Below are 144,179 nucleotides of genomic sequence, written 5' to 3'. Positions count from 1 at the left end.
ACCTGCCTTACGTAGAAATTTGATAAGTGGTGGGCTTCTGAATAAGGCATGCATTAAGTTAGTTTTTGAGGCAGATAAACTTGTACTTTGCCGAAATGGTGATTATGTGGGGAAAGGATTTTTAAGCAATTGTTTATTTGTCATAGAAACTCAATTTAATGAAAATAAAGCTACCACTTCTATTTATATTGTTGAATCCATTGATATGTGGCATGCTAGATTAGGACATGTGAATATTCATGCTTTAAAGAAATTAATGAATATGAATGTTCTGCCTAAACTAGACACAACTAGCTTTAACAAATGTGAGATTTGTGTAGAAGCTAATCATACTAGACCTCACTTTAAGACTGTTTCTAATAGAAAGACTGATCTGTTAGAACTCATTCATACTGATCTAGCAGATTTTAGAAACACTGAAAGTAAATGAGGAAAACACTACTACATAACTTTTGTAGATGATTATTCAAGATATACAAAAGTTTATCTCCTAAGAACTAAATATGAAGCTAAAAACTTCTTTCTTATTTATAAGGCAGAAGTAGAAAATTAATTAGATAAGAGAATCAAACGGGTTAGATCTGATAGAGGTGGTGAATATGGATCTAATTTCTTAAAAGATATTTGTGAAAAGAATGGCATAATTCATGAAACTTCAGCCCCCTATTTTCCTCAATAGAATGGTATAGCCGAAAGGAAAAATAGAACTTTAAAAGAGATGATGAATTCTTTACTAATAAGTTCATGGTTATCTGATAACATGTGGAGGGGAAGCCATTCTATCGATAACTCATATCTTGAACCGAGTTCCTCATAAGAAATTAGATTCTACCCCATATGAATTGTGGAAAGGATAAGATCCTAATTTACAATACCTGAAAGTGTGGGGGTGTCTGGCCAAAGTGGGTTTGCTAGACTTTAAGAAGTCCACCATCGGACCTAAAACTATTGATGCAGTGTTTATAGGGTATGCTACGAATAGTGATGCATACAAATTCATGCTTTTACAAGATTATTCTATTTGTGAGTCAAGGGATGTTGTTTTCTTTGAAAATACTTTTCCTTTAAAGGAACCGAGAATGAATATTGAAACACAAATAGAATATATTCCATCCACTTCTTCTAGTAATCCTGCTAGGTCTTCTGAACAAATTGATTTCGAGCCTAGAAGAAGTAAAAGGCAAAGAGTTGAAACATCTTTTGGACCAGACTTTATTACTTCCTTTATTTCTGAGATAAATGATTTAGACTCCATTTTAGATCCTATAGCTCAAATTTTTCTGTTAGATGAGGATCCTAAAACTTTTGAAGAAGCTATAAGATCTATCGATGCTAGTTTTTGGAAAAGCGCTGTTAATGATGAACTAGAATCGATAATGTCTAATCATACTTGGGAATTAGTTAACTTGCCTAAGGGATTCAAACCAATCTCCAACAAATGGGTCTTCTGGAAGAAACTAAGGCCAGATGGTTCGATTCAGCGGTACAAGGTAAGGTTAGTCGTCAAAGGGTTCAATCAAAGGTTTGGTTTAGACTACTTTGATACATATTCTCCCGTTACAAAAATCTCAATGATTCGTGCATTATTCGCACTAGCCTCTATTCATAAGTTGCAGGTACATCAAATGGATGTTAAGTCTGCTTTCTTGAATGGAGATCTAGATGAGGATATTTACATGGAGCAACCACTAGGTTTTGAAGCACCTGGTATGGAAGGCAAAGTCTGTAGACTCAAAAAGTCACTCTATGGACTTAAGCAGGCTCCTAAATAGTTGTATGAGAAATTTCATAAAACTATTCTTAGTTTTGGTTTTGTTGTGAATGGTTCGGATGCTTGTGTGTATTCGAAGATGTTTGACACTGAATGTGTTATCATAAGTCTTTATGTTGATGACATGTTGATTTTCAGTTCTAACATTGAGTCCATTAACAAAGTTAAAATTTTCTTGTCCACTAAGTTTGAGATGACAAATTTGGGAGAAGTAGATGTAATCTTAGGAGTCAAAGTTACCAAAACTGAGAAGGGATTTTCTTTATGTCAAGCACATTATATAGAGAAAGTGCTAAAGAAATTTGACAGTTTTGATATCGTCCCTATTCAAACTCCTTATGACCCTAGCATACATCTAGTTAAGAATAAAGGAAGTAGTGTTTCCCAAACTGAATATGCTAAGTTAATCGGAAGCTTAATGTTCTTAATGAACTATACTCAGCCTGATATTGCTTATGCTGTGAGTAGACTGAGTAGATATACTCATAATCCGAGTGGTGAGCACTGGATTGCTCTTAAACGCTTACTGAAGTATCTTAAGGGTACTTTGGATTGGAAACTTGAGTTTGTTGGCTTTCCTGCGGTACTGGAAGGATATTGTGATGCCAACTGGGTTTCTGATAATGATAAGGTAAGCTCTACGAGCGGGTATGTTTTTACTTTGGGTGGAACAACAATCTCGTGGAAATCATCAAAGTAGACTTGTGTTGCTCGTTCTACTATAGAGTCAGAGTTTATAGCTTTTGACCTAGCTGGGCAAGAAGCCGAGTGGCTCAAAAGTTTGTTAGCAGATATTTCGTTGTGGGGAAGACCGACTCCTCCAGTTTCATTATTGTGTGATTCACAAGCTGCGATATGTGTGGCTAAGAATCAAGCTTACAATAGTAAGAAAAGACACATTCGTATAAGACATGAGTCAGTGAGACACTTAATAAAGAATGGAGTGCTCTCTTTAGAGTATGTGAAGTCGGAAAGGAACCTAGCAGATCCACTTACCAAAGGGTTAAGTCGGAAGCTGGTCCTAGATTCGTCGAGGGGGATGGGTCTAAAGCCCATTGGTTGAGGAATTCATGGTGGATACCCAACTTAGTTATCTAAGTTCCATGTGGTCAAACGAAACCATGGAAAGACTCATAGTGCACATTCCTACTGCCTATCCTTATGACAAATAATGTGCATGCCCAGGATGAGCTTAAGTGCTCTTAATAAATTCATAGCCCAGGCTTTGGGTGGTCTTAGTGAGAAAGACTTGATGAATTTACCGATTTTGGCTGAATATCTATTCTTAATAAGTTTATAACCCAGAGTGAGTGGGTAGGAAATGATGAACTTACCTACAGAAAGGTTGAGTTTGTTAAACTCTTAATAAATTCAAATCCAAGTATTTGGATGGTTCTAGTGAAGGACTTACTGAATTTACCGATAAATGAGGTTGAATATTTATTCTTAATGACTTCTTAGCCCAGAGTTTGGGTGGTTCATTAATAATGAACTTGAAGAAAGTCACCATACCCTTTGTGAGGTTGAGCTATTATTAAAGCTCTTAATTATTTCATATCCCTTTTTAAAGGGTTGTTTATGTTGAGATAAACTTGATGAAATAACCTATGTAAGTGAGAAGGGTTAGCTGCCTTCTATGAAAAATGTTAAGCCATTTTTCTAGCACACTTACTAGAATCCTAAGGTAAGATGGCTAAATATATACTTTGTATATATATATCTTACACATCGAGGACTCAGGTGGATGAAGGAGTTAGTTGTGTGTTATGAGTTTACCCTGATCTTAGAAATTTCCAGACTAGTTTCACTAATCTAAGAGAAGGATTGCTCATCATCACTATGTACTAGTTCCAGATACGTTCACTAGTGCTTAAGTAACTAATCTCGCTATTGCTCTTCTGGAAAGTTTGTTTTCGAGTTTCAGAAGATTTCTTTCGCATTAGTGGTGGAATGTTGGTAATGCTCAATCCCACATACTATTGGAAACACTATTGGGAATAGTATTTAAGGCTTGGCTTTTCCACTTCCTTGTTGAGTGATAGAGAACAAGGGGGACTCTCGCGCACCGCCACCGCCGTCCGTCCGTCTCGTCTCGGCTCGGCACGGCTCGACTCGGCTCGGGTCGTGGTCGTGGTCGTGGTTGTGGTCGTGGTCGTGGTAATACATGTCTTCGACACGTCCGCGCGGATACTATCTTTTTAGAGAAAATTCTTGAGGAATTTCTCTTTGAAAGAAACAAATGGAAAAATGTGAAAGATTTCAACTGATATTTATAGGTTGTTGAGGACTGTTTAATTTCAAATGATAACAGCTGGTTTATGAGAAATTAAACAGCTTTTCCTAAATTAAATAAAAAACGTTAAGATGTATCTGGACTGATTTCCAGCTTTGTACAGAGGAGACAAGCTGTTAATATCAGGAGTTACAGGAGTTATTTGATTTAATTCCATGGGTTACATGATATAATTTCGGGAGTTATAACAGCTGAACAATGATGCAATGAACCTGGACTATTTTTGAGTCAGGTTCATCTAGACGTTTCAGCTGTTACAAAAGAAGAGATTTAATCCTGAAATTTTATGGACGATTTTAACTCTATTTCTAGCCTAGAAATAGAGGGCTATATTCAGCTTCTCAACTCACTCTCAAACATTCAAAATTCTTACAAAAAGTGTTTTCTACAATTCTCTCTGTGAGTTCTCTCTGAGTGCTTTCCAATCAGAAGAGCAATACCACCAGCAGTCCACTCCGGTTTCGGGTGTACGGAATTCAGAGCGACCATGTTAACCTCGGGAGACGGTCCGCCTACTGCAGCGATTACACACATCGGGGTGAATTCGTTTTTAAGGCAGTGGTTTTTACCACGACACGGTTTACGAATTTGTTCCTTTTAATTACTGTTTATATTTCCAGTCAATGCTAACGGTGTAGTTTTGCAGTTCATATATCCAACAACAACATCCTCAATAGCTTCCCCTCAAAACTCTACAACCCCAATTACCAATGAAAAATGTTGTCAACAATCCCAAAAACTCTAGCTTTGCCAAATCCAGAGGCACATCAGCAACTTTTAAGCAGACTACAATTATCACTAAGACAATTTACCAAAGTCCCACTATGCCTCCGATTCCAAGCTTTCCCTCAAAACTCTACAACCCCAACTACCAAACCTTCTATTGTATTCATATCATCACCACCAACACGTACTAGTCCTATAAAACCTCGTTTAATGAGGGTTGACAAGTACAATTTTACAAGCATAAAAAATTGAACCAATTAAAATACACAAAGCAAACACCTTAGCATGAAAATCCAGTTACTACAACCCAACTTTTGTAAAGAAAAGACAACCTCTCCAATATACAACAAGACAAATAATACAAAATCAGATGCACCTCAAACATGCCAAGCAAGATAGACAAGATCCAGCTGACCCCCTCCCCCAACACCACCCAACTTCAATATGCTTAAATCGACGCAAATAATTCTCATTCATATTAATTGTGAGAGTACTAACCAGCAACACAACTCCTCAAATTAAGCACCACTCCACTGAGATCCAAATTATTACAATCCTAATTAAAGAGATTTAAACAATCGACCCAAGTCCTCAAATGAATTGAGTCAGCCCTACTATGGAGACATCCTTTTTTTTTTAAATTACTATGGAGACATCCAATCATGATTAATTTAATGGTTATATTCTGTGACAATTTAATACAATACCAAATAAAGCAAAATACAAATAGTGTTATAAACCAAAATACAAATAAAGGTCTTCTGAATAGGCATGCCCTTTAAAGTAATTGAGTATTGTACTTTGAAACGAAGATGTTAGAAGTCTTGTTACGATAATGCTCCTCGAACAAAAAGTTCATGGTCCTGATTTGATTAAAGAAGTAGAAGAAAAAGTTCAGGTGATCCAGCATTAAAGTGGCAACAAACAAACAAAAGTCCTACGCGGATTTGAAAATAAAAGACATTGAATTCCAAGAAGGAGATAAAGTATTTTTAAAAGTCTCTTATTAGAAGAAGATACTTCATTTTCATCGAAAAGTAAAGCTCATTCCTAGTTTCATTGGACCCTATGAGATATTAAAAAGAGTGGGACCAATAGCATATCAGTTAACATTGCCACCAGAAATGGAAAAGATCCATAATGTCTTTTACGTGTCTATGCTCAAGAGATATCGATCAGATCCTTCGTACATCATAGCACTGGAAGAAATAGAAGTTAAACCTGACCTGACCTACGAGGAAGAACTAGTGTAGATTTTAGCATATGAAGTCAAACAGCTAAGGAACAGGACGATTTCATTAGTTAAAGTTCTTTGGAGAAATCACAAGGTAGAAGAGGCGATATGGGAACGTGAAGAGGACATGAGAAGACAATTTCCTCATCTCTTTGTACAGTGAAAATTCAAGGACAAATTTTCTTAAGGGGAGAATTGTAATACCTCAAACATCGGGTCAGTGACTAAAATGTAATGAGTTAAATTTTGGTGGTTTAATTTAAATAAATTAAAAAGTTCAAGGACTAATTCTAGAAATTTTTAAAAGGACTTATTATCAAAGATGGAATATTGGAAGAGCATTATGGTCTTTTAAAGGAAATGAATTTAATATTCCTTTTTAAATGATATTTTAAGCACATAAAGATTAGAAAAGGGGAAGTATATGGAAGCTTGGCTCACATTTCTTCTTCTTCTCTTCCCGTGACTCCATTGATAAGGTGAGATATATTTCAACTTGGTTATTCTTTTCATTTATGATTTTGAAGCTTTAAGTGGTATATAAGATTAAGGAAGCTTAAAGGTGAAGAAAAACTAAGTGATTAAGGAATTCTTAATGAATTAGTGATATGGGTTTTTAAGTGAAGGGTTGAAGTTTGGTTAGTAATTGGATTCTAAAGGTATAATTGACTTGTCAAAGGTCTAACTAAGAGATTTGAAGTGTTAGAAATGATTGAGAACATGTTTGAATGAATGTTATGATTTTTAGTTTTAAGATTTCCATAGAGAAATTTGGATGTTAAAAGGGGATTATTGGATATAAGTTGATTAGGATAAGTGTTAATGATTTTGAGGAGTTGAATGGAGCTAAGAGTAAGAGATTTATTTGAATTTTGGGTAAAATTTGAAGTGAAATAAATGAAATATGGGAAAGGGTATCGATATTGGAAGAACAATACCGATACTATAATGTTAAATTGAAGTAAATAGGTTGAATATTATTAACAATATCGATACTGATTGAATTAGTATCGATAATGAAGTGGGGATATCGATACCAAGAATAAGTATCGATACTGTTATTGAGGGTGAAACTCCAGAATGACAAAATGGTATCGATACTGAAGTGGGTATCGGTACCATAGAAGAGAAGTATCAATATTGTAGGAAGGGTATTGATACTATTCAGTCTGAATTTTTAAATTGGGAGTTTGTTTCATTTTTGTAACTGCTAATTGGATATACGTTAATGGAAAGTTGATATTGATCTTGGATATATCTTTGTGTAGATTTGGTTTGAAATTGTATTGAAGGAATCGATATAGTATGAGATTGATCGAAAAGAAAAAGGAGTTCTTTTAAAACTTACGTGAGGCAAAGGTGAGTGCAACTCATTTGTTTTATATTAGATTTGAGGGCGGCTTGTGATAAGTCAACCTCGAAGTTTATGATCGAAAACCTTTTTATTTATTTTATACAACCTTTTTTTATAATGTTTTATTCAAGTTATATTTCTCAAGCTATGTTTTGATTGTTAGATGTACATGAATGTGAACACATGATATGTGAATATATTTTTTACGAAAATGTTCTACGCGAAAGTACCCTACGAGAATGTACTCTATGTGAATAAGACACACTTTGAATAATGAAATGTGAAATAATTATGTGGTTAAATCCCAAGGTATATGTATGAGAATTAGAGGTATAGTTGACATGCCAAGAGTCAAGGGTTCTACGCGGTCCTTCGGGACAAATCTATGTGGTCCTTCGGGACAATTCTATGTGGTCCTTCGGGACAATTCTATGTGGTCCTTCAGGACAAATTCTATGCAGTCCTTCGGGAAAAATTATATGTGGCACTTCGATGCAAATTATATAAGCAGTGGTGATTGTATTAGTGCACAACCTCAATGTACTCAAATATCTTGAGTTCTTAGTAGTATGCATTGGGCTAATAAAATCAAATGATATACACTAAATAATGAATAACAACATATGTTATGTTTATGAAATGTATCTTGAGTTTAGTATGAATATGTTTATATGAATTGAATATTTAAGTGTTTTAAAAGTTTTATTACTCTCATTATTGACTCACATAGTCAACGACTAAGCGTGTGATTGTTTCACACGTAGGTTCAAAGAAATTAGAAGATTAAGGCTAGGAAGGGGCAACATACAAGGGAGGAAGATCAGATCAGAACAATTTAAACAATAGGTTTTTCTTGTTATTATGTAAATTATTGGCATGCAATACAATTTTTAAATTGAAATTCTCTGATCCATTTTGTAATCATATTATTTTATATTTATGTAAATTATTAAGTATTTACTTTCAATGTAAGTTTGAATTTTTAATATTAAATTGGATTTAAGGGTTTCACCACTTAATATAAATAAAAGTTTAAAATTTTCAAAAAGTCAAAGTTTTAAACAAAGGTTGATCGATTTTGGAGTGTGACGGTAAGAATGTCTTGTAGTGGATAGCTAATCCTGCTTCCTGCCCAACCCACTTTGCTCCCATTGTTAAGGATATTGTATCAATGGTTATGGATCGAGCTGTTGTATGCGCCTCATTCAGCGTTGTGCAAACACGATGGCAGATGAATTAGCAAAGAAAGGAATTAGGTGATGCGATATCGCTTTTCGACTGAGGCGATGTTAATGCTCTGTTTTGGTTGTTTCTTATTGTTTTTTCATGTTTAAAACATATTTTCATCTATGGATGTATTGAATTATGGATACAATGTAATATATGAGGTACTTTTTCCTCCTTCCGCTACTTGTTGATATACCTCTTTGGTAGGTCGATAAGTATGAAAGGGTTTTTTTAATGAGACCTCCCATTTTTATCAAAAATAAATCTCTCTATTATGTCACATTATCTACTGTGAATTGTCATATCAGTACCGTAGAGTATAATGTCAGCATTATAAATAATCATATCATTATCAATATCGTTATAGTCAAAAATAATTTTTGTTAATCAAATGACCATATCGATGTTTCCCGCAATTTAAAAATCACATTGGATGCAAAATAAATCCATTAGCCATATTAATTCCTACAAAGATTTGAGGAACTTATATACCATTAAGCCTATTTAAAAAAGATAAAGTTGTCTACGCGAAATAATTAAGTGAACCTTTTTTCCCTCTTTGAAATAGAAGTTGACTAAAGGATGCATAAATTATTCTAGAATATCAGTAAAATACAAGGTAAAAAGAGAACAAGGTACCCCCCAATACAAATACAACATAAAATCTTTGATTTAGCATCAAAAACAGACGCTAAACACAAGGCAACTCCCAATTATCAGTTCCCCCACCATCCCCACAACATAGAACTTCTATTGGGAACCAATTTTCCACCACCCCAATGTGCTGTCTTCCATGAAAACAGGTCGACACTTAAACAATGCTCAAAAGCTACCACAGCCTGTATGTTACTTGCAAACCTTCACTCACTGGATGCAAGCACCGTATACATACATACTGCTACAAGAACACTCTTATGATTGTGATTTCTCCCGCATTTTGGCTCTTGCGAAAAATACTCCTGCCAAAAGACCTGCAAAATGCAATGGAAATGGTATCTTATAAAAGGAAATTGGAAAATGAGGTCAAGTGAGTAAAGGGTTTGACTATATCATTAGGCAGAAACGTAGTTCCATTCCTGAGAGCTTACCAAAGAAGATGCTGGCAGAGTTTTCCAAACTAGTGGGGACCTTGAAAAGAACGATCCCAGCTATAGAGAGGGGGATTTTATTCAACGATCCCACGAGGCTGCAGATAAAGAAAATACATTTTAACCACTAGTTACACAAGTACAAAGTCATTTAAGCGATATGGCATTCTAATTCCATAAATTGGTGCGGTTTAAGGATTACTCTCCTAAATCCATAACTTACAGAATTCAAGATGTGTTCAGCATGCAGTAACGGGTCGAAGTGCACACTACAGCAAACATGGATAGCATTTCGCAATGACGAGCCAATAAAAGAACATTGCCTCTACTCTAGCATAACCTAACTTCTAAAGAAAATGCATTGTAACAATGTCAATCTCAAAAGCTAGAAACGTACGTTTGATATTTCAGTCTAATCATACAAAGCTAAAAGTAACTATGGGCATATTGGCCTTTGGGCCCTTTTTCATCTTACCTATACGTGGTAGCTCCTGTTTGATGAAGAAACCACATTGAAGTGAAACTGATCGCTAGACCCAAAAATCCACTTAAAGTCGTCACCAACCAGAAGTCAGGCCTTCTTAAAAGTGGTCTGTCAAAGTAAATCAAAGATAGTGAGATGCGAAAGAGTTCTAAAATAAGAAGTACCAGAATCCATAGTTAAGTGACAGTAAAAACTACTCGTTGGACATCTATATTTGTCAACAACAAAATTTACAACAAAACAAATAAATAAAAGATGCTATGAATTTGTAACGTGAATAATGATAGGGGAATAAAAACACTCACGTTGTGTATAGATAATCGACCTCATTGAAAACAAAAATAAGAAGAATCCCCAAAGGCAATGAAAGTGTATTATTTAGCAAGACCATTGAAAATTCGTTCAAGTTTCCAGATTTGGTGACCTGCTTTGCGGTATCCATGACCCTACGCAAAGTCAGCTGCACCAGTAATAATAAAAAAAAATAACAAACAATCATTTATGACTTTAGATTTAAAAGAGAATGAATGAACTAGAGATGAATCCAACAAACTGAACTTGCAACTATATCCTGGTCAGCTGGTCCACTTTTGAGAGATCAAGGCTAAGAATAGAAATTCAAGGCACAACTTATTATAACATTTGGAATCCAAAAGCAATTGAAATTTCAGTAAAACCCTAGTGAATCAATATAATTTGAGATATTAGATCCCAATAAATATGGCACATGGATGTCTTAAACATCTCAAGAGTCGACTATCACATTAGCATTACTCTAGGTGCACCTTCAGGCAGAAGCTTCACCAAGAAATATTCATTTACTAGACACAAGCAACTGATCTCACTTACACTGTAATGGTTTTTAACACTTTCCATATTGAAGACCTCTCATGCACATGATATTTTGCACTATATAATCAAAGGCAATAATACGAGTAATGGTATGCTAACATGATATCTGCTTTATTACCTAGTGCTGTCTCTTTTTAATCTCATAGATAGCAAAGAAATTCAAGATCCATATAGAAAATTCTAAAGAATTAACTTGAGGCAAAAAGGCTGATCCTGTATTAACTTACCGCATGTCTGCATGTAGATATTTAATCCTATAGCTGCAATTTGACACTTATATAACCTTTCTTCCTACAACAAGTAAGCTTTCATTTTGCAAACACCAAACGAAGCTTGAAACATCAGCAACTGATTTATGAATAGCTATTGGCTAACAGAGTTTATTATATTAAGCATAAAACATCATTTTTTATATTTCACACAATCTCGTTATATACTCACAGAATATGATGCAGTTAAGAAGCAGTTTATAATCTGCCATGCATATCCAATGGCATGAAATGACAGGTCTGTTATCCCTCCAGAAACTGCTGAAACAATCTGCACAATACAGATGCAAGATCTTGTTACGCTCATTAATCATTATAACAGAGCATGTAATAAGATATTTCCTTTAGATAAGACAGTCTTCAAATTAACCCGATTTCTTATGGAAACAACTTGATAAGTTCTCTACAAATAATAACAAACCAAGTACAATACTCCTTCATGTTAAGCCAATTACTTTCCAGAGTGATTATGTTCAAACTACCTCACTGGTAGAGACTATCGTAATAAAGAACCAGGTTCTTTGTAGATACTCTATCAATTACATAAAGAACCAGGTATTTCCTAGAAAAGAACAAAAGAAAATGGCACAATAACAGTTATTTGAAAATATTCCTTTATTTTTAAAAATGTGTTTAACAAAGCAGTCCACACTCTGCTATCATGATGCTTGTTGAATAAATACATTTCACCTACTGCAGTAATTACATTAGTAGCATTCTTCAAGACCGTGACCATTGCTACATTGATATATTTCAAACTGCAGAAAGCAACAAAAATCACAGTTAAGCGACAATATAGATGAATTTACTATTTAGAGCTTTCTCCGATCATTCATGACAACTTATCCTTTTTGGAAATAACCTTTTTAAAAAAAAAATGCAACAACGAGTGGCTATGCACAAACAACTGTTCCAACTACCGCCACCTAAGATAATCTCTGGAAAAATAATAAGTAAAATGCTATGGGCTATATTCAGGGGTTTTTTAAGAAATTATAAAAACAAACATTAAAATCGACTACTGAGTTTATGGAGTGCGTCTGTGCATGTTTAGTAAAACTAGAAATAACAGTCAAGGTGTGATCAAATTTAAACATCAATTGCATAGCACTTAAAGAGCCTATGGGTGACAATTCAAAAAGCCATAATGACTGATGGGGTTACAACCCATATAATTAAGGTTGGTAGCCTAGTTGGAGAAGTGTGACAAGGGTTTTGCATGAGTGCACTATCCTTTGTGTTTGAAGGGAAGTCCTATTGGACAGCAGACCTACTTCGCTATATGGTATAAAATGTATTGGCTAACAAGAAGCAACATGTACAAAAGATGAATAGTTTGAAACGCACATGTTAAGGTGGATGTGTGACAAGAGAAAAAAAAAATGGCAGATTCAGAAATAAGCATATTTGTCTTGAAATTGGGAAAGCACCTATAGGGGATAAGATTAGAGACTATTGAGCACAGATGTATTTAGATACCAAATTCAACTCTTACTAAGTGATATAATGCAAAATCAACCATAATGATAAAATGCAACTTGAGGCTAACCAAAATGAGACTAATTTCTTCAAATAGCAGCAGGTTACTGATTCACAAGCATGGGATTACAGGAAACAATTCTCAAATATTCTTTCAGCTGATGGATATATAAAAGTAACATCAAACACGAATTCACCTAGATGACCATACTAGAAATGCATTTCATACCTGAACATGCTTGTAAGAAGCATGCCAACAAATATGACATTCACGGGTAACCAGACTTTAATCAACCTCCATGTTAGAGGCTCTCTTGATATTAAGCCCATAGAACTCAGTATAGAGACGATAAAAACGGAAATAAAGTTCTGCAGGCAGACAGATCCAAGAGCTTGTAAAGAGTTCAGAGACATTTTTTAACCAGTTTATTGAATCACATGTAAAAAGCTGCTGCTATGAAATAAAGAAAAAAAAAATCCTAGCATAACGATTGAACAGTTTCAGTAAACTACCTGATATAGCATCAAGGATATCCCAGCACTGAAATCATAGCCGAAGAGCACAAACTTGTTTACCAGTATCATGCTGCAAGAGGATAAGCAATACGCAAGGCCAGCTAATAAGGCCTGATTTTGTATTTGAATGGCCTTGTTACTGTGTACTGTTTTATTCCTTTCCTTTTCCAACTTACCATCCTCCAAATCCATATCAAGAAACTTTACTCCAGATAATAACCTATATTAGCAGAAAATTTTATCAATAACCACCATTCTCAAGAGGATATTACTTTACATATTATAGGACCATTACACTTGTATTTATACCTATGATGTTGATGAATAAAATATGAGAAAGTATTCTATTTCAAAATTTTACACCAACAAAAAATCGAAGCTAAAAACATGTTGAACCCGTTGAAGCTCACATACCAATTAAACAGAGAGGGGAAAGAGGCTAGAACCCTTAGGTGGCGTTTGGTTCGCTAGAACGTTTCTGAGGGAATTGGAATCTGTGAAGGAATTAGAATCTGTCAGGAATTAAAATCCAATTTCATATTTTGTTTGGTTCGGAGACATGTCAGATGAATTTGATTTCAATAATGTAAAATGACATAATTGCCCTTCCTGTTTTTTTGCTTTATTTTAGTTTGTTTTACAACTTACATTTAGTAATATATTATAAAAAATTTAAAAATATTAAATTCTCATTTTATTGATTGATTATTCATTTCAATAAATTATAAAAATCATGCTAATAAACATCATAAGTTAAAAACATCGCAATCAAAATATGTTAATAAGTTACCAAAAGATAAAGCAATATTTCGATACATTCCAATCGGAGTATGTTAATTAGTTACAAAAAAATATACCAAAAACTATTTTTATTCAATATATAAATTAGAAACCCGACCCGACACGACACGAAATAATAAAAAAAAAATTTTATTCAATAAAAACATTTACTTAATTGAAAAAAATTATATATAGAGGGGTATTATTGTAATTATTCCTAAATATATAAGGTAAAATTATATATTTTTTCGGGTCGGATCCGTTTTTTTCACCCTAAACCCGAACCCGACCTGAATATCACACTTAAAAAACCTGACCCGACCCGAACCGAATATATGAATTAGAAATCCGACCAAACCCGACCAGAAATAATAAAAAAATTATTTTTATTCAATAAAAAAAGTGATTTAATTGAAAAAAATTATATATAGAGGGGTATTATTGTAATTATTCCTAAATATATAAGGTAAAATTATATATATTTTCGGGTCGGGTATTTTTCACCCTAAACCCGAACTCGACCCGACCCGAATATCACACTTAAAAAAACTCGACCCGACCCGACCCGAATGTATGAATTAGAAACCCGACCCGACCCGAAATAGTAAAAAATATTTTTATTCAATATATGAATAAGTTATCAAAAGATTGATGAGGGTAGTATGGTCAAATTTCAATTCCCTCCAACAAGGGAATTGAATTTCATCCATTCTTTGATGTAATTTACTTTCCCTCATTTGATGGAAAGTTGAAGCCATGAGGGATTCCAATTCCCTTGAAAAACTTGAACCAAACATGGGAAAGTGATGGAATTGGATTCCAATTCCCACCAATTCCAAGGGATTTATGCCAACCAAACACCACCTTAGGGAATGATAAAACCCATATCACTTTTAGAATACAATAAAAATACTCCACTTTACTTTCAAGTCACATAACAATCAAGTTTCCTCCCTTCAAAGCTTAACACCATTAATAAGCAAAACCCGGTTGGCAACGAGAATGAAGGTTATCTTTCAATGGACATTCTTTCCACTCTTTATCCTCTTTTCTCCATACCCAAACACTACCCACACACAATGAATGGGAAAATCTCAAGTAACAAGCTGTAAAGTTCACTAAAGATATCTCTGCAGATTTCAAGCATTAAGAGCATTTTCAGAGAAGCAGTATACATGGTGGAATCAACTAAATGGCTGAGAAGGAGAAAGAATTTCTAAAAAAAGAACATACGTTATCCACATTCAAAAACATAAATGTGGAGAACTGTAAACTAGAAATTTGCAATATGAGAAGCTTTCTTAGAAATACAAAAGCAAAATAAATCATGCAAGTGCACCAAAAATCACTTAAATAAATAATACCTGTTAACATCTCTTCTTACTGGACTAGAGTCTTGATGGCCCTGATCTAGCACCCCATCTGGCTCATGAAACTTAAGGGAAACCAAATTGGCATTTTCGGTGTGATTCCTTTCAAAATGAGCATCAGGAGAATCTAGAGATTCTGACAAAGATCTTCCAAACAAAAGAAATATCCAAGACTCAGTCTTGAGCTCCAAACAGAATACAATGTATAACGTAATAAAGTATAGGCAGTAATGATAGCAGAAAACAATGGTTAAATAATCATAAGTCTATTTTTCATGTTATACAACCTCCAGCACAAAGAATCTATTGCTGCTAGAAATAATGCTAACATCTTGAATGCATAATGAATCAGGAAAACAAAATAAAGGACCTATAAAACTGGAGAAGAAGCCGGGAGGGAAGAGGTGCTTCAGTTTCCTATTGTAAAAGATTTTGATGGAAATAAAGTAGCATATAATTAACAGTATTTGTAGAAGTAACAAGCCCTACTAAACCTTCAATTCCAGCTTCCTTGGGGTTGAAAATCATATTCTAAATTAATTTCGACTAGGATAACTCCAAAATTATTAATAATACCTGCACCACTTTCTTTTCAACATTATGAGATTCAGCCCCAGAAGTAGATGGGAGAAATTTGCAAATTACGTAGCATGGATACATACTGATACACCCAATAATGGTGATCCATTTACTAAGCACGCAATGGAACTAGAGGTTCCTTAACTTATGTGTTTACCAACAAGAAATCTCTTGCTTTTTCAATGCATAAACATAGTAAAGTAGCCATTACTTTCTATCCCTTATGTCTATAATCAAACAAGACCTAAATAAAATGCCCAAACCCAATTACTACGTCCTCTTTTAATTATGAAATATTTGACGTGATACAAGAATAAAATTGTAGAACCAAGTTAACTTATACCTACAAACGGAGCTAAGCAACAAGATGTTCAGAATGAAATAACTACCGCACCAAGTTTCTCAATACTTGGTCTTCCCTGTTTCAGTTCTGAGCTGATATGACTCAAAAGGAAAAGCCTTTTTCCTTATAGTAAACTAGATCAGCTGGTATAATTTGTTATCAAGCACCAAGGGTAACTTACCAAGTGAAGAATTATATACCGACACTAGCATTAAATGTAACATACACTTTTAAGTACGGATTAGCACCTTGTTTTAATTAAAAATACATATAAATTTATTATCCGCATCTAAACTTTATAATTCAACAACAGCTGGATAAAACCCAAAGCTAGATGATCTAGCTATCGATGTTCATAAGCAAAGAACCAAACTCTTTTTTTCAGATTATAGAGGGAAAATAGGGAAAATCCCAGAAAGAGAAAAGAGAAAATACCTTGAACCCATCAAGCTCAGCAGTTGATAGCTTGGGAATTTGAATTCATAAAAAGCATTCAAATTGTATATTGTAAAGAAATAATACACCAAAGAAAAGCCGAAGAGGAGTAGATTTGAGAAACAGAGAGAGAAATAAGGTGAGACCTTTTCTAGATATGAACGAGAAAAGCAAAGAACAAAAAAGGAGAATATAAAAAGGGAAGTTCAGAGAGTTGAAAGAGTTTGTTTAATAACGTATACTAAAACAAACAAGTGGCCTGCCTTACACAATCACACAAAATCCCCAGAATTCCTTTTTATTTGACTTAAAAAGATTGGAATTTTGAAATTTCTTTGTTTTCGAATAGGATGGTTGGAACGTTAGAACGTGTGTTTTTGTGACACTGGTTGGAATTTGCCCTTTTCGCTACTTCAAAGATTCAATGCGTTTTTGGGTTAATTGGTTGAAAAACTATTTAACCTTTACATTAAATTTTTATTCAAACTGAACATAAGAGTGAATTTTGAGTCAATATAACTACAAATGGTAAGGATCAAATTAAGTTGACTTAAAACACACACAAAACTTGAATTAGCTTGAGATAAATTAAATTCAAAGTGATTTCATCAAAATAACATGACATTCAAATACTTGGCATTGAAATACAATGTATAAAAATTATATGCCAAATATATTACTCAATTACATATAATTAAAGGTTTTCAATTATGTTCAATTCTTAATAGAACAATAAAAATGAGAATTATTTTTTAAATTTTTAATTATGAACACGGGCTTTCACAATAAAATATGTAACTGATGATGTATCAATTATTAACAAAATTAATGGGTTTTTTTATTTGCTTTATGGGTTGTGGATAGTGACCTAAATAAAGAATAATAAAGCGGGCTAGTTGCCTAAAGTTAGAAATATTTGTTTGTTTTATTGAAAACTTTTGTTGGAAAACATTTTTTAGAAAATGGAAAATATTTTTCATTGTTTGGATGTTACATTGTAAAATGTTTTTCATTGTTTGATTAATTTTTCTAAAAGCAATTTTCAGAATCTATTTTCAATAAATAATTATACATATTTTATGAATTATTTTTTTTTACTTTTTAAAATTTATTAAAAACTAATTTTTATTGTTTTCAATAAATTTACGGGAAAATGTTTTCCTAATTTTTATGTGTTTGGTTGAAGGAAAATTCCTTGATAAAAGGAAAATGTTTTCCAATCAAAATAAAATCACTCATTTTTTTCCCCGTAAAACAACTTACCTTGTGAAAAGGGGTAGTCATTTTCCAGCTCCTTCAAAGCTCAAAACACCCAAATCACCCCTAAGAAAATTCGAAAATGAGAGTGCCCCATAGGTTCAGTCCGGTAAGGTTTGTGTCCAAAACCTTTGCTAATGGAGTTTATAAATAGGCAGCTAAAGCTGAGGATTTCGCATTGCCTTTCTCCATCAACCAAATTGGAGATTCTGATAGAAACAAAAAGAGAATGGGATTTTTTTTAAGAGAGAGTAAAAGAGAATGACTTTCCTAGACAGATTGAGGATGACGAGCGACAATAGAAAATCTGTGGATCAATTATGTAAGATAAACTGACAAAGGGAGAACTTAGTTTATCAAGTAGGGGACAAGTGAAGAGAGGATAAGTGAGAGGAGGGTTTAAATTTTTTCTTTTAGTTTTAAGACATAATTGTTCTAGCTAGTGGGATGATGCATTATATATTTTAAGTAAGTTTAAGAGTTTGAATCATGAAATTTGTAAATAAAGTAAACTAGATTGGGAGGGTTACCCTTGTAATAGACTTTTGCATTACTTGTTTTAGATTAATTAATCAATATATCATATATCGGTGGTGATTGAGAACAAATCATTATATATAGTACGAGCATGGCAGAGATTATACAATTTATTTTGGATATAAATATTAAAATTGTTTAGTAAAGACATTATTTTCTCTCCGAGCATATCAAGCTTTAATGTATAAGATACTAATTTTTTTAGGATTGGACGAAGCATTTAAGTAGGCACCCCTTTTATATAATCTAAATGATCAATTCATCAATAAACAATTTTCGTTATGCAAAAGTCTCTAGAATATCTTTTACATATTATTCAAGAATTTAATATTGTTCTTATTTCGGAGTGTGAAAACAACAATCTTTCATGATTTAAGGTCCTCGACTAGGCTATTAAGGTGAATCATCTTTAGAGATTAAGACGTTGCATACACCTAGGCATACGTTCCTAAAATTTTTACAAAGCTAAACAATGAAATGAGATTGCATTAGTCACAAGTGAGTAACTATACCAAACATCAATATAAACCAAGGATTCAAATAGCGGGACAAAAACACAATCGCGTCCACTATTTCGCGTAGCGCCGCTGTCCAAAACTTAAATCCAGGAAAATAATGGTGGGTAGTGGATTCAAGCCAAAATCGATCCGTCGCGTCTGCAATCTAACGTGTAACGGTTAATAGCTATCGACACCATTTTTCGCTCAAGCGGGAAAAAACTTAGTGCGACTTGGGGGTTTTTTTCTTTGAAAAGGTTTTGAAATGTTAGGAGTCGTCATCGACCTTTTGAGTTAGGTAGGTCGAATACCTAAAAATTTTCTTTTAAAAGAGGTTTTAAGAAAACATCATTTTAAAAGATAAACCAGTCTACGTGTAACCAGAGATTCATTCTTTTTTGTAATAATAAAAAAAGGGGTTCGGGGATTGATTACGTGTGGGGAAGGATAAGCACACCCACAACGCCCAAAATTGGTACCCCCATCGTTTATAAATTGTCTCTAATAGTGGAAATCTAAGAATTCGAATACAAATTTAAGTTAAGATCCTATTATTCCAAATTCAACCATACAATTTTTATTTAACGGGAAATTCTAAGGAGAAATAGAAAATATTTTAATATTTCCAATCGAAGAGAAAATAATCCCTAAAATATTTTAAGACTAATATTTCTATTTCCGACTGAAATAAAAAAATAATTTCTCCAAAGAGTTCAAGATTAAAATAATTTAATTCAACCAAATAAAAAAACCAATTAATCCAAATTACTTATGATTAGAAAAGATAAGGGATGTTCAATTATTTAAAAAATATTGAGACATAATCCCTAATAAAATTAGGTGAATTATCTCGACAAGTTTAAATAAAAAAACATTTACTTTTCCTTTTATTCTTGATTTAATTTAAACATACTCTATTTTTTAGGTTATTATAGTAGAATATTTATTTATTTTAAAATATAAAAATAGGACATCTAGTTACTTTAAGACGGTTCTTTCTTAATATTTTAAAATAAATAAATATTATCTTTAATCCAATTATGAAATCAGTTGAGTTATGCTTATGAGGCTTTCATATATATTCGAAATGTCTAGATCTAAATGCACAAACAAATTTACATGGAAAGAGAAAAAAAACCAATTACGAACAAATAAATATAAATTAAAGGAAAGATGAAAATTAAATGATATTCAATGCCGGAAATAAAATTTTACTAAATTGCATACTTTAAAGTATAAATAGTATGAATCATAAATAATAATAAATACAATGTGTGCTAACCAGGGCCAAAATCAAAAGATATAAAATACTAAGCTCAAAATAAGAAACTTGAAAATATACGAGTAAATGTTGAAAATTACTATTAAATACAAAGATATTTAAATAAATACATACATACGGTACATACATATAAAATACATGAGAATATGAAACATACACATATATTAAAATACAAGAACCAAAATGCAACAAATAAGAAAAGCAGTACCAAATCATGAATAAATAGTGACTAAAATAAAATAACAAATAATCAAGTGTCAAAATTAGAAATAAATAAAACATGAAATGTGACATATCAGTGACTAAATTGAAATTAATAAAACTAAAGTACTAAAAACAAAATAAAATAAAAATGTAAGGATATAGGCACTAAAATGTAAATCATACCTAAAAGTACAGGGACTAAATGGAAATTAAACCAAGAATACATAACATGCATCTAAAATGGGTAAACTATAAAAACAGTCCCTACAAGTTACCATTCTACAAAACACACCGAATGTTGGGGGACTTAAGGTGCAATTTCCCCTTTTATTTTCTATAAATAACAATCTTTTTGTTCATTTTTTTATTTTAATTTGGTTTTAGAGAGAGAGGGTCTCACTTCTCTCTAAAAAATCGATGAGTCGGTAGCTTACCACCCGTCGGTCGTCGTGCCGCCCGCCGCTGTCCGTCGTAGCGCCGTCGTCGCCACCGGTGGCCTCCAAATTTCACCGTGAGGTCCGTCTTGGTCTCCCCGTCGCTGATTTGGTTTCGGTTTCGTGAGAATCGACCACAAACTCCATGAATTTAGCCAAAATCGGTCGACCTTCCTCACCTCGATCTGCCGCCGTTAGATCGGGCAGAGTTTTTGATATGTCATTCTCCATCATCTCCTCAGCATCTTCACCGTTCATATTTGCGAGATAACCCTCCTAATGCTGGTGATGGGCTCAGCCGTTTGTGTGGAACCACTCTCTCCTTTATCATTTATTTTTTTTTATTTCCGATTTTGTTATACTTTGTTTAGTAATAAAGAAAAAAGAAAAAGATTTTTGTTAAACTGTTTTCTTTTATTGCTGATAATTTTTGTTTTACATTATGGTTGATTTTGGGTTATATACCCTTACATAAGAAATAAAAAACCAGAAAAATCTTTTGTTGATTTCTATTTATGTGCTTGGTGGCAGGGAGTGGTGTGGCATGGTAGACGGTATAACTGCCTGGAGTAGGGGCAGGGTGATGCTAGCAGCTTCACGTGAGCATGGCACACATTTGGTGGCTAACTGAGTCGAGCTTTGTATTGGTGTTGGGTTATTGGGTCACTGATTAGGCTTGTAGTGGGCTACTGGGTTGACTTGTTGTAATGGGCTTCGAGATTAGGCCTGTAAAATGTAATATGTAATAATAATAATATTAATAATAATAATATTTTTGTAGATTCTGAAAAAAATGAGTGTCTACAATAGCACCGATAACAAGACGCTATTACCATTATCTACCGTTACTGTGAAACAAAAATAAAAAACTGAATAAAAGGAATACATTCCTCTTAAAAGTTAAAAAAAAAAGAAAAAATTAATTTAAAAAATGGTAAAAACTCAATCAAATCTGTCAAAATCGTACAACATTGCAAAAGAAATATCAATCTAAAGTTGAAAGTTGAAACTCACATTTCCAGCAACAAAATTTGAAAAATGCAAATCTCTCTTAAACTCTAAAACACAAAACAAATCATATCAAGCAAGACTCACCAAAGATCAAATCGGGAAGACAAAGGTGTTTTGAGGGAAATCTTGTTGTTGCATGCGTCCGTAGAGCTTCTCCGCCGGTGTTGAGCAGTAGCGACGGTCTACGGGCTTCTATTTGAGAAGGTAAAAAAATACTTACTCCTTAGATCTAATTTTGTAGATATAAAACTTGAAAGTTTTTTATTTTTAATTTTTTAAAAAGATGAAAGGTTGGGGAGAGGGGGAGTTAAGACTTGAGAGAGCTTTGTCATGGGGGAATGAGGAGTTGAGGCTTGAGAAAGCTTTTGCTGGGAGTGGGTTTGGGTAGGGGAAGTTGAGAAACCTTCTTTCTTCCGTTTGCTCTTTTAGAGAAAAAAATTAAGTTTAATTTTAAATCATGAAATCATAATGTTGAAAACATTTTGATATTTTGATATACCAAACAATTTTGTAAATTAATTTTTATAAATTTTAAGATTATATTAGATTTAATTATTCGAATATATACAAGTATTACTTAAAGTTTTAAAACGTCAATTTTTACTCCTTACTTAATGAAAAATTGAGATCTATACTGGAAATATTTTTGAAAGAATTTTTACTAAAGGTTTCGAACTTTAATCGAGTCAAAATCTCAATTTTAATATGACAGTGCCGATATTGCCTTAACAGTATCGATACCATGCCAACAGAACCTCAAAATGGTACTGATACCATGCACGATATTGATACCAAGAAATATAGTAGTACCGATACTACTCATTTGGTTTTGACTCTAATATTTTTCAGAATCTCAAAATGGTATCGGTACCATTATCTAGTATCAATATTATTCTATATAGTAGTATCGATACTCCTTGACACAGTATCGATACAGTTGTTTCCAACGGTCAAATTATTTGTATTTATTGCAGGTAGTATCAATACTATAGATATAGTATCGATACCAATAGCTTCTGAGCAGCATTTAATGCGGGAAAACTGTAACACCCATAACCCGTATATAATTTTTCTATAATTTTTCTCACTTAAACCATTCATGGCCGAAATTTAAAGAACAAGTTCTAGAAAGATTAAACATGTTCTAATCATCTTTCATGCTTGAATATGAATCTACAACATGTAAATCATCAAGATTTATCATCAATTTCATGAATCATATCATGAACGTAAACCCTTAGATTTGGGATCTTTTAATTCCAGCAAGATTAGAAAACAATATTGGTACCAAATGATAGCGTTTTTCGCTTAGATCACTTTCCTATCTCACGACATAACTCCAATTCCAAAGGAATTAGCTCAAAAATGGAAAATAAATAATTTTCTTACCTTGGAAGCCTTCTCACGTGAAGATGCTGGAGAAGAACACTTTGGCATGATATTTGTTTTTGATATCATGCTTATCATCCTTTAAAACATTATTTAAAGCATTAACTTGTGAAAACACCAATATACCCTTAATATAACTTCATAATTACCATAAAACCAAGATACATATCCTTATCATCTTCAAAATTAATTAAATATCAGCCTTGTCATCTTTTAATAGTCAAAGATGAACAAATTAGTTTTTCACTTTACCATTTTGCCCTTAAAATTTCCAAAAATTACAATTCAATCACTTAAATAAAACAATCCAAATTAAACATGAAATTAAACCTTTAAATATTATTTTCCAACATTTTAAAAATGTGAAAATAATATTTTTATTTCTTATTTTTGTGACCCGTTTGTAATTTTTCCAAAATTACATTTTGGTCCCTAAACTTTCCAAAGTTTATACTTTGATCACCAAACTTTACCAAATTTATAATTTGGTCAATAAATAAATCCATTTATGAAATAAAATTTATTTTGTGAAAAATCACCACTTAATTCCTTAAACTTTTCCCAATTTTCTACTTTGACCATCAAACTTTCAAATTTTACATTTTGGTCATTATCCAATTTTTTGGGGTATTACAATTCTCCCCTCCTTAAATAAAATTCGTCCTCGAATTTTAAAATCTCTATGAAAACACTAACTCCTTTTTTTAAGGATTGAACTTTTAATTGTAATTTCGTAACCCTAATTTAGGTTTGTACGAACTAGTAAAACATACTTTTGCCTTATCAAAAAACCTCTTCTACTTTTGCCAACTTCTTAAATTCTGATTTTTCCTCTTTATTTTGGGAATTTTGTAAAGATCATGCAAATCATTAGATTTTGAATCTGTTCAATCCAATTCTTTAACCTGATATGAAAATATGCAGATATTATTTCTTCATATCATTCTCTCTTTCTTAAGTAATGTCCTCGAAATTATGATTTTGCTAAATCACTTTAACTAGAGAAATCATCTTATTACGCAGTTCTTTGATTTCTCAAGCTAAGATCCGAACTGGTTCTTCTTTATAAATCAAATTTGGTCGGATCTTAATTTCCTCTGATGAAATGACATGTGAAAGATCTGATCGATACTTTCTAAGAATTGACACATGAACAATATTGTGTACTTTGTCCAACTCTGGATCTCAATTACCTCCAGTGTTAATGTTAACTGATAAACCATCAACATAACTCTTTTTAATATCTCATAAAGTCCAATGAATCTTAGACTTAAATTTTCCTTTGCACTAAAAACACAATTTTTTTTCTAAGGCAATAATTTAAGAAAAACTTTATAACCTTCATGAAATTCAATCTCTTTTTGCTTCAAGTCTGCATAAAACTTTTGCCGATCAAATGTCATCTTGAGATTATCTTTACTTTATCCTCAACCACTTTCAATAAATCTGGTCAACCAGATTTCGATCTTTTAACTCGAATCAATTTAATGAGATTCAACATTTTCTCCCATATAAAACTTCATACTGAGCCATATTGATGCTCAATTGGTAACTGTTATTGTAGATATATTATACTAAAATCAAATACTTTTCTTTTACTATGATTCCTTGGAATCAATCATACATGCACTCAACATATCTTCTAATATCTGAATAGTACTTTCTGACTTACCATTCATCTGTGAATAAAAGTCGTACTAAAATTCAAATACCCAAAACTTTATGTAATTATTTCCAAAATCTTTAAAATGAACTTTGAATCCATGTCCGATATAATGGATACTGCATTCCATGTATTCGAACTATTTCTCAAGTTATACAACTCTGTATATTTATCCAATGCATGGTCTATTCAAATGAAATGTGCAGATTTAATTAATCGGTCACTATCACCCAATAGAATCATGTAACAAAATCCTTAGTGACACTTTACTATTTCCACACTGAAATAGAAATCAGTTGCGACAATTACGAAAGCATTTTATGCTCAGCTTTACGTATTGACATGTCAAACAATGTAGCAACAAACTCAATAATGTTTTTTTTTTCTGGCCACCAAAATGACTTTTTACATTCTAATACATTTTGTTCCCACTTGTATACATAGTCAATGGACTATAATTTGCTTCAGAAAGAATATCTTTCATTAACTCATCATCATGAGGAATACAAATTCTTCCTCCATGAAATAGACACCCATCAGAGTTGACTTCAAAGTCTTTAGTCTCGCATTTTTCACAAGTGAAATATATATTTTTTTCATCTCTCATTTTTTTTCATTTTTTTTCATTTTCATTTTCATTTTTTTTTCTATTTTCTTTTCTTTTCTTTTTCTGTTTCTTCATTTCTGTTTTTTTATATAATATATATAGCTCTTATGCCATATGTCGAGACAACATGACTAAGAAAATCAACTTATTATAGCCAAAACTCACATTGTGATAGTTTAGCATATAACTTTTTATCCTTAAATATTTCAAGTACAATACGAAGATAAACATCATGCTCTATCTTTGTATTCGAGTATACTCGAATGTTATCAATACAACCACCTCAAATTAATCCAAGTAAAATTGAAATACTTGATTCATCAAGTCTATGAATGCTACCTGAGCATTTTTCAAACCAAACGGCTTTACTACGAACTCGTAGTGTCTATACTGTTTCTTGAAAACTATCTTTGGAATACAGATTATAGATGTTATCCGTATTTAAAAAAAAACCATTTCCACTTTTACAAGTGATTTAAAATTTATTTTCTTAGAATGATATTTGATATTATAAAAATATCATATCATATAAATTATGTTTCATTATAATGAATTTAATTCAAAAGATTTTTTTTATGAATAGTGAACAGTGACGATGAACAGTGGGGGAATCGGTTCCCTGTAGGGGGAATTAGTACCCCATTTACATACTGGAAAGTTTTGCTTAAAACGTAGTTATTGTTCATGCTACAATAACTTTTGAAAATACATATAAATTCAATAAAATTCCATTTTGTTTAAAAATTTGTTTAACAAAACAAATTAAACATTTATAAAATTACATGCCACTATTTAAATCAAATTCCATCATAGGATGTCTTACTGATATTGAAATATACTTCTCGATGCTTGACGTCATTCCGAACTCTTTATTCAATTACTGTCTTTTTACCTACGCGTGAAAATCATCACACGCTAAGTATATACTTAGTGAGGCAATTTAAAACAATAAACAGTGCAATACAATTCATGCATGATTTTCAATGTCAAATTCAAAATTCCATAAAATCATTTTATTTGCATATCCAATATTTTACCATGATCAATATAATAGAAAATCTTTTATCATTTATCTCATAAGCTCGTAAGCTTATTTTACCAAAATACTTACCATTTAAATTTCATAAGCTCGTAAGCTTATTTTAGCAACATACTTACCATTTAAATTCCATAAGCTCGTAAGCTTATTTTATCAATATACTTGTCATTATTCATAAGCTCGTAAACTTATTTGCATACTTACCATTTATTAACCAATAAATCATAACTCATAGACAATAGCCCAATATAAAACCCATAGGACCCTAGGTATTCGAGTAAAATACATGCACCGTAGTGCTAAACCTACACTAAGCTTAAGCCATAGTGCTAATTTGGATATGACACATAAGGTCGTGCCCACCACCTACACTAAGCTTACGCTATAGTGCTAATCCAGACATGATACATTAGGTCGTATCCACCTTACCGCACTTAGTGCCCTTTCACACTATAATACTATTATAAACCTACAGCTGCTATACTCTATGGAATGCCAACTATACCCTATCCCTCAATGACTTACTTGGGCATATAGTCTATTTTATTCAATCCATCCAAGGCAAAGTATACTATCAAATTTAACATTGGGCAGTTCATACCCGAAAACATTCATGGTAAAATATCACATTTTTTTCATTTTCTTTTTCTTTTTTTTTCTATTTTCCTTTTTTTCTTTTTCTTCTTTCTTTTTCTGTTTATTCATTTCTATTTTTTTATAATATATATATATATATATATATATATATATATATATATTGAGCTCTTATGCCATATGTCGAGACAACATGACTAAGAAAATCAACTTCTGATAGCCAAAACTCACACTGTGATAGTTTAGTATATAACTTTTTATCCTTAAATATTTCAAGTACAATAAGAAGATAAGCATCATGCTCTATCTTTGTATTCGAGTATACTAGAATGTCATCAATACAACCACCTCAAATTAATCCAAGTAAAATTGAAATACTTGATTCATCAAGTCTATGAATGCTACCTGAGCAGTTTTCAAACCAAATGGCTTTACTACGAACTCGTAGTGTCTATACCGTTTCTTGAAAACTATCTTTGGAGCATCTTTCTCTTTAAAATTTAACTGGTGATATCCTATTCGAATATTAATTTTAGATAACATTGATGTTCCTTTTAAGTTGATCAAAGAAGTCATCAATCCTCAAAATAGGATATTTGTTCTTGATAGTTACGCTATTTAACTATCAATAATTTATGCATAATCGCATAAATCCAGTTTTTTTAAACAACACCAGTTCACCCCAATGTGAACTACTCGGTCTAATGCATCCTCAATCTATCAATTCTTGCAATTGGTTCTTTATTCTCTTAACTCAATCACAACCATTCGATACGAACCCATAGATACATAATCAATGCCTTGATAACCATTAATATTGTATTCCACCTCTCAAATTGGAGGTAACCCAAATAATAAATCTAGAAAGATATATGGAAATTTCTGAGTTATGGAAATATCATATGATCTTACTTCAGATACTTAAGTATCTATCACCTTAGCTACAAAAGCTATGCATCCTTTTTATATCATCTTAATCGCAACCATTGATGTTATCACTTTAGTAATAATTTCACTTTTTCATCAATCATTAAAATTTTTAATTTCTCTGTATATTTCTAAATTAATCGCTTCTTGCGACCATTAATCCAACCTTAATGCAGAGATAACCAACTCATGATCAAAATGATCTAAAACTCGTTAATGATAATCCCATCGAATTCATCAGGAAATAGTCTCCTGAATCTTTATCGAACATTTACTATTTGCCCGACTAACACTTGTATCATGACCGTGACATATGAGTCTTCTGTTATAATATCACTCGATACAAGTAGAATTGAATATTTTTACTTTGGAATTCCTTATTTCATTCTTAAGGAAATATTTATAACTTTCCAGATCCATAGAAATTATTCTTGAGCAATTGCAACATTTTCCATCTCAAATGAAAATTTCAATGTTCACATCTCTCAATAAGAAAACTTAATAAATTTGTAGTAATAATTTCATAGCAATTAATGCTAAAATCACCTAGTAAACAAATTTACTCTTTCTCTTATCATTACAAACTTGACACTTTTCAAGTTCTTGAGAATCCATCTCAATCTAAACAATAATTCATTTCAGCATGGAAGGTTAGACAATCCATTTTCACACATTTACCTTTACAAGGTAACTCTATCAAGTTTTATAGACTTGATATCCATTCTCAATCCAATTCAAAACCATTTGATTCACCAATAACTCAATTTTTTTAAGCTTTTAGCCGAAATCATATTTACCGCTTACCCAATTTCTCTTACTCAAATCAAAAATGATTTAAACAATTTAATGCTTAGCTTAAATATTTCTCACTTATTTAAGCTTACTTGGAGAAAACTCGGAATCATCACTAGATTAAAAAATCTCACACGAATCCTCATCTGATTCAAATTTTCTTGTAAGTCGTTTAAACATTTTAATCAATTCTTCCAATTCATAAACTTTGTTAAACACTGGGGCATTTCTTCCACAAAATGGAGAAAAATCCCTTATAACATCCACCCTTCTAAGGTGTTTTACATAAGTCATGTCGGGTCCCTTTTTCTAGATTTCAATATCGACTTTCTTTTCAACATTATCAAATTTCTTACCTTTGTATTTAATTACAACATCTGAACATAGTCAGAATCATCATACATTAGTAAAGAATAACTTTACTCCCAATAAGCATCATCACATTATATATACAAATATCAGTAACTTTTGACATCCTAGTGTCATGTATACACTTTTTAACTCAAAACAACCTCGGTTTAGTCCTAGAATCGGCTAAACATGTAGCTCTGATGCCAATAAATGTAACACCCATAACCCGTATATAATTTTTCTATATTTTTTCTCACTTAAACCATTCATGGCCGAAATTTAAAGAACAAGTTCTAGAAAGATTAAACATGTTCTAATCATATTTCATGCTTGAATATGAATCTATAACATGTAAATCATCAAGATTTATCATCAATTTCATGAATCATATCATGAACATAAACCCTTAGATTTGGGATCTTTTAATTCCAGCAAGATTAGAAAACAATATTGGTACCAAATGATAGCGTTTTTCGCTTAGATCATTTTCCTATCTCACGACATAACTCCAATTCCAAAGGAATTAGCTCAAAAATGGAAAATAAATATTTTTCTTACCTTGGAAGCCTTCTCATGTGAAGATGCTGGAGAAGAACACTTTGGCATGATATTTGTTTTGGATATATACTTTGGCATGATATTTGTTTTTTATACCAATATACACTTAATATAACTTTATAATTACCATAAAACCAAGATACATATCCTTATCATCTTCAAAATTAATTAAATATCAACCATGCCATCTTTTAATAGTCAAAGATGAACAAATTAGTTTTCCACTTTACCATTTTGCCCTTAAAATTTCCAAAAATTACAATTCAATCACTTAAATAAAACAATCCAAATTAAACATGAAATTAAACCTTTAAATATTATTTTCCAACATTTTAAAAATGTGAAAATAATATTTTTATTTCTTATTTTCGTGACCCGTTTGTAATTTTTCCAAAATTACATTTTGGTCCATTATCTTTCCAAATTTTATACTTTGATCACCAAACTTTACCAAATTTATAATCTGGTCAATAAATAAATCCATTTATGAAATGAAATTCATTTTGTGAAAAATCATCGCTTAATTCCTTAAACTTTCCCAATTTTCTACTTTGACCATCAAACTTTCAAATTTTGCATTTTGGTCATTATCTAAATTTTTAGGGTATTACAAAAACTACCCCCAACGGTTCTATTCACTCCCACAACAACTCAAATAGTTGGAATTGATTGAGGGAGTATATGAACAAGATCCCAAGACATTTGTGATAACAAGAAACAAGAGAGAAAGCTAAAAACTTCAAGTATGAGCTAAATCAAGTCAACATTCTTCAATATTCTTTTTGCTTTCAAAGAACTCTTCTTGTACTCATTTGTATTTATTTCTCAAGTGTTCTTATTTGTTCTTGAATTGTGCAAACACATTCCTTGTCAGGCTTTTATAAGTTTGCAAATTTGTAATTTTTCTCTTTGAGAGAGTTCCTCAAGAATTTGAGGTATAATTATTGAGGGAGTTGTAAGGTTACACCTTATCCTCAAATGTAGATACAAATTAGTGAATTTGTGAAAATCCTTAGTGTGGATAGCTAAGGTAGTGGAAATAGACTTTGGTTGATAAAGTCGAACCACTCTAAATTCTTCAGATCATTTGTTTTAAATGTTTCCTCTTAAGATTCCACAAAATTTTAATTACCAGTTCACCCCTTCTTGGCGAATTCATCCTTCGATTGAATCAACAATTGGTATCAGAGCTAGACTCATTAGAAGATTTAACCACCTCTTGAGAAGATCCTAAAGGAGTTCAATCGTCATTCAAATCATCCATGACATCTTCATCAAATTTCGAAATTGTTTCTGATTCTCAACCCATCAACAAGCCTCCATATTTCACTTAAGCCAACTATGTCTATTAGAAGAATAAGAAGAAGCTCTTTATTCAAGCTAGTGATTTAGGAGCATGGAGCATCATGATGAAAGGTCATTCTACTCCAACTAGAGATATGGATATGTGGAGTGAAAAAGAGAAAAGATTGTTCTAGCTTAACGTAAAGGTAATGCACATTTTATTTTGTGCACTTGGGCCCGATGAATATGAGAGAGTATCATCTTGTTACAATGCCAATGAGATATGGGACAACTTTAAGTTACTCATAAAGGTACTAATGAGGTAAGAGAAACTAAAATTAGTCTTCTTAATCATAACTACGAAAACTACAAGATGAGACTGAATAAAGACATAAAATCCATGACCGATCGATTTTCGGTTATTATCAATGGTCTCAAAGGCTTTGGAGAAGATATTCCAAATGAGAAGCTAGTCAAGTCATGGCAATCCGAGAAGACCGCCATATTTGAAGCAAAGAATCTAAAAACTCTCACATTGGATGAGCTCATTGGATATTTGCTTACTCATAAAATGATGGTAAAAGAAAAAGAAGATCAAGAAAAGAAAGATGAAGAAAATAAGGAAATGGAAAATAGGAAAAATATTAGGGTTGCTCTAAAATCCACTAAAGATGAGAGTGACTCAAATGATAAAGAAAAGAAGGAAATGGAAAAGAAGAAAAATATTAGGGTTTCTCTAAAATCCACTAAAGATGAGAGTGACTCAAATAATGAAGATGAAGTTATGGCGATGTTTACTAAAAGATTCAAATGATTCATGAAGTCAAACAAAGGAAGAAGATTTCAAAGAAAAGAAAGCTTCAAGAATGAATCAAAGGAGAATGACCCCATAATTTACTATGAATGTAAAAAGTTGGGGCATGTTAAATTTGACTGCCCATAATTAAAGAAGAAGGGATCGTCCAAGAAGAAGCACAAAGCACATGTAGCTACAAGTCATCCAATGAAGAGGAAGAACAAGTATCTAACTTGTGTCTCATGGCCATTGAGGGAGAATATAAGGTAACCTCTTACTCATCTACATTAAATGAATTTTCTTTTGATGAGTTGTAAGAGGCTTATGATGAGTTGGCCTCGGAATTTGAGATCATGCTTTCAAAACATAATAAAAATATTTCAAAATTGAAAAATGAAAATGATCTCTTATCCAAGACCAACAATGAACTTGAAAGTAAGGTCAAGGATATGCAAGTAAAACTAAAGGAGTTTGAAAATAAAAAATGATTACTTGCACAACCTATTTTCAAAGGTTCATGATGATCATAAAAAGAAACTTGATGATCTCAAAGCTTCTTTTAACAAAGTTGGAACAAATTGGTTTGAAAAAGGACAAAATTCAAAATCCAACTATGTTAGAAATAGCTTTAAATCATACAATCATAAAGGTCCCTAAAGAACCTCAAATGGGAAAGTTATTAGAAGTATATGAGTCCCTAAATGACTCATTACTACTAAAGACAAGGATATCCTAGAAAATGGATACCTAATGGGACTAGATTATTGGGGACTAATGTCTATGGACCCAAAATAATTTGGGTACCAAAAATCAAAACTTAATCTATGTTTTTAGGTGGAGGAGCATTGTTACATGGCACAAAACAAAAGCTCAAACTCATGGTACCTTGATATTGGATGCTCAAGACACATGACCGGTGATAAGAGCTAGTTCTTGGATCTTAATGCTAAAAGTGGAGGAGTAGTAACCGTTGCTGACAACTCAAAATGTCACATTGAAGGAATATGTTATATTGGTAAAAACTCTTCCATTCGTGTTGAAAACGTTTTATATGTAAATGGGTTAAAGCATAATCTTCTTAGTATTAGTCAATTATGTGATAAGGGATACAATGTTTTATTTGAGTCTAATGTTTGCAAAATTGTTGACATTACATCTAATACGATTATGCTTGTTGGTCATAGAATAGGAAACATTTACATGGTGTATCTAGATAATATTGACATGTCTAATATATGCTTAGTTGCTAAAGATGATCATGATTGTTGGTTGTGGCATAGGAAACTTGGACATGCTAACATAAGTGTTTTACAAAAACTTGTTCAAAACAATCTTGTTAGAGGCTTGCCAAAGTTAAAATTTAATCTTGATAAAATTTGTGATGCATGTGCTAATGGTAAACAAAAAAGAACTTCATTTAAACCTATTAATGATGTATCATCTAGCAGTGTATTACAATTGATCTATATAGATCTTTTTGGGCCTATTAGAACTACAAGCTTGGGTGGAAAACAATATGCATTTGTATTGGTTGATGACTACTTTAGGTTTACTTGGGTTCTTTTCTTAAGTACAAAAGATGAAGCTTTAGAAAATTTCATCACTTTCTCTAAAATAATCCAAAATGAAAAAGGTTACTCTATTTCAAGTGTTAGGAGTGACCATGAAACCGAATTTGAAAATCTTGGGTTTGGTATTTTTTTAAATCAAATGGAATTAGCCATAATTTTTCAGCTCCGAGAACCCCTCAACAAAATGAAGTTGTTGATAGGAAAAATATAACTTTAGAAGAAATGGCTAGGACCATGCTTTGTGAAAACAATTTGCCAAAATATTTTTGGGCGAAAGCCACAAATACCGCTTGTTATATAATTAATAGAGTAATGATTAGGCCTATTTTAATGAAAACTCCATATGAACTTTTCAAAAATAAAAAGCCTAACATTAGTTATTTTCATCCTTTTGGATGCAAGTGTTTTATTTTAAATAATGTAAAAGATAATCTTGACAAATTTGATGCAAAAAGTGATGAAGGGATTTTTCTTGGTTATTCTTTAAATTCTAAAGCTTATTGAGTGTTTAATAAAAGAACTTAAGTGGTAGAAGAGCCAATACATGTTGTTTTCGATGATAATCCCCTTCCGATGAAATATTCTTGTGTTGATGATAATGTAGGTATATTAAATCCAAATGACGTGGGAGAAACATCATCTAAAGAAAAAGTGAAGAATGAGGAAACTCAAGATGTTTTCAAGAATTTAACTCTAGAGGAAAGGGAATTCACATACACAAGGGAGTACAACTATGTCAAAGATGGTAAGATTTTGGGTAATCCATCCAAAGGTGTAACCACTAGATCTTCTCTTAAAAACATTTGTAATTATGTTGCATTTATTTCACGTATAGAGCCTAAGAATATCAAAGAAGCATTAAATGATGAACATTGGATTATGGCTATGCAATATAAGTTAAATCAATTTGAGAGAAGTCATGTATGGACATTAGTTGAAAGGCCTAGTTATAAGTCTACTATAGGTACTAAATGGGTATATGAATAAATTAGATTAAAGTGGTAATATAGTGAGAAACAAGGCTAGACTTGTTGCTCAAGGGTATACTCAAGAAGAAGGCATAGATTTTGATGAAACTTATGCTCCCGTAGCTAGGATGGAGGCTATTAGAATGTTGTTAGCATTTGCATGTTATCATGGATTTACATTATTTCAAATGAATATTAAAAGTGCATTTTAAATGGTTTTATAAAAAAAGAAGTGTATGTGGAACAACCTCCCGGTTTTGAGGATTCAAAATTTTCAAATCATGTTTTCAAATTGACAAAAGCTTTGTATGGTTTAAAACAAGCTCCTAGAGCTTGGTATGAAAGATTATAAAATTTTCTTATTGAAAAAGGTTTTTCAAAAGGGAAGGTTGACACTACATTGTTTATAAAAGGCAAAGGTAAAGTTTGTTAGTAGTTCAAATTTATGTTGATGATATAATTTTTGGTTCTACTAATGATGTTCTTTGCCAAGAATTTGCTAAGCTAATGCAAGGTGAATTTGAGATGAGCATGATGGGGTAGCTTTCATTTTTCTTGGGGCTCCAAATCAAGCAAAGAAAGGATGGAATCTTCATCAATCATGCAAAATACATCAAAGATATGCTCAAGAAGTTTGGATTGGAAAATGTGAAACCCCAAGCAATTCATATGAGCTCATCTACAAAGCTTGACAAAGATGAAGAAGGTAAGTGTGTTGATGTTAAACTTTATAGGTCTATGATTAGATCTTTTCTTTATGTAACATCCCAAACTACGGGTTAGTGACCAAATCGTAAATTTTTAGAATTTGGTGATTAAAGTAAAATAGTTCAATAGTTCAATGATTTATTTGGGGATATTTCCTGAAAGTTTATAGTAATTATCCAAAGAATTAAAGGGCAAAATAGTCATTTGTCATGAAATATATTTTTTATCCCTTTAATAAGAGATAAAAACGTGTGAAGATGAAAACATTTCATCTTCTTCCTCCTTTCTTCTTCTCCAATTGTAGAAGCCTAAGCAAAGGTGAGTTTCTATTTTTGTAGATCATTTGTTGAATTAAAGGTTGGGTTTTGATCACTAGATGATAATTAAGCTTAAGGAAAGCTTAATTTGTTCTAAAACAATAAGATGAAAGGTATATGAGAGATTAAAGATTTTGAGTTCTTTTATGAAATCTTGGAATAGAATTGATAAGTTGAATTTTAAGTTGAATTTGACTTGTCATCTATGAGAATAAAAAGTTAGAAGTGTTAGAATTAAGTTTGGATAACATGAAAAATTTGGTATGATTATTGATTTCTATATGGAGAATAGAATTTTGAGGTTTAAGATGAAATAAATGGATATAAATTAGTTTAAGTATGTATATTTGAGTTAAGAATAGAAAAGTGAATGAAACATGAAGAATTTAAGTTGTTATAGTGAATTTTCGGGCATGAACAGTGATTTTCTAGGTTTAAACGAAATTTCCAAATTGTGCAGGGGGTACAGATTCCCCCCTGGGGGGGTATTGATTCCCCCTTAAATGAAAAAAAATGGAATTTGGTTCATAAAATCGGTTTAAGTTATTAACATCAAGTTTAAAGTTTAGGCTTCTGATAGTTGTTTTGAAATGTTATATTTATGTAGATATTGAGCCTAAACAAGTTCCGGAATAATCAAAGGATTAGGATTGAATCAAAGCAAGGCTAAGGTGAGTGCAATTTAATTGTACTTATGCTATCGAAACACATTGGCTTGTGATGAGCCAGTGACGGAGTTACTATAGTAAGAAGTGACTCCTAAAATGTTATATGATTAATATGATTCTTATGAGTGCATTTTAGTTTATAGGATTATAAGGAATTAGACTTTTGATAAGTCTATTTCCAATAGTTATAGTGTATGGAGTATTGATTATAAGGATGTGAATGACATGAAATGTATGTATACTTGATTATATGAACTGATATGTGCTTATATGTGCTATGTGATTTATGTGAAATGCCATATGTGAAAATAAAATATGAACTGTAGGAAGGATTATATGATGTATATATAAACATATGTGAACAAAATAGGACATGCATGTTTACATGATCACATGAGAAATAATATAAGTTATATGATACGATTTATATGATTACATGCACATGTAATATATGTTATATGATATGGATCTATGTGACTACGTGAGAAAGAATATATGTCTATGAGAAGACATAAGAACAAGGTATAAGCTATGTGACATGTGAACATGAATCATATGAAAATGTTCTACGTGTAAGTGAACTATGTGTCGATATGAATAAGTGTTAAATATGAAAAATAATGCCCATGTTATGTGTCATGAGATCTAGAGGTATAGTTGGCATGCCAAGAGCTTAGGGTCTACGCGGTCCTTCGGGACAATTCTACGTGGTCCTTCGGGACATATATGTATTCTTTGGAACATGTATGAGGTCTTTTGAGACACCTACTTCATCCTTGGTATATGTATATGATTTTTAAGGAATTTATATGTGGTCCTTAGGGACAAATCTTATATGGCACTACGGTGCATTTCTACGTGGCACTTCGGTGCAATTCTATGCAGTCCTTCGGTACAAATTCTACGTGGTACTTCGGTGCAATTTATACGAGCTGTGGTGACAGCATTTGTGCACAACCTCAGTGTACTCACATACCTTCAGTTCTCACCAGTGTACCATGGGCTAATAAAGAGATAATAACAAATGCAATATATATATGATGTAGATGCTTTTGGTGATATAAAATATGTTACATGAATTATATAATGTTATGTGTGTTTTGTTATGAAATGATATATGGGTTCCATAATATATATGGAAATGTTCAACATATGCTTATATGATATAAAGAAATTAGTGATGATAAAATAAGAAATGATAAGCATGTTAATGATGTTATGTTACACGATATGTGCATATATGTATATATTATATAAAAGAATATATGCTTTGGTATGATAAGGTAACATCAAATGTTCATACATTGTAGAAGTTACAGTTAACATATCATTATGTTTTATATGCCTCACTAAGTCAACGACTTAGCGTGTGATTGTTTCACGCGTAGGTTCCGAGAAGAGGAAGATTGGTAAAAAGTTATGCAAGACAGGTCAGTTTCTCCTTTCCAAAGATCAGATCAGAAAAATAAATGTATATTATGTATTTTGTAATAATGATAGTGGTTGGCATGTAAATAAAGGTTTAAATCCGATATGTTTTAATCGGTTTTTTAAAATCATATGATTAAGTTTTATAATGTTTTAAAGGTATATATATATATGTAAATGGTAAATGTATAGAGATGAACGTTTTAAATTTTATGAATTTATACGTATTTTACGAAAGTTACTGTAGCAGTACCGTAGCAGGGTATCGGTTCCCTGTAGCAGGGGAATCGGTTCCCTTCTTTGAATCTGGATAATTTTAACATTCGGTAGTGTAGCAGGTATTGTTCAAACGGTACTATTTATACATATTTTACTGTTCATAAATACGTTTTTTATTGGAAATTTTATACGAAACACAATTTAATAGAATATTGTGGTATTTTCCTAAAATGAGTTCAAATGTTTTTAATATTTTGTAAGAAAAAGGTTTTGAAAAGTCAACGTGACATCTCAGACTTGTATTCGGGTCGGATATGGGTTGGGGTGTTACACTTTATCTTACCGTAAGTAGACCGAACATTATGTTTAGTGTTTGCTTATGTGCTAGATTTCAATCATGTCCTAAGGAGTCTCACTTACAAGCCATTAAAAGAATCTTTAGATGCCTTAAGGACACTCATAGCATTGGACTTTAGTATCCTAGAGACTCTAGCTTTAGCTTGCATTCCTTCTCGGATGCGGATTATGGAGGTTGCAAATTAGATAGGAAAAGCACCTCTGGTACATGTCAATTCCTAGGAAATATGTTAATTTCTTGGTTTTCAATGAAACAAAATAGTGTTGTACTATCTACCACCGAAGTGGAATATATTTCTGTCGGTAGTTGTTGTGCACAAGTTTTATGGATGAAACAACAAGTTTTAAACTATAGAATTGATTTGGATACCATTTCTATCAAGTGTGACAATATTAATACTATTTGTCTCACTAAAAATCCTATCCAACACTCTAGAACTAAGCACATTGAAATTAGACATTATTTCATTAGAGATCATGTCTTAAAAGAAGATATAGTTCTAGAATATGTAGATACTATGCACCAAGCAGCAGATATTTTTACAAAATCTTTAGACAAAGAAAGCTTTTTGGCACTTAGGAGAGAATTAGGTCTAACCAACGTACCTTGATTTTGTGTTTAAAATAACTTTTGCACTTTTATGAATAAAGAAAAATGCATGCAAAAATGACTTCTTTAATATCTTCTATGCTATTAGTTAGGGGGAATATGATTTTTCATGAAAATTAACAATGTGTTCAATTTATGCTTAAGTGTATGATTATTGTCTTAAACATAATTGACTTTCTTAATTAGAGTTGCCTATACGACTATTCTTGTTAAAATTGCATCATATGTGTTTTTCTTGTAATTTTTGAACCATTCTGTGCACTTAGTATCGATATTGTTCTTGCTTAGTATCGATATTATTTATCCAGTACTGGTACTACTATAGCAGCCTCGATAGGGTATTGATACCAGTCAAATTTACCTTGATGTATCGATACTACTCAAGGAGTACCGATACTACTTGACGATTTTAGGCTATAATTCCCTAAATATCACATTTTTCCCTAAAACCTCAAACATAAAATTCTCAACCATTCTTCATTCTCTCATACCTTAATTATCAGATTGCTTCAATCTAACAACTTCAAGTTGGATTTTTGTTACTTTTCAACTTCTAAACCTGTTAAAATCATCAAAATCGTGCATTCAACATCAAAATTCCTTCTCAATCCATCTTTCACGGTAATTTTTTTAAACATTGTTTTATTCCTTTTCGAATCCAGGACTAGTTTTCAATAGTTTTAGTTTAAATTAGTGAATGGGCTTAACTTATTTTGTAGTTTTAAACTAGATTATACAATTTTCTCTTCAAAATCTTAATAATTTCGAAAATTTTAAATTAAATAATAAAAAAATATTTTGTTTGATTATATATGTATATAATATTGTTTTTCATTATTGATTTTCAAAAAACTACACTATTGTTTTTCAAATTTTTTTAACTTTGTACCCATTATAATTTAGTTATAGGTTACCTTGAATTGAGGACTCATAATGAGTTTTGGGATTAATTGTTTGCATACATATGTTGTTTATTTGTAGGTAAAATATCCCGAATATAGTTAACATGTCTCATAAATTCCCTAGATCATCCTCTAGTCGTGCCAATCAACCTCCAAACCCACCTCCAAATCCTCCTCCCAATCCTCAAGAAATGGCTATCCAAAACTCATGTTTTAACGAACCTAATAGTCGAAACCTTTATTCTCGGTACCTAAATCATTTCGAGTCTTATCCTATTAGGGGATAGCATCTTCCCTCTCTTAAGACAATTCAACAAATGAATTTCATATATTTACCCATTCTCCAAGCTTGGAAATTCGAAAACACCTTCAAAGTGAAACTCGTTGTCTACCACCAACTTGTCCGCATTTTCTATTCCAATGCGATTTGTGTCCAAAACGAATCTCGCACTCAAATTGAAAGTATTTGTTCCTATCTCTTGGGCAAATACATTACTATTGATTCAGATTCTATAGCTCGTGCTTTTGATATAGAAAATATAGGAATAGATAACGAGCGAGATTTCGTGACTTTCTCATATCAAGTCAGAAAGAGTGCTAGTGTATTAGACTATCACGAGCGATTTCTACACTTAATGATCTCTTGGTGGTTTTGACCATCCAAAGGAAAATACCCCACTTTCCGTAGTATAGATATTTAGTGGATACATTGTATCCAAAATAACAAGAGAATAAATCTTGCTCAAATCATTTTTGGAGAGCTAGTAGAAACCGTCAATAATGTTCCCTCTAAAAGAGTAGAGTCCTTGGTGTATGGTTGTCTACTTAGTAATATTTTCATCAAAGTTGGCCTTAGAGTCAACCTAGATGTTGTCATCCCTATAAATACCCAAATTGACTTTACCTCTCTTTGAAAACCCGAATGGACTGGGGACAATACAACTTGGACACGATCAACCAAGAAGACTCCCGGTGCAAGTTCTTCACAAGTAGCTCCGGCTCCGGTTCCTCAACTCGATGACGTTTTACAGGATGTCGATGATCCTGTAAATCGTGTTCTCGATGACGAGCCTACTAGCGAAAGTAGTGCAATTCCTCCATACTTTCAATTGTTGATGGTGACATTTGATTTAAGGTTCGCATCCATGGAGTCCCATTTTACTGCTATGGAAATTCAGGTGTTAGAGCTTCAACGGGATACTCGAGCTATATTCGACACAATGAATAATAGATTCAATGCAGTGGATGATAGGCTCGACACGCTTACTAGAGATGTGACATCCTTTAGAGCACATCGATCCGATCACGATCCACCATCAGATAATTGAGCTTACTATTATTTGATAGTTATTCTTAGGTTGATTTCTTTTTGTGAATCTTGAATGTTATTTGATATTTTGATACTTTGAATTTGGTTGAATATTTATGTTTTTGAATGATTGATTTCATTTATAAGACTTTGTATTTCTTATTCATAATTTTGCATCATAGTATGTTTATGACCATGCCCAAATACATATTGAATATTGTTAATGTTGACTAACCTCCTTTGGCTATCTTGATCTTCACATCTATACCTATATCTTGTTTATACTATATTAGTATTTTTTATTTAACAAAAAGGGGAAGAAATAAAGTAAGGGGGAGTAATTTTTCAAAGAAAATTTTCAAAGAAAATCTTAAAATTTCTAAAATGTTTTGTTATATCAAAAAGGGGGAGATTGTTGAAAACATTTTGATATTTTGATATACCAAACAATTTTGAAAATTAATTTTTATAAATTTTAAGATTATATTCGATTTAATTATTCGAATATATACAATTATTACTTAAAGTTTTAAAACGTCAAATTTTACTCCTTACTTAAAGAAAAATTGAGATATATACTGAAAATATTTTTGAAAGAATTTTTACTAAAGGTTTTGAAATTTAATATAGTTAAAAACTCAATTTTAATATGGAAGTACCGATACTGCCTTAGCAGTATCGATATCGTGCCAACAGAACCTCAAAATGGTACCGATACCATGCACGGTATCGATACCAAGCAAAATAGTAGTACTGATACTATGGTTGCATTATCAATACTACTCCTTTGGTTTTGACTATAATATTTTCCAGAATCTCAAAATGTACTGATACCATTGTTTGGTATAGATACTACTCTATATAGTAGTATCGATACTCCCTGAGACAGTATCGATACCGTTTTTTTCCAATGGTCAAATTTTATGTATTTATTGTAGGTAGTATCGATACTATAGATATAGTACCGATACCAATAGCTTCTGAGCAGCATTTAATGCGGGAAAACTGCCCCCCATGGCTCTATTCACTCCCACAACAACTCAAACGGTTGGAATTGATTGAGGGGATATATGAACAAGATCCCAAGTCATTTGTGATAACAAGAAACAAGAGAAAAAGCTAAAAAAACTTCAAGTGTGAGCTAAATCAAGTCAAAATTCTTCAATATTCTTTTTGCTTTCAAAGAATACTTCTTGTACTCATTTGTATTCATTTCTCAAGTGTCCTTATTTGTTCTTGAATTGTGTAAACACATTCATTGTGAGGTTTTTATAAGTTTACAAATTTGTAATTTTTCTCTTTGAGAGAGTGTCTCAAGAATTTGAGGTATAATTCTTGAGGGAGTTGTAAGGTTACACCTTAACCTCAAAGGTAGATACAAATTAGTGAATTTGTGAAAATCCTTAGTGTGGATAGCTAAGGTAGTGGAAATAGGCTTTGGTTGATAAAGTCAAACCACTCTAAATCCTTTTAGAAATTATAATTTAATCCTTAGTTTAAAATGTAATTTTTTATTTAATTTAGTCCTAATTTCAGTAATATAAATTTCTGACATTTAAATTTTAAATTTTTATTTTAATTGTATTTAATTTATTTATTTTGTGTTCTTTAAATTTATTTAAATTTTATTCAACATTTCAACCTTCATCGGATTTTTAAAGTCTTCTATTTAGCTAAACTATATTATATATATATATGTCATTTTCGCTTAGAAAACATTCTAAAAATCATTAAAAACGATTACTTATAATTATAAATTTTTTTATTATGTTTTAGGATAAGTTGTTCAAAATTTAAAAAAAATCACGACCGTAATACCTACAGTGACCGCGATGGCATATGTTATGTCCGCAATCACGATAAATGCGATATGACTGAAAGCTTAACTACGAACACTATTTAAATCCCTTATATAAACTACTAGTGGCTTATGCAGACTCAAAACACATAATGGAAGTTCGTTTAATTCTAGAATTGATTAAATTTAGGCTTTAATACCAATAAACATAACATCCTTTGATCTAGTCTACTAAAAAAATCAAATTGGAGATGTCACATCAAATGATCAGAGTTTAACTAAACTATAATTTATCTTTTTCAGATATGGCAACTCAGGAGAGAGAGCATACTAGGGGTACTTGTTACACGCTAATTGTTTTTATTCTACTAGAGAATCTACAATATCAAGGGTTGCGGTTTTTCTTTGAAAATTATGGAGTAGTTGTCGATTCCTTCATCCTAATCAGGGAAAGTGAAGGGGGAAGCAAGTTTGGCTTTGTCCATTTTGCTCGAATGTAGGATACGAGAAGAACTATTGTCTGTCTTGACGGCTCTAGAATTCACCTCAATAAAGTTCGTGGTTACATGGCGAGGTTTCAAGCACTAAATACTTTCTGAAAGAACATATCTAGTGTTGTTCAGCCATATGAAGTCAAGAGTAGGGAGGTTGATAAACTTCATCCGGTGGCCCTTGTTGAAGGCTCCATTGATGAAGAAAAGCTGCTAGTTCTTATAGACAATCTTGTCGGTTGGTGTAAGAGCTTCATAAAGACAAAAGACCTTGCAAAAGGGTTGCATATGGATGGCATTCAAGGTCCGAAAATCATGAGGTTAAGTGGATTAGTAATTTTAACCTTTTTTTTAAGATGAATCGGTAGGGATATGCTCGTTGTAAAAATGGTTTGACAAGGTGGAGGTTGGTCAGAAGAGATTGAATGCTGAAGCCGTCGTACACGGTTGTCTTGTAAAGGTATCCCAACATTTGCATGGAGTCAAAAGACATTCCAAAGTATAGCAGGAAAAAGAGGTGATCTCATCTCTGTCGATGAGAGGACCTTGATCCGAGGTTCGTTTGGCAGGGCATTGATTCAAATTATTACAAATTGTAAAACCCGTTCGAAAGAGAACTTTGATCTGAAGGTGGGGGAGGTTGTTTAAAGTCAATGTGCCTGAGTTCGAACCACATTTCAGCTCAATATCCATGCGGGAGGAGTCATCGTTGTCGGAGGGTACAGTGGCACAGCTTCATCGTCGATTGTCCATGAACCAAAAGCTATGGAGTCTCCTTCTAAAGGTTCGAAATCCTCGAGCTGCGGGTATGAGGTGCCTTCTTGAAACTGCTTCGCCTGAAATTGGAAATGTTGAGTCCTCGTGTTTAAGTGTTAATGTTAGTACAACAGGGGCCATCATTTTGGATGATATTCTATGCACAAGTAATTCTATTGCAAATTGCAATCGTTTGGGAGATGGCGTGAGTGTTTTAGTCGGCTAAGATAAAGTTCTAGATGCTCGGGAATTTAATGATTAATTGGAATTGGATGGGGTGGCAACTGCTCGGCTTGATGATGGGTTGGCTTCAAGTCACTGCATTGCAACAAGCAAGCTCTAGAGGACATTAATAATATGAGCTTAAGGTAGGTGGAGACTGAGTCTGGTTTGGCAGTTTTGGGTATTATAAAAAGAATATAATCGTGAACAAGTATTAAAAAAAATATCGATCTATGAGGGAAATTCAAAATAAATTTTTAACTACAACAGGTCAAAAGAAAAGAGAGAGTTTTGAGGAAGTAAAGATTAAAGGATCATGATGAGTCTTGTGACATGACCAATATTTCTTTGTCTAATTTGGATAGCAGAAATCGCAAAAAAATAATCCTTAGGGAAGCTGATCGAGCTTGGTCGTTTGCAAAAAAAAAAAAAAAAATGGGATTTCAATTTGAAGGTGATGAACGAGATGTTATTGCGGAACTAGTGAGGTCAGATGATTTCTAGAATTTGTTTATTTGTGGAGATCTAAATTCGGTTGTGATGTATTCGAGTGTTTTATTTTACGTGTAGATGACCAGATGAAAGTCCTCAATATTGTATGGCTTTGGAGCTTAAGGTGTGGTCGGATTGGCCTTTGAAGTAAGAATATGGAGCAACTTTCATAGCATGATAGTAGGGCTGATTTGGAAAGCTTGTGTTTATTTTGAATGAAAATCCAAAAGCTTCAACTCGTTCATGTTCCGGAGACCAACAATGCAATGGCTGATTGGTTGGTAAAAGATGGGACGTCGAGACAAGAGATCTTTAAAACTTGGTGGTAGTTGACCTAAAATTTTAATTTTGTTTGCTGATGTTTTTGAGGTAATAGATGTACATTGCGTTGGGGGTCTGTATGTGTGTATGTTGTGTCGGTGTGACTACCTTCATTGGTGGTAGCTTGTCATGGGGATCATATTTTAACAGTTTTGGAGATAGATTGTTCGCACTTTGGGTCCCGATTGAATGTATTCTTTTCTTTCATTTAGGATTAGGAAAGATTTTGATGAGACAAACAATCAATGTAAAATTTACTTGTTATCCTAATAAAATAAAAAAATAAAACATACAGAACATTATAAATTACCTTATTAGGGAGTAAATTAGCATATATCAAGTATAAGGGTCTTAACACAACACAACAACAAAAGACACCAAATTGAAAATTTCCCCAAAATTGGGTTAAAGGTTCTGAAATCTTGAGATGTTTGGAAACTCTGAGTAGACTGTTTTAAAAGTTTTTGAAACTTTTGAGTATAGATTTCGAATCTCAAAGTAATATGCCTCGAGGATTCCGAAACTTGCAATGGATGTTTCAATTATATATAAATTTTGTGGAATTTGACATGTTTGTGCATACATATTATGTTTATGTTATTTTTCATATGCATTCATGATTATTTAATTTATGTTTATATTATGTCTTGTTCATAGCATATTATGAATAAATTTTATAATATTTTAAATATTCCGTATTCTCGTTATTGTTAACTTTATATATGTCTTACATATTATATTAATTGTTGTTTTATATAAAATTAAGGCTTAAATGTCTTATTTACCATTTGTATCAAGTTGTCCTCTAAAATATTTTTAAGACATTTTACCTCTTTAATTATAAATCGTTACCCGTTTACCCCAAATCGTTAACGGACCAATCAGAACACGAAACGTTGACTTTTAACTTTAATTTTTTATCTAAATAAATAAAAAAATCAATTAAAAAATAAAAACTGTAATATACCAAAACTCCCCTCTTTCCCTCCCCTCCCCTCCCCTCCCCCATCTCCACCGTCATCACCATTCTCCCATTCCCACAACCCAACACCCCACTAATTTAACCAACTTGCATTAAGCAATGTGTAATACCTTAATTTTGTCCTAAAACTAATGAGTAAACAAAATGAAAGGACCAAAATTGTAATATTATCATTTGTACTTTGGGGGGTTTAAAAGCCAATCAAAAGCAGGGAACTAGCCCTCCCCCTTTTCTGTAAACCCCCCGTCTTTTAGGAGCAAATTTCTGTAAGTTTAAAGAAGGCAAATAAAAAAAGAGTTGTTTATGTTTTTATGCGGGTCTTCTTCCATGGTTTCGGGTACAGCTAGGGGTACGGGCTATCGGGTTCCTCGTCGGAGCCTTGCCGGCGTTAGGGTGGTCGGTCTAGGAAGCTGAACAGTCGAAGAACAGCCTCAAACCGGGGCTTTAGGTAAGGCTTAGGGGAAACGTTTGTTTTGGTTTCGATATTGGTTTTGGAACCCAACCACCGGTGGTGGTGGTTGGAGAGTGAGGTCGTCGGTTGTGGTCGTTAGGGGTGTTTGGTCGAGAACCTTCGGTCGTTGGGGGCTTTGTTCGTCGTTTTTTTTTGGGTTGTGAAGAAAACCGAAGCCTTGGGCTTGTCCAACAATGGCCGGTGGCTGTCAAAGGCTGTCGAACGGTGGCTTCGGAGTGAGATGGTCTCTAACCCGATGACCGACGTGAGAAACGCCACCATTGGGCGGTGGCCGGGCATAGTTGGCCTGGGAGGAATTCTGTTCGTGAGGTAGAACAGATGAAAAAGCTTCATCTTGTTTTTGGGTAAATTATGCTAAAGTCCCTGGACCTTTAGTTTGTTCTTACCTTTAGTCACATATTTCGTGGGTAAATCACCATAGGCCCCGGGTTTTAACGTCATTTCACGTTTTGGTCACTATCGGGGGAAATCACCTTTAGCCCCCTGTATTTTAGCCTTTGTTGCACTCTAGTCACTCATTTCTTATTCATTTTGACAGTGCATATAGATTTTACTAACTATTAATTCGATCACTATTATGTTATGTTATTTATTACAAGTTAACTACTAACTTTTATTATTGCATATTAATCACTAACTTTTATTTTATTGCACTTTAACCATTATTATTTATTTATTTATTTATTGTTTCTAATATTCGATTCGACATTGTGGTGACCTGATTCGGGGTATGATCTATATTATTATGGTTCGAACTCTGCTAACTACTAACTTTTTTATTTTTTTTATTTTTATATATTTGTTTGAATTATTTGATTCGATTTGTAGTGACCATATCCGAGGTATGATTCACTTTATTATGGTTCAGACTCTGTTAACCACTAACTTTTTTTATTTATTTTATTATATTTTATTTATATATATTTGTTTGAATTATTCGATTCAATCATATGATGACCCGATTTGAGGTATGATCCACATTATTATGGTTCGAAATCTGTTAACTACTAACCGCTAACTTTTCTAACAACCAACTTTTTCTAACAGTTAATTACTAATTGCTAACATTTTATTTATTTATTTATTTATTTTTTGTTCGAACCATGTACGACCTTGCGACGACCTGTCTCGATATTAACCCATATTATTTACTGTTTGGGATAAATAATAAAATTTGATACTAATATTTTATTTTTATTGCATTTTATTTATGTTATTTAACTTTATGTATTTTTAAATTTATGACTTTTTATTTTCTTTATTTAATTTCAGTCTTTACATTTTAATTGTTTTAATGTTCTTATCATTTATTTCTACCTTTTAATTTTTAGTACTTTAATTTTATTCATTTAATTATTGTGTTTTATTGTATGTTTATTTTACTTCTATAATTTAATTTTTGCATAGTTAAATTTTGTTTCCTTACATTTTACCATGTATGAATATTATATATTTGTTCATATTATTTATATATGTATATATTCTTTGCTATTAGGAATTGGTTTCGAACGATTGTACAAAATGTTTGTTTCATTTATTTTTAACGTTTTTTACTTTAATATTTTCAAAAACACTTATTTGTAGAATGGGCGTGGAAAGCATTGTTTGATCAAGGTAGTGCGATTTGATACGACATTTGAACAAAATGTGACTTGGAATAAATCGAAGTTATTTTTTAAAAGTGCTAATTAATTCGTTTTTATTCTAATTCAAATGATGCAATGCATGTTTTTTAATATAGTAATTTATTTTATGTAAGATGCGGATATTCAATTTATATTTTATTTGCATTTTTTTATAAATCGAGGAGAGAATATTCTTTTTGGGCAAGAAATAGAAGAGATAGCCTTCCTGTCGGAGTATGAGCAAATCTCGATATTTCTTTTTGAATTAAATGATTTTCCCTAGTAAATAATTCGAAGCAAATTAATTAAACTTTAATAAATTGATCATATTTTAACTTTATATTTGATTTATAATTTTCACCATTTTGAGACAATATATAGGCGTCTGAGTACTAATTTTGGGCATTATGCACGTTAAATCGGATTTTTGGTAAACGCGTACCAACTTTTGTCTTTTAAATTATTTTTATGAATTGTTTAAAAGATGCATTTAGGTATTCGGCCTACCTAACCTAAAGGTCGATGGAGACTCCAATTCAAAATTTTCAAATTGATTCAAAATCGTCAATTTTTCAAATAAAGTCATATTTTTTAATTTATTTTTTTAAATGGTTATGACAGCTTGGCGACTTCACTGGGGATTTTTTTTGGAGTCAGGATGTAAGTCGCTTATACATTGTCGTTTTGGTGGAAATTATGGGTTTGAGTCTATAGTTAACTTATGATCCATTTATTAAAGCTTTTATTTCTTTATTTTAATTGTCATACTAATATTTTAATCTTTGTTTTTAGCAGTGTCCAAGTTTCTATTGAGAGTTTTTTTTTTTTTTTAGAGTTAAAAGTTTGTATGTTTCTCCTCATACACATCACGAGTATTTACATGACATAAGCCCTATGTTTCATCCTAAGTGGGGGTAAACAATTTACTCTCGTAAGAATTTATTCTTCGTATGAGTTTTTGCAAGTAACCCCTGGGTTACATATGATTTATACCTTCGTAAGGATTTATTCCTCGTATGGGTATAAGGAAGTGAAGCCCCTTGAATTGAATTCGATCCATTTATGCCTGTAATGGGCTAGGATTGAGGGTTTGGCAGCCCAAGGGGGCACCGACATCAAGGAAAATTGGAGTACACTTTCCTCATAGAGCCAAAACCATGCATGTAGTGAACCGTAGAACGGTCACCCTAGGTATAGCCATACCGAACCTCTGTCCGTCAGTAGGTGCCAAAATAGGTGTACATGAAGGAGGAACGACTCTAAACCTTTACCTTTTGCTTTAAGTTCGTACAATATATTTATTCTTTTCGAATAAAAGCATGGGAACTAGATACTATACGGTTAGGATCAATTTCTTGAAAACAAATCATTCTGTGTAGAAAACATGTCTGGGTAGGATTGCTATCTAATGAAAGCATGCTCGAGTAGATACCCTGATTGGGTAGGTGGTGTTATACTTAAATAGTATCTTTTAATTCTACCGATTATCTTACCTGTAATAACTCATTTCTTTTTTTTGTGTGTCATTTTTCATCATTTTTACATTGTATTTCATCAACATGCCATAATGTGAAAGTGTTGATATGCAAGAGAATATTTAAGTGAAAATTTTAATAAGTAGAGATAAAAGTTTTCAATCAAACAGTCGCGTACGCATACATGCATCGAGGGCTAAAAGAAATTTAGAGAGTACAAAAAGGAAACTTCCTTGAAGACCATGCAACATTCGATACTGGAAAGATGATCTATTGACCCGAGAGGTTTTATATATGATTGTTCCATCGCTAATTACCAAGGAGTGATGCGTGACTTCGGTACCGCACGAGACATTAACAGAGTTAGGTTATAGAGCACTTGAGGGCCATTATTTTCAAGGATGAAGATCCGAGATGAAGCATCGACCCATTTCAGACTCAGTACCCAAGCGAAATCATGTCTGTGAAATGGACTATCTTGTAATGTGAATATTTTTATCTCTGATGAAAATTATTCTATGATATTCATCGTTGGGATCCATATTTTTTGTATCTGCATTTACATATTTACATTCTGTACTGCATTTATTTAAACATTTTCACATGCATCATTCATGAAAACATGAAATTAATTTGTGGAGGATTCGATGAAGTGGTCCTAATCACGTGACATAATGAAAGCAAAATTCAAAAAAATTGAAGGAATAACCACAAGAGAATTTACAGAGAATGCAACGAGATTTGGGGAGCTAAATTAGAGCATTCAAAAAAGGCTACCATAGACCTCCATCTTGCAAACCTAATCCAATATGTCGATTAGATTGTTAAACAATTGATCGTGCTCAATCAGGAAAAAGGCAAAAAACATGCCTTTTCATCAATGGAAACCTCTGAGTGTGTGATGGAATAGGCTAATCCATGACTACTTATTTCACCTGAGAGTCTTCCAATATATCAAGTAGGCTTCTCCGTCACGAAAGTAACTGTGTTAGATCCACATGATAACTCTACTGGTCACAACAAGTCCAATCCTGATGAGATAAAAGAAGCCAAGAATGAGATCCCTAAGAACTTAAAATTGGTGTAGAGATACATTCAAAAGAATGAGAGGACAAAGATCTCATAATGGAATAGTTGCAAGTGAACTAGTCTTAGTTCCTGACTTGGTGCTCCCGTCCAAATTCAAAATGCCATATTTTGAAAAGTACAACGGAACCAGTTGTCCTATTGTCCATCTCACAATGTTTATTCGAAGGATGATCAGATACACCAAAATGATCAGATGTTGATTCTACATTGCAGCTATCACATAGGAAGTTCCGGACATTCCATTAAGAACTGTGGGGCATTGAAGCAAGGTCCAGAATCTGATTGATTTAGGGGCATAAACATTCAAAGAATGATGGGCATTCTAATGCTAATCAAGAAGAGATCTTTGCACCTACCAGGAAACTTTCTTGCAATTTCATTAAGAGTATTGTTTTATTTGAACTTTTTTTCTATATTTAATATTTGCTTAAATATTTTTTTAAAATCTTTGAATGATTGAATTTATGCTACCTTCTAAGGTTGAATAATTGAATGAGTTTTAATCTTGTAGTTCTTCGAATATTGAATGAATTACAAATTCTTTTAGTTCTTCAAGAATTATAGATTTTTGAAATATGTCAATATTAGACATTTTTTATACCATCTAAAACAAAAAATAAAACCTCTCAATTCTTTACTCTGAATAATTCATGGTCACCATCAAAACACCAAATTTTGACATTATCTTTCTTTGAGATTTTGAAACATTGCATTTATCTTTTTCAAGTCTAAAAAAGTCATACCCTTACCTTTCATTGAGCCGATAAAGTCACATAATCATCTTTTAAGATGCAAAACGAACATTTTTCTACCAATAAAACCTGAAGGCATTTAGTACGAGATGTTCACTTGAACATGAACCTTCCTACAAGAGGAAACAATGTGGAGCATCTCGAATCAGTTTTCTGAAGATGAGCATGCACAATTAAGACATGCTAGAAGCAAGAAGAGAAAATAGGGCAATTAATTTGAAATAATTCTATCATGCATTAACTACATTGTTTTCATGTTAATAAAATTTATTCTGAAAATCTATCCCCCTAGGGATACCTCTTCTGCAAGAACTTCCGTGTATGAAATAATGAACGACTTTTTTTCATTATCCCTTCACAAAAGGAGAAAATATATATCCCTTGTGTCCCTATTTGAGCCAAAATTATGTTTTCTTCTTATTCAACCCTAACCAATGATCACCCTCCACACTAGGGGGCAAGGTGAAGGAAATCTGCACGCATGAGTGAAGACCATCAATCCAGATAAGATACCGAAATGTGAACCAAATGCAAAGTGCAAAGATCAAATCAAAGGAAAAAGAAAAAACAAAGAAAAAAAGAAAAAAAAAGAGCAAAGAAAAAGAAAAAGAAAGAGGAAAGAGAAATAAGAAAAAAAAAGAGAAAAAAGAAGAAAGAAAGAAAACAAATTAATTTTTTCAAGATGAGTGACTCGTTAAGCCTCAAGCCAGAAGGTTGATCAAGTATGACCGGTTCAAAGTTCCAGAATCAATTCACCAGAAGATCATGGAACATCAAGTAAATAAAAGACACATACCAATAGACTCAAATCGAGCAAGATAAGATTGAAGGCATCATAATGATTTGATCATTGATTCAATTACCCTTAAACACGTGTTTGAGCCTATTATCCATTTCTTTCGTAAATGTGAACCATGGCCTACATTATGTGCCTAAAAGTCCCTTCTAATCATACATGGATTTCTAAATAGAAGAGATTATCTTCATATTTCATCCCGCCCATCGGGATCATTTATTTACAAAAGGTTTTCTAAAATCTTTAATGCATTATAGAGAAAAAATGACAAATAGGGGTTCAAGATGTAAAATTTGGATAACATCTTGAAACCAAAGGAGAATTCGAGTTAAAAACTTGAAAGGGAGGCTCGAATATGAAGATTATACAACTATTGTACAGGAGGCGATCTCACAAATCCCTTGATAAGGCTTCATACAAGCCAAATGTGGTCATGAGAGCTGGAAACCGGAGCACACTTCCAGTTGATGAACATAGAAGCTACTCCATCATATCAATGAACATCAAAGAAATGAGAATGTCAAACCTTTGACCAAAGACAACAACCCGAGACACCTTATCATTTTCTTACTTAACCCTACCTCAAAGATAGCATTAATCTTGACACTTGTCAAATAGCTATAATTTTTTTGAAGGATTAAAAGTGTAATTAATTCTTCGATATCCAATGAACTCTCATTTTATGATTTGTCTCAATTGTGAAACCTAGAAAGGCGTAATATTTTTTTCAAAATTTTTGATTAAATATTTTTTAAAATTCTTTTAATTGATATTTTCAAAATTTTGAAAATAAAAGATGAAGAAAAACATTTTCAAACAAGACAATCTCTCCGGAGTAGATCTTGGTAGTTGACACGTGACTCTCAGACACAAAGTTCATGCTTAGAATCAGCATTGGAGCAAGAAAGGATAAATATTGGGGCATTTTTTAAGGCCCATATCTTCCGGGAATACAAGATCATTAAATTGCTTAGACATTCATTTTTAATGAGGCAGAAAAGAAATGAATACTGAAAATGGTGAAACAGAGACGGTGAAGCCCACTATATATGATTGTTTTGTACATTATCACAACATACAAGTTGCATTATTCTAGTGATTTACCATGCATTAATGTTGGCAAGCTAAAGTGTTCTACTTATATTCCCACCGAGCTTTGTTATTTGGTGTCCTTACAATGCTATAAAAAGCCTTTAACGCCATGCAAAGAGCTTCCCAGGTTGAAAATTTTAGGCATAAGCCATAGGAAAGGATGAATAAATCGTCGAATGTTTTACGAACCAGTAACTACGGCGCTGAACCAATGTTGCGATCATGTGGTGTTTCCATAAATTATAATTTTACCTAAGATGAAAGTTGTCTTCTATAACCCTTGAGGTCAAAAGTGAGAAATGGTGAAGTTTTCTTACCATAGAATGGACATTGAAATTTTTACATCAAGAAACTAATGGAGCCAACTAAGATTGAATGATGGGTTATTGTTAAATTTTCAACATGATATGATACAGTTAGTCTCATTCAAGATTCAATTTAGATAGACCCTCTATTTAGAGGAGTCAAGAGCCGAATCAGAGCAAAATTTATTATCATGTGGTAAGAATTTGAAGAGATGATCAAGGAAACCTAACCTGAACTTCTTGAAGTTTCGTAGTTCATTCTTTTCCTTTTGTCTGAAAAATTATGATTTTTGGGTCAATGAAAGAGTTAAGAACCCTGTAGAATTTGGCATAGTCACATATTGTATGGCTCCAACTAGGGTTAATAATTAGCACATTACAAATTTGCTTCTAAATCAATGCAAAGCTTGGAGGACTGAATTCGATGACAACAATTGAATAAACATCTTCAAATACAGTTGTTTCTAAGGTTCCAATTATCATCCTTGGCATGGATGTGTCTAATGGCTCTCCTAAGCAGTATGATATTCCATCAATTGTTGTGGTGACCAGCTCCAGGTAGTGGTCCTTGATTTCCCGCTAAAGGACAGTTGTGCATACACATTCTCTGAAGCTTGAAATGATAGATTTTATTTTCAAACCATATGGTAGGGATGATGATAGTATTGTAAGGGAAGCTCTATTGGATTTCTACACAAATTCATGCAAAGAAAACCAATTTTTATCAGGGGAAAAATTTGCTGGGGCAAGAAGAAAGTGATATGAGTCAAGAATTGCCAGGATGCACGTTGGTGCAAATAAAGAATGAAGAAAACCGAATTAGTGATAGAATGAAAACTGCTTACACATCCATTCCCATCACAGATTGAGAAAACATACATCAACATATACATACATGTTACGTGAAATTGCATCTTTGCATCATACATTCATAATCACATTACAATAAAAAAAAAGTTTTCCCTTCTCATAAGGATACTCTTATAATTGCTTTTGAGAAATTAATTTCATCTTTTTCAAGATTGTTTATCTAAAAACATCAATCCAGTCTTTCTTAAGACTGTTTTTCCTAAAATCCTCATTTCATTTTCTCTCAAAGGCCATTTTCTCCTCTCATGAGGACATTGTCTAATTTTCCCTTTCTCAATATCATTTTTTCCTCTCACGAGGACAAATTCAAAAGGTCAGTTTTATCAAAATAAAAATCAAATCAAATACATACTTCATCTTAACATCCATAAAAACATAATCATTCATAAATGCATCATTTTTTTTATCTTTCAGGAAATAAAAGTTCAATGATGACTAAACATCCTAAACATGAAGGAACAATGTCATCCACAGATTTGACATTCTGAAGTGAACGATCAGATCTTCTTATGGCATTTCCTCAACATGCAGGAGTGGACAGTCTATAAGACTTTGAGATTGTCTTTCTCAAAACAAATTTTATCTCGCTTGAGACGGTTTTCCATAAATTTTGAAATTCTTAAAAGAAAGTTGATCTCACTTGAGATTGTTTTTCTCAAAACAAATTTTATCTCACTTGAGACAGTCTTCCTTAAGGCATGAACAATTGAGATTGTTTCTCTTAAAAAATCATCTCACTTAGAGATAGTTTCCCCTAGAAATAAAAATTTTGAAATTGTTTCACTTGAAATAAAATTTACCTCATTTGAGCATGTTTCTCTCAAAACAAATTTCGTCTCGCTTGAGACAGTCGTCCTTCAAAACACAAATTCTGAAAAAAAATTTCACTTGAAACAAAATTGATAGCATTTGAGATTGTTTTTCTTAAAAATAAATTTTGTCTCGCTTGAGACAGTTTTCCCTCAAAACACAAAATTTAGAAATTGTTTCACTTGAAACAAAATTGATAACATTTTAGATTGTTTTTCTTAAAAACAAATTTCATCTCGCTTGAGACAATTTTCTTTTGAAATGTTTAACTCGAAATAAAATTTTATCTCACCTGAGATAACTTCTCTTGAAACATATTTCTTTTTACTCATTTATTTTCATTTTGTTTTTCAGAAATTCAACGTTAGCAAAGACTTTATTCTACAATTCAATGTTGGAAAAGTAGATTTCATTTCATGTTAATCATTGGCAACTATGACTAGCTCTCCTCAACACTAATGAGTAATGTCGTTTTCAAAGACGAATTACCTCCAGACAATCAGACTTCCTCATCACGTAGGAACTGTATTGTTTTCAAAGTATCCCTAATGGCAGATAGACGTCCTCATCACGTAGGAACAATGTCGACCACCGACTAGATCTCCTCAATGCATAGGAGCAGTGTCATCCTCAGATAACTAGACTTCCTCATCACATAGGAACCGTGTTGTCTCCAAAGTATCCCTAAAGATGATTAGACGTCCTTATCACGAAGGAACAATGTCTTCCATCGATCAGATCTCCGTAACGTGTAGGAGCACCGTCATCCTCAAATAACCAGACTTCCTTATCACGTAGGAACCGTGTTGTCTCCAAAGTATCCTTAATGATGGCTAGACATCCTCATCACGTAGGAACAACGTCATCCACCAACCAGATCTCCTCAACGCGTAGGAGCAACGTCATCCTTATATAACCAAACTTCCTCATCACGAAGGAGCCGTGTTGTCTACAAATTATATCCAAAAATGTTTGACCAAACTTCCTCAACGAGGAAAAACAACATCATATAAAAACGACCATACCTCTTCAACATGTATGAGCGAGCAGTGTTATCTTTAACGCCAAATTATCTCCAGATTGACTCGACATCCTCAACATGGAGGAACAATGTCATCTTTAAATCCTCTATTTTCAGACAAAGAATTGGAGCTCCATATGCGGAGCGAACATCATAGCTAGACAAAATTAGGTCATTATTTGTTTTTTCTTCGTCATTGTTTACACAACAGATGAGCAAAGAGGGGTAGTTGTAATATCCTAATTTTGCCCTAAAACTAAAGAGAAAACAAAAATATAGGGACCAAACTTGTAATATTACCATTTTAATTTGGTGGGGTTTTAAAAGCCAATCAAAAGCAGGAAATAATCCTTTTTCCCCCTTTTTTGTAAACCCCCCATTTTTTAGGAGCACAATTTTGTAAGTTTAAAAAAGGCAAATAAAAGAGTTGTTTATGTTTTTATGCGGGTCTTCTACCATGGTTTCAGGTACAACTAGGGGTAGAGGCGATCGAGTTCCTCGTCGGAGCCTTGTCGGTGTTATCAGTCTAGGAAGCTGAATAGTCGAAGAACATCCTCAAACTGGGGCTTTAGGTAAGGTTTAGGGGAAACGTTTCGTTTTGTTTCGGTATTGGTTTTGGAACCCAACCACCGTTGGTGGTGATTGGAGAGTGAGGTAGCCGGTTGTGGTCGTTAGAGGTGTTTGGTTAAGAACCTTCGGTCGTTGGGGGCTTTGTTCGACGTTTTTCTAAAATTTTTTGGGTTGTGAAGAAAATCGAAGGCTTGGCCTTGTTTAAAGGTGGCCGGTGGCTGTGGAAAGGTGGTTTTGAAGTGTGACCCAATGACCGACGTGAGAAACGCCACCATTGGGCGGTAGCCGGTCATAGCTTAGCTTGGGAAGAATTCTGTTCGTGAGGCAGAATAGATGAAAAAGCTTCATCTTATTTTTGGGTAAATTATGCTAAGGTCCGTAGACCTTTAGTTTATTTTTACTTTTAGTCACATATTTCGTAGGTAAATCACGCATAGGCACCGGGTTTTAGCGTTATTTTACGTTTTGGTCACTATCGGGGGGAAATCACCTTTAGGCTCCCTATATTTTAGCATTTATTGCACTCTGGTCACTCATTTCTTATTTCTTTCGAAAGTGCATACAAATTTACTAACTTTTAATTCGGTCACTATTATGCTATGTTATTTATTTCAAGTTAACTACTAACTTTAATTATTGGATATTAACCACTAACTTTTATTTTATTGCACTTTAACCATTTTTATTTATTTATTTATTGTTTCTAATATTCGATTCGACCTTGTGGTGACCCGATCTCGGGTATGATCCATGTTACTATGGTTTAGACTCTACTAACCACTAATTTTTTTTTATATATATTTGTTTGAATTATTCAATTCGACCTTGTGGTGACCAGATCCGAGGTATGATACACATTATTATGGTTCGGACCCTGCTAACCACTATTTATATATATATATATTTGTTTGAATTATTCGATTCGACCTTGTGGTGACCCGATCCGGGGTATGATCCACATTATTATGGTTCGGACTCTGTTAACCACTAGCCGCTAACTTTTCTAACATCTAACATTTTTAACCGTTAATTACTAAATGCTAACCTTTTATTTATTTGTTTGTTTTATTTTTTGTTCAAACCATGTACGACCTTGCGACGACCTGCCCCGAAGTATAACTCGCATTATTTATGGTTCGAGATAAATAATAAAATTTGATACTAACATTTTATTTTTATTGCATTTTATTTCTATTATTTAACTTTATCTACTTTTAAATTTATGCCTTTTTATTTTCTTTATTTAATTTCAGTCTTTACATTTTACTTGCTTTAATGTTCTTTTCGTTTATTTATGTCTTTTTATTTTTTAATACTTTAATTTTATTCGCTTAATTATAGTGTTTTATTATCTGTTTATTTTTCTTCTATAATTTAATCTCTTTATTTTTAAATTTTGTTTCCTTACATTTTATCATGTATGGATATTATATATTTATTCATATTATTTATATATGTATATATTCTTTGTTCTTAGGAATTGGTTTCGAACGATTGTACAAAATGTTTGTTTCATTTATTTTTAACGTTTTTTACTTTAATATTTTCAATAACACTTATTTGTAGAATAGGCGTGGAAAGCATTGCTTGGTCGAGGTAGTGCGATCCGATACGATATTCGAACGAAATGACTTGAAATAAATCAAAGTTATTTTTTAAAAGTGCTAATTTATTCGTTTTTATTCTAATTCAAATGATGCAATGCATGTTTTTTTATATATTAATTTATTTTATATAAAATGCGGATATTCAATTTATATTTGATTTGGTTTTTTTTTGATAAATCGAGAAGGAAATATTCTTTTTAAGCAAGAAATATAAGAGATAACCTTCCCGTCGGAGGATGAATAAATCTTGATATTTCTTTTCGAATTAAAGGATTTTCCATAATAAATAATTCGAAGAAAATTAATTAAACTTTAATAAATTGATCAAATTTTAACTTTATATTCGATTTATAATTTTCACCATTTTGCGACAATATATAGGTGACTGAGTATCAATTTTGGGCGCTGTGGGGTGCTAATCATTCCCCACGTGTAATCTATTCCCTGGCTAGTTAAAATGAATTTTTGGTAAACGCATACCAACTTTTGTTTTTAAATTATTTTTATGAATTGTTTAAAAGATGTTTTTGGGTATTCGGCTTATTTAACCTAAAGGTCGATGATGACTCCAATTATTCAAAAATTTTAAATTAATTCAAAATCGTCAATTTTTAAATAAAATCATAATTTTTTTAATTTAATTTAAAAAAATGGATACGACACCATGGATCTAAGGAAATACAAAAGAAAAAGAGATGCTAAAGAGCGAAACCAATTACCAGATTCCAGTATTTGACGAACAAACAAACGAGGAGCTGATTCAACTCGCTTCCGACAGAGTTCATGGGATTCATCATTCGAGACCATGATTGAGATACTGTTATTCCTGAAACTTGAGACCATTTGGCAGGAATGAAGGATTAGTAAAATAAATAAATAGAATGAGTGGAAACCCCCAAATATAGAATGAATGGAAGCCCCCCACCTCCACCGTGTCAAACCCTTCCTTTCTTCCAACATCCTGTTTTTCCCTTCCAAAATTAATAAATACCTTGATGTTTATTGTCTGAATTTGCATTTATATCACTATATATTAATGAAAGAGAACTCAGAAACGCATAATTTTCAAAAATAACTGAAATTAAATTGAATGGCAAATCCACCTCGAAATCAAAGACAGGTTTAGAAACATATATGTTCATCAAAGTACATTCCAGTTTCACTCAATGATTTCAAAAACTTAGAGAAGTAACATAACGACGAACACGAAACTACTCGGTTGAAGCAGATGCCTCTAGAGCAGACGCAACGAGAGAAGCCTTAGCAACCCCGCCATCATCGTTATCGTCGCCGCTTGAAACAAGGGTCCACTAAAAAATGTTTTTTTTACTTCAATAAACATGCCCTTAATTTCACGGTAACAAGCAGATATTTTATAGGGTACCGAGAGGAATATCTCTTGATGTTGCCAACAAAACGGGTTTACACGCTATAATTTATCACTTGTCGGACGCATATCATTTATATGTACATAGAAACATAATATTATGTAACCATTTACGTGTGAATTGTTATATATAGAATCCATTTACATTATATAAAATTAATAAATTTTACATTAATTTATAATCATTATATTTAAATAAATAAATGACTTAGATTTAATTAAAATTTATAATACATGAACACATATTTTTAATTTATAATTAAATAATATATTTTTAATTTATAGTAAAACAATATTTTTGTGTCGAGATGGGTATGGATTTTATATTGAAAGATAAGTTGGGTTTTGGGTCGGATATGAAGTCACCTTAAACCTGAATCGAATTGTTTTTTAGTGAAAGAAACATTCTATCAAGTCTGATTATCGGAAAATCTGACCCAACCGATCCCTGTCGCGGGATAGCGATCAAGTTAGCAAAGTCAAATCAAGCAACTATTGCCAAACTCCATGGACTTGGTATTTAACGGAAACTGCTAATGCAGTCACCCCTAAGAAAATTCGCAGAAACAAAAATGAGAGTGCCCCATACGTTCAGTTCGATAAATACTTGGGACTTTATAGATTCTCAAATATTCCTCCTTCCCGCAGGTAACGTAAGGATTGTGTTTAAAACCTCAGCTAATGGAGTTTATAAATAGGCAGCTAAGGCTCCGGACTTTGCATTGCCTTCTCCATTAACCAAATTAGAGGTTCTAATGGAAAACAAGAAGGATATGAGATGGTTTACCAAAAATATCCATGTTGTTATATTTCTAATGTTAATTTCTGTTTCATCATTTCTACCAGAGGTAAGTGAAGCAAGGCTGAGCCATCATCATCCAACACTCGCAAAAACACCAGCACCAGCACCAACACCAACACCATCGCCATCACTCCCTCTAAGCCATCACCACCACCACCATCATCATCATCCAACACCCTCTAAGCCCAGAAACACCATCGCCATCTCCATCGTCATCACTTCCTCTAAGCCGCCATCCTCATCATCATCATCATCCAACGCCCTCTCTAGGACCAGTAACACCATTGCCAGCCCCAACACCAACAATATCGCCATCGCTTCCTCTGACCAATACAGTGCCCGTATCACCAAATGGGGGCGGCGTGCATTATCTGCCTCCTACTCGCTACTAGGAAATTTGTCGATCTTATAAGCCTACAAGGTATGTGTGTTTAATGTTGTATGTCACATTGGCACATTAATATAATATGATTTATGATGTATACAATATTTGATCAACTGCAGGAATTAATGTAGCAGTTAAATATAAAGCAGCTTGGAAAGGAGGAGAAAGTTGGAATATACATGAGAGTCTAGTTTTATTATCAAATATTTGTAGTAATAGGCTGTCATATGGGGGTGGTGTGAGCCAAATCTTGTGTTTGTGGACAATATATGTAAACAAACAATCAATAAATAAAAATTAGTTTTACAATAACTTTTATAACCTATAAAATGATTGTTTAGTTTGATTAATTTCCTAAGTGTTATGCCTACATTCGTCCATGTCTTTAGTTTAAATCCCATTAATTTATTTTATTTTAAAAGTTATCTTGTGTTAACTATAATTTAATATATTGTTATATTAATCATGGAACTCGATTCAATGGTTTGTGTTTATACACTCCCCAAGGTCCTAGGATCAAATCCCCCTCTTATTCTCGCTCTCTTGAATTTTTACCCATAAGATATAGTACTTAAACCTCTATATAAAATATTATCAACCAATAACCAGCTACTGGACTTGGTTTAGTGATTAGGTGCACCTCTCCTCCAAGCTTGAGCATTTATTGTCATCCTCATTTTTTTCACCAATAAAATGGTGACATATGTCTCCATATTATTAGAGGGTTAAATTTATTAAATTATTTCTAATTAAAATTATGACTAAATTGATAGGATGTATAAATAATAACAATCAAATGTGTTATTATACTAATTATGGCTAAATTAATAGAATATAAAAATAATGAGGATCAAATATGTTATTGTATAAATTTACTTAACTAGCACATCATCAATTCCCTTAATAATGAATAGTTGGCAGTTTGATTAAAACCAAATTGGAAGTTTAGAGATCTAACTGACAAAATGTTTAGTCCAGTGGTCAAAATAGAATTGAGCCAATAGTTTAGGACTTGGGGTAGTTTACCCTATATACTATACTTGAAAATGATTTGCAGGTAAAATTAAGAGTAGTCCCTCCAAAATAAAGAGGGATTTACTATAGCACTCACTAAGTACCCTAAGCCCTTATATGAATAAAGTTCCCTGGGGACATTGCCTAGGCTAAACAAGATCAGAACTTTCTCAAAGTCAAAATCAAAATTGACCCAACTATAGCCTTCTCTCTCTGTCCCAATCGTAGAGCGGTGAATATTTGGTCACAGTAGCATAGCATCAAAATCATTTCAATAACAAACTTCTACTTGATTCAGACATAATTTTTACCTTAAAAACCATAATACAAATCATGTTCACACTCTTATATTCATAAAAAAAAATGCATTTGCTTTACCACAACATCGAAAGCTGACATTGTAAATTTATACAAAACATAATCAACATAGAGGGTACTCAAGAATTTATACGGTTAATATACGAAGATTGCTTGGCTTTGATGAATCTACTTATGCGTGCTGCATCCCCATCCATGATAATTCTTCCATCTTCCATGTCTTGGTTTTTAAAGGCGCAAAACACACCGAGGCGAAAAAAATCCTTGGAGTCTAGGCGCAAGAAGCAGGAACGCACCTTTGGTATATGAGGTGCACTGTTTATAATATATGACATATGTCAAATATAAATTATATTTTATATTAAAAATAACATGATAAATAATATTATGATTCTTTAAAGATCAAAATATTCAATATCATTGCACTATCAAGTATCAACTAACAACTAATAACACACAAACTAATATAACAACATAGTTTAAATAGAAGAAATATGGCATGAATCAAACAAAACACATTAGGTCCATTTTTTATTTAATTCTGCCTACATAACATAATACAAAACAGAATATGAATGAAAAAACAGAACACATTCGGTCTTTTTTTGTTTAACACTTTAATAGTTAAAGTATGGCATGAATCAAACAAAACATATTTGGTCCATTTTTTATTTAACACTTTAACAGTTAAAGTATGTAATTCTGTATGAATGATAATAGACAAAGTGATATGCATGTGATATTGTGGGCAAAATCAAAGTATTTTCTTAATAAAATATTATAATAATTAATAAATCAAAACCCAATTGTTCTGAGTGAAAAAAGTGATGCATGAATACACTTGGAGACAACTGGACAACAAACGAGACAAGTGGGATGAACAGTTTATTACATTTTGACATGTGTTTTTATCTCAAATCTTCTGATTATTACATTAGTTCTATTTTTGGACAAAGATTAAACAGATATATTCTTCAAAACAAAACTGCTCTTTTGCATCTATTATTGTTTCATTTGTTTGTCCAGCAGCACCCAAAATAGTTCAGTACCTGGTCGGTAAAGAAGTGGATCACGATGAAGAAGGGGATTACTTAAGGGGTGAGTCGGTAGTAAAGAAAGAGGAGGAGGAGCAGCCGAGGAGAGGAGGAGAAGGGGATTACCTGGTCGCGCGCCCGGCAGTGGTGAATGTTGTGACTGCCGGCGAAGAAGAGAACGGTGGAGGTGGTGAAGAGAGTGCGTACGATGGAGAGAAAGATAAGATAGGGATTTGGATTGGGGATATTTTTAACAGGGTAGGCTTTTTTAGGTATAAAAATATGATTATTTATAAATATATCCAAAGCTGAAAAAAAAATATACCACAAGCGCGTAGGCGCTGCGCACATCACAGTGCCGTGACCTCCCCCGATATTTCCAAAAGATTCTGAACTGCTTTTATCACCCCCATCTAATGAGGTCATACACCGAGTTTTAATTCGGAAAAAAGCTCAAATTATAGAGGTATATGTAACTGCTCGCTTATATATTGATATAGTATATCTACTATTTACTCACCTGGTCACTTTCATACAAGAAAGTTGTATGCTCATCCAGAAGCAAAACTTTACATGCTTCAGCTAAAGCACCAGCAATGGAGACTCTTTGCTTTTGACCGCCACTAAGAGTTTGAACAGGCCTCTGAAACAAGTTCAAGATGATAAACCTTGAATATAAATTACAATATTCGACATGATGTATTATTATCCAAAACTTGTTGAATACAGAATCTTACTTACCTCTAGGTGTTATATCCATTTTTTTAGGGTGGAATAATTGTTTATTATTTTAAAAAACAGTTATGATTTTTATTTGGAAAATTCGGTGATTTTGGATTAATTTGAAATAAATTGGATAGAGTCACCATCGACCTTTGGGTTAGGTAAGTCGAATACCTAAAAACGTCTTTTAAAAATAATTTTAAGAAAAATCGTTTTTTAAGACAAAAGTTGATCTGTGTTTACCAAAGATTCAATTAAAACGGGTTCGGGAGTCGGTTACGTGTACGAAAGGATTAACACCCCACATTGTCTAAAATTAATATTATGTCGTTTACACGTTATCGTAATGGTGGAAATTCCAAATGGAATATAAAATTAAAAAATTATCCATTTATTGAACATTTTTTAATTTGCTTCGAATAATGTTCAATTTGTTTCGAATTAATTATTTAAAGAAAATCCTTTAACTCTATAAAAAATCTTGAAATTTGCAATCATTCGTTGGGAAAGCTATTTCAACTATTTTTTATTGTTAAAGAAAATTTCGTCCTCATTAATTTTACAAAAATTCAAATCGAACATGAATTGGCTGTCGACCTTTGCATAAATTAAATTGCTATATAAAAATACATTGAATCATAAGAGATTAAAATAGTAAAAATAAATTAAATTTATTTCAAGTATCATTTTGTTCGACCGTCGTGTCGGATTGTACCACTTCGATCAAGTAATACTTTCCACGCCCGTTCTACAAATATGTATTCTTGAAAATATTCGAATAATATTAATATTTCACGGAATACAATATCAACAATGACAATTTGAAACATGCGAAAGCATATTTATATATGTGATACAAGTGAATGCATAATATATAAAATGTGCATACATAAAGAATTGATATAAAAGCAAATTAATATTACAAACCAAAATATAATGACCAAAAAATAAGTACTTGAAATTACAAAGACCAAAATAGAAAAAACATAAACTCAAAGGACTAAGATAACAAAAACAAAAAATTAAAGGATCAAAATAGCAATAAGAGAAAGTCTAGGGACTAAAATATAAAAACTTAAAGGATTCAAACATAAAATAAAAATAAATCAGATACACAATCAATATTTTAAACAAATACAAACACTTGAAATGGAAAAAACCCGCAAATAATATTGAGGAATAGAATAAAATAAAACAGAAACATAAAATACCGAATAATAATTAAACCAAATAAGAAGCAGGGACAAAAATAAAATATTAACAACTATCAGGGTCAAATTCGAATATCAATAAAAATATACAACACATGAAATTAGTGACTAAAATGAAATAATTACAAATATTATGATCAAGATCAAATAATAACTTGAATAGCATAACAGGTAATAAACAGACTAAAACATAAATAATGAAAAATAAATGCTTAAAATCAAATAATATGGAACTTCATTATATGACTGAAATAATACAATTACAAAGCAAAGGGGACCTAATGTATAGTTAAACCACACTTGGAAAACATGAATAAGGTCCCTAGCAAAACAACGTAGTTTAGGTTAATATATATATATGCAAAACATAGGCCAAAACAAGACAATCTTACCCATTTTTTTCATTCCAACAAAAATAGATAGGGAGAGAGAGTTAAGAACACTCTCAACCCCTCGTCAGAGAAGACAACAAACCACCGTCACTGCTGACTCTCACGGCGGCTGACGATGGCTGGAGAGAAAAAAATTACCCTAAAAGATTGCTCTTGTTACCCTAAAACCGAAACCCACTCTATTTTACCTAAGAACCACCCTAACCTCGTAGATCTAGGTTGTTACCTTTGAAAGTTTTGACGAACGGTGACCATCGAGCTTCCTAACCTTCGACCGAGGTATGAGACTCTCCTCACTATTTTTTTGGTTTGTATTTTGTTGTGATTTCGAGTTGGTTCCCTTCCCCTTTGCCTTTTTTTCGATATTTTCTTCTCTCTAAAACCCTTTCACCAAATCCTTCCCTCGTGTTCCCTCCTCTTCACTTTGCTTTCCACCGAATCCCCTTATAGTGGTTGTTGTTTCCCTTTTCCTTTTTCTTTATGGTTGGATTAGGTGAAATGAATCCCGTAATTTTCGAGATTTATATTGATTTTATTTTGACTTTGGAGAAGATGGATATATGCAGATCGGCTCGTCATGGAGGCTTGATGGCTCGACAGTAGCTCGTCGGTGGCTCGACGCCGGTCTAGAAAAGCTAAAGAGTCGATGATGGCATGACTGTTGGTTTTTAGGGTTTGTTAGGATTTTCGTAAGCTCGAATTGATAACCAGAATGGTTTGCAAAGAGGGGTCAGAACGATTTTGTGTTTAGGGAGTAAGGAGATTGAAAGATAGAGAATTGCACATCGATTTATAGTGGTTCGACTTTCTCAACCAAAGTCTACGTCCATTACCTTAGCTCATCACCAAGGATTTTCCAAAAAATTCACTAATTTGTTCTTTCTTTTTAGGACAAAGAGATAACCTTACAACTCCCTAGTTTTTCCGGGCTAAACTAGAACCTTTCCCCTTTACAAAAGGATAAGAAATGTAAACAGGAAAACCTCTATAAGGTAGGTGTTTACAAGAATTAAGCTCACAAGTACAAAATATTTACAAGAGAAAGATGAAATAAGAATGAAAAACTTTTCTCTTGTGTTTGATTGCTTGGATAGTTGTTCTCTTGCTTCTTCAAGTGTCCTTAGCTTGTATTTATAGCTTGGAATGTATTTGATGTCATATATAACAATTTGGGATGTTTTGGAGCTGTTTGCGGATGATTTTTCTACTAAAACAGGTTGTCCATAACATGGTGCATTGGTGCACTATCAAGGTGCATCGATACCCCTTCATTAAATTCAAATAAACTAGTTGTTACTAGCCGTTGCAGCCTTGGTGCATGGATGCACAGCAGGGTGCATCGATGCACTAATTGCATTCGAAATGGAGTGCATGGATGCACTACATGGTGCATCGATGCACTAGTGGCAGGTGCATGGATGCACTGTAGGGGTGCATGGATGCACTTTGACACCCTTTAGCATTTTTTCTCAAATCTGAATTTAATAGACTTTAAATTATTTTTGAAAACTTTTTAAAACTTTGAATAAATTCAATTCAAGTCCAAAAACATTTTGCCTTTAAATTTGTTATATCGAAAAATAATTCAACAATCTCCCCCTTTTTGATATAACAAAACATTTGAATTTTTTTTTTGGCAAAACTCCCCCTTAATAAAATGTTTAATGAAAAAGATATCAATTGTTAACAAAATGATATTAATTGTTACCAATTGTTTGAAAATATATGAAAATGTTAACCTCCCCTTGTTCATTAAGAAATTGATTTTTTCAAACCAAACTTCTCCCCCTTTTTGTTATATAAAAAATAATTCAATCTTTGAAGTTCAAAATAACTTTGGAGAGTAAGTAGTAAATTTGACATTTTAAAACTTATTTGAAAAATCAAAGCTCCCCCTCAATAAATGCATTCCAAACAAAATTTAGCTTTAGGAACTTGACACTTAAACAAAATTGAATTTCAACAAAGAATAACAAACATGTTAGTAGTACATGAAATTCAATATATCCAAGTCTAAAATACTTTATGCAATATTAATTATTGAAATTAAGTGCATACGCATAAAGTTTTCCAAAAATGTTATGCATTTGAAAATTTTGATATCAATTGTTAGAGAGATATCATTTTCATTTAAATCACATGCATAAACATTTAAATTTAGGTTAAAAATTTAAAATTTGTAAAATCAAAGTTTTTGAAAAATTGATATCAATTGTTAGAGAGATATCATTTGCATTAAAACCAATTTTGACCAAATTTTATTATGATGAACTAAAAAATCATTAAAAATTTAAAATGTTCATCATAACCATTTTTTTAACAAACATGAGATTGAAAACAATGCATAATCATTTAAAATCAAAACTCATACATGCATAAATCCTATGAGCAACCAAATAACTAAAATTAAAAACATTAAGCTTAGAGGTTACCCATTCCTTTTCATGTGTGGCTAGAGCATCTTGAATATCATCATTTTCATCACCATTGCCCCCACACACCTACAAGAGACATTTAAGTAGATTTTGGTATCCAAATTGCTTTGGATCCTTGAACGTTAGTTTCAATGCCCCTTGTTCCTTTCGGAACACATACTTGTCTAATTTTAAAACATTTTCCTTTCTTCAAAGGACAAGTATGTTCCATATGACTATGATAATGGCAATGTGAGCATTTTACCATATTTAAACATAATAGGTTGTTTTTAGAAATGAATTATTTTTTTATTAAGCTTTCAAGCTTAACTCCTAACTCAAAATTTTCTTTTTCTAAAATATTTATTTTGATTTTTTAAATCTCTAAATTATTCTTCAAAATTTTATTTTGATTTTCAAAATCAACTTTTGCTTTCAAAATCAAATTATCTTTAATTTTGAGTTTTGAAATGAATTTCCTATATTTGGAATTCATGGTCTCAAATCCCAAATACAACCTATTATAAGCATCTTGTAACTCATCAAAAGTAAATGAATTAAATTCATTTGAGTTAGAAGATACCTCGAATTCTTCTTGAGTGGTCATGAGACATAGGTTGACTACTTCTTCTTTATCATTGGAATCATCTTCATCACTCCAAGATACAACAAATGCCTTCTTCCCCTTTTTCTTTAGAAGATGACATTCATACTTGACATGCCCCTTTCTTTGACAATTGAAACATATCGGGGGACTCTTCTTCTTGGTTGATTCATCTTTCACTTCCTTGGAAATAATGAATCTCTTGAGTTCCTTCAAGAGCTTGGCCATCTCTTCTTCTTGTTCTTTATCGTCTTCATCCACCTCATCACTTGAATCTTGATAGCTTTCATTGGTGGATTTGAAGACAATGCATACCTCCTCCTCCTCCTCCTTCTTCTTCTTGTTTTTCTTCATCTTCCTTCACCATCATCTCATGAGTGAGAAGGGAACTAATTAGCTCGTCGAGAGTGAGAGACTTTAGGTTTCTTGCTTCGATAATGGTCGTCTTCTATGATTGCCACTCCTTTGGAAGAGAATAGATCATCTTCCTCACAAGCTTCTCATTTGAGATTACTTCTCCATATCCCTTGAGACCGTTGACAATCACGGAAAATCTATCCATCATAGCTTTGATGTTTTCATCGGGTTTCATCTAGAAGTTCTCGTAGCTATGGTTGAGAAGACTTTTCTTTGATTCCCTCACTTCGTCGGTTCCTTCATGAGTGACTTGGAGCTTATCCCAAATCTCTTTGGCACTGGAACAAGATGAGATTCTTCCATATTCATTTGGGCGTAAAGCACATAATAGAATATGTATAACCTTAGAATTAAGCTGAAAATTTTTCTGCTCTTCTCTACTCCAATAATTGTAATTGCCGGGTGGAGAGGAGTAACCGTCCATGATTGAGTTCCAAGCTCTTAGATTGTAGGATTGAATAAAGTACATCATCTTATTCTTCCAAATTGCATAATTTGCTCCATTGAAGAAGGGTGGCTTGTTGACCAGTTGTGAATCCATAATAGGATATTCTTCAAGATAATAAGCACCGAAGGAAAAAGTCATTTCTTTGTCGGTTGCATCGGAAATTGGTAGTGCTTCTTCGAGGATCATCTCAAGGTGGTTAAACCTTCTTAACGAGTTAGGCTCTGATGCCAATTGTTGGGATTTTCGTAAGCTCGAATCAATAACCGGAATGGTTTGTAAAGAGGGGTCAGAACAGTTTTATGGTTAGGGAGTAAGGAGATTAAAAGATAGAAAATTACACATCGATTTATAGTGTATCGACTTTCTCAACCAAAGTCTACGTCCACTACCTTAGCTCCTCACCAAGGATTTTCCAACAAATTCACTAATTTGTTCTTTCTTTTTAGGACAAAGAGATAACCTTACAACTCTCTAGTTTTTCCGGGCTAAACTGGAATCTTTCCCCTTTACAAAAGCATAAGAAATGTAAACAAGAAAACCTCTCTAAGGTAGGTGTTTACAAGAATTAAGCTCACAAGAACAAAATATTTACAAGAGAAAGATGAAATAAGAATGAAAAACTCTTCTCTTGTGTTTGATTGCTTGGATAATTGTTCTCTTGCTTCTTCAAGTGTCCTTAGCTTGTATTTATAGCTTGGAATGTGTTTGATGTCGTATATAACCATTGGGGATATTTTGGAGCCATTTGGGGATGATTTTTCTACTCACAAAGGCTGCCCATAACATGGTGCATCGGTGCACTATCATGGTGCATCGATACCCCTTCATTAAATTCAAATAAACTAGTCGTTACTAGTTGTTGCAGCCTTGGTGCATGGATGCACAGCAGGGTGCATCGATGCACTAATTGCATTCGAAATGGAGTGCATGGATGCACTACATGGTGCATCGATGCACTAGTGGCAGGTGTATGGATGCATTGAAGGGGTGCATGGATGCACTTTGACACCCTTTAGCATTTTTTCTCAAATTCGAATTTAATAGACTTTGAATTATTTTTGAAACCTTTTTAAAACTTTGAATAAATTCAATTCAAGTCCAAAAATATTTTGCCTTTAAATTTGTTATATCGAAACATAATTCAACAAGGTTCAAAACCCTAACTATATGGGTCAGCTTGAGTCATCTGTTGGGTCGGGTTGGATCTTGGGCCTGAACCGGGTCTCGGGTCAGCAGCTTGGGTTGTGGGTGAATGTTGGGTCTGTAAATGGGCTTTAAGGCCTGCATAATGTAATTATAATATTAGTAATAATAATAATAATAATAATAATAATAATAATAATAATAATAATAATAATAATAATAATTAATAGTATAATTTTTTCGACCCGGATAAAAACGGGTGCTTACAGCTACCCCTTTTTGCACATTCTTGTGTTAACAAGAATAGGAAAAAGACGAAAAAGGCAACCAATTTTTGTCCGATTTTTATTTAAAATTTGATGGTATTTGTTGTTGAGGGATGACATGGCTCATATGTGATGAAGAGTTCTGGTCGTCTAATGGTTGGGTGATAACTCGGTTCCTATACGATGAGTACAACTGGTTATCTGAGGGTGACACGACTCCTACGTGATGCGGAGATCAGGTCGGTTGATGACACTGCTCATACTATGATAAGTCTTGGCCATCTAGGAAAGGTGCTAACACTGCTCATGCTATGATAAGTCTTGGTTATCTAGGAAGGGTGATAACACTGCTTATATTATGATAAGTCTTGGTTATCTAGGGTTGACATGGCTCCTACGCGATAAGGAGATCTGGTCAGGTGATGACACTGCTCATATGTTCATGAGTCTTGGCCATGTAAAGGTGATAACACGGTTCCACTCTGCTGGGGACGGCTGGTTATCTGAGTTGACACACCTCCTACATAATGAGAAGATCTGGTCAGGTGATGACACTGCTCATATGTTCATGAGTCTTGGCCATCTAAGGGTGATAACACGGTTCCACTCTGCTTGGGACGGCTGGTTATCTGAGTTGACACAGCTCCTACATAATGATGAGATCTGGTCAGGTGATGACACCGATCATCTATTCATGAGTCTTGGCTATCTAAGGGTTTTGGTTTCAAAAGAAACTGACTTAGAGATGATGCTTCAAAAGAAGCGATCTCAAAATAGACAAAATTTGTTTTGAAAGAAAATTGTCTCAAGTGAGACAACATTTTGTTTCGAGAGAAACAACATCAAAGGATACTGATATTCTTCTTGTTCCTACTGTTGGAGGAAATGCCTTCAGAAGATCTGATAGTTCACATCAAGATCTTGAATCCCCGAAGATGCCCTAATATTCGATGTTGCATCTCCAAAGATGCCTCAAAATTTGATGTTGAATATTTAAATATGCCCTAATTGTTCATCATATATTGCTTCAGCACTGATTTTAAGCATGAGTTTTCTGTCTGAGAGCCACATGTCATTTATCAAGATCCACTCTAGAGAGATTGTCTTGTTTGAAAAGTTTTTTTCTTCTTCTTTTATTTTCAAGATATGAAAATATCAATTAGAAGAGTTTTGAAAATGTTTAATCAAATATTTTGAAAATATTGTTCTTTTCTAGGTTTTACAATTGTGACAAATCACAAAACTAGAGTTCATTGGATATCATAGAATTAATTGCACTGTTAATCCTTCAATAAATTATAGCTATTTGACAAGTGTCAAGATCAAAGCTGTCTTTGGGAAATGGTCTCAGGTTATTGTGTTTGGTCAAAGGTTTGACATTCTTGTTTCTTTGATGCCCACTGATTTGATGGGGTAGCTTATATGCTTCTCTACTAGAAGTGTTCTCCGACTCCCTGCTCTTATGGTCACCTTCGTTTTGTACGATATCTTATCAAAATATTTTTGCGATCACCTCAACTGTACAATTTTTATATTCGATCCACCTTTTTAGGTTTTTAATTTGAATCCTCATTTGGTTTCAAGACGTTATTCAGAATTTACATCTTGAACCCCCTTTGTTATTTTTCTCTATAACACATTAAAGATTTTAGAAAACCTTTTGCAAATAAAGATTAATCATGATGTGCGGGATGAAATCTAAAGATAGTCTCTTATGTTTAGAAATCCATGTATGATTAGAAGGGACTTTTAAGGCACGTAATGTAGGTCATGGTTCATGGTTATGAAAGAAAAGAATAAAAAGCCCAAACAAGTGTTTAAGGGTCATTAAACCAAGGATCAATTCATTATGATGCCTTCAATTTTGGTCATGCTCAACTTGAATCTGCTCGTATGTGTTTTGCTTGATGTTCTTTGGATCTTCGAGTGAAGTGATTCAGTGATTCTAGAATGATTGTGCTTAATCAATCTCATAGTTTGAAGCTTGATGCACCATTTGACTTTGTTTATTTTCTCTTTGCTTCTTTTCTTTTTAATCTTTGTTCTTTGCTTTTCTTTCTGCTTTAATTTGATCTTTGCACTTAGCATTTGGTTCCTCGTTGGATATCTCCTCTGATTTGATGTCTTCACTCATACGAGCATATTTCCTTCACTGACAACTGTCGTTTTCGATGTCAAAATAAATTCCTTCTTCTCGATAAATAAATAAAGAGATTCGCAGTATAGAGAAGTAAGGGTCGAATCCACAGGGACTTAGAAAATTCTAAATTTCTTGTTTGATTTGGTTATACCAGGCGTGATATAGTAAAAGGGGGGGGGGTTTGGTATAATGAAATTAAAATGGTAAAAATAAATAAAAGCAATTTAAGTAAAAAAAAATAAGAGAATAAAGTTTGTGAATAAATACGGTAAAAATAGCCTCAAGCTTTGCTCTGACTCAATTTTCTTTAGATCATCGAATAAGATTTTCCCTCCGGGATTCACGTCGGTTACTTTGTCTACAAGGGCTATCCCTGTGACTCTATCTTGTATACCAAATACCCAAGGCAATCTTTGTTTCCGGCTTCGGGAATTGATTTTATCAACATCAATTTTCGTAGATCAAATACCGTTTAATTTCGTGGCGACCGACTCTGATTGTTACTTCAACCGTCAATTTCGATCTCAATTCCCTCTTGGCGAAGCCATCTCGCCAAGTGTATTCCCAAGAAGTCGAATTTGCTTTCTATAAGCCGAATCTTCCTCCCGCACATTTAATCGCAACAACCTCTTGACCAAAGTCAATCTTTGATTTTGAAAACTTGTTTTGATTTTGAAAAATAAGCACGAGATTTAGAGAGATATTCCGAAGATATTAAGGGCATGTTTTAATTCTCCCATTGGAATTGAGTCATCGCGTCAGCTCTCAGTTTATGAAAAATTTAGCTAAGCATGACAAAAGTCATACTTAGCATATCAAAAACAAACTTTAAAATAAAAGAAGAATGAAAAGAACTTGAAAAATAAAAAGAGAAAGCTTTTAATAAAACTTGAGAGAAAAGAAGATTGTAATTTGAGTGATGAGTTTAGGCTTACCCCAAGTGGGTATTTATAGCCTCTCAAAGCCTAAGGATAAACAAAGAAAATAAATAAAATAATCCTAATGATAATTGTTTTTTATTTAAATTCAAACTTTAAACTGGTCTCCTAATCCAACTCGTCCATCTTCCAGAAGGCATGCGGAAGAAGTCTTCTAGAAACTGCTATGTCAGACCGTGTCATGCCCAGAGTCGTGCCCATGTCTCCAGCCGTGACCAAATAATAAAAAAATGCATAATTCGCCCGTTTTATCACTAATTCTTGAAAGTAAGGACCTGCACAAAAATAGCCATAACACAACCTTCACTTATCTCATGCTTGTCCTCAAGTATGATTAATCAAATTAGTCAAAAATTTCATTTACCGTTCTTTGTCAGGTTTCACATTCGAGGAAGCAAGGTAGAGACCACAATAACTATTCAAGTCAAGAAATCAATCAATTGAACATCACCAATTGGAACAAGTCGAGTGCAATTGTAATATCCATTTATTCATCAATCTCAAATGCTTATAACTCAATGCCTTACCGGGATTTACTCAAATCACTGAATGTGTTTGGGGTAAAGAAACACTCAATGTCAGAATTGACATGATATTACCATAGGCCTGCAAGTAAATCAAATCTCCACTACTAATAAGAACACGATGCATAAATCAAAGGGTATTTTATTGGTTGTAACGGGGCTTAGGTAAAGGTGGGGGAAAAAGCGAAATATATGGCTAAATATTCAAGGCAAGGAACTAACAAATAATAATTTCAACTCCATCAAAACAAAACATGAAGTGCAACAAGATAAAAAAGACAACATATCAAACAACAAATTTCTTTTCGAAATGCATTTTTTTCTTCTCTTTGTTGTTGTTCCATTTTTTCACGTTTTTTTTTCTTTCTTTCGGACATCTCCTTTTTTTCCTGGAGCATACATCGGATAACTGTTCACTTGCCCTGAAAATGGTAGAAAAGTGTGATAAAATAAAAGGCTCGGTTTATAAATATGGTGAAAACAAAGAAATAGGAGTAGGCTCAAAAGTGGTTAACTAGGGGAAAAAAATGCATGGGTAGGTTATTTAGTGGGGAATCAGAATAGTTAATCCTAAGGTGCCCAAATCATTTTTAAGCATCATGTTCATGTGTAATCTCAAAAGTATTTAACATGCCGGTTCTAGAATATCAATGCTAAATTCGACACACTTAATCCAATAAAATGAGAGTGAAAAATGATATGCTCGTAAGGGCTCAAATCTCACCAAATTGTTTCATGCATTGAGCTAATCACATTTCAACCAACAAAGTCATGGAATATCACAAAAATACTAACTTGATCACAGTTCATGCTATTCGCTATCAAGAACATCATAACCTAAACAATCATGTATTCTCAAACAATCATAGTATTCCAAAAAATTTTAACAAGACAAAGAAATTCAATGAAATTTCCGCAAATTCAACCAACACATACTAGAATTAAAACATGATAAGCAAAGGGAAATTCAACCTACACTCTACTCCCCTTCACTTGAAGCGTTTTGCCTCAAAACGTAAAATTAAAGTGCAAGAGAAGGAATAGAGTACTCCCCGGATTTCATGTCAGTTTTGCTAATGTGCACCGGTCTCCATAGGAGTGTACTAACGTGCGTCGTTTAATGAAACGGTACGCATGGCTAGGCCATTATTTTTTCTTCTTTGTTCGACTGTTCACTGCTCAGTAGTCTACAAAATTAGCACTGTTCGAATCATAATTTCGTAAATCTTCTTCGTTTATGTTTGAATAATAAAAAAAATTTGGTTCCTGCAAAATAAAAATAAAAATTAAATAAAACATGCTCGATCGAAATAAAAAAAATAAAACAAAAATTAAAAAATAAAAATGTAATGGAATTAAAAACAATGGGTTGCCTTCCATTAAGCGTTTTTGTTTAACGTCGTTAGCCCGACTACCTAACTCAGACTACAGGTTCCGTGACAAACCCTTCCACTTCATTCGCTTTCTCCAACTAAGAAATTTCTTATGAGAAATTCAAAAATTCTCATAAAGATTTCTTCGAATATTTTCCAAATTAAAAATCTTGTCGAAAAGAATGGCCGTCAAAACATCTTTTTTACCAAAAAATGATTTTTTTCAAACGATTCATCGATGGTTTTGACTTAATTTTTTGTGCCTGCAAAAGGGAAGGTAAATCTTTAGTTTTTAAATGAGTTAAGATCAAATCTGAATCAACAACTAAAATATTTTTCAACTCCTTTATGTCATTTTTTTATCATCCAATTCCTTGCATAAATCATCAACATGTTTAATAACACCAACAAAATTAATACTATGCACATTATCTGGATATCTCATTGCTTTATAAACATCAAATTTTATGATCTCACCGTCAAACTCCTACGATCATTTTCCACATCAATCACATAAAAATCAACAGGGAAAAGTAAGTCTTCTAGCTCTACTAGAACATTTTCTATGAGTCCTTCAGGATATATCACCGACCTGTAGGCAAGTTGTATCGAAATCTTTGTATCCTTCAAAGGATCATTAATAAACATTTTATAATATATAGAGGCATTACATTAATTGATGCACCAAGATCACTCATTGCTCATTTTATCTCAACTTTTCCAATTTTACAAGGGATTGCAAACATATCTTGGTCTTTTACTTTAGGTGGTAACTTTCGTTGGAAAACGGCTGAGACATTCGCTCCTAAGTTCACTTTCTCGACTCTGGTTAACTTCCACCTTCCGAAGTACGCCTAATATTTATTTTTCCTCAGCTTTTTTATCCCTTTTAATTAACCTCGACAGAAAAGGAGTTGGCACGTCATAGGGAGATAGCGTTGGGTCGTCTATTTGTTCTGTGTTATTCTCTTCCTAAGGCCCTGAATCATTAGTCTTCTTCTCTTTCTGGGTTACTTCGTTTGATGGAACAGGTGGTGCCACTACTGTACCACTCCGAAGAGTGATGGCATTGATGTTCTCTCTCGGGTTTACTTCAAATTTGAGACGGAAGCTTACCTTGTGATTCCAAGAGGCCTACGGTTTGAGCTAGTTGGCTCACCTGCTTGTCTATCTCTTGTAAGTGGGCTTCAGTACGATTCTGGATTTTTTCATGGGAAAGTGCTAACCTCTCGATAATCGATTCTAATGATGTCTTCTATGGCTCTTGTGGTGGTGGAGGAGGTCTCGCTTGATAATCTTGATTCGGTCTTGAGTTCTGAGCATAACTAAAGTTCGGATGATATCTCCATCCTGGGTTGTATGTATTACCGTAGGGATTATAAGCTCTTTGGGGAGGTCTCAGAAAATTTTCGACTGCATTGACTCGAGCTGCTGTGTCATCTTGAATCAGTGGACAACCATTTATCGAATGATCAGGTAATGCATATATTCCAAATAATCATTTTTGTCATGTCTTTCCTGCAACAAGAGAGTTTACGACTTCAATTAACTTATCTATTTTATTTTCTAAGGAATATGAACTTATCTCATGAACCCTTTGAGAATGTTCATTATTTGCATGGAACTGTTGTGAATTTGCGGCCATCGTCGATATTAAGCCCCTAGCCTCAGTAGAAGTCATATTCACCAAGGCTCCACCGCTGGCAGCATCGATCATCTTCATTTACAGGGGAGATAATCCTTCATAAAAGTATTGAAGGAGTGTTTGTTCAGTTAATCCATGTTGTGGGTAACTAGAACATAACTTCTTAGACCGCTCCTAGTAGTCATAAAGTGACTCTCCATTAAGCTGCTTGATTCCAAGTATTCTTCTTCGTAGTTCACTTACTTTCGCCACAGGGAAAAATCTGTCAAGAAAAATACGAGTCATTTGAGCCCATGTAGTAATAGAATTAGTAGGAAGATAAAATAACCACTCCTCAGCCGAATTGGCTAAGGAAAAAGAAAAAGCTCTAAGTTTGATTTGGTCCTCGGTTACTCCCTATGGTCTAATGCTGGAGCAGACCATGTGAAATTCCTTGAGATGTTTGTGTGGGTCCTCGTTTGGCAATCCGTGGAATGCAGGGAGGAGATGAATAAGGCCAGTTTTTAACTGGTATAAAGTTTCTCCTAGGGGAAAATCAATGCTCAAAGGCCCTTGTTCAATAGGTTTGACCATCGGAATTGTATCAACAGATTCACCTAAATTTGATTATTCTTCTGGATTTGATTGTTGTCTCATTCTTTCCCAAAGTGTCTATGCATGGAGTCTCCTAGCTTTGGCTTCGATCTCCGGGTCGTACTCCACTAATGCTCCCAGATTAGTCATGATCATAAATAAAAAAGTAAGCAAAAAATTAGTAACTTTGGCGAAGTCCCCAGCAACGGCGCCAATTTGACAACTGTCGTTTTCGATGTTAAAATAAATTCCTTCTTCTCGATTAATAAATAAAGGAAATTCGCAGTATAGAGAAGTAAGGGTCGAATCCAGATGGACTTAGAAAATTTTGAATTTCTTGTTTGATTTGGTTATACCAGGCGTGATATAGTAAAATGGGGGGTTTTGGTAGATTGAAATTAAAATGGTAAAAAAAAAATAAAAGAAATTTAAATAAAAAATAAGAGAATAAAGTTTGTGAATAAATAAGGTAAAAAAAGCCTCAAGCTTCGCTCTGACTCAATTTCCTTTAGATCATCGAATAAGATTTTCCCTCCGGGATTCACGTCGGTTACTTTGTCTACAAGGGTTATCCTTGTGAATCTATCTTGTATACCGAATACCCAAGGCAATATTTGATTCTAATTTCAGGAATTAATTATATCAACATCAATTGTCGTAGATCAATTACCGTTTAAGTTCGTGGCGACCGACTTGGATTATTGCTTCAATAACCGTAATTCCGATCTAAATTCCCTCTTGGTGAAGTCTTCTCGCCAAGTGTGTTCCCAGGAAGTTGAATTTGCTTTCTATAAGCCGAATCTTCCTCCCACACATTTAATCGCAACAACCTCTTGACTATAGTCAATCTTTGATTTTGAAAACTTGTTTTGATTTTGAAAAATAAGTGTAGAGATTGAGAGAGATATTACGAAGATATTAAAGGCCTGTTTCAATTATCTCGTTGGAATTGAGTAATCGCGTCAGCTCTCGGCTTATGAAAAAATTAGCTAAGCATGACAAAAGTCATACTTAGCATATAAAAAACAAACTTGAAAATAAAAGAAGAATGAAAAAAACTTGAAAAATAAAAAGAGAAAGCTTTTAATTAAACTAGATAGAAAAGAAGATTTTAATTTGAATGAAGAGTTTAGGCTTACTCCAAGTGGGTATTTATAGCCTCTCAAAGCCTAAGGATAAACAAGGAAAATAAATAAAATAATCCTAAAGATAATTATTTTTTTATTTAAATTCAAACTTTAAACTAGTCTCCTAATGCAACTCTGCTCGTCCATCTTCCAGAAGGCGTGCGGAGGAAGTCTTCTAGAAACCGTCGTTGACTGGACCTTTTAGAAACTGTCACGTCAGACAGTTTCGTGCCCAGAGTCGTGCCCATGTCTCCAGTCATGACCAAATAATAAAAAATGCAGAATTCACCCGTTTTATCACTAATTCTGGAAAGTAAGGACTTACACGAAAATAGACATAACACAATCAAATCAGCAACAATAATTCCATAAAATTGAGAAAAAAAACAAGCAAATATTGACAATTCTAAACACTCATCATTTACCTTGCCCCACCTATTATGGAGGGTGATCCTTGGTTAGGGTTGAATCAGAAGAAAAATACTATAGTCTCAAAAGGGGACAACAAGGGACATATATACATATATGGATAAATGAAACAAAGTCGTTCTTCATCTCATACACGAAAGTCTTCACAGGAGAGGTATTCGCAGGAGAGGTATTCACAGGGGGGATAGATTTTCAGGAATAATTCTATTCACATGAAAATAATGAATTTAATGCATGATAGAATTATTTCGAATTAATTCTCCTTTTTTTCTTCTTACTCCCAGCATGCCTCAATTGTACAAGCTCAACTTCAGAAAATTGATGCGAGATGCCCCAAGTTGTGTCTTTTGGTAGGAAGGTTCATGCTCAAGTAAACATCTTATACTCAATGCCTTTAGGTTTTATTGGTATAAATATGTCAGTTTTACATCTAAAAAGCAATGTTGTGACTTTATTGATTCAAAGAAATATATGTGTATGACTCTTTGTGTATCAAGGAAAGGTAATGTCAAAATTTGGTCTTTTGGTAATGACCATGACTTATTTAGGGTAAAGAATCAAGAGATTTTTGTTTTAGACAAGATAAGAAAGGTCTAATCTTGCCAAATGTAAAAAATCTATAATTCTTGAAGAATTAAAAGAATCCTTAATTCATTTGATATTCAAAGAATTAAAGATTTAAAAATCTCTCAATTATTCAACCTTAGAAGGTAGCATAAGTTCAGTCATTTAAAAGATTAAACAAATATAAAAGATAGAACAAAAATGATTTCAAATAAAACAATTCTCTCATTGCAATGTGGTAAATACCATGCCCCAATCCTTTTTCAATTGTCCATGCCCCCGAATCCATCAGGTTTTGGATCTTGTGCTTCAGTACCTTATAGTTCTCAGAGGAATGTTTGGAGCTTCCTATATGGTAACTGTACACGAGATTAACATTATAACCCTCGGGATATGGGGACTCTTTTCTCAGATTATTCTGGAAGGCTCATTCCTACAACCAGCTGAACAAGCTCCAACTGTACTGATTTTAGCTTCTTGCTTCCATGTGGTTTCATGTGGTTAGGACCACTTCATCGAATCCTCCCTGAATTAGCTCCACGTGTTTTAGGAAAATGCTTAAAAATGAAATGCAGATGCAAAATGAAAAGATGCAAATGCATATACAAAAATATTGATCCCAACGATGAATATCGTAGAACAATTTTCACCAGTGATAAAAGCCTTCACATTACAAGACAATCCACTTTATAGACATGCCTTTGCTTAGATGGTTGAGTCTGAAGTATACCACTATTTTGTTTTAGATCATCATCCTTGAAAATGATGACCATGGCAATCGAATCTCATAGGCTGTCTCAATAAGGTGCTATTACCAAGCGAATGACTGCCATTAAAGAAATGGCCGATGTGGATGTCCTTTATAGTGATAAGATGGAAACATTGACTCTTAAAAAATTGAGTGTTGATAGTAAACTTAATTAAGGTGTTTTAAAAGGATATCGATAAGAAGCATGTTGTCCTACTAACAACAAGAGCCTCTAGAACTGAAAATCAAGATGCCATTGATACTGCCACTGTTGGAATGCTTGCTGATCCAAAGAAGGCAAAAGCTGGTATCAGATAGGTACACTTCTTACTTTTCAATCCTGTAGACAAGAGAACTACTTTAACTTACATTAATTCAAATGGTAAATGGCACCGAGCAAACAAATGTGCTCCTGAACATATCTTAACCCATTGCAATGCAAAAGAAGATGTTAAGAAGAAGATTCATTCTATCATAAATAATTTTGCAGATTGTGGACTTTGGTCATTAGGTGTTGCAAGACAGCAAGCGCCAGAAAAAAAAATAAAAGAAGATGTTGTACTCCTTGGTAATTTGTTAGTTTGTTGCCTCTATTTGATCCTTCAAGGCATGACAGTGCAAAGACCATTCGTAGAGCTCTTAATATTGTTGTCAATGTCAAGATGATTACGGGTGATCAGCTTGCCATTTCAAAGGAAACTGACCGATGACTTGGAATGGGAACAAACATGTATCCATCTACTTCTTTGCTTGGTTAAGACAATGATGCAAACATAGCTGCCCTCCCCATAGAAGAGTTGATTGAAAAGGCAGATGGGTTTGTTGGCGTCTTTCTGGAGCACAAATATGAAATTGTGAAGAAGGTTCAAGAGAGGAAGCACATTTTTGGAATGACTAGAGATGGTGTTAACGATGCTTCTTCTTTGAAGAAGGCTGATATTGGTATCACTATGTCCAACGCTACTGATGTGGCATGGAGTGCTTTAGATATTGTTCTTACAGAACCTATACTAAGCATTATTATCAGTGTGGTGTTAACTAGCAGAGCCATTTTCTAGAGGATGAAGGACTACACTATTTATGTAGTCTCCATCACTATCTGTACTGTGTTTGATTTTATGTTTATAGCTCTCATCTAGAAGTTTCATTTTTCACCATCCATGGTTCTGATCATTGCCATTCTAAATTATGAGATCATCATGACAATCTCAAAGGACAGAGTACAGCTGTCTCCCTTGCCTAATAGCTAGAAACTGAAAGAAATTTTTGCCACCAGAATTGTGCTTAGAGGCTACTTGGCATTGATGACTGTCATTTTCTTATGGGTTATGCATGATACCGACTTCTTCTCAGACAAATTTGGTGTAAGGTCTCTAAGGGATAGGGATGATCAAATGATGGGTGCTTTATATATACAAGTAAGCATTGTGAGTCAACCTCTAATTTTTGTGACTAGATCACATAGATGGTCTTATGTTGAGCGTCCCGGACTGCTACTGGTCACTGCCTTTGTTATTGCACAGTTGGTTGCTACTTTAATTGTTGTATATGCAAACTGGGGATTTGCAAGGTTTCAAGAAATATGATGGGGATAGGCCAGTATCTTATGGCTTTACAGTGTTGTTTTCTACATCCCACTTGATCTAATGAAGTTTTTCATTCGTTACATCTAAATTGGAAGTCAGTGCGGAAGTTCATACATCACTCCTAGCATTAGATGATCGTAGATAAGAATCTACTGCTTGGTTACTCCTTGGATCGATGGATTTTCATTTCAGTCTCGAATGTTGAATGATCTTCGAGCTCACTGCTTCATCTCGGATCTTTGTATTTGGAATTGATGCCCCTCAATGCTCTGTAAACTAACTCCGTTAATGCCTCGACGGTGCTAAAGCCATTACATTGTTCTTTGGTGGTAAGCAATGAGATGATTGTAGATAAGACTCCACTGCTGGATTACTCCTCGGATCAGTGGATCATCATTTCAGTCTCAAATGTTGCATGATCTTTGAGCAAGTCTCATTCTTGTGCTCTGAAATTCTCTTAGCCCTTGGTGTATGTCTGTGTATGTGATTGTCTTATTGAAAACTTTTATCTCTTCTTGTGAAGATTTTCTCATGAATATCCCCTTACTGATAAACATTTTTGCATTATGTCATATCGATGAAATGCAATGCAGAGAAAGATGAAAAATGACATAGACAAAATAAAAGAAATAGGTTAATGTACACAAACAAAAGAAGTGAAAATAATTAGTACAAGTAAGATAATCGATACAGATAAAAATCTTATTCAAAAATGAATATAATACCTACCCTATCATGATATCTACCAGAGCATGCTTTTATTAGATAACATTCCTACCCAGACATGCTATCTACCCAAAATGATTTTTCAAGAATTTAATCCTAACTGCATGGTATCTAGTTAGCATGCTTTTATTCAAAAATAAATATATTCTACGAACTTAAAGAAAAAGATAAAAGTTTAGAAATGCTCTTCCTTTGTGTACACTTATTTTAGGTTCCTACTTAAGAACAGAGGTTCGATATGACAATACCTAGGGTGATCGTTCTACAGTTCACTAAATGCATTATTTAAGCTCTAATAAGAAAAGGGTATTCAAATTGTCCTTGATGCCGATGCACCATTGGGCTACCAAACCCTCGATCCTCACCCATTACAGGTTTCGAACGGAACGTGTTCAATTCGAGAGGATTTGCTGCCTTATACCCATACGAGGAATAAATTCCTATGAAGGTATAAGGTATGTATCCCATGGGTTATTTGCTAAAACTCATACGAAGAATAAATTCTTACGAGAGTAAAGCATTCACCCCGACTTAATTAGATCGAAGCTCGAGTCTAGAGCTTATGTTATGCAAATGCATGTGATGTGTGTGAGGAAGAACGTACCTACCTTTGACTCAAAAAATAGATACCAACAAAACTCAACAAACTTTGACTAAGCTGCAAGCAAAAATTCAAATGTTAGCATGACAATTAAAAATGAAGCAATTAAAAACTTCAATAAAAGGATCATAAGTTAACTAAAGACTCAACTCATATTTTCCACCACACGATAATGGGTAAGCGACATACAACCTGATTCTCTAAAAAAGTCCTCAGTAGAGTCACCAAGCTGTTATATCCATTTTTTAGGGCGAAACAATTGTTTATTGTTTTAAAAAATAGTTATGACTTTTATTTGGAAAATTTGGTGATTTTAGATTAATTTGAAATAAATTGGATAGAGTCGCCATCGACCTTTGGGTTAGGTAGGTCGAATACCTAAAAACGTCTTTTAGAACCAATTTTAAGAAAAATCGTTTTTAAGACAAAAGCTGGTATGCGTTTACCAAAGATTCGATTAATAGGTTCAGGAGTCAGTTACGCGTAGGAAATTATTAGCACCCCACAACGCCCAAAATTAGTAATGTTTAATTTGCTTCGAATTAACTATTTAAAGAAAATACTTTAACTATATAAAAAATCTTGAAATTTGCAATCCTCCGTTGGGGAAGCTATTTCAACTATTTTTTATCGTTAAAGAATATTTCGTCCTCATTAATTTTACAAAAATTCAAATCGAACATGAATTGGCTGTCAACCTTGCATAAATTAAATTACTATATAAAAACACATTGAATCATAAAAGATTAAATTAGTAAAAATAAATTAAATTTATTTCAAGTACCATTTTGTTCGACCGTCGTGTCGGATTGTACCACTTCGATCAAGTGATACTTTCCACGCCCGTTCTACAAATACGTGTTCTTGAAAATATTCGAATAATATTAATATTTCAGGGAATGCAATATCAACAATGACAATTTTAAACATGCAAAAGCATATTTATATATGTGGTACAAGTGAATACATAATATATAAAATGTACATACATAAGGAATTGATATAAAAGCAAATTAATATTACAAACCAAAATATAATGACAAAAAAATAAGTACTTGAAATTACAAAGACCAAAATAGCAAAAACATAAACTCAAATGACTAAGATAACAAAAACAAAAAATTAAAAGATCAAAATAGCAATAACAAAAAGTCTAGGGACTAAAATAAAAAAAACCTTAAAGGACTAAAACAAAAAATAAAAATAAATCAGATACACAATCAATATTTTAAACAAATACATACACTTGAAATAGAAATAACCCGCAAATAATACTGAGGACTAGAATAAAATAAAATAGAAACATAAAATACCGAATAATAATTAAACCAAATAAGAAGCATGGACAAAAATAAAATATTAACAACTATCAGGATCAAATTCAAATATCAAAAAAATAGACAACACATGAAATTAGTGAAAAAAAATGAAATAATTACAAATAATGTGACGAAGATCAAATAATAACTTGAATAGCATAACAGGTAATAAACGGACTAAAACATAAATAATGAAAAATTAAGGCTCAAAATCAAATAATATGGAACTTTATTATATGACTGAAATAATGCGATTACAAAGCAAAGGGGACCTAATGTGTAGTTAAACCACACATGGAAAACACGCATAAGGTTCCTAGCGAAACGACGTCGTTTAGGTTTATATATATATATATATATATATATATATATCCAAAACATAGGCCAAAACAAGACCATCTTACCCATTTTTTCATTCCAAAAAAAATAGAGAGGGAGAGAGAGTTAAGAACTCTCTCAACCCCTCGTCAGAGAAGACAACAAACCACTTTCACCGCCGATGCTCACGATGCCACTCACGGCGGCTGACGGTGGCCGGAGAGAAAAATTTACCCTAAAAGATTACTCTCATCACCCTAAAACCAAAACCCGCCCTATTTCTACCTAAGAACCACCCTAACCTCGTAGATCTAGGTTGTTACCTTTTAAAGTTTTGACGAACGGCGACCATCGGGCTTCCCAACCTTCGACCGAGGTATGAGACTCTCCTCACTATTTTTTTTGGTCTTTATTTTGTTGTGATATCGAGTTGGTTCCCTTCCTCTTTACATTTTTTCGGTATTTTCTTCTCACTAAAACCCTTTCACCGAATCCTTCCCTTGTGCTTCATCCTCCTCACTTTGCTTTCCACCGAAACCCCTTATAGTGGTTATTGTTTCCCTTTTTCTTTTCCACCGAAAATCCCTTTTTCTTTATGGTTGGATTAGGTGAAATAAATCCCGTAATTTTTGGGATTTATATTGATTTTATTTTAACTTTGGAGATGATGGATTTATGCAGATCGTCTCGTCATAGAGGCTCGTCGTGAAGGCTTGATGGCTCGGTAGTAGCTCGTCGGTGGCTCGACGCCGGTTTAGAAAAGCTGAAGAGCCGGTGATGGTGCGGTTGTTGATTTTTAGGGTTTAAAATCTAACTATCTGGGTCAGTTCGGGTCATCTACTGGGTCAGGGTAGGATCTTTGGCCGGAACCGGGTCTTGGGTATGGATACCAACTGTTTGTGTTAGCAACTTGGGTTGTGGGTGAATGTTTGGTCTGTAAATGGGCTTTAAGGCCTGCATAATGTAATAATAATAATATTAGTAGTAGTAATAATAATAATAATAATAATAATAATAATAATAATAATTAATAGTAATTTTTTCAACCCGGACAAAAACGGGTGTCTACACTAGGTATTTAGACATGCCATGTAACATCCCAAAATCCAGGTCAGTGACTAAAATAAGAATTTTTAAAATTTGATAATCAATTTAGGAAAAATTGAAATGTTTAAGAATTTAAATAAGATTATTTCAATATTGGATTAAATTATAATTATGGAAAGGGAGAAGGACATGATGGTAATTTTTGTTTTAAAGATATTTTTCCCTTATATAAGAGTGAAACACGTGGGAAGTTGTAGTGGAAGAGTTATCTAGAAGACCCTTCTTCTTCTTACTTTCCTCTTCTTCACGTGGGCTTTATCTATAAGGTAAGTTGGATTTTAATTGTTGATTTCTTGAATTTATAAGTAGGTTTTGATTCTTTGGGTGTTATATAAGCTTAAGTAAAGCTTATAAAAGCTTAAAACACCAAAAAGAGAGAATTAGAAAGTAATTTCTATTAAGAGTTTAAAAATGAACTTTTAATATAGAAAGATTTTTGAAGTTCTAAGGATGAATTTGACTTGTCAAATGGTTAATTAAGAAGTTAGAGATGATAGAATTGAATTTAGAACACATGGAAAATTTGATGAAATTCTTTGATTCAAGAATTATGGTGAGATATGAGAGATGGTGAAGTGTTATAAGAAGGTTTACATATGTATAGATAAGTTTTAAGGCATAAGGAGGGGTTAACAAGTAGAATTTGGGGACAAAGTAAGAAGTTTTCGGGATTAAAAGTGAAAGTTCTAAGGAGAATTTGACTTGTCAAATGGTTAATTAAGAAGTTAGATGAGAATTGAATTTAGAACACATGGAAAATTTGATGAAATTCTTTGATTCAAGAATTATGGTGAGATATGAGATGGTGAAGTGTTATAAGAAGGTTTACATATGTATAGATAAGTTTTAAGGCATAAGGAGGTTAACAAGTAGAATTTGGGTAAAAGTTTTCGGGATTAAAAGTGAATCATGGGCAAGGGTGTATCGGTACATATTCAATAGGTACCGATACATCAAGAGTAAAATCTGGGAAGACGTTCAAAGTGTACTGATACATTAAGGAGTGTATCGATACCCGCTTGAACAGTAAAAACTTTCTAATGTAATTTATGTATCGATACATAGGTAGTGTACCGATACACACGTTAAGGAATGTATCGATACACTATAGTCTGTACCGATACACTTCAAAGGGAAAATAGAAATAAATCTTTCTTTTAGTCTAAGAAATAAAAGATTAGAGTATATCAATTGGATACTGATAAGTATCAATACTTGATTGTGTAGACATTGATCGAAAGTAAAGTTCGGATAGGTCAACAGAGTAAGATATGCAAGGAGAAACAAGAGCTTAAGATTGTTCATTGAGACCAGGTGAGCACATGATAGTAAGTATAAGTTATATTATGGAATCAAGACTTGTGATAAGTCTAATTCTGATATTAGGTTACATGAGTATGTGAGTATAAACATATAAGGATATAATTCTTAGATGTGTTTGAATTCATGCATATGTTTATAAGTAAGTGTATTTGTAAGGGGTACCGATTCCCCCTGAATGGTTTGGCTCCGAAATTCCAGTATGCTCGGAGGAACCGATTCCCCCCCAGGGTATCGTTCCCCCACGCTCTAAACTATTTTATTGGCTCCGAAATTCCAGTATGCTCGAGCCCCCCCAGGGGTATCGATTCCCCCACGCTCTAAACTATTTTATTAATTGATTTCACACTAAAACGGCTATATTATCTTCATTAATGATCCCCAACATTCAAAAGTGATTCAAGGTGTATTTAAGCAAGCTTAGAAGCCATTGATCAATAACAAGAAACATCAAGCAACTAAAATCAAGGGAGAATCAAAGAGAAGCATCAAACCTCAAGTTTGAGCATTTCAAGTCCTTGTGAGGATTTCCTTGTAAGTTTGCAAAATTGTATTGTTCTCTTTGGGAGAGAGTGTTCTCAAGAATTTGGGTATAATTCTTGAGTTTTGTAAGGTTACTCTTTGTCCTCAAAGAAAGACAAATTAGTGAATTTTTGGAAAATCCTTAGTGTGGATAGCTAAGGTAGTGGACGTAGAATTTGGTTGTGAAAGTGGAACCACTCTAAATCGCTGTGCAAATTTCTTTCAATTTTCTACAAAAGATTTTACCAAAATTTTAATTGCCAATTCACCCCCCTCTTGGCCATATTCGTCAATCGATTAACTCAACAATTGGTATCAGAGCCTCACTCATTTGAAGGTTTAATCGCCTCTTGAGTCGATCCGGGAAGAGTTAAATCGATAAAGATGGCGTCTACTTCCGGTTCATTCTCCATGGAAGAATTCAGACCTATTGACGTGCCTCCACACTTCAATTGAACAAATTATCGTCATTGGAAGAGGTGTATGATGATATTCATCAAAGCATTTGATATGGAAGCTTGGATGATAATCAAGAAAGGATATTCCTCTCCTACTAAGAAGGTAAAAAAGTGGAGTGTTCAAGAACGGAAGGAAGCTCAACAAAACTCAAAGGCTATGCACATGTTGTGTTGTGCAATTGATCCTAATATATATAAAGGAGTTTCTTCCTGTTCAAGCGCCAAGAAAATGTGGGATATGCTTGAGGAGATCTATAGAGACAAGGAAGATGAAGAACCAATAAAAGTGATATCTCTAGTAGCTCTCATAGAGCCAAAAGTATCTTCTAACTCAAATATATCAGATTCAAAATCTTTTAATGAGTTACAAGATGCTTATGATAAATTATTTTTGGAGTTTGAGACCATGAACTCCAAATACAATAAATTGATTTCTAAATTTATTGCTAAAATGATCTTCTTTTGAAAGCTAAAACAGACGTGGAAATCAAAATGAAATGTTGAGAAAGGAGTTAGAGCTTTCAAAAATAAAATCTGAAACTTTGAAAAGAAATTTTCAAATTAACAAACTTCTTCTAGAAATGAAAATGGATTTTGAAATCAAAATGAAATCTTGAAGAATGATTTAGAACTCTCAAAATGAAATTTGAAGTATTGAAAAAGAAAATTTCAATTTGAAAGACAAGCTTGAATGTTAACAAGAGAAAAAGAGATCATTTTAAATAATTTATCTAGTTCATAATGACATATGTTCACATTGTCATTATCATGGTCATAAGGAACATACTTGTCCTTTAAAGAAAGGAAAATGATTTAAAATTAGACAGTATGGGTCCAAAAGGAACAAGAGCATTGAAACTAATGTTCAAGGATCCAAAGCAATTTGGATACCAAAATCTACTTAAATGTCCCTTGTAGGTGTGTGAGAGCAATGGTGATAAAGATAATGATATTCAAGATGCTCTAGCCACACATAAAAAGGGAATGGGTAACCTCTAAACTTAATGTTTTTATTATTTGGTTGCTCATTTAGTTTATGCATGCATGAGTTTTTAAAATGTTGAATTATGTTTTATCTCATGTATGTTAAAAAAATATTGTATGATGAACATGATAATTTTTGGTAATGTTTTATAAACTCTAGTTCATCATATTATTTTTTGGTCAAAATTGTTTTTAAATGTAATTGATATCTCTTTAACAATTGATATCGATTTTTCAAAAACTTTTGTTTTGCAAAATTTTGACCTGAAATTTTTCTTAATGTTTATGAATAGATTTTTTAAATATTATAAAGTTTTAATGCATAACATTTTTAAAAACTTTATGCATGTGCTCTTAATCTCTATAATCAACATTGCATAATGTTTTATATGTGAATGAGTTAAAAGCATAATCTTTTGAAAAATAAATTTGATAAAAGATACAATGTTTTATTTTAAATGATTGCAAAATTGATTGACATTGCATCTATTTTCGATTATGCTTGTTGGTCATAAAATAGGGATATATACATGATGCATTTAGATTTTATTGATATGACTATTTTGTGCCTAGTTGCTAGGGATGAGCATGATAATTTGATATGGCATAGGAGACTAGGACATACTAGTATGAGTGTTTTGCAACTGTTAATTCAAGGAGACTTAGTAAGAGGGCTACCTAAACTAAAATTTTATAATGATAAAATTTGTGATGCTTGTGCTAAAGGAAAAACAAAAGCGAGTTTCTTTTAAATCCATTAATGACGTATCAACTAGTAGAGTATTACAATTGATCCATATAGATCTTTTTGGGCCATCTAGGACTACTAGGCTTGGGTGGAAAACAATATGCATTTGTCTTGGTAGATGACTATTCTAGATATACGTGGGTTCTATTTTTAAGCACTAAAGATGAAGCATTAGAACATTTCATCACATTTTCAAAAATAATCCAAAATGAAAAAGTTACTCTATAACTAGTGTTAGGAGTGATCATGGCACCGAATTTGAAAATCTTGGATTTATTGAGTTTTATAATTCTAATGGTATTAGCCATAATTTTTCAGCACCCAGAACCCCTCAACAAAATGGAGTTGTTGAGAGGAAAAATCAAACTTTAGAAGAAATGGCTAGAACCATGCTTTGTGAAAATAAGTTGCCAAAATATTTTTGGGCGGAAGCCACAAATACCGCTTGTTATGTTGTAAATCGAGTAATGATTAGGCCAATTTTAAAGAAAACTCCATATGAAATTTTCAAAAATAAAAAGCCTAACATTAGTTATTTTCATCCTTTTGGATGTAAATGTTTTGTTTTGAACAACGGTAAAGAAAACCTTGGCAAATTTGATGCTAAAAGTGATGAAGAAATTTTTCTGGGTTATTCCTTAAATTCTAAAGCTTATCGAGTATTTAATAAAAGAACTTTAGTTGTAGAAGAGTCTATACATGTTGTTTTTGATGATAATGTCCTTCCAAGGAAGGATTCTTGTGTGAATGCTGATGTAGGTATTATAAAAACAAATGAAGTTAGACATGACGTTGAAAAACCATCATCAAAGGAAGAAACAAAAGATGAAGTAACTCATGATCCTCTTGAGAATCCAACCATTGAAGAAAGGGAAGTATCTTATCCAAGAGAGTACAACTATGTCAAGGATGGTGAGATTATAGGTGATCCATCCAAAAGGGTAACAACTCGATCTTCTCTTAGAAATATTTGTAATTATGTTGCATTTATTTCATGCATAGAGCCTAAGAATATTAAAGAAGCATTAAAAAATGAACATTGGATTATGGCTATGCAAGAAGAATTAAATCAATTTGAGAGAAGTAAAGTATGAACATTAGTTGAAAGGCCTAGTAATAAATCTACTGTAGGTACTAGATGGGTATTTAGGAATAAGCTTGATGAGAGTGGTAATATAGTGAGAAACAAGGCTAGACTTGTTGCTCAAGGGTATACTCAAGAAGAGGGCATATATACTATGATGAAACATATGCTCCCGTAGCTAGGATGGAAGCAATTAGAATGTTATTAACATTTGCATGTCTTTATGAATTTAAACTATATCAAATGGATGTTAAAAGTCCATTTTAAATGGTTTTATAAAAGAAGAAGTGTATATGGAACAACCTCCAGGTTTTGAAGATTCAAAATTTCCGGATAATGTTCTTAAATTGACAAAAGCACTTTATGGTTTAAAACAAGCTCCTAGAGCTTGGTATGAAAGACTGTTAAATTTTTTAATTGAAAAAGGTTTTTCAAAAGGGAAGGTTGACACTACATTGTTTTTAAAGCATAAAGGTAAAAATTTATTAGTAGTTCAAATTTATGTTGATGATATAATATTTGGTTCTACTAATGATGTTCTTTGCCAAGAATTTTCTAAGCTAATGCAAAACGAATTCGAAATGAACATGATGAGGGAGCTCTCATTTTTCTTGGGACTCCAAATCAAGCAAAGAAAAGATGGCATGTTCATCAATCAAGCTAAGTACGGCAAAGATATGCTCAAGAAGTTTGGACTGGGAAATGGGAAACCTCATGACACTCCAATAAGCTCTTCTACAAAGCTTGACTTGAATGAAGGAGGTAAATGTGTAGATGTTAAATTATATAGGTCAATTATTATATCTCTACTTTATCTAACTGCAAGTAGACCAGACATTATGTTTAGTGTTTGCTTATGTGCTAGATTTCAATCATGCCCTAAGGAATCACATTTACTAGCTGTTAAGAGAATCTTTAGATACCTTAAGGACACTCCTAGTTTAGGACTTTGGTATCCTAGAGACTCTAGCTTTAGCTTGCATGCCTTTTTTGATGTGGATTATGGAGGATGCAAATTAGATAGGAAAAGCACCTCCGGTACTTGCCAATTACTTGGAAATATGCTGATTTCTTGGTTTTCAAAGAAACAAAATTGTGTTGCATTATCTACCACTCAAGCCGAATACATTTCAGCTGGTAGTTGTTGTGCACAAGTTTTTTGGATGAAACAATAACCTTTTGATTATGGAATTGAAGTAGGTACCATTCGTATCAAGTGTGACAATACTAGTGCTATTTGTCTCACTAAAAATCCCATCCAACACTCTAGAACTAAGCACATTGAAATAAGACATCACTTCATTAGAGACCGTGTCGCTAAGGAAGACGTAGTTCTAGAATTTGTTGATACTTTGCACCAATTAGCGGATATCTTTACAAAACCTTTAGAGAATGAAAGATTTTGAACACTTATGAGAGAATTAGGTTTGACCAACCTATCTTCACTTAGTGTTTAAAATAATTTTAGCACTTTTAAGACTAAATGAAAAACGCTTAGAATAGTAATTTTTTATTGCATTCATTGCTATTAGTTAGGGGGAGTTTATGATTCTTGATGAAAATTAACTTTATGTTCAAATATAGTTTAAAGATTAATTTGATTATTTGAACATGATTAATTTTCAATATATGACTTGCCAATACTACTAGAGAAAGTTAATTTAGCATGCTGTGTGTTTAAAATCGGATTTTAGCATTTTGATGCAGAGGGAATCGATACCTTCATGAGGGAACCGATTCCCCCCTTTGAAGGGGAACCGATTCCCCCCTTAGGGGAATCGATACCCCCTGTGGTTCTGGATTTTAACACGAGCAGAACTCCTAAAAATCTCAAATCCTCTTCTTCTCTCATTACCGCCGTTCTCCTCTTCTACTCTCTCCATATCTCCACTTTACCTTAAAACAACGTTTTTAATCGGAATTCTCTTCAAATATCATCTTCTAAACTTGCTAGCATCATTAAAATCGTGCAAACAATATCAAAATCCACTCAATCTCATCTTTCAAGGTAAATTTTTCTAAACTCTCTATTTCATTGATTTTGAACATAATACTAGTTTTAATTAGTTCTAGATAGAAATAGTGATTGGGCATTGATTGTTTAGTGATTAGAAACTAGATATTACAACTAATTTCATCAAAAACACAAGAATTTTCCAAAAATTTTGAAATTTTCGAAATAAAAAAAATTGTTTTTCAAATTATTGTGTTTTAATTGAATTATGTTGTTGTTATGAAAACTATATATATATTGTTTTTCAAAACCTTATTTTTCAATATTTTCAAAAAAAAACTTTGCCCATTAGGATTGGTTTAGAGAACCTTGAAATATTGAGGACTCAATTGAGTTTTGGGATTGATTGAATTGTATACATGTGTTTTCTAAATTGCAGGTTATCCATTCTATTCTGATTTCCTAAACCATGTCTAATCCTAAATGTGCTAGGTCATCATCCAGTCGCTCAAACCGTCAATCCAACCCACCTCCAAATCCTCCTTCTATTCCTGAAATTCCAATTCCTAATCCTAATCCCATTGATCCTAATATGACTATCCAAAACTCGTGCTTCAATCATCCTGGTCCTAGAAATCATCGTTTTTGGTATTATCAATATTTTGACTCTTACAAAATTAAAGAAGAACGTATCCCTTCTCGTCAATCTATGATAGATATCGATTTTAAATATCTTCCTCTTTTACAAGAGTGGAAATTTGATAAACTTTGTGACCTTGAACCTATAGTTTACCATCAACTTGTTCGCATCTTTTATTCTAATTCCGTTTGTGTCAAAAACCGAGCTCAAACTGAAACCATAGGAGTTCGTTCCTACCTCCTAGGACAATTCTTACATATTGACTCGGCTTACATAGCCAAAGCATTAAGATTAGATAATGATGGTATATCAAATGAAAAACAGGTTTTAGGTTCTCGTTATAAAAGAAGGGATAGTGCGAGTGTCTTAGACCTTCACGATTGTTTTCTTCATCTAATGATTTCTTGGTGGTTTCGACCATCCGGAGGTCGTTACTCTACTCTTCGTGCTTTAGATCTTTTGTGGTTACATTGTTTCCAAAATAGTATTAAAATAAACCTACCTCAGATTATTTTTGCTGAAATCGTTGAAACCGTAAATCTTGTTCCTAACAAGAAACTCTGTTCATCTCTAGTTTACAGTTGCATTCTGAGTAATCTTTTTTCTAAAGTCGGGCTTAGAGTAGGTCTAGATGCCGTATTTCCTCTAAAGAAACAAATTAATATTCTTTCCTTAACGAAAGCGAGATGGATAAAGGATAAGGAAACCAGTGAATGGGTTCGATCTTCTGAAAATACTTCGGGAACTAGTTCTTCACGAGCTCCACCAGAAACTGACGACGATCCCGAGCTTGAACAATTAATGCGAGACATCGATGAAGCTGAAGATGAGCCTGAGCAGCCCGATGAGCAATCACAACAAACGAATCAAATGCCTCCATATTTTCAATCTTTTATGGAGACATTCGATTTCCGATATGCTACCATAGATTCACGTTTTACTTCTATATAGTCCCATTTATCCAAAATAGGAGCTCAACAATTGGAAATTCTCCAGGAGATTCGTGTAAACAATGAAGCAACCAACGCTTGTATTAATGAACTCACTCATGAGATGGCCGCTATGCGAGCTCATTTTCCTCCTCCCGATCCTCCTACGGATGCTTGATTCTGTGTTTTGCTTTAGTACTTTGAACTTAAAGCTTATTGTTTAAACATTTTGAATGTTTTTGGATTGTTTTCTTTTTGTTGTTGGATATTTGAACTTATTTGATGGATTATGGATGTTTGAACTTATATATTTGGTGTGGTTAAATTTCTTCATTATTACATCATTTACATCATGTTGGATATATGACCAATTTTACCATGTCACATTGTTTATGAATATTGATTATGAAACTAATGGCTAATCTTTCTCTTGATTGTGATCTTAGCAGTTTAAACTATATATATAATCAGTTGGCTGAATGATTTCAAAACCTTGTTTAATATCTTTTAAAAGTCCTTTTGATTTAACAAAAAGGGGGAGAAATGTTAAAAGCGTTTAAAAGAGGAGTAGTGTTAGAGTTAGGGGGAGTAATTTCAAAACTTGATTTCAAAATCTTAAAATTACCAAAATATTTTGTTATATCAAAAAGGGGGGAGATTGTTGAAAACATTTTGATATTTCGATATAACAAATTAAGTTAAATGAATTTTAAGATTTTCCAAAAAGATTTTCTAAGTATATTCGATATAAATATTCGAATATCAAAATATTACTCCAAATCTTTCAAATGTCATTTTTAATCCTTACTCAAGTGTAAAATTAAGTTTTAATCTTAAAATAATTTCAAAACCATTTTACAAAATATTTCGAACCATCTCAAAGCCAAAAATTTCAGATTGCTCAGAGGGAACTGATTCCCCCCCAAGGGGGTACCGATTCCCCCTATTTAACGATCGAAATATTTGAATTTTACACTTAGGGAACCGATTCCCCTTAAGGGGAACCGATTCCCCTTAAGGGGTACCGATTCCCGTTAAGGGGTACTGATTCCCCCCACGCTCCAAACTGTTTTATTAATTGATTTCACACTAAAACGACTATATTATCTTCATTAATGATCCCCAACGTTTAGAAGTGATTCAAGGTGTATTTAAGCAAGCTTAGAAGCCATTGATCAATAACAAGAAACATCAAGCAACTAGAATCAAGAGAGAATCAAATAGAAAGCATCAAACCTCAAGTTTGAGCATTTCAAGCCTATTTTTCATTCAATATTCATTTTTCCTTCAAGAACACTTATTGTGCTCAATTGTATTCATTCTTGAGTGTTATTTTCTTTGTTCTATAATTGTGCAAACAATCTAACTTGTGAGGATTTCCTTGTAAGTTTGCAAATTTGTATTGTTCTCTTTGGGAGAGAGTGTTCTCAAGAATTTGGGGTATAATTCTTGAGAGTTTGTAAGGTTACTCTTTGTCCTCAAAAGAAAGACAAATTAGTGAATTTGTGGAAAATCCTTAGTGTGGATAGCTAAGGTAGTGGACATAGACTTTGGTTGTGAAAGTCGAATCGCTGTGCAAATTTCTTTCAATTTTTCTTCAAAAGCTTTCACCAAAATTTTAATTGCCAGTTCACCCCCCTCTTGGCCATATTCGTCAATCGATTAACTCAACAGTATTTCTATATATGATATGTGTGAATACATTTTTGAATGAATATGTCTTGTATGTAGTACATGTATGTGATTTATGTGAATATAAATGGATAAAATATAAGATAAATGAAAATATATGAACTATATGAGATACTAAACTAATGAAATATGTGAAAAGGAGGTATGAGTTATGTGATGAGAATCTATGTGTTCATATGTTCATGAGAAGATATGAGAACAAGATATAAGCAATGTGAACCATGTGACTGTATATATATGTGTGATAATAGGTTAAGCGATTTATGTGTTTACGTGACTATGTGATAATATGAAAAATGTGATAATGATCTATGTGAAAAAGAATACAAAGAAATGTGAGAAATTATGTGACACGTGAATGAGAAGTATATGGAAATGTGCTACGTGAAAGTAAACTATGTGACTATGTGAAATGATATAAAAGATGACGCCCATGTTATGTATTATGAGAGCTATAAGTATAGTTGGCATGCCAAGAGTCAAGGGTTCTATGTGGTCATTCGGGACATAGTGGTCATTTGGGACATAAGTGATATGTGGTCCTTCGAGACATAGTTGTCATACGGGACAAATTCTACGTGCCCTTAGTGGGAATTATATGAGCTGTGGTGACAGCATAGTGCACAACCTCTATATACTCACATACATTAAGTTCTCATAAATGTGCATGAGCTTTAAAGAAAATACATAATTTGTTATGATAATATGTGTGTTCTTTTGTGAAATGTTATATGTGTTATGTGATGTGTATAAATGATAAGTTCAGAATCATATAATAATGGGAGTGAGGATAATAATAATGAGTGTATCTGTGTCTTTGTGATATGAAGTGATATATGTGATATATGATAGTAAGAAGGTTAAGTATAAGAATAGATAACTAAGAGGTAAGAATGAATATAATATAGATAATGATATAAGGTTATTGATAATAATAATAGGATCCGTATAGGAGTATCTATATATATATATATATGCAATTTTGTACTGTTTTGTGTGATAGTATGGTATTATATGTTAATGATGGTTTAAGTATGAATATGAGTATGATGTTGTATTACATGAGATATATATAGATATATATATATACATGCATTTGTTAGTTATATTGTGTATTTACATGGCTCACTAAGTCTATGACTTAGCGTGTAAGTGTCTTACACGTTGGTGTGGATAAGTCAGAAGATCAAGCTTCGGATTAGTAGAGTAGCATATCTCTACTCAAAGATCGGATCACAAATATTTTGTAAAATATGTATTTTTATGTAATCTAATATGTTGGCATGTAACTAAGTCATTAAATATGTACGCTATGATGGAGTCTGTTAAGGTTTTAAACATGTTTATGCAAAAGAATTTCTTTATATAATAGAAGTTTAAATTTTCTATGGTTTTTATAAACGTACATGTTTTGAATAGTTAATGTGACACCTCGGATTCGTATTTGGGTCGGATACGGGTTGGGGTGTTACATTTAATGATATCAGAGCTAAGGTTTAGTCGATTCTAGGCTTAAACCGAAGTCAAAAGTATTTTAAAAAAGTATACATGCCAACAAAAAGTGAAAGTTTCTAATCTGATAGCGTCATGAGTATGTTGTTTTCTAATAAGGTTATATGGTTATGTATTAGATTTCTGATCATGAGAGTCCTTGAAGAGGAAGAAGAAGTAATAGACTTGAGGGTAATAGCAATTCACCTGCCCTGGCCAGCGAGGGCGAAGAGAGAATACCTCCAGAAGTACCAGTGAGAGATCAAGGGTTATTTTTTGGAACGTTAAATCCTATTTTGTCGCATTTTCAACCATATGTGCCCTCAGCTCCTCGAATGAATATAGCTAAAGAATTGAAAGGTTTAGGAGCAGCTGAGTTTAAGGGTGAAGCTGGGAAGATCCGGTTGCTGTGGATCTTTGGTTGAACGATGTCAAGATAATGTTAGAAGGGCTCCACTATTCTGATGTGGAGAAATTAGATGAAATAGTTTTCCTGTTAAGGAGTTAATCTAGAATATGGTGGACAAATATCACCATGAGATTAAGAAGGATCAAGTGGCTTGGTTATTCTTCTTGGAAGAACTCAAGCGTAAGTACATTGGTGACCAATATATCAGGCAGATGAAACAAGAATTTCTGAATTTGAAACAAGGAAATTATACAGTGTATGAATATGAATGTGAATTTAATAAGTTAAGTCGCTTCGCTGCAGAGTTTATTCCAACCGAAAAGGATGCATGTGATTGGTTCGTGGGAGGTTTGCGCCCTAGGCTAAGAGAGTTGTTGATAGCCTTGAATTTGTCATCGTTTCAAGAAGTGGTCCTTCGAGCTAAAGCTCTAGAAAGAGCTCAGAGTGAGAGATTTAAAGAACATAAAGTTCAGAAATCTAAGAGAATGGGTGCTTTGTCGAGTTCCTCGCCATCAAAGAAAAATAGAGAATTAGATTCTCCAACTCAGAATATGTTGGAATCATTTGCTTTTACTGATAGAAGATCAAATATTAGTCAAGTTAGGCAATGTTCATATTGTGGGAAGAATCATACATGAGTATGTAGAGTGATTTCAGGAGCCTGTTTTAGATGCGGTGATGTTGGACATTTTATTCGAGATTGTCCACTTATGACCGATGAAATGGTACAAAGAGAGAGGTTTGTTTCGGTATCCCAGAGAAGTAAAGGTAGAGGTCGTAAAAGAAATCAATCTGAGTCATTCACTTCACATGATATGCAACCAGTTGCCCAAGTTTATAATTTAAGGACTGAAGAAGATTTTGATGACCTAGAGATTTTGATAGGTAAAATTTCGATATCGTGGTAAAATAGTTTAGTTTTAATAGATTTGGGAATCAACATAGTATTTGTTAAAGGGAATTAGAAGGAAAATTGAAAGATTTGATTTGAAACAATAGGTAATGAATTGTTAAGAATTAATAGTATATGGTTTCCAAGTGAATAAGTTGTGTGGAGGTTGTTTATAGAATGAGTAGGAAAGATATGTATTGAGTATAGAAAGAGGACTGTATATGAGTATAAGGTTAATGGTAAGAATAAACCATGATTTTTGAAGTATCATTAAAGGATTGCTTCATCTTGTTATGAAATGAAAATTCGAGGATGAATTTTCTTAAAGGGGGAGATTTGTAACATCCCAAATCCGGGCCACTGACTAAAATGAGAATTTTTGAAATTTGAGGATCAATTTAGGAAAAATTTAAAAGTTCAAGGATTTAAATAAGAATATTTCAGTATTAGATTAAATTATAATTATGGAAAGGGAGAAGGGAGAAGGGAGAAGGGAATTATGGTAATTTCTGTTTTAAAGATATTTTCCCTTATATAAGAGTGAAACACGTGGGAAGGGGAATAGTTATCTGGAAGACCCTTCTTCTTCTTACTTTCCTCTTCTTCACGTGGGCTTTATCTATAAGGTAAGTTGGATTTTAATTGTTGATTTATTGAATTTATAAGTAGGTTTTGATTCTATGGGTGTTATATAAGCTTAAGTAAAGCTTATATAAGCTTAAGTAAAGCTTATATAAGCTTAAAACACCAAGAAGAGAGAATTAGACAGGAATTTTATTAAGAGTTTAGAAATGAACTTTTGATATAGAAAGGTTTTTGAAGTTCTAAGGATGAATTTGACTTGTCAAAGGGTTAATTAAGTAGTTAGAGGTGATAGAATTGACTTTAGAACACATGGAAAATTTGATGAAATTTTTTTATTCAAGAATTATGGTGAGTTATGAGAGATGGTGAAGTGTTATAAGAAGGTTTGCATATGTATAGATAAGTTTTAAGGCATAAGGAGGGGTTAACAAGTAGAATTTGGGGACAAAGTAAGAAATTTTTGGGCTTAAAAGTGAATTATGGGCAAGGGTGTATCGGTACACATTCAATAGGTATTGATACATCAAGAGTAAAATCTGGGAAGACGTTCAAAGTGTACCGATACATTAAGGAATGTATCGATACCCCCTTGAACAGTGAAAACTTTCGAATAGTATTGATACATCAAGAGTAAAATCTGGGAAGACGTTCAAAGTGTACCGATACATTAAGGAATGTATCGATACCCCCTTGAACAGTGAAAACTTTCGAATGTAATTTGTGTATCGATACATAGGTAGTGTACCGATACACACGTTAAGGAATGTACCGATACACTATAGTGTGTACCGATACACTTCAAAGGGAAAGCAGCAATAAATCTTTCTTTTAGTCTAAGAATGAAAGATTAGAGTATATCAATTGGATACTGATAAGTATCAATACTTGGTTGTGTATACATTGATCGAAAGCAAAGTTCGGATAGGTAGCAGAGTAAGATACGCAAGGAAGAACAAGAACTTAAGAGTGTTCATTGAGACCAGGTGAGGACATGATAGTAAGTATAAGTTATATTATAGAATTAAGACTTGTGATAAGTCTAATTCCGATATTAGGTTACATGAGTACGTGAATATAAACATATAGGGATATAATGCTTAGATGTGTTTGAGTTCATGCATATGTTTATAAGTAAGTGTATTTATATATATGATATGTGTGAATACATATTTGAGTGAATATGTCTTGTATGTATTACATGTATGTGATTTATATGAATATAAATGGATAAAATATAAGATAAATGAAAAGATATGAACTATATGAGATACTAAACTAATGAAATATGTGAAAAGGAGGTATTAGTTATGTGATGAGTATCTATGTGTTCATATGTTCATGAGAAGATATGAGAACAAGATATAAGCAATGTGAACCGTGTGAATGTATATATATGTGATAATAGGTTAAGCGATTTATGTGTTTACGTGACTATGTGATAATATGAAAAATGTGATAATGAGCTATGTGAAAAAGAATACAAAGAAAAGTGAGAAATTACGTGAGACGTGAATGAGAAGTATATGGAAATGTGCTACGTGAAAGTAAACTATGTGACTATGTGAAATGATATAAAAGATAACGCCCATGTTATGTATTATGAGAGCTATAGGTATAGTTGGCATGCCAAGAGTCGAGGGTTCTATGTGGTCCTTCGGGACATAGTGGTCCTTTGGGACATAAGTGATATGTGGTCCTTCGGGAAATAGTGGTCATACGAGACAAATTCTACGTGCCCCTAGTGGGAATTATACGAGCTGTGGTGACAGCATAGTGCATAACCTCTATGTACTCACATACCTTAAGTTCTCAGAAGTGTGCATAGGCTTTAAAGAAAATAAATAATTTGTTATAATAATATGTGTGTTCTTTTGTGAAATGATATATATGTTATGTGATGTGTATAAATGATAGGTTTGGAATCAAATAATAATGGGAGTGAGGATAATAATAATAATGAGTGTATCTGTGTCTTTGTGATATGAAGTGATATATGTGATATGATAGAGAAGGTTATTTTGTGTGATAGTATGGTATTACATGTTAATGATGGTTTAAGTATGAATACGAGTATGATGTTGTATTACATGAGATATATATAGATATATATACATGTGTTTGTTAGTTATATTGTGTTTACATGTCTCACTAAGTCTATAACTTAGCGTGTAAGTGTCTTACAAGTAGGTGTGGATAAGTCAGAAGATCAAGCTTCGGATCAGTAGAGCAGCATATCTCCACTCAAAGATCAGATCAGAAATATTTTTTAAAGTATGTCTTGTTATGTAATTTAGTATGTTGGCATGTAACTAAGTCATTAAATATGTACGCTCTGATGGAGTTTGTTAAGATTTTAAACATGTTTATGCAAAAGAATTTCTTTATAGAATAGAAGTTTAAATTTTCTATGGTTTTTATAAACGTACATGCTTTGAATAGTTAATGTGACACATCGAATTCGTATCCGGGTCGGATACGGGTTGGGGGTGTTACATGCCAATAGCGTCCAAAGCCTTTGACACCCTGGATTTAACTTCGGAATTTTTTAAGTTTAATCTACCAAGGCCAAACAAAACATCTGATTCAACTGTAGGCATCACAACCTGCATGATGAAAGATGCCTCTGGTGTTTGTAAACTCGGGTTAGTTCCTTTAGAAATATAATACCAACATAAAAGATTGTTCGTATCAGAACTGTCATAGCAAATTCATTGTCATAAAATTATGTCCAACACATTGACACCATAAAAAATACAGAAAATTAAATTGAGCGCACACAATATGAAGGCTGCAACAAAGAAGCAAAACTTCAAAGAAAATGGAGTAGCAATTATTGAGATTGCATACTTATTAGAAGTTAATTCTTCTCTAAGAGGAAAATGAAATATAATCATTATTCTTTCTTTCTTTTTTTCACGATAGAAAACCTTAGGAACTGTTGTCATGTTATTCTATCAATGCAGGACTGAGCATGGCTCCTTTAGCGTTGGGAAAAATAGATACACAAAGTCAGGATTCTTATGAAAACAGTGGAACTCTTTCATACCAATCATAGCTTAGTTTTAAAAAGCGCGCCCAAGGCGCGGGGCGTAGGAAAAATTGCATCCCGTGAGAGAGGCAAGACGAGGAACGGCGGGCAGGCGCCTTTTGCACATTTCTGGATGAATGCGGGCGCTTTTACACCTTGCGTAGGTGGAGCGGTTAAAGTAAAAAAAAATGTTATATTATTTTTTATTTAATAATAAACTTACTCAATTCTTTTAACCCTAAATCATTCTCAATTTTTACCTAGTCCTCACCAGTTGTCTTTTCTTCTACCCCAAGTACGTCTCTCACCCTTTCTAAATCTCTAAACTTTTTTCTTTTTTTGAAATCTTTGAATCTTCTCTTCTGCGACTGTCTTCTACTCTTCTCTTCTTCTCAAGTTTCTTTCAGCGAATGTCTTCTACTCTTCTCTTCTTCCCATGATTCTTCCAACAGCTGTTATTTTTCTTTTCTTCCTAAACAATGTCCCATTTCTTAGATTTTTATTTGTTAATCGCAAAATTAATCAACTTGTTGAATATTAAATTTTTATTTATATTTTTTTAATATTAAATTTTTATTTATATTTTTTGAATATTGGACTTTATTAAATGAAAGTTTTAGTGTAGAGAATATATGATCATATTGTTTATATTTCTTGATCGTAGATTACAGATTGTTTATATTATTTTTATTAAAAAAAATAAATTTGAAAATAGAGATTCAAGACCAAGGTGACAACCTTCGATTTGGACTAATGTCACACTCGACAATTAAGTTGATACAAAACTGATCTATCTGTAGTTAAGTCTTCTCACTGGGCTTATACCTACACCAAACAGAACACAAAACTACAATATAAAATAGACCTTATAAATCTTGGAACTTATGATATTTTTAAATTTTTATTATATTTGTAATCTTGGAACACAAAACTACAATACAAAACTACAAGAAAATATGTTTTTATTAAATTTATGTTTGTTTATATTTGTTGATCGCATGTTACAGAACAATTATTAAACTTTTATTTATATTTGTTGAACGTTGTTTATATTTTTTTTAATTTCAGTGTGTTGAAAAATGGACTCAGAGACAGTTTCTACTAGTGGATCAACAGGTAATTTAGATCCGACAAGAAAATATAGAAAACCAGATCCTACAAATAGAAACAATTTTACTTACGAGTTTTACGGAGAAGTTACTAAAAGAGGGGCACAACGAATGAAACAACATTTGTTTGGAGGATTCAGAAATGTAACTAGATGCCTTAAATGTCTCAAACATGTGAAGGAAGAAAGGAAAGATTTTATGATGAAGAAGACTGAGGCAAAAGGCTCAAATTTGATGATGTCCCAAGAATCTCTTCATGATGTCGATGATTAAGATAGAGAAGAAGAAGAGATTGAGATATTAAACATAGGTGGCGGTAGTTCAAGTTAAAAAAGTGGGAAACAATTACCCAAAAAACCAAGGCTTAAGTGTCCAATGGATTTGTTTGTTTCATCTCTTAGAGTTAATCTGAGCAAAGTGGGAGACGTACATGCAGCTTGTGCTAAGCAATTAAGGAAGAAAACTTGTACGTCAATTGCTAGGTTTTTTTATGATGCCAGAATTGTATTCAATGTGACAAATTATCCTATCTTCAAGAAGATGTGTGAAAGTATTGGACAATTTGGTCTTGGAATGAAACCACCAAGTATGCACGAGCTTAGAGTTACCCTCCTTAAGAAAGAAGTGGATGACACCCAAAAGATTATGGAGGATCACAAAAAAGAATGGGCACTAAAAGTGTGTTCAATTTTATCGTACGGATGGCGTGATTCGGTGGCCCAAAAAGATATTGTGAACTTTCTTATTAACTCTCCAAAGGGTTCGATGTTTATTAAATCTATGGATGTTTCAGAGATTGTGAAGGATACCAACATGTTGTTTAAAGTGCTTGATGAAATGGTGGAGGAATTAGGGGAGAAAAATGTACTCCAAATGGTAACGGATAATGCATCTAACTATGTCAAATCCGATAAGTATCTTAAATTATTTACTTTTTTCCTTTATTTTTTTGTTTTATTCAAGTTACTTGATTATTGTTTTATTAAATTATAGGAAAATTGTTTATGGTCTCATGACCAAATCTCTATTGGACTCCATGAGCGGCGCATTGCATCGATTTAATGTTGGACGATATTGGAGATATTTCAAAGGTGAAGAATGCACTAAAGAAGTGCATGTTCATGAATGGCTACATATATAATCACATTTCTCTTGTGAACATGATGAGGAGGTTCACAAATATGAGAAATTTGCATAGATCAGAGGTTACTAGATTTGCGACATCTTTCATCATGCTTTCCTAATTCCATAAGCAAAGAAACAATTTGAGAAAGATGATTACTTCTCAAGAATGAAATGAATCTAAGTGGGCAAAGGAAACGGGATGAAAAAGATGGCATCCTACATTATACAAGACACATTTTGGAGGAATGTACTCCACGCGTTTATGTTAACATGACCTCTTGTAAAGGTTTTGAGAATGGTTGATGAAGAGAAGAAACCACCTATGGGGTACATTTACGAAGCCATGGATAGAACTAAGGAGGCTATTAGTAATAGCTTTTCAATGAAGGAGGAGAATTATAACAAAGCTTTTGAATGTATCGATAAAATACGGAATTGTCAACTTCACCAACCTTTGCATGCAACCGATTACTTTTTAAACCCAGAGCTCTTTTATGATAATTTCGATACTTCGTCTTGTGAAGAAGTTATGAGGGATTTATATGAATATATTACAAAGTTGAATCCAAATATTGAAATTCAAGACAAGATCAGTGCAGAATTAGAGATCTATTGAAATGCCCAAGGCTTTTTTGGTTTTACAAATGGCTATTAGACAAAGGAAGACTAAATCTCCAGGTATTAACATTGAAATGCCCAAGGCTTTTTTGGTTTTACAAATGGCTATTAGACAAAGGAAGACTAAATCTCCAGGTATTAACTTATAATATTTATTTATTTTTTATTTAAAATTATTAACTAATAAATTTATAATATTTTGCTTTTTTTACAGCAGAGTGGTGGTCTGCATATAGAGCTTCAACTCCAAACCTCCAAAAATTTGCTATTAGAGTCCTTAGTCTCACTTGCAGTGCTACTGGTTGTAAGAAGAATTGAGGTTTCTTTCAGCTTGTAAGAAACTATCTTTTCCTATTTCTTTCCTATCATAACATTTTATAAATCTTTTACTTAAAAATTTATTTAATTTTTTTACTTCTCGCAGTTTCAAACAAAAAAGAGAAACAGATTGGCACAAGGCCGATTAAATGATTGAGTCTTTGTGAAATATTATTGTGCTTTGAGACGCCGATATCAAAAGAAAGACACCATCGACCCTATTCTCTTGGAAGATATTGATGAAAACAATGAGTGGTTGCTTGGGAGAATGGAGAGCAACTCTAATGATGATAATGATGAAGGTGAATTTGTGTTTGATGAGAATGATGGTCTGACATGGGGTCAAGTTAGTAGAGCTTTCAGAGCTCATGATCCTAGTTATTTGATTAGAGCATCAAGGCTCAATGCCAAAACTTCCATACCATCTTCTAGATTTGATAAAGGAAAAGGAAAAGGTGCAACTACTAGTTCTTCTCATAAAGTTTTGATGCATGATGATGAAGATGAGATGGAAGAGAATATTGGTGAAGATGAAGATTATGGAGGAGATGGTGGAGATGACAGTTTTGATGAGTATGATTTGTAGTGGAGTATTAGAGTACTTAAGTATTTAATGTTTAAGTTCTATTGTGTGTGAAACAAAAAATTAGAAACTTTTTAATTCTTAAGACTTCAACAATCATGTTTGCTTTTTGTTCTTTTATCTTTTCTTGTATTTGAACTATGCTATAATATTAATTTTGTTGTTAGTGTATGGAATTGAATATTTTAATATTTAAGTGCCTACAATATGATTATAATGTTATTTTTTGTACACAATATGTTATATAATTGATTTATAGGTTTTTTAATACAAAAGTGTGTCTCGCTTCTAAAAGGCGCACTCCTTCGCCATACGCCTTGCGTCTAGGCTCCATGGACCCTTTACACCTCCGTGCGCCTTGCGACTTTTAAAACTATCATATACAAGAAACCAGACCAGACACCTTCATTTCAGTTAGCAGCGTATACTGCGGTTTACTGCAACAAGCCAACAATTACGGAGAGAGAAACAATTAAAACCTGAAATGAAGAAATTAGTGATAAACCATTTCAAGAACCAAATTTATCACCGAGTTGTTCTTCTTCTAATTATTATTATTTTCATACATAAATAAACTTTAAAAAATAAAGGCACTCCAGGGGATCCAAATTCTCTTCCTCATTATTCTGAAGATAAAGAATGTGTATAACAACAATAATGGTGACACCATGGTAGCAAGCCCAAATTCGCCTAAAACTTACGGAGAGAGAAAAAATTAACCTGAAATGAAGAAATTAGTGATAAACCATTTCAAGAACCAAATTTATCACCGAGTTGTTCTTCTTCTAATTATTATTATTTTCATACATAAATAAACTTTAAAAAAATAAAGGCACTCCAGGGGATCCAAAATTCTCTTCCTCATTATTCTGAAGATAAAGAATGTGTATAACAACAATAATGGTGACACCATGGTAGCAAGCCCAAATTCGCCTAAAACACAGTTGAATCCGACTTGTGATGCAAGGATAACTGGCAGTGTTAGTTTGGGCAGTGGTGTCCCTGCATCATTCGGAAAGCAACATACATTTTCATCAACCAAGCATAACTGAAGTGTAGAGTTGTGCTATCCTAGGACCATAACAAATTAAAGTCTCCGAGACCGTTTGGTGGCATTTCTTAGCTCCACCAAAGAAGGAAGAGGTTTAGGCACAGGTGCATACATTGACCTGTACAACTTTCGAAAGTTGTCACTGTATCCCCTTGAAGATCCAACAGAGTACGAACACTTTTTACTAGTTTCCTTGCTCGGCAGGTTCTCAGATTGCATTGTGGTCTCATCCACCTGTTTGCTTTCGCATCTGTACTCATGATAAGTATCCCATCCGATTTCCTCGCTTTGCATAAGATGATCACTTGCATCTAGCTTGCTTTCTAATCTTTTCTCAAAAGTCTCCATAGTCACCAACTTCTCACATTGAAGCGCAGAAGCTTCTGCCTCTATTTTGATTTCCAATCCATTCTCAGAATCTTCATTGGTGTTCTGGATTACAAATACCTGCTTTGTTTTATCGACAACACATAGAGGGTTGTCTCTTGTAGCTATGCTTTTTTCCTCGGGTATAAAATTAGGATCATGGAGACTAAGCCTTGCCCGACCAAAAAGCGTTACAGGCAGCCTTTTGCTTGGAGGAGACAAGGTCAAGAGATTTTCCTTGTAAGATGATATGATGATAGACTGCTGCAGTACAGGTTCTGCACAATTTAGAGTGGGCCATTCAACCGTGGGACTGTGGGAGTACAAGCTACAGTTTTAACAGGTGAATTTACTGGTGGAGAAGCTTTCATATCAATGTCCAGAAGCTTCCAAAGAGAATCATCAGAACTTACATGGGAATCCAAACAATTCTTCCTAGCATAATCCAACTCCGTTGCTCGACAACTGGGGGTTGTTGACACAACTCTTTTAGGAGCAAGAAGTTTCAAAGCCCACTCTAGTTCATTCCTTGATGAGTGCATTGAATAACAGACATGCCAAACACCAAACTGATCCTTTATTGCTTCATTAAACCTTATCTTTCTTCGACTATCAGTTTCTAAACGCTCTTCCTCACATGCATACAACATTGCTGAAGGTCGAATAATGAGGGGCTCATGCTGAAAATTAGCTTGGGCCTCCGCAAGCATTACTGTTGCTCGTTCGGATAGTTTAGGGAAACCATCAAACAACTGGAAACGGGAAGTCGAATCTTCCGATAGAATGTCAGGAGCTATGATACTCAGTGATCGGAAAAAATCAGGATTGGTTTCCTTATCAACATAAATCTTGGATCTAAAGGTCCCAGACACACTGGTAAGAATCTCTTCCTGACCCAGAAGGTCACAGGTAAGATGCACAATGGATGCATTTGGATGCATTTGGATGCTTCCATATACAATTTATAACCTAAGTCATGGATATAAAATATTTTATCAGCTTAAACATATTGGCATACAAATATGAAAGGATGTACAAACGTCAGAAGATAAGAGAAATATCATGAATAGAGCCTCATGAAACTATCACGAAGACTAATCAAAATAATGACAAATAACAAGTGAAAACAATAATTTAGTTAAAATTTAAAAAGTTTAATGAACGTGGTTTCTTATAAACATTATTTGCTCTATGCATTGATGATACCATGCTTGTAAAAAAAAGTTAACAGTTTTAATTTTAATTACTCTTAGAATCAAAACACAAAGCGACTACTTGCATATGTTTACCTCCACCGTCTTCAGTGCCTTACTAACAAACAAAAGCAATATCTAAAATATAATTTATAACAGAAATATTTCATTATTTTAAGGTACAAAACATCACAACTAACAATAAATACATGCAGAGGAATCCATCCCTTCCCCATTTGAAATGGCAGTAGGCCAGTGAATAAAGAAAATAGTGTCAGGTTATGGTAGACAAAACTTATGGTGTTTCTTAAGTTGGAAATGCATTCACAAGAAACAAAAGCAATAAAGCATTCTAGATTCAAGTTAGCCCTACAACGTTAAGATAATAAATATGAAAATCACCAAGAAAATAAGGACTACCTGACGGATTGCTGAATGCTTGCTGGGCAGGTTTCGAGAGTATCTACCAAAAGTGCAGTCTAGGAAAAGATAATCAAAACGACATTGTGGCTCTTTTCCTTTCCTGCCAATATACTTCTCAGGTAAATTTTGGAGACACTCTGGAGTGAGTCTACAGTCTCCAGTATGCAAGATGTTACCAAAACTGCCTTCAAACAAGAACATAACTGCTTCTGAAATTCATACGATCTGTCAACAATTTTTTTCCCAAATCATGATAGGCTATGCAGACAGCTGAAAACATGGAGGAATTACCAAACCATCCCCAAATCCCCACCACTTCATCACATAAGCTGAAAGCATCAGCTTCAAATGTCTAAATATCTAAACTTCAAACACAGTGAATTCTCAACTATGCTACTTGGGACTCTCCAATTTCCCTCAACTACCAAATCCGAAACATAAGTTTGAGACATAATTCAGAACTGGATAAAAGTTACGATTTTTCAAATATACGGAAAAACTAAGAATATCTATGCCATACACATTTCTACATCCAGCACACTCCCCAAGTCTGAGTGGCGTAAAGTTTCAAAATAGAAAACAGAATCAGATGCTTGAGTAGTTCTTATATCAAATTTTATCAGTACATGATGAACAGATTCTTCTTCAATTGTCTGCTATACTAGAAATCCAATACTCTTTATCATAAAAGATCAACTGGACTACATCATGACAAGCACTGATCTCTCAATGTTATCCTAGAGAACAATATCCCAAACTACATTGAGAACAATAAGGGAATTATTGCAAACATCAAAATCCTCTTCAAAACACATATAGGATGCAAACCACAACAAATTTCCTTTCATTATCACTTTTTGCCACATGCTTTGTATTATCAGCTTTAACTTCAAAAGAATTTGTTAAAAAACAAAAGCAAAACGAACAGTGAAAAAGGAAAATGTAAAATGGCCAAATTATAGAACTAATCGTAACATAACTGTTTCAGATAAAAAATCAAAAAACTTTAAAAAAATGCTACATAATTTTAACAATCAAAACTAGAATTTACTATAGCATCCAATCGCTGTTGCCTTGTTGTTTTGAATGTTAAAAAAAAAAGAAAATGAAAGAAGTGACAATCAAACAGTCTTTTTAAAGCTTTGTTTGCAAAGCAAAGGCAAAATATCATAATTGTTGTCATACATTAAACCTATAAAAGAACATAAACTTCTCCACTTAAAGCTATATCACAACAATCAAAGTACCCAATGCTGAGACATAATCAACAAAGAATCCCCAGATAGAAAAAATAAACATGAAACCGACAAAATGACCAAGAAATTAATCAAACCAATGAAAAAATGAATTACCAGGACAATGATTAGCATCAAAAGCTGTAACCTGAAATTCCCCATCTGGGTCATCGATAACAATGGATTCCCCAATTTCAATTCTCACGAACAAAGAATCATCAAGCTAGAAAACCACCAAAAGAAGAACAAAAAAATCAGATAACAGAAATAATAATAAAAAAGGCAGTTTCTACAAATTCCAAAACCATGAAAAGAAAAATAAAGGTAAGACCTGACCTGAGGGTAGTTTAGAAGAACAAGGGATTTGGTGAGATGGGTAGAGTAAGTTGGATAAGAGAAGTGAGAGGAAATGCCAAAAGTGTGGTCTTTATGAGCATGGTCAAGAAATGGTTTCTTTTTCTCTTGGAAGATGGAGTGAATGTGTCCACTGAGAAAGGCAGGCCTTTGGGCATCTCTATCGGCATCTTTGCTTGATGATTGTATGCTTAGGGTGAGAACATTCATGTGAATTTGGGGCTCTTTTCATTTGGATTTTCTTCCCTTAATGCTTCCAATGGAAGGAAGATAAAAGGGGGAATGGGAAAATATTTTATTCTGGAATTGGGTGGGAAACTGGAATTTGAGAATCGAACAAGAGTAACCATCACCTGTATCCGATCTTTTTATACACGCTTAGAAATGATATAATTTATCAACAATTTATAGTTTAGGGTTAACAATCGGTTTGTGACATAATTATTACCGCTTTTTTATTTGGATTAATGTAGAAGTAATTGTTTAAATTATATCTTAAATTAACTCTAGTTGTCTAAAGAATCTTTTATTAAAAAATATATATTTAATTTTTTTTTATATTTTTAGGTGTCTAACGTTTTCTCCATTATATTTTTAGGTGTCTATAGAGTAATGGCCATTAAAAAAATATTAAGTGACATGTGTCATATTTATATTTTGGCTTATGCAACAGTAGGTTCCCAAAATATATCCTAAGTTAACTTTAGGGGCCGTTTAGTTCACGGCATATATGATTATCAGGAGAATGGAATCCTTATTCCCTCGTTTGGTTGGCCGATAATCCTATTTCTCGGTAATCTTTTATTACCAATAGTGAATTTTTGGGGTATATTATCGGGAATGTGATTACTCTCATTCTCTTAGGTATTGTTGGATTACCGGTGTTTTGGACTAAAATACCCTTAATTTTTTTTTCAAAAATAACATTCTTCTGTAGTTTAATAATAAAAATTCTAAGAATGTTAAATTACAAATTTATCCTTAAACTATTTTAGATTTACAAAAAAAGTATTAAAATTTTATATGAAGTTCAGGGGTTAAAATAAAATTTTACCCTTTCATTAAACCTATTTATCTTTTCAATTTTGTAAAAACCAATTATATAAATTTTATGAATTTAAATTTTTTAAAGAAAATATGTAAATTAATTATAGTAATATTATAGTAGAATTCAACTTGTTAAAAAAACAAATATATAATAAGGACAATTTGGTAAAATATATATTCCAATAATATTTTATTCCTTTAACCAAACACTGTAATCTTACATTCATGCTAAACCAACCAAACACAAAATACAACATTCCCAGTAATTCTATTCCCCCAGTAATCTTTTAATCCCACTGGTAATCTTACATTCCGTGAACTAAACACATCCTAGGTGTCTAAAGAATTTTTCATTAAAAATAGGTGTCTAATATTTTTGACATTATACTTTTAGGTGCCTACGTAGTAATGGTCATAAAAAATCGTTAAGTAACATGAAAGAATATCTCACAACCCTAAAATCTCTCATTTCAACCCTATTACCAAGTGTTGTCAGTCACAAATGGCCACCTTTGTCATTGTCGAACAATAATTCACCCATTACTATACCCCCATTACAAACTATCCTTCTTGTCGCCATCTCAATCCCCTTAAATACATAAATCCAAACTTAAATCCCTAAACTCAATATCCATATATCTAATCCTAATTTTAAATTTATTATTCTCACCCTAAGTTAACTTTAGATATTTATGGGAACGATGAAGTGTAACACCCAAATCCAATCTGACCCGAAGTCTGAAGAGCTTAGATATTACACGGGACCACTGGAGTGGCTAACCCAATTTTTTTCTTTTAAAACGTGTTAATTTTGTAAATGAAAGCATCTATTAAAGTAGTGAAATAAAAAAATAGTTAAGTTTACAAAAGAGGGAGCTCCCAAAATAAACATTCTAAATACAACTAAGTTTGTTGAAAGAGTTACTACTCAAACTATAGAAAAGGGTCTATGAAATACATGCACACTAAAATAATCAAGACCTACTTTGCGGCTTGTTGATATCTGGATTCCCATAATCTAGCGATAAGCTCTCGGACCGGCACCTACTGACCTGCGAACGGAAATAATTCCCAACATAGAGCTACGAGCTCAGTGTCACATAAATAACTTCACTATACTACATGCATCCATTAGCTATGAATGCTAACAAGTTAGGTCATGCTGCAACAAAATACATTAAACATATTAAGCACAATGTATGAGTACATACGCGTATCATGGTCTTGCCATCACATAACAGAAGTACCTTAGCACTAAAATTAAAGTGCCTCAGCACTGATACGGAAGTACGATTGCACTAATACTAAAGTGCCTTAACACTGATATGAGAAAATCAGAATATCTTTATTCTCAATCATAAATCTAACATGCATACACTCAAGTGACTCAAGTGTCTTCGTCGTTTCTCAAGTATCAAGCAAAGGCTATTCTTATGCCACATTAATATGTTATTCTCGTTATAACAATTATTACGAATATTTTTCACTAGTGGTCTTATATGAGAAGTCTCGGTGATTCTTTAACCAACTTTCCAAGTACTTGAGAAAACTTGAGTTTTTTACCCAAACCAGGACGAAGGTACCGATACTAGGCCTAACAGTATCTATACTCTCGCTTGGGGGTATCGTTACTTCTCAAGTACCGATACCAAAAATGGCTTCGATGTTTCAAAATTATTCCTAGTATCGGTACTCCCATTGAGAGTTTCGATACTCTACCCCTGGTATTGGTACTCCCATGAGTACTGATACCAAAATTGGCGACTAGAATTTGCAAAAAGTACACAATATCGATACTCCCCTTCTAGTATTGATACTCACCCTGAAGTAAGTATCGATACTACTAGCCCAAAACTCATTTCTTTAAGGTAATACGAAGAACAGTATCATACTATTCATCCAGTACTGATACTCCTACCCAGAAATGTCCTATTTAGGCACAAAAATGGTTCCCAAACGCCCCTCACAAGCCCCTCTAAGAATCTTGAATGTTTATTAAGCTTTATGGGAGTTTATAGCATCATTGTAAGACATTCTAAAATAATATGAACATCAAATAACTCATTTTCCTAAAAAATATAATGACCCATATTTGCACCCATAAACGCAATAAACAAGCATAACACAACCTAATGATATACATGTGGTATAGGTGAGTTAGTAATGTGTTACCTCAACACTAGCTGGTGGAAAATGCTCCCAAGTACCAACTTCTCATTATTCTTAGGCTTTGAGCTTTCACCCACGTCTCTCATTAACCACAAACAAATAAGATGATTACTAACATATTTAAAGACTCCATGTGAGTAGAAACACGATTCTAACCACTCATGAACATATTAGGAACACTCATAAGCCTTAAAACCAAAATCTCTCTAAACCCCCACATTTTGGTAACCATGATTAAACCTTTAGATGTTGGGCTAGAAATAAAGCTTTAGATGAGGATATTAATGTTTTTACCTTTCTAAACTCAGACTTGCTTTGTTGGACAACCAAGTTTCCACTTTTGATGTTCATAAGAGGAAAGAGATTAAGGAAAGTGAGAAGAAGAATAAGACAAGTGGTGACGAAAAAAAGATGAGTTGTTTTCATGTTTTACCCCCATTGACATCACCCAAATTAAGTGAAATTCAGCCTTTCAAAACTTTAGGGGTTAATTACTACCTTAGCCCTTCCCCTTTTTGCCCTAATTTAAAAATGTTGGGATTTACGGAAGCTCTAATCGACAACCGGAACGGTTCGCCAAGAGGGGTCGGAACGGTTTTTGTGTTTAGGGAGTAAGGAGATTGAAAGATAGAGAATTGCACATCGATTTATAGTGGTTTGACTTCTCAACCAAGTCTATATCCACTACCTTAGCTCATCACTAAGGATTTTCCAACAAATTCACTAATTTGTTCTTTCTTTTTACATGACAAAGAGATAACCTTTACAACTCCCTAGTTTTTCACTGGATAAACTATAACCTTTCCCTAGCTTTTACACGGGCTAAGCTAGAACCTTTCCTTTTACAAAAGGATAAAAGAAGTAAACAAATAAATCTCTCAAAGGTAGGTGTTTACAAGATTGAGCTCACAATAACAAAATATTTACAAGAGAAAGATGAAATAAGAATGAAAAACTCTTCTTTTGTGTTTGATTGCTTGGATAGTTGTTCTCTTCCTTCTTCAAGTGTCCTCAGCTTGTATTTATATCTTGGAATGAGTTTGAAGTCATATATAGCCGTTGGGGATGTTTTGGAGCCGTTTGGGGATTATTTTTCTACAAAAATAGGCTGCCCAAAACAGAGTGTATCGGTACACTATCAAGGTGCATCAATACCCCTTCATTAAATTCAAATTTAATAACCGTTGGGATACGTGAACAGTGATTGCATCAGTACAATGTAGCAGTGCATCAGAACACTATTTACATTCGATGTTGTTGAGCATTGGTACTATTCATTACTATTCATAAAAAACATTTTGTGTTAAATTCCAAATTAAATGAACTTTGAATTATTTTTGTACTCTTTGAAAACTTTGAATAAATTCAATTCAAGTCCAAAAACATTTTACCATAAATTGTTATATCAAAACATATTTCAACAATCTCCCCCTTTTTGATATAACAAAACATTTGAAAAATTGTTTTTGGTAAAACTCCCTCTTAATAAAATGTTTAATGAAAAAATATCAATTGTTAACAAAAGGATATCAATTGTTAAAAAGATACCAATTGTTACCAATTGTTGGAAAATATATGAAAATGTTAAGCTCCCCCTTTTTCATTAAGAAATTGAATTTTTCAAATCAAACTTCTCCCCCTTTTTGTTATATCAAAAATAATTCAATCTTTGAAGTTCAAAATAACTTTGGAGAGTAAGTAGTAAATTTGACATTTAAAAAATCATTTGAAAAATCAAAGCTACCCCTCAATAATAGCTTTCCAAACAAAATTTAGCTTTTAAGATCATGACACTTAAATAAAATTGAATTTCAACAAAGAATAACAAACATGTTAGTAGCACATGAAATTCAATATATCAAAGTCTAAAATACTTTATGCAATACCAATAGTTGAAATTAAGTACATATGCATAAAGTTTTATAAAAATGTTATGCATTTGAATTTTTTTATATATCAATTGTTAGAGAGATATCATTTTCATTTAAATCACATGCATAAACAATTAAATTTAGGTCAAAAATTTTAAAGATTTATAAAATCAAAGTATTTGAAAAGTTGATATCAATTGTTAGAGAGATATCATTTGCATTTAAAACCAATTTTGACCAAAATTTATTATGATGAACTAAAAATTATGAAAAATCATTAAAAATTTAAAATGTTCATCATAACCTTTTCAACATACATGAGATTAAAATAATAATTCATAATAATTTAAGACCAAAACTCATGCATGCTTAAAATCAAATGAGCAACCAAATAACCAAAATTAAAAGCATTAAGCTTAGAGGTTACCCTTTCCTTTTCATGTGTGGCTAGAGCATCTTGATTTCGTCATCTTCATCACCATTGCTCCCACAAACCTACAAGAGACATTTAAGTAGATTTTGGTATCCAAATTGCTTTGGATCCTTAAACATTAGTTTCAATGCCCCTTGTTCCTTTCGGAACCCATACTTGCCTAATTTTAAAATGTTTTCCTTTATTCAAAGGACAAGTATGTTCCAAATGACCATGACAATGGCAATGTGAGCATTTTGCCATTTTTAAACATAATAGGTTGTTTTTAGAAATTAATTCTTTTTCTTTTGTTAAGCTTTCAAGCTTAACTCCTAACTCAAAAATTTTCTTTTCTAAATCATTTATTTTGATTTTTGAAAGCTCTAAATCATTTTTCAAAATTTCATTTTGATTTTCAAAATCAACTCTAGCTTTCAAAATCAATTTACTTTCAATTTTGAGTTTTAAAATTAATTTCGAATATTTGGAATTCATGGTCTCAAATCCCAAATACAACCTATTATAAGCATCTTGTAACTCATTAAAAGTAAATGAATTAAATTCATTTGAGTTAGAAGATACCTCGAATTCTTCATGAGTGGCCATGAGGCATAGGTTGACTACTTCATCTTCATCATTGGAGTCATCTTCATTACTCTAAGCTGCCACATATGCCTTCTTCTTGGAATATCCCTTCTTTCTTAGAAGGGGACAATCATACTTGACATGCCCCATTCTTTAACAATTAAAGCACACTGGGGACTCTTCTTCTTAGTTGATTCATTCTTTACTATTTTGGAAGTCATGAATCTCTTTAACTCTTTTAAGAGCTTGACCATCTCATCTTCTTATTCATCGTCTTCTTCATCCACCTCATCATTTGAATCTTGATAGCTTTCTTTGATGGATTTGAAGGCAATGCCTACCTATTTCTTCTTCTTGTTGTTTTTCTTCTCTTCATTTTCTTCCTCTTCCTTCACCATTAACTCATGAGTGAGAAGAGAAATAATTAATTCATTGAGAGTGAGAGACTTTAGGTCTCTAGCTTCGATAATAGATGTCTTCTTCGATTACCACGGACTTGGAAGAGAATATATCATCTTTCTTATAAGCTTCTCATTAGGGATTATTTCTCCAAATACCCTGAGATCGTTGACAATCACAGAAAATCTATCCGTCATAGCTTTGATGTCTTCATCGGGTTTCATCTTGAAATTCTCGTAGCTATGGTTGAGAAGACTTTTCTTTGATTCCCTCACTTTATTGGTTCCTTCATGAGTGACTTGGATCTTATCCCAAATCTCTTTGGCACTAGAACAAGATGAGATTCTTCCATATTCATTTAGGCCTAAAGCACACAAGAGAATATGTATAGCCTTAGAATTAAGCTAGAACTTTTTCTGCTCTTCTTTGCTCCAATCGTTATACTTGCCGGGTGGAGAGGAGTAACTGTTCATGATTGAGTTCCAAACTCCTAGATAATATGCTTGAATAAAGTACATCATCTTATTCTTCCAATGAGCATAATTTGCTCCATAGAAGAAGGGTGGCTTGTTGAGCGGTCGCAATTCCATAATAGGTATAACTTCAAGATAATAAGCACCGGAGGTTGAAGCCATTTCTTTGTCGGTTACGTTGAGAATTGGTATAGCTTCTTCGAGGATCATCTCAAGGATGTTAAGCCTTCTAATGAGTTAGGCTCTGATGCCAATTTTTGGGATTTACGGAAGCTCTAATCGACAACCGGCATGGTTCACCAAGAGGGGTCAGAACGGTTTTTGTGTTTAGGGAGTAAGGAGATTGAAAGATAGAGAATTACACAGTGATTTATAGTGGGTCGACTTCTCAACAAAATCTACATCCACTACCTTAGCTCCTCACTAAGGATTTTCCAATAAATTCACTAATTTGTTCTTTCTTTTTACAGGACAAAGAGATAACATTTACAACTCCCTAGTTTTTCACGGGATAAACTAGAACCTTTCCCTAGATTTTACACGGTCTAAGCTAGAACCTTTCCCCTTTAAAAAATGATAAAAGAAGTAAACAAATAAACGTCTCAAAGGTAGGTGTTTACAAGATTGAGCTCACAAGAACAAAATATTTATAAGAGAAAGATGAAATAAGAATGAAAAACTCTTCTCTTGTGTTTGATTGCTTGAATAGTTGTACTCTTCCTTCTTCAAGTGTTCTCAGCTTGTATTTATAGCTTAGAATGAGTTTGAAGTCGTATATAGTCGTTGGGAATATTTTGGAGCCGTTAGGGGATTATTTTTCTACAAAAATAGGTTACCCAAAATAGAGTGTATCGGTACACTATCAAGGTGCATCGATACCCCTTCATTAAATTTAAATTTTATAATTGTTGGGTTGCATGAATAGTGATTGTATCGGTACACTGTAGCAGTGCATCGATACACTTTTACATTCGATGTTTTTAGCATCGGTACTGTTCATTACTATTCATAAAAACATTTTTGTGCTAAATTCCAAATTAAATGAACTTTGAATTATTTTTGTAATCTTTGAAAACTTTAAATAAATTCAATTCAAGTCCAAAAACATTTTACCATAAATTGTTATATCAAAACATATTTTAACAAAAAATACCTTTTTTATCATATTACGGGCTTTACTTCAAGCCTAATTCTCTTTATACATAACACAATTAATTTCTAACGTCTCTTCTTCGACACCATGGTTCCTCCATATGACCTTAACTAGCGGAATCATCTTATTTCGTAGCTCATTAACTTCCCAGGGCAAAATTCTCATTGGCTCTTAAACATAAGACATATATTGACTCATTACAATATGTTCTAACGGGATGACATAGGATGGGTCAGAGATATATCTCTGAAGCATGGACACATGGAACACGTTGTGGATGTGTTCCATCTTAGGTGGTAAAGCTAGATGATATACTACGGGACCAATCTTCTTGAGAATTTCATAAGGTTCAATGAAGCGTGGAGTTAATTTTTCCTTTTGTCCAAATCGGAGAACTTTCCTCCAATGTGATACCTTAAGAAATACCTTGTCGCCCACAATGAACTCTATGTCTTTTCTTTTCAGATTAGCATAAGATATCTATCTATCAAAAGCTCCTCTTAACTGACCTCAAATCAAGAGTATATTTTCCTCTCCCTATCAAACTAACTCTAGGCCAACCAGTTTCCTCTCGCTAAGTTTCATCCCATACAAGGGAGTCTTACACTTCCGTCTATAAAACACCTCATAACGCATCATCTGAATACTAGTTTGGTAGTTTTTGTTGTATACAAACTAGACCAATAGGAGGCGGTCCTTCCAACTACCTATGAAGTCAATAACGCAACATCGCAACATATCCTCAATGATTTGGATTACCCTCTTAGACTGACCATCCATATGTGGATGGAAAGTAGTGCTAAAATATACTAAGTTCCAAATACTTCATGTAATGCCTCATAGAACCTTGAAGTGAACTACGGATCCCTATCAGAAATTATCAATGAACATACCACATGAAGTCTTTCAATATTTTTGATGTACAATTACGCTAATATCTCCAACGTAAAATACATTCGCACATGTATGAAGTGAATTGATTTGGTTAACGTATCTACCACTACCCACATGGTAACATGCTTCTGGAGAGTTCTTAGTAAACCGGTAATAAAGTCCATGGTTGTCCTGTCTCATTTCCATTGTAGTATCCAAATTAGTTGAAGCAAACCAGAGAAAACTTGATGTTCATCCTTAACTTGTTGACAAGCTAAACACTTGGATACAAACTTGGATACCTCTCTCATCATGTCTATCTACCAATATAGCTGTTAAAGTTTTCGATACATCTTATCGTTTCCAGGGTGTATAGAAAGTGGACTACAATGGGCTTCACCAAGTATTCTTGCCCTCAACTACTCATTATCCAACACACAAAGTTGGTTTCGAAAATAGAATATGTCTCTATCTCTTAGCCTGAATTCTGGTAACTTGCCTCGGTGGACTCGCTCTACTCTAGCCATCAAGCGCTCAACAATCCCTTGTAATTTTTTTTATTTCCTTAACTAATTATAGCTCAATTCGTAACTTTGTCACCAGTCCTTCATTCAAGGTCATACTCATCCTAGCTAACAATGCTCAAAGGTCCGTTATCCACTTATGGCTCAAAGTATCGACAACCAAATTAGCTTTACTCGGTTGATAATCTATAATAAAATCATAATCCTTCAAAAACTTAACTCAATGACGCAGTCTTAGCTTCAATTTCTTCTAGGTAAGTGATAGGGAAGCGGTGGCGGGTTAATGAACGTATCTTGAGTTCCCAATATCATATTGATGTGATTCAAGAATCGTTGGAAAGATAAGAGATAGATGGTTGTATATCCAGAAGATATGTTGACCAAATAAGATCAAGATTCCATTCAAAAAGTCGTCGTAATTCTGTTGTTGTTCTGGTCTTCTTTTCCAAGGCTTGGACGAGTGGATCATTTGGAAGAGTTATTACTTCTTCCTTTGATGTGAGCTTTATGATATATGTATCATCCTCCCTTTCTTCAAAAAGATTCGACCTCGAATCTAAAACATTAAAGGGCGTAACATTAGAATCGTTTAATGATTCATTCACATTATGCTTACCGAATAGATATGCTTTGAATCTTTGAGACTTTGTTCTTCTAATAGGTTCAAGTAAAAACACCAGTCTAAAGAAACATGTATTATCATTATGGACTCCGGTGCATGTATCATTGCCCCACTCCTCAAAAGGAGTCGTCCTTGAATATTTGGACTCTCGTAAAACATGATTCTTTATTGATATAGCATAGTGATTAGGGCTTTTAGGTGGTAACCCGTTAGGAGGGTCACTTAGCACCATTCGACAACTCTTGGTGATGGAAGATGGTATGGGCTAGTCTCGTGTTGCTTTTACTTTTTCACCATTTACATGGATGCCCTGTGCAAAAACTTTTTCTAACAGATCTAACTCTTTGGTTTCTTTGAGATTGTATGTTTGATGAGGTATGACGGAACCTTGAATTATATTGGTTTGGTGTTATTTTCCTCTTTCCAGCAGTAATCCGATAGGTGGATCACCTAATACTTCTCGAAAATCATGTAACAAAGATGAAAACACACTAGGCAACTCATTGTTAATGTTAGAAATCGAAACAATTGATTTTCTAAAGTGAACAAGGATGCAAGGCTATTTGTAAATAAGGTTCTCTCTCAATTCTTTTGTGCTCAACCTTAGATTTTGAGTCACTCTTTTCTTCTCACAATTAGGTTCGTTCACCTCCCATGGGTCATTATTCTTTTGGCTTTTATAACTAGTGACCTCTTTTGCTTTTTCCTCTTTCTCAAATTTTTCTTTTTTTTTTTACTTTCCCTACCTCCTCACAAATTCTCATTTGATCTTTAAGGGCTGGAGGTGTGTCATTATTTGCCGGTTGTTATTTCTCCTTGTCAGGTTTGTCATCTCTCGGCTTTTTTTGAGAAGGTGGAGTAGAAGATTATGAAGGATTACCTTCGTAAGAGGATGAAGTACCTTGGTAATGTTCTCTAAATTGAAATCTCCTTTGGATTTGTGTTTCGATTGTTATTGTATTCTTTAGTGTATCTTCAAAATTTTCGTACCCATAGAGGTCAAGAAGATCAGTGATGTTTGAGTTCAAGCTGATGAAAAATATTGGCACGTTGTCCTTTTCTTCTTCGGTTATGTTAGCCCTATTGAGTAAGGACTGCATCTCCTTGTAGTAGTCTTCAACTGAACTTCTACCTTGTCGAAGTCGGTGTAGTCGTTGTCTAACTTCTCGTGTATAATGTGTCAGTAGAAATCACTTCCTCATGGTTTGTTTGAGGTCAGTCCAAGAAGTGATTTCTTAAATTCGAAGTTCTCGATCTTTTTCCATGTTTTGATCCACCAAGTTTGATCATATCCTTTGAATTACATGGTGATGAGGGGAACTTGTTTTGCTTGAGGGCAGTCATGGTATGTGAACATGAGTCGATGTACCTGTCTGAATCGTTGTCTCCTTTGAAAGACGAGATCGTGAACTTTGGTTTTGCAAAGAGTTTGGATGCTTGGAAACGTGGTTGTTCTCACCTGGGTACCAAAAGTTCAGCATTGTTTGGTCTTGGATTCTGGTTTGGTAGATCCAGTTATGGTTCTTGTACTCTTTAAAACTCACTTTACCAAGTAGTCTTCCACGGTTCGTATCCGAGTTTGATTATTAGCAAAGACGATAAGAAAACCTAAAAGCTCTAAAAGGACAAACAAGGTTTAGACTCAAAGAGAACGAGAATGCAAATAAGGAAAAAGTATGCAAACTCTTTAGTCCTAGTAACACAAGAAAGATAATGTGTTAGATAATGCAAAAGAACAATAAAAAGGAAAAACAAAAGAACCTAAAGCATTAAGAGTCAAAGAAAAAAAAAGAATCAAACCAGAAACCTAGAAAACGCTGGGTCAACTTGAGCAACGTTTTTGAGGGGGTTACCGGTGTCCAAAAATTTTGGAAAAAATCTTGAATGTCTTTCGATTTTTTCTATAAACCAACTGTAAAATTTCAGAACCAAATATGTAACACCCGTACCCGACCCAAATACGATTCTGAGGTGTCACATTGACTTTTCAAACTTTGACTCTTGAGAAAATTCAAAGAAAATTTAAAACTTTCATTAAAATAAAAGAAGTTTATTTACATAAAGCGACCAAAATAACCAAAATCAATCAGAGCATTTTCAACTCAATCAATTAGTACATGCCAACTATATTCAGAATATCTAAACACATTTAAATTATCTATTTTCTGATCTGAAATTTTGTAAGGGAGATGCTGACCTGTCTTGCTCTTCTTCGCTTCTCTTCTCGATTTTGTACCTACGTGAGAAACAATCACACGCTAAGTCTATGACTTAGTGAGGCAAATAAACATGTAATGTAACTATAACTTGTAATAATGCCGTAACAATCACTGCTATCATATCCTATCACTCATATCCTTATTCATGTAACAAATACCTAGAACACCTATACAATATATCATTAAATGTAAGAACATACATATACTCATCACTCCATTTCCATCATTAGCCTTATTTTACCATCAATATTATTATCATTTATATCCCTTAACCACATCCTCTTATACCTATCATTTTAATCAACATATGACTCATTCATTCATACAATCCAAATATAATCATATATATACATGTAATATAATTCATAGCACAAAAGCATATAAATCACATGTAACATGGTTATTGTTATCTCTTTATTAGCCCATGTACACATGTGAGAACTATAGATATGTGAGTCTATAGAGGTTGTGCACAAATGCTGTCACCACAGCTCGTATAATTGCATCGAAGTGCCGCATAGAAATGCACCGTAGTGCCACGTAGGATTGCACCGAAGTGCCACGTAGGATTGCACCAAAGTGCCACGTAGGATTGCACCGAAGTGCCATATAAAATGTCCCTAAGGACCACGTAGAAAATTCCTTAAGAATCATATACATATACAAAGGATCAAGTATGTGTCTCAAAATACATCACACATGTTCCAAGGAATACATATATGTCCCGATAGACCACGTAGACCCTCAACTCTTGGCATGCCAACTATACCCCTAGCTCTCATGACACATAACATGGGCATTATTATCTATGTCATTTCATATTCACACATTCATAACACTTATCTCTTATCACATGTCTGATCTCTTATAATGTAATCACATAGCTCATGTCATTTCTTGTGAAATCATACATATCATGTAAGACATATCAGACATGTACACACAAATCACTTCATATAATTCACATGATTTATTATCTCGTAGATCATATCACATTTTCATACAATTTCATAAATCATTGTCATATATGGATATCACATTTGTACTTACTCACATAGATCATGTTATATAGCACTAAAATCCCACAGTTCCTATTTCGTAGCTTATATATATTGTTCTTATATCTTTTTATAGACATATAAACACCTAGATCATAATTCCCTAATTTATTATACATAATCATCTCATCATTTATATTCATAACCCCTAGCTCATATTTGTTCTTTTATGCTTACATAGATCCTATAACATATATTGTAGCATACTAACATATATCCCTTATATAAATTCATTTATATACAAATTTCTTATATTCTCTTAATTCAAGTTTGCTTTACTCTTATAACCTTTTCCTATGACTGCATAGATCTTTACCATGTAATTTCTATATCATAGCTCATATAAACACATCAATCTTTCTCATACAACTTATCTCTCATATGATTATCATTATTTATGTACAGATCTCCTAATTGATATTCTATTTTCATATTGTCCTATAAATCAATACTAGTTAGTTTATCTCACCTTTCATTTAATACTATAAGTAAATTATAATAGTTTCCATAAACTTGGCTCATGTAATTTATGTTTTTCTATTATGTCTTCATCTAAACATATATTTACATGTTCATGATCACTAACTTATTTTCTTTCTATGGTTATCACATACAACATTTACTATTATACATGATTCTTGCCCTTATAACTTATTTTGCATATTCACACAACTCATAAGGTTCACATATAGTTACATATTTTGTTCTCATATAACCCATATCATATAAATTCACACCTCATAACATATAATATGAACAAAGCATATACAATACAATTAATCATGCTTATATTCATGCAAACATAAAATATTGGAAACAAACTTATCACAAGTCTAATTTCCATATAATAATATGCACAACCTAATAATATGCACTCACCTTGGCCTCACTAAGTTTCGATCCCCTTTTTATGATTTCCTCTCTTTTAATCGAATATTAACTTGATAATCGTTCTGGAACTTGTTCATGCTCAATATCTACATAATCATACATTGATACATATCAGTATTTAATTGATATACTCTAATCTATCATTTCATAGACCAAAAGAAATGTCTATTTCAATTTCCCCTTGAAGTGCATCGATGCATTCTACAGTGCATCGATGCATTCTTTAACATGTGTATCGATGCACTACCCATGCATCGATACACAATTCACCTTCGATGTTTTCATTTTAAGGGGGTGCATCGATACAATATGAACAATTCTAGAAATTTACTCTTGACGCATCAGTGCACATTGAATGTGCATCGATGCACATAGCCCAGAATTTATTTTTAAGCCCGAAAATCTACTCAATTTAACTCAAATGCTTCATCTTTCATCCCCTTTCATGATCTCAAACTCATATACACATGTTTAAACTCATTTATGTTCATTTACCTCTTCTTGAACCTTAATATTCTCTCCTCTTTATTAACTTCCAGAATCATACCAGATTTTCAACATGTTTTAAAACTCATTTTATCACTTCATATCTCTTAATTTAACCCTTGACAAGTTAAATTCAACTTCAAAATCTATTAACTCCTTCTATTTCACTATTTGACTTAAAAACTCTTCATATTTAATCCTTCATAACTCATCCATTTTGAAGTTTCAACCTACTTTAATCTCTAAATAATCTTTTTTTAGTTCCCCAAGAATCAAAACTAAACTTAAAACTCAAGAATTAACCAACTGAAATTAAACTTACCTTTGCCATGGAGCTTACGAGAAGAGAGAAGGAATGAGATAACCAAGCTCCAGACTTTTCTTTTCTTCTCACCTTTTCCACGTGTTTTATAACCTTAAAATAAAGATAAAAATCTTTCTGGTCAAATGACCATTTTACCCTTTATTTCCTTTAATAATTACTAAATAACCTTCATCATATATTTCCAATAATCATTGAACTATTTCATTCTTCTACTTTAGTCACCAAATTATAAAACATTACAATTTAGTCACTAACCCGGTATTGCGGATGTTACAAATCTCCCCTCCTTTTTAAGAAAATTCATCCTCGAATTTTCACTGAACATCTTGATAAAAACATATCTTCTAATGTTCTCATGTTGCTTCATTTACTTAATCTTTCTTGTCATCATCAGAAAACTTACTTTTCAATCCTTTAGCTTTTCAATTACCTTTTTCCTTTATACACTCATATCATCTCACTTATCATTTAAATAGCAACCAGTAACTTCAATCCATTTTCATCAATCAACATCATAAATTCATCTCTTACTACCTTATAATAATAACCAAATTCATTTTCCATCATCATTTAACCAATAACATGACCTTAAATCTTGTTTAAATATGATTCAACATACACTTTAAAGAATCTTTTTACATCACCTTTCACACTTTTCTTACTTTTATATCAAAATTATAATCTCATCTCATTTTTAGATGATGAGATTTCGTCTAGAGCAAGAGACCGAGCTAAGGCGTTACATATCACCATTCACTGTAAGGGGAACACCTTATCGAGTGTGTTATTCGATAACAGTTCAACCCTTAATGTGATGTCTTTAGTTACGTTGAAAAGACTGTCATTGGATACCTCTCACATGAGAACTTGTCAGAGTGTGGTCCGAGCATTTTATGGGACCAAGAGGGAGGTAATCAGTAAGATTGAGGTACCTTTAACCATTAGACCAACCACTTACAATATTGAATTTTTAGTGATGGTATCATGCCTTCCTACAACTGCTTTTTAGGAAGGCCCCTGGATTCATCAAGTTGGTGCAGTACCATCCACACTGCACCAAAATGTCAAGTTTGTCATTGATGGGGCCTTGGTAATCATTAATGCTGAAGAAGATATTGTGGCGAGTGTGACCATGGATGTTCCATACATTGAAGTAGATGATGAGACTGTAGAATGTTCATTCCGCTCCCTAGAATTTGTGAATGCCACATTCGTGGCTGAAGGAAGAAAGATTTTTAAACTTCGACTTTCCGAATAAACCAAGATGGGGATCAAGAAGACCTTGGGAAGAGGTGCTAAGACAGGAAAAGGATTTGGGAAGCTGCTGCAAGGAAGGATTAATCACATCCTTCCTATAACAAAGTTGGATCAGTTTGGTATTGGTTTTCATCCCATTCAGCAACAAAAGAGGAGAAAAATTTAGAAGAACCGAGAAAGAAGAATGGTTAGATTGAGTGGAAATAAATTTCAATGGGAACCCTTGGTGTTCCCACCTCTTTAAGACACATTTAAGTTAGGTGGTTATGTGTTTGAAGCCACCTCACCAAATTTGGAAGTTGCTTTGAAAGATTTAAGCATCAACGCCATAGTCACAGAGAATGCTGAAGATACAGATAGATCCGGGATCCACCCCCTGCCACTTGGGTTTGTGCTTAGCAACCGGTCAGCGGAACAACTACATGTGATTTTTAAAGTTCTTTCAGAGTAATATTCAAACTATCCCTATCCCCCTATACCCGGGGCAATAGGTGATCTTTTGTAAGGGTGAATAAACATGTTGTTTTAAATTCAATAAAAGTGCAATTTCTTTCATGACAAACACTTTCTTATTTCATTTCTTTTAAATTCAATTTTCTTTCATTCAGTACTCTGTTTCATTCTCTTTTGAATTTAATTTTCGATCATTCCATGTGAGATATTTTCCTCTCACGCATACATATTTCTTTTTTCCTTCAGGTCCCAAGATAATGATAATGCAGGCACTGATGATCTTGATCCGGAGGTGGATTTTGAATCATCCATTTGTCTCGGGGAAATTAATGAATGTGATAATAAAGATGAGTGAAACTTACCTATTGAATTGTTGAGAATGATAGAAAGATAAGACAAACAAATACTACCACATGAAGAGAAAATCGAAGTCTTGAATCTAGGCACCGAAGATGAGAGAAATGAGGTCAAAATTGACACAACTCTTTTGGTTGAGGAGAATGTGACCTGAAATGCTCCTTAAGATCAAAGAAGAGGTCAAGAAGCAATTCGATGCTGGTTTCCTTTAAGTGACCAACTATTCAGAATGGGCGGCCAACATAGCGTCGGTTCCAAAGAAAGACGGGAAAGTGCCTATGTGTATTGATTATCGGGACCTTAACAAGGCGAGTTCCAAAGAGAACTTTCCTCTGCTGCACATAAACACTTTGATGGATAATACAGCCAGGAACGCTTTCTTCTCGTTCATGGATGGATTTTCTGGATATAACCAGATTAAGATGCATCACAAAGACATGAAAAATACCATATTCATCACAATGTGGGGAACTTTCTGCTACAAGGTGATGCCTTTCGGATTGAAGAATATTGAGGTAACATATCAGAGAGTTATGGTAACCCTGTTCCATGACATAATGCATAAAGAAGTTGAAGTTTATGTCGACGACATGATTGTCAAGGAACAAACTGAGAATGAACATGTCGAGAACTTGACAAAGCTCTTTCAGAGATTAAAAAAGTACCAACTAAGGTTGAACCCTAGCAAGTGCACCTTCGTAGTAACCTATAGGAAGTTGTTAGACTTTGTGGTCAGTAGGTAAGGCATCGAAGTCGATCTCGATAAAGTTAAGGCCATCCAGAATTTACCTCCCCCATAAAAATAAAAAGAGGTTCGAGGTTTTCTAGGCAGATTAAATTACATAGCACAATTCATATCTCAGCTAACCAATAAGTACGACCCAATCTTTCACCTTCTTCGAAAGAACAACCCTAGAACATGGGATGAGAACTGCCAAGCTGCATTCAAGAAAATAAAGAAGTACTTATCTCACACTCATATCATGATGTCCTCCATCCCGGGTAAACCTCTATTCTTATATTTGTCCATATTCAAGAATTTAATGGGGTGTGTCTTATGTCAACATGATGAATCAAGGAGGAATGAAAGGGCCATCTACTACCTGAGCAAGAAGTTCACTAATTGCGAGGTCAGATATCCTCCCATCGAAAAGGTTTGATATGCTTTAGTCTGGGCTACACAAAGACTCCGACAATACATGTTGTACCACACTACTAGGTTGATTTCCAAGTTAGATATACTAAAGTATATGATGGGTGTGTCTACTCTCTCTAGAAGGTTATTCCGATGGCAGATGTTGTTATCCGAATTTGACATTGAGTATGTGAGCCAGAAAACCATAAAGGGAAGTGTCATATCGTATTTCTTGGCAAGCAGAACTGCTAAAAATTATGAGCCACTCGACTTTGACTTCCCAGACGAAGACTTGATTGACATATCCTTATAAGAACCAAGTACTTTTACAGATAATTCCTAGAGAATGCATTTTGATGGTGCATCAAATGCATTAGGACATGGCATTAGGGCTATACTAGTTTCCCTAGAAGAGAATCATTACCCATTCACTAGCAGACTGAATTTCGATTACACCAATAATATGGAAGAATATGAGGCTTGTGTTTTGGAGATCTGAGCTACAATGGGGGAAAATATAAAGACCCTGCGGGTATATGGAGATTCTGGCTTAGTAATCTATCATCTCTGTGGAGAATGAGAAACCAAGGATGTAAAGCTGGTGGAGTACCAGAAGCTAATACTGGATCTACTCGAAGAATTTGATGAATTCACCTTTCATTATGTACCCAAAGAAAAAAAATCAAATGGTTGATGCTTTAGCTACCTTGGCAACCGTATTCAAGGCTGAAGGGGAGTCTGATATGATGCCAATTGACATGCAGTCATACAAGTACCTGACTCATTGTTACCAAATCGAGGAAGTAAAAGAAACTAAGCCCTGATACCATGACATTCTGCAATACATCAAGAATCGAAATTATCCATAGGAGGCCATCGAAAATGATAAAAGAACCATTAGAATGATGGTAACTGGATATGTCCTTGATGGGGAGGTCTTAAAAAAGAAACATCATGACCAAGTCTTGTTGAGATGTGTAGATGCAAAAGAGGCAAAGATGATAGTAGAAGAAGTACATGACGAAGTTAGTGGAACTCTTGCAAATTGACATATGATGTCGAGACAAATAATGAGATGCGGATATTTATGGTCCACATTATAAGGTGACTGCATCAATTATGCTAGAAGATGTCATAAATGTCAAATCTACGGGGATAAAATAAATGTTCCACCTCAACCTCTTCATGTGATGACATCACCATAACCTTTCTCTATGTAGGGCATGGATGTTATCGGAAAAATCCATTCGAAGGCTTCAAATGGTTACCAGTTCATTCTTATGGCAGTTGACTATTTCACAAAAAGGGTAGAGGCTGTATCATATGCCAGTGTCACTCAGTCCACTATTTGTAAGTTCTTGAAGAAAGAAATCATATGTCGGTATGGTTTACCTGAAAGGATCATTACCGATAATGCTACAAAATTGAACAATAAGATGATGAATGATGCTTGTGAACAATTTAACATAAAGCATCACTACTTTATTTCTTATAGACCAAAGATGAATGGAGCAGTAGAGACAGCAAACAAAAACATCAAGAAGATAGTGGAGAAAACAACTGAGACATAAAAAAATTGACATGAGAAATTGCCTTTTGCTTTGTTTGCTTATCAAACCTCGGTATGAACTTCGACTGGGGCAACCCCGTTCTCATTAGCATATGGGATAGTAGTGCTGCCCATTGAGGTATAAATTTCGTCACTCTAGGTCTTCTTAGAAGTCAAACTAGATTATGAAAAATGGATGCAATCCCGATATGATCAGTTGAATATAATAGAAGAAAAGAGATTGAAAGCTGTTCATAATGGCCAACTCTACCAGAAGTAAATGATTCGGGCATATAATAAGAAAGTGCACCCAAGAGTATTTTGTGAAGGAGATCTTGTGCTTAAGAGAATTTGGCCAATTCAAAAAGACTTCAGAGGAAAATGAATGCCAAATTGGGAGGGACCATATGTCGTGAAAAAGGCCTTCTCCGGAGGAGTACCTATCCTGACTGAAATGGACGGACCGAAACTACCTAATCCCGTTAATTAAGATGCAGTAAAAAAATACTTCGCTTAGGATGAAAACCCGAGAGGGTGTCCTAAGTCGAAAAAGAAAAAGAAAAGAAAAAGAAAAAAGATAAAAAAATGTTTAGGGCGAAAACCCGAAAGGGCGCCCTAAATTGAAAAAAAAAAGAAAAATTAAAAAAAGAACAAGAAAAAGAAAAGAAAATAAGATGGGTCCAAGATGAAAACCCAGAAAGGGCGTCTTGAAACCAATGATGGGTCCAGGTTGAAAACCCAAAAGGGAGATTTGGACAATGATTCAGAAAAGGTCCCGAATCCAGATAGTGAAGCGTCACGGCATCCAAATCTTCTACAGACTTAACGAGTAAGAGAGATATTTTACTATCCTGAACATTATCGTATCATCGAAGATCCCTTGATAAAGGCTGTGTTTAAAGTCATCTAACGGCGTATCAGTTTCGAAGCACCCGCATTATTGAGATTTAAGGCCTCTACTTATATTTCCCTTACGTATTGACCTTTCAAAATGTTTGTCATGTAATACTTGTTCTTTTCCTCCCTTATAAATAGAGACGACCAATTCCTTTTAAGCATCTTGGGTTGAATTTAAACCTAATGATTTATTCACTTCTGAAAAAGATAATTGCATATTACTGTACAAAGATTTTTTTTTGAAAATACAGAGGCTCGAAAGCTAATCGAAGCTTAGGCATCATACTTAAGATGGTTGAAAGGCATTTCCCAAATTAAGACCACATTTTGTACATCAGATTTAAGCATTTTGAAGAATCCAAGATCAAAAATTAGAAAATTCAAGATTACATAGTCAAGAGTCATCAAGATTGACAACCAGAGGTTGCGTTTTCTCTCCATATCCTAAAATAACATATTGCATATATGCATTTTAGGCACATATAAGAGCGTTGCATCCATAGCATCGCATACATGCATAATTTTGCAGATTCTTGTTAGAGTCAATTTCAATTTCATAGTGAAAGATATTGAACTCAAAGTGATCAATTTACAAGATGGGATTTCAACTTCACAACGAAAGATATCCAATTCAAATCTCAACTTCACAATGAAGGAGACATCCACGATTACAACTTCACAAAGAAAGATATTGTGACCAATAGATTGACTTAATTTCACAACAAAGGAGTCACCTATAACAACAGGGGATTATCTCCCATCCTAGTACAACATAACCCAAGGCGAGAAGAGTTATATATCAACTTCGAGTCCGATTTCGTTCAGCTCGAGGACGTATTTACCGCAAGGTAGCAGCAAAAAACTACTTTCCAATCAAATTTTTATACCAAGGTCTTTAAATCAAGAAGAAGACCAAGGTTGACTAAGATTGGCAACAAGAAGCCACTTTCCAATTCAAAGCTCAACTTCACAACGAATGAGCCACCTACGATTTCGACTTCACAACGAAGGATAACGTACCCAAAAGATTGACCCTACTTCACGATGAATGAGTCATCTGTAACACAACTATGAAAACCAGTTTCACGCCAAAGTCTTCAGGTCAAGTTTTAGCTTCACGATGAAGTATTTTGACCTAAAAGATGACCCATGAACTACTTTGAGCTCAGTTTCAATCTCATGACGAAGATTATCGTGCTCAGGATTTTACAGTCTTAACCTTATAGAAAATGAGTCAACCACAATTTCAACGTTATGACGATAGATATCGTGCAAGCAATCACTTCAGGATTGATTCAAACTGGTGGCGAGGGAGTCATCTATAATTCAGTCCAAATGTGTTATGACAAATCAATCATAACATCATATTTCAACTCTACGACAGAGGACATTCAATAAGATGAGGATGTAAAACTCAGTGATACATTAGTGATAGACGAAAATTGTGTCTTGTAATCTTTGCCCTATTTTCGTTACACTATAATGGGCAAAGAGGGGCAACTGTAGACACACATTTCCGTCCTTGTTTATAAATGAGTTTATATGTAGTATAAACATATTATATAGTACATATTTTGATTATTATTTATAATACATATATTATATTATTATATTATTTATTTACTATTATTTTTTTTACAAACAATTTTTTTCCCTTGTGACAGGCTCGAACTCGAAGGCCAAATCCAACAGCGGTCCAACAACAAACTCGGATCCAACTGGAGCGATAAAACTAACCTGAATCAGTTAGGGTTTCAAAACCCTAACTTTTCGCCCCTCTTTTCCTTAGTGTCGTATCTCCCTCAGCAAGAAATAGGAGACAAAAATCAAACTAAAAATAGAAACTAGGACTATAAATACATGTAACTAGTTCTAAGAATGATGACCAGAAATCATACAGAAGAAAATACAAGAAACATATGCAAGGAAAAAGCACTTGTAAAAAATTTCGAAGAAATAAAAAGGTATTTATCTTATTCGGTTGTTTTGTACTCGCATGTGGCTCGGTTGAAGTTTCTTTTCTTTGCTTTTGATTCGAAAAACCCAAAAAATAAAGGCTTAAGCCGATGAATGGGGGAAGGTTTCGAGAACTTTCTTCTCAGATCTAGCCCTCCCCGAGGTTGTTTTGCGAAAAAATATTTATATTTTTGAAAAGAGGGAGTAAAGAGCTTTCGAAAAAGCTAAATTTTTTTGGGACCACCGCTGATGAACGGCGGTCGGCGTCGATCTATGGCAGCCTGTCGGAAACTAGGTTTGGGGACGCCTGTTCTTCGAACATGAAGAACACGAAGAACAAGTTGAAAGGATTTGGTTTTTTCGGTTTTGATTCATTTGAGAGGGGGAGAAAATGATTTTTGTTTTTGAACTTTGGGCTATATACTCAACCCATCGATCTATTTTTGATCTAATGACCCGATCCAAGGCCCTTAGGATCCGCGTGTTTTCGTATAAAAATGGGCTAATCACAATTCTGGTCCCTCATTTTCTTTTCAAAGTTCATTTTACCCCCTAAATTGAATTTTGACCTCTATTTCCTTTTAAATTTTACCATTTATTTTATTTTTCTTTTAATTTAGTCCTTTATTATTATTATTATTATTATTATTATACATATATATATCATTTATTATTTTTTTTCTTTTCTTCTTTATTTATTTTATTTATTTAATTTAACATTTATATATATATATATATATATATATATATATATATTTTTTTCCTTTTTTTTGTTTTTGTTTTTTTATTATTATTTTTTTCTAAAATTTTTCATTTATGTATATATATTTTTTTATTATCTTTTTTTTCTTTTTTTATTATTGTTTTATATATATTTTTATTTTTTACTATTATTTGTTTTCCCTCTTTTGTTTCTGTTTTTTTATTTTCTCTTTACTTTATTTGATTTGTTTTTTTTAACTTCTTTGGTTTTTACCCTTTTTATATATTTTTTCTTTTTTGGTTTTTGTTTCTTTTTTATTTTATTTAATTCCATTATTTTATTTTGTTTTATATTATGCTTTTAGGTTTATTTATTTTTATTTATTTTATTACTTTTTTCTTGTTTTGACATTAGCATTTTATTATTATTTTTATTTATTTTCTTTTTTATTTATCTCTTTCTTTATGGTTTTTATGTTTTATTTTATTTCATTTCTTTATGTTAGTAATTGTTTATATTTAATCTTGCAATTAGTATTTTTATTTTTTTTAAATAGACTTTTTCCTCTTACATTATTTTTATTTGCTGTGTGTTTTAATATGAGCACTTTGTTTTTATTTCTGTTAATTCCTCAGCAGATGTATTTTTTTACTTAAAACTTTATAATTTAACCTTTATCTTTTCTTTTGGATTCAACATTTTATTTTATCAATCTAACATTTTTTTTTACTTTTTCAGGGTATGCTTTCTAAATCCATTAAAGGTAAGTAATTTGGATCAAATTTTTACTTTTTAATTTAACTTGTAATTTTCTAAATTAAGAAAACTAGAAATTAGACTAGTACCGAAAGGGCAGTTCAAGAGTGTTAATATTTCCTTGACTTTAACCGTCTTCCGAATCCGACATATCTTTGGTAAGATGCAGATCATGTAAGAAATTGAGGTATCCGATCAACCCATTTATTCTTAAAATAAATGATCGGTTGTGACTCTAACCCACTTATTTAATTCGAAACCCAATTTCGGGCCCACCTGAAGGACGGGTGCGACAACGATGTAACATCGTTAGAAAATTAATGACCGAGTGACTAAAAAATTTAATATATAAAGTTTAATGGTTAAATTGAAAAAAAAATAAAAGTACAGTGAATAAAATAATAGAGATTAAAATTTAGTGAGTAAATGTGTAATTCACCTTAAAAACAACTTTATTTTACAAGTTAATTGAATGATGATAAAATACAGTCATTTCTTTGTTTTTTCCCCTTAAAAAATATCGGTTTCAGTGTACAATGAATAATTCGTGAAAATCCAATAAATATAATCATTTTTTATTTCTAAAATTAAAATATAAAAAACCTAGTTTTTTATAATTGGTGTGTCGATTATTTCTTTTTTTAGTCTTTGTTGATCGGCGATGACATCAACTTTAATGTTGGTTGCTGACCGTTGATATTCTTTATTGTCATTTTCTTTTCTTATAACGCATCTTTATTTTCTTTTATTTTTTTATTTTCAATAAATCTGCATATATGACAAATTTTCATTTGCCTTTATGGCATATTTTCTTCTGTCTTTTGGCATTTTTTCAGTCGGTTAACCATTTTTTTTTATTTGTCTTTTTTTAAGAGTTGATTTGACACCGCCACAACTGATCAAGATGAATATTATTTGATATCTTGTTAATCTTCCCTACTTTGGACCCTCGGATTGGATTGAGATATCCAACTTGCATTTGTAGATAGTTTTTCACGTCGTTTGAGTCTGATTTACGGTTTGTCAATGGTCTTTCAATAGCTTGATCCCCTTTTGTTGTTTGTTTGCCGATGCGACCATATCTATTTGTATCTATCTCTGTTCGAGTTTCTTGGTTAGATTTTTAATCTTTCATTATATGGTTCTTATGTAATTTTAAGTTGCTAATTTTGTTTCAATGATTATAGAAAATTAGACTAATTATGTGTTTAATTTACTATTATGATTGTAAATTTTCATTGTAATTTGAGATTTTTCCTATTTTGAATAAAATTAGTTGCTTCTATAAAAAAATTATCGGTGTAATTTCCCCCCTTAAATTAAGATAAAAAAACTTGTATAATAATTTGTGTTAAAATTTGTATAAGAATTTATTAATTTGTGTTAGAATCTTAATTAATGATTTTCATAGTTTTAATTCAATATTATATAAAATATAAATAATAAAAATTATTTTAATAATATTATTAATCATCATCTAAAATAAAAAATTTAGTTATTTTATAGGAAATATTATAAGAATAATACTCATTTTATATTTATTTAGTTAAATGAGACCCAAACGATTTTATTTAAGAAAATCGAATCTTTTTGGTAAAGACGTGCCACGTGGAAGCACTTTTCGGAAAAGTGTAGTGTCTTCGCCGGCATGACAGGCTTTCCGACCATAATCTCCAACGTTGACATCATCCAAAATCAAAATGAAAGAAATGAGAATAATAGATCGAAACGTCAAAAAAAAAAAACAAATTTTACAACGCACAAGATACACGGCACAAGCATTAGCACAAGTCGACCTGACTGCGACGAAAGACACACGTGTAAGTTTTGACTTCAATCACTCAATAAGTGTATGTTTAGAAAACTAAAACATGTAGGTTTTGGTTTCAACTACTCAATAAGGGTATATTTAGAAAACTAAAACACTCGTATATAAACATTGTTGTATTTGAGAATCTCATAATCAAAAAATTTATTAATTTTTAGTTATCATAGACAATTTTTAAACTTGATCAAACTTATATCAATATGTCATTCAAAGACGGCTTTTAAAACGTAGAGGACTAAAATTTACCAAATGAAAAGTCTCGAAAGCTTTGGTTTATTCTCCTACCACTTTCCTATAAACCAACTGTTTTAAGAGATGGTTCATCACACAGCTCAAGTGGAAGTGTTTGCCGAAGGTTTGGTGTCTTGGAGGGAGATGACGGTTTCAAACGCCCCAACCAAGGCCTTAACCTTACTTTTCCGGGTTTCAACGAGTTTACTAGCAGTTTCTTCTATGACGTTGTTAAACAAACCCTTTTCGTCTTTCTTCCCCTGCAAATCTTGGTGTCTCAAAACAACTTTTTCCCCACCGGGTTGGTTGTCATTCATGGAATCATGTTCTCTTGTTCTAAAGGTTCTCCGCTCGCCTTTAGCATTTTGGTTTCCCCCAAGTAATCTTCCTCTCCTGAACTTGAGCCTCCTTGGACCATTATTCTCGAATTGAATTTCAACGACCTTTCCTCTCCTAAAAGATAATTTCACAGGTTGACAATCCTTTTCATCAGAGATTGCCATCCTAGAATTTCTGGGCCTTCCTCCATTTTCTCCTTCCAAAATTTCAACTTCTTCTGTATTTACAGTTCCATCTTCATAATATTCAGTGTCGGAGTCATCTGTATTCTCAGACTCATCTTCATCCCTAGTGCCTTGTGATGACAAAGGTGGGGACATTGGGAGAGTCGATGACTTGGGTGATGAAGTAATGGGTGGAGACAATTCAGCAGCACAATTTTCATTTTTATCAGATTCCAACAATATATTTTCCGACTCCATCTTGATAACATAAAGGGTTTTCTCTTCAAGTGCATCATTATTGCGTACCTCTAGTTCATCGGGAGGTTGCTCAGTTTCAGCCTTTTCAACCTTGTTCTGATTCTTCTGTAGAGGCACCACTTTTAGGTTCCGGTTCTTTCTTGCAGTTAGGCTCGTAGCTCTAGCAAGAGAAGCTCTTGGAGACAATGAGGCTCTCGGTGATGATAATGCTTTCTTTACAGGGACTTTGGCGGTATTTTTCCTTTTTCCCGTCTTCATATCGCCAAATCCATTGCTCTTCTTAACACTTAAACCTTCTGATGGGACGGAAGGAAGCATTTCTGCCTGAGATTTCAGCTTCAAAGTACCGTGCAATTTTGAAAAGCTTTTCTCTTTAGCTTTCAATGAGACTTCTACTTTCTTAGAAGATGGTGATCCACCGTTCTGCATGACTTTTGGGGCATCGGATGAGCTGCATTTTATATTGGGTGAAGATCTGAGTTTTTCCGTTGATGCCTTTTCTTCCTTTGACAGTATTCCATGTTTCTTAGAAATTTTGTTGCCTGAAGAATTTGTTGACACTTCTAGCTTGAGGACACCAGACGTATCATGACTAAAGGAATTGGGTGAATGATTGTGCTTAAGCTTTGCTGCTGATGTCTCTTCTTTCTCTGACAACACACCATGAATCGTAGAATTATTTTCATCAGGAGAGCGGTTGGAAAGTTGAAGCTCCGTGGCCACAGGCATATCAGGGGTACGAGATCGGGAATTAGGGAAAGATTTGGATTCAGTTGCGGTTGTCTTCTTCCTCTGCTGTAAATCTAAGCTCCGGAATAAATTCAGGTCACCAGATGGCTTTTTTATATTCCTCTTCCGGAAGGGATGTCTAGCATTCTCTTCAGATTCATGCTTCTTTCCATATTTGCAGAAATCATGACACGAAGCGGTAGAAGCTCTCAGATAACGAGGAAGTGTTTTCTCTCTGCTGCTTACTAAATCTGTTCCCGCCAAGGATTTTCTTCTCGAGCTTCCATCATCTGGCCCGGAAATATCTAGTGCCACTGGTGAACTGATACTCTCCCCAGCCATCAAATATGTAGAAGTGAATCAAAGTTAAGAAAACTGATAGTCCTGGAAACCAACCAAAGCTATATTAGTCCATCATATACCAGATACATATACAAAAAGGACCGCAAGATGAATGAAGCATATAAAAGAACCAATCCAGCTCTGTTCTGCTATTATACCGAATACTATTTAGCTTGAGCGATTAACAAAATTTGCCTGCCCCGGTAACAAGACAGAGAACAAAGATCATTACGAGTCAGCAGAACTAGAAAGCATATAACAACAAGGACATAAAAGACATATATATATATATATATTTATATATATATATATGAGCATTTCATATATAAAACAAATGATCTTTGATTTTACCATACATATTCTATTCTTGTTCTAGAAATGCCATATTTAAAAGAATCATTTGGCATATCCAGCTTGACTCATCTGTAACAATTAATGCATTGTTGGATCAATTCAACTGTAACAATCAAAATGGAAAGTTTCTGGAAAAAAAACATAAAATATACAGTACCACGAGTTTTAGTATTCAATCCAACAGTTAATTACTATATGAACCAATACAAAGAAAAATCTATTTTTTCATTTTTATTTATAAAAATAGGGTCTTTTTTTTTGGGGTGGGGGGTTTACATTGATGAGAACAAGTAAGTTAGGCAAAGCAATAAAGAAGGGGTTGAAGATTTCACTAATGCACCAATCTTAGAAATTGATAAGTAATCCATCAATGAACACTATGTCTCACCTATAATTCATACAAAAAAGAAACACAAAATCAAAGCTAACTTTTAACAAAGATCATAACTGAATAAAAAAACAACAATTAAAGAGCTTGATGAAACGGCAACTTTAACCAGAAAAAAATGAACAAGAAAAGAAATTTCCATCTTTGAAGAACCCCTTGTAAACGAAGAAATGAAAGAGAACGGGAGAGAAGGAGGAAGGGGGAGCAGTACCTTTATATATTACGGCTGAGTGAAGATTCTGCTTAAGCAGGGAGATAAGGCAACTGAACATAAATGAAATGAAAGAAAGGTTTTACCTTTTGGTATCTCATGAAAAGGTGGTTTTTTTTTTTGCTTGAAGATCGTGCAAGCAACTGCTGGTCCCCCCCCCCTCTTCTTCTGGGGCTGCTTCTTTTCGTTGGTTTTGGTTTCGGCTTTGCTTTGCGCGTTTGGTTTGTGGCAGATTTCTATGCAACGAGTGGGACGCAGTTATGAAGAGAGTCAGATATTGAATATAAATCCCTATTGTTCCACGGATTAAGCCACCAAGGTATTAATTGAATTCCGGATAAATCAGTATACAAATTATTAATTTTGGTATGTTTTATTATCTAAATTTTTAATTTTTTTTAAATCATATTGACTATTTAGTTTTTTTTTACATTTTAATATCCACACCGTTAAAATCTTAATGTATTTAATACTTAAACTATCAGTTTTGATCCGTTTTAGAACCTAAACTTTCAAAAAAAAAATTAACGTTAAATTTTAAACAAATATGCTAAATGAACAAAAACTAAACTTTAAGTATGATTTTGAAAAAAATGAAATTTTAAGTACTAAAACGGATCAAAACTGATAGTTTAGATACTAAACATGTAATTTACCTTGAATTGTTAATATTATGAGGTTTCAAGTTTAAATACCATAAATTTCAGAGGTAGGAGCGTGTAGTGTAAAATGATTGAGAATTATCTTTTGAACAAATAATATCTCGTATTTACCCCGGATTAAAAAAACTCAATTATTTTGTGTGTTGATAAATTTTGTATTTAATCATCTAATTATTTATGCTATTTAATTTTCCTCGTCAATTATTTTTAAAAATTATGCTTAAAATTATATTTCAAATATGTTTTAGTCACTTATCGTTAAAACAAAAACTGTTGATGTAATAATTTTTTTCAATGATGACATGCAATTGTTTTATGATAACACGTCAATTTTATCATTAATTTTTCAGTAGTAGATGATCAAAACAAAATTTAAATATAATTTTAGGTATGATTTAAAAAATAATTAAGTGACTATAATATAATCACAAAAATAGTTAAATGATTAAACACATATTTTACCCTTTTTTACGAATCACAATCGATGTAATTGATTTAGAGTATGAATTCATTCCTTATTCGATTTAAATAAATTATATAAATCTAAATCAGATATGATTGTAATTTTTTTATATGTGATTAGATTACACGAGTATCTTCTCATCTTTAAATTATAGGACATTGAGAGATTAAATATATTTCCATATATATTATATTGATAATAATTAAATTCAATAAAAAAATATGACTATAATTGATTTTTAGAAAATGAGATGAATTAGATCTTCGAATGTAATTAGAATTTCATTGTATTCGCTTTGTTAGTAAATATAGATTTCTAAAATTTATAAAATTTGTTAGGTTTAGTTTCTCTAATTATACTAAAAACATAAGTTTTTATTTTAAAAACTATGATTAATTGAATCCATTTAATTATAATAAAATTTGAAAATAAATAAATTCTAACCAATAAGACTATCATGTCGATAAATTTAACGAAGGTTAGTTTGATCAATTGTAACACCCTAAATTTAAATATACGTAATGTATTATATTCAACCACCAAAACGACTGCTACTATAATTTTTTTCCAGCAGTCCGCTTATCATAAACCAAATCCATCAAAACATTTAAATATCACTTATAAATCTCAAAATATTTAAAAGATTCACAGATCAAATACAAAATAAGAGTTATATGGATATATGTCCACTAAAATACTTGATACTACACACTGAAGAACAAATACTAGAATCCTGCAATGATAATGCTCCATGAATGAGTCAAGTCTCTAACCTATGAACGAAAACATCTAAACGTTGAACTTCACAAGCTCTATAATATATCGTCAATACAATGTACAAATCATGAATGACATAAATATAACCGTACTAGTATAATCTACGATGAACATATATATATATATATATATATATATATATATATATATATATATATATGTTCATAATTCAGAACATGTCATGTTTGTCATTATCGATACAATAAAATGTACCAATATCATATCATCTCTGGATCTCATCTAACATTGAGAGTAAATATATATGTGATCTATTATCATTTACACTTAATTTATTAATTGATTAATTTAAATTTAATGATGAAAATATCTATTTTAAGAATAACATTCTCAATTCAATTTATTTAGTTCATAATTTTAAATAGTAATATTATTCAGAAAATCTAACGTTTAATCCAACCAAACAAAAAATAATCAAATTAAAAATAATAATTGGAATTGTAAACAAACTTCAACCAAAAAATAATTGACACTTGAATGAATCTCATCATTTCAACTAGATTAAAAAGTAAATGTCTCATATGTTGTGGAATACGGCTATCGGATAGAGCAAAATCGCAACTGAAAATTTGAGAAAATAAAAAGGAAGATAAAAAAGACACAAATTTTACGTGGAAAACTCCTAAATAATATAGGGTAAAAACCACTGACAAATATAGAAGAATTTCACTATTATGAGAAAATATGAATTACAACTTCTCTCGATCTAACAAGGAGAAAACAATGACAAATCGCTCTTGTAAAAAGGAGAAAACAACTCTCAAGAAAACTCTCTAAATTCTCTAGTGTTGGGAGAAAGCTAGAATGATTTGGGATGATTTTGAAGCTAAATGGGTTAGGGTATTTATAGTTGAAGCTAAGGACTAATCTTGCAAATACCATAAAGTAAAGAAACTAAATTTGAAATTTTCCCATTGTCAATTTTCAACAAAAATGTGCTGCCTAATTTTGACAAAATCAGTCGCCCCAACCAAATCAGTCGACTACATCTTAATTTGACTTTTAACAATCTCCCACTTGAAGATTTAATTGGAACAATCATATCTTCACACCATTCTTTCTACCTTGTACCTCTTTCTTGTATTCCAATGCTCTTTACCTGGATTCGCCATGTACTTACTAACCACTCCCACTGCTTGTGCAATGTTTGGTCTTGTGCATATCATAGCGAACATTAAACTTCCCACTGTCGATGCATACGACATTGAGACATCTCCATCCTCTATTCTTCAC

At 33.0% G+C, this 144,179-nt stretch overlaps 2 protein-coding genes and 3 pseudogenes across 3 annotated transcripts; 1 reads left to right on the top strand and 4 right to left on the bottom strand.

Annotated features, from left to right (window-relative positions):
• Positions 1 to 9,232: 9,232 nt before the first annotated feature.
• On the bottom strand, positions 9,233 to 16,937 carry LOC120176262 (GDP-mannose transporter GONST1-like). Its single transcript, XM_039182713.1, has 10 exons — positions 16,801 to 16,937; positions 15,438 to 15,590; positions 13,291 to 13,513; positions 13,007 to 13,146; positions 11,935 to 12,056; positions 11,471 to 11,577; positions 10,483 to 10,637; positions 10,169 to 10,285; positions 9,694 to 9,791; positions 9,233 to 9,576 (listed from the first exon to the last, which is right to left on the bottom strand). Exons 1-10 carry the CDS (start codon positions 16,809 to 16,811, stop codon positions 9,518 to 9,520), a joined length of 1,185 nt encoding a protein of 394 aa, XP_039038644.1. The 5' UTR covers positions 16,812 to 16,937; the 3' UTR covers positions 9,233 to 9,517.
• Positions 16,938 to 63,915: 46,978 nt separating this feature from the next.
• Positions 63,916 to 103,499, bottom strand: LOC120176209 (annotated as a pseudogene).
• A 2,407-nt stretch (positions 103,500 to 105,906) lies between these two features.
• On the top strand, positions 105,907 to 107,393 carry LOC120176208 (annotated as a pseudogene).
• An 856-nt stretch (positions 107,394 to 108,249) lies between these two features.
• Positions 108,250 to 112,390, bottom strand: LOC120176275 (annotated as a pseudogene).
• A 25,802-nt stretch (positions 112,391 to 138,192) lies between these two features.
• Positions 138,193 to 141,091, bottom strand: LOC120176248. Of its 2 annotated transcripts, none has more exons than XM_039182701.1 (2): positions 141,027 to 141,091; positions 138,193 to 140,115 (listed from the first exon to the last, which is right to left on the bottom strand). In XM_039182701.1, the coding sequence occupies exon 2, from the start codon at positions 140,071 to 140,073 to the stop codon at positions 138,343 to 138,345; it is 1,731 nt and encodes a 576-aa protein (XP_039038632.1). In that variant the 5' UTR covers positions 140,074 to 140,115; positions 141,027 to 141,091; the 3' UTR covers positions 138,193 to 138,342. The 2 variants fall into 2 exon arrangements, with proteins under 2 accessions (XP_039038632.1, XP_039038631.1); XM_039182700.1 differs by lacking the exon at positions 141,027 to 141,091 and adding an exon at positions 140,232 to 140,281.
• Positions 141,092 to 144,179: the final 3,088 nt, after the last annotated feature.

This window comes from Hibiscus syriacus, unplaced genomic scaffold (genome assembly GCF_006381635.1).
Source record: "Hibiscus syriacus cultivar Baekdansim isolate YM2019G1 unplaced genomic scaffold, ASM638163v2 tig00112231_pilon, whole genome shotgun sequence".
Taxonomy (NCBI): domain Eukaryota; kingdom Viridiplantae; phylum Streptophyta; class Magnoliopsida; order Malvales; family Malvaceae; genus Hibiscus; species Hibiscus syriacus.
Note: the sequence above shows the minus strand (reverse complement) of the source record. Positions and strands in the feature narration are given on the sequence as shown.

Bases quoted from the DNA above. Each gene is read 5' to 3' on its own strand.
- LOC120176262 (XM_039182713.1), bottom strand. The intron at 13,514-15,437 runs GTATTATTTATT...CTGCTAATATAG, and splicing joins GTAAGAAGAGATGTTAACAG to GTTATTATCTGGAGTAAAGT. The intron at 9,577-9,693 runs GTAAGCTCTCAG...TGCATTTTGCAG, and splicing joins CTCTGCCAGCATCTTCTTTG to GTCTTTTGGCAGGAGTATTT.
- LOC120176248 (XM_039182701.1), bottom strand. From the start codon at position 140,073: ATGGCTGGGGAGAGTATCAGTTCACCAGTGGCACTAGATATTTCCGGG.